The sequence below is a fragment of the Anomaloglossus baeobatrachus genome, chromosome 4, assembly GCF_048569485.1.
Source record: "Anomaloglossus baeobatrachus isolate aAnoBae1 chromosome 4, aAnoBae1.hap1, whole genome shotgun sequence".
NCBI classification, from domain to species: domain Eukaryota; kingdom Metazoa; phylum Chordata; class Amphibia; order Anura; family Aromobatidae; genus Anomaloglossus; species Anomaloglossus baeobatrachus.
The window spans coordinates 626,737,915-626,882,093 of record NC_134356.1 but is presented as its reverse complement, the minus strand read 5'-3'; the positions used below and the strand labels follow the sequence as shown (position 1 = coordinate 626,882,093).

The window sequence follows — 144,179 nt, the reverse complement described above, 5'->3', positions numbered from 1 at the left end:
GTTTATTAGCCCCTCCTGCCCCTTGTCCACCTGCCCCGGCTTGTCAAGCCCCTGATATTCCTGCTCCAACACAGGCGGGTGCTGGATCCCCGGCCCACGGTCGTAGCTGCCGTGGGCGCAGTATCCGCTCTGCCTTGCTCTCCTCGGCGTCACCCCTTCGCAGCCCTTGTCTACGCAGATGCTCTGCAGGTGTACACCCTGCAGTGTCTGCCCCTCCTCCACCTGCACAAGCCCCATTTGCTCCTGTTTCACCACAAGCGGTTGCTGGATCCCCGGCCCGCGGTCGTAGCGGCCGTGGGCGCGGTAACCGCTCCGCATTGTTCTCCTCGGCATCAACCTCTCGCAGCCCTGACCGCAGACGCTCTGCTGGATCACATGGCAGACATAGCCACCATTACTCCCCATCGTTTCAGATTCTCTCGGAGGAGCCGCCGTTCCCGTTCATCGAGGTGGCGTTCTCCTTCCACTACACCGTATTCCTCAAATGGCTCAGTTGTGCCCCATGGGCATCATCGCCGTAGTTACCGACCTCCTCAGAGGGAGACGGTTGTTGATCCTCTTCAGGAGCCTGCCGTCGCTCCCCTTCCGGATGTTGGTGAGTACCAATACTTCGGGGCATTGGGGGATAGTGCGGGCATGGCAGCAACTATTCAGACACTGTTAGCTAATTTACAAGTGGGTGGGGGAATACTAGTTAACCCTTCTTTAGCTGGTCCACCTCCTACACAGTCTGACCCCACGCCTCATGCTGACATTCACAGAGACGCTTTCTTTTGCAGCATTACCCCTTTGGGATCCCATTTGGATGTTGAGACTGTCCGGAAAATATGGGCGAATGACTATGTTGATACAGTTAGGTCCAGAAATATTTGGACAGTGACACAAGTTTTGTTATTTTAGCTGTTTACAAAAACATGTTCAGAAATACAATTATATATATAATATGGGCTGAAAGTGCACACTCCCAGCTGCAATATGAGAGTTTTCACATCCAAATCGGAGAAAGGGTTTAGGAATCATAGCTCTGTAATGCATAGCCTCCTCTTTTTCAAGGGACCAAAAGTAATTGGACAAGGGACTCTAAGGGCTGCAATTAACTCCTGAAGGCATCTCCCTCGTTAACCTGTAATCAATGAAGTAGTTAAAAGGTCTGGGGTTGATTACAGGTGTGTGGTTTTGCATTTGGAAGCTGTTGCTGTGACCAGACAACATGCGGTCTAAGGAACTCTCAATTGAGGTGAAGCAGAACATCCTGAGGCTGAAAAAAAAGAAAAAATCCATCAGAGAGATAGCAGACATGCTTGGAGTAGCAAAATCAACAGTCGGGTACATTCTGAGAAAAAAGGAATTGACTGGTGAGCTTGGGAACTCAAAAAGGCCTGGGCGTCCACGGATGACAACAGTGGTGGATGATCGCCGCATACTTTCTTTGGTGAAGAAGAACCCGTTCACAACATCAACTGAAGTCCAGAACACTCTCAGTGAAGTAGGTGTATCTGTCTCTAAGTCAACAGTAAAGAGAAGACTCCATGAAAGTAAATACAAAGGGTTCACATCTAGATGCAAACCATTCATCAATTCCAAAAATTGACAGGCCAGAGTTAAATTTGCTGAAAAACACCTCATGAAGCCAGCTCAGTTCTGGAAAAGTATTCTATGGACAGATGAGACAAAGATCAACCTGTACCAGAATGATGGGAAGAAAAAAGTTTGGAGAAGAAAGGGAACGGCACATGATCCAAGGCACACCACATCCTCTGTAAAACATGGTGGAGGCAACGTGATGGCATGGGCATGCATGGCTTTCAATGGCACTGGGTCACTTGTGTTTATTGATGACATAACAGCAAACAAGAGTAGCCGAATTAATTCTGAAGTGTACCGGGATATACTTTCAGCCCAGATTCAGCCAAATGCCGCAAAGTTGATCGGACGGTGCTTCATAGTACAGATGGACAATGACCCCAAGCATACAGCCAAAGCTACCCAGGAGTTCATGAGTGCAAAAAAGTGGAACATTCTGCAATGGCCAAGTCAATCACCAGATCTTAACCCAATTGAGCATGCATTTCACTTGCTCACATCCAGACTTAAGACGGAAAGACCCACAAACAAGCAAGACCTGAAGGCTGCGGCTGTAAAGGCATGGCAAAGCATTAAGAAGGAGGAAACCCAGCGTTTGGTGATGTCCATGGGTTCCAGACTTAAGGCAGTGATTGCCTCCAAAGGATTCGCAACAAAATATTGAAAATAAAAATATTTTGTTTGGGTTTGGTTTATTTGTCCAATTACTTTTGACCTCCTAAAATGTGGAGTGTTTGTAAAGAAATGTGTACAATTCCTACAATTTCTATCAGATATTTTTGTTCAAACCTTCAAATTAAACGTTACAATCTGCACTTGAATTCTGTTGTAGAGGTTTCATTTCAAATCCAATGTGGTGGCATGCAGAGCCCAACTCGCGAAAATTGTGTCACTGTCCAAATATTTCTGGACCTAACTGTATATGGTCTTTAGTTACGACCGATCAACATACAATTGACAAGGAACGCAGCTCATCTGACCGCCCTTTCGAGGGGAGGCCAAAAGTGGCTAAGTCCATTAACAACTGGCTTCATGCATTTTTTGTTATGGGATGTGTCATGGACAGAAGCACCCTGAGCGCTGTTCTGAGATGTTTATATACCGCCCTGAGAGGGGCCCGGACGCTTCCTCCGCTTGCTCGGGCATAGCCGCTCGAGGTCCTGGCTCGGGTTCTCGGTGGCACGAGCGCCTCCGGACCGGGGGCCACGTCGCTCTTGTTAAGGGGAGGCTGTGTGGGGTTTGGTGGTCGTGTAACGGGTCGTGACGCCACCCACGGGTCGTGGTGACGGGGGATGCACCACCGCTGTAACTGGAGTGATGGCGGGCTCGTCCGGGATCGGTGTTGCGGCCGCAGCTGAGATGTTAGCCCCTCCGTGGGTAGGGGCGGTGTGTCCCGGGGCCCCGGTGGGGGACTGGAAGGGGGATGATGTCGTTGTCGGGGTGCAGGGCGCCGTGCCGCGGTGTAGCGTCGTGCCCGGATGGCACTGGTGTACTCACGATTGATTCACACTCAGAGTCACTGGTAAACCAAAGTTCGGTAGTGGTCGGTCCCCGCGGCCGGCTGCTGATGTCCCCTGTGGGGTTGATGGTGGCCCTTTTTCCCGTGCACCTCTAGATGTTGGTGTTTCAGCCCCCCTGCCTAAGCAGTGGGGGGCCCGCTCCCCGGCATTGAGCTGCCGGAAGAGCCCTCGGTTGCCCGCAGGCGCTGGCCCGTCGGGTGTTTGGCCCTTGGCGGTGGCGCTCACCCGGTCTCGGTGGGCTTTTGCCTCCTTTCAGGACTTAGGGTGTGGATGAACCCGTGAGGTCCGGCCAGCAATCACTCAATTTGCCTATACTCCGTGGCTTCTAAGCTAGGACGGGGTCTGAGTACCCTCCTGTTGGTGCTCCGGTACATGGTTGACTCCCCGGTTCGGGACCGGCGGGCTCCAACCCAGGCCCGGTCCGTACGGTTCCACCGGTTGCTGTACCGGTACTCCTGCAGACGGCCACCACCGTCTGCCTGCCTGACGTTCTCCAAGGGGCCCAGGCTCCTACCCGGGTCCCTGCCAGCTGCTCCTCTACCACTCACTGTCAACTCCAAAACTTATCTGTTTGAACTTCCTGCCCCAGGACAGTAGTCTCCTCGGTGGGCGTGTCTTTCCGCCTGACTCCGCCCACCTTGCCTGCTCTACTTGCCCTGAGGGAGGCATCAGGTGTCCCTTTTGGGTGACATGTGTGTGACCTAACAGGGGATGGAGGGGTGTGTGTATGTGGTAGATGTTATTACCTGTGACCCCTGGGGTCCAGGGCATCACATTTATATATCTCGACACCATTTATAATTCTTACAAGTCACATGGGGGATCAGCTTGGTGGTGTTAAGACTTTTTCGGCGTTGTTTGGCCCTTCAACCCCAGTTGGGTTGGGGCATGAAAGCCACGGACACTTGGCTGCGTTTAATGCTGGCCCAGAAGGCTTATGACCCCCTTCACCCTGGCACCTCTGCCGGCTCCGGCTCAGTGGCCGTTCGTAGACCCGGCGCGTGTTGGTTATTTAATGAAGTCCACTGCTGCTTCTTTGGCCTATGTAAATTCAGGCATGAGTGCTCCGCTTGTGGCGGAGCACATGCAGCAACTCAGTGCATTAGTTCGTCTGCAAAATTGTCAGCGAAACCATCAAATACGCTGGATAAGGACGCCAGTGAGCATTCTCGCGATGAGACCGTGGCTCGACCAGTACCCCAATAAAGAGGCTGTTTCTCAGCTGTGCTTTGGCTTTACTTTTGGTTACCCTTCTTGGGGATTGCAATTGATTCCAAAGCTATGTTTTTTTCGCCTCCCACCTGACAAAGCTTGCTTTCATTTCCCATGGGTTTCTGGATCTGTCCATAGCGTCACATGGTGGCAATTGCTTGTGCGTGTAATTTTGTTTGCCCATTTTGAATTGGTTCTTTTTGCGTTTTTCCTTTGGCTTGGTCTTTTTTGGCGCTTGTCGAATCGCTGAGTAGTTGTTTTGCAATGCACAGTTCCGGTGGTTTTCGGGCGGTTTACGTGTTTGGGTTTGTAAGTCCAGGAACAGATCCATCCGGTAGGTATATTTTGGTTAACAACTACATGCGCTGCTCAGCTCCAGTGTTTCCTTCTACCTCTAGAGGATAGTCCCTAGCTGTCAAAAGTTCCAGTTCTTGTTCCTTTCACGTCAGTGTCTTTGGTTTACTCGGCCTAACCCTTTCGGTTTTGGTACACATTCTTTTAGGATGTGTGCTGCTACCGAGGCTGCACGGGCTGGTTTGCCAACCCTGATTTTCAGCACGTCGGTAGTGGCGTTCCTCTTGTTTTGTGCATTATGGTAGCCTTCATTTATTGCTTCATTAATGGACGGTGCGGTATCGCCCAAGCTTTTCGTTTATCGGTGATGAGCTCTGTTCCTGTCCCAAGAGGTCCTGTGTCGCCAGGGGTTAAGGGGATACCCAGAACCGGGCCAAGGGGTCGCTTCTGGAAAGGGGATCACGGTGTCGTGACCCGGTCTGTGATCCCTGGTTCCACAATAAAAAAGGGGGTTATGTTCGTGACACCACCCATGGAATGTGCTCAGAGATGACCACTGCTGCTGCAGAACCTCCGGGGTGATGGATGGCAGCTTGAGATGGGACGGCTCCCCACGGGTAGAGCCTTCTCCCCAGGGCAGTGTGATAGTCTATGGGGGAGCGCAAGACATGAGCACAATAAACAAGCAGACTCACGGTTTTTAAGTTTCTTTGTCCTTTACTGATGATAGTATTCAGCAGAGTACTGTCCACGGAGTCTGTGAGGGGTTCAGGGTTTCACCCACCCAGCCGGGCCGTGTTGGCTTCCTTGCCTGCACTGTGTGTCTGTGGCCCTGCTGCTGTGTGAACTAGGCAGCTGGCCCTGCGCTCCTCGGTACCGACCTGACAGGCAACTCGAGTCCTTCTTGTATGTTCCTGAACTCTGCGTTTGTTGCTGTGTCTGTGGCACAGGTGAAGAATGTGGAATCCTCACTTCTCTGGTGTTAACTGTGCTGTGTGTAATCTACACAGCCTCGGATCCAGCATCCGTTCTGTGTGCTCCACTGGGGTGAGTTCAGCAATACTCTGTCTCCCAGGAATGTTCCTCTGTGTAATCTGTCTCCTTTCCTCAGACCCTCGGCTTAGGCCTGGAATTGGTCAGCGAATTCTGATGTGAGCTAGAGCCAGCTTCCAACCTGCAGATCCTTTCTCCTCAGTTCTCTGCACTGAACTAACAAACTGAAACTGAACTGAAAACTGACCACTTACTGTCCACACCAGAATATACAGGGAAGCAGCTTGGTCTCCCTCCCCCTTCTGGCCTGGAGGTCTTGGTGTTGTGTGGGGAGTTAACCCTTTGTGTTGTTACTGTGGCAACCCTGGGGTGCCACATTCCCCCTTAGTGAAGAACAGTACTCCAAGACTGTGAAACAAACAAACAAGTTATCAACAACAATTGTATACATACAGAGTCCCAAAAGGAAAAATACAAAAACCCAAAAAGTTCAACAAAAGTCCAAAATGTTCAAGAATATGTAAGTGTTCATACAGAATAGTCTCTGTAGGTACTGGGCTTATGGGTCTTAACGTTGCAATCGCATAAACATTTCAATAACCAAACGCTTCTTACAGGTGTCTCTACTCTGGTTGTAAGTGCAGTAGACCTCACGGCCCTCGGGCCACCAACCATGTGATCAAGTTGTAACTCTCCTTGCTGTTACCTTACACCACTCTACTCTCACCTTTTCTGTACATTAAACTGTTACAGTTTCTCATATAAACATTATAACATATGTACATTTTATATGCAATTTCACATTAGTCTTTATAACTTGCTGGTATCTGACCCTGAGTACTACGCTGTGACCTACGTACTACTGGTGTACTGGGTGTACTTAGCATAATGGTGTGGGTGGAAGTGTACCTGTTTGGTGTTTCTGGTAATTGTGAGGATGGGGGACTGACTGTAGGACTGGCAAGCTCACTGGGACCAGGAATCTGTTCTTCCTCTATGGGTTCAACTTCCAGTTCTTCTTGTCTTGGGACTTCTTGTTCTGATGCTGGTTCCACCACTTGAGGGAAGGCGATCATCGGGACTACTACTGCTCCATAGTAATTTGGCCAAGTTTTTGGGAAATCTCCTAAGGCTATGTGTCCACGTTGCTTTTTACCTGCTTTTTACCTGCTTTTTTGCTGCTTTTTCAACTGCAGCGTTTAATGGCAAAATAGATGTGCTCTGCTTTTCAAGCAAAGTCTATGGGAATTTGGGTTTCTTGTGCCCACTATGCAGTTCAAACTGCAGCCTTTTTCTAGCAGAAATTTGGTCAAAAACTCTGCTTTGCAGTTCAAAACGCAAATGGCAAAAACAATTGACATGTCAATTGTTTTTGCCATTTGGGTTTTGCACTGCAAAGCTGAGTTTTTGTCCAAAGTTCTGCCACAAAAAGGCTGCAGTTTGAACTGCATAGTGGGCACAAGAAACCCAAATTCCCATAGACTTTGCTTGAAAAGCAGAGCACATCTATTTTGCCATTAAACGCTGCAGTTGAAAAAGCAGCAAAAAAGCAGGTAAAAAGCAGGTAAAAAGCAACGTGGACACATAGCCTAAGACTGTATGGAACACATCTTCCTCCTCCTTGACAGGTTGTACCTGTACGGGTAAGGTGACTTCTGGTGTCTTCAGGGTTTCAGGACACGGTTTGAGTTGATCTCTTGACACGACAGCTGATGTCCTTCCTTCCTTACTGATTAGACACACTTTGGGATTATCCATACTTGATGGTAAGACTGTATATGGGGTGGTTTCCCATTGATTATCCAATTTGTTCGTGCGTCGTTTCCTCTTGAGAACTTGGTCACCAGGTTGCAATGGGGTTGCTAGAGCATGCTGGTTAAAAGTTCTCTCCTGTCTTCCCCTAGCTTGTTGGAGACTTTTCTCCCCGCACTCTTGTACTTGGCGATACTGCTGCTGACGTAGGATATCCCAATTGGATTCTTGAACTTCTGCATCTGGCTTCAGAATTCCCATATCTAAATCAATTGGCAGTTTACCGGGCCTTGCACACATGAGGTAGGCGGGGGTGCAGTTTGTAGAACTCACAGTCTGGCAATTTCTCTGGCCATTGATTTCTTTCTGACTCTGGTAAGGTCTTCAACAGGTCAGTCACAATATGGTTCATCTTCTCGCATAAGCCATTTGTTTGGGGATGGTATGCTGTTGTGCGGATCTTTTTACAGCCATACATGTTGCAGAATTCTTGGAAAATCTGTGATTCAAAAGCTGGACCTTGATCTGCAAGGACTTGTTCTGGGTAACCATGAGGTCTGCAAAAGTACGTCTAGAATGCTTTAGCTGCTGTTTTAGCTGTAAGGTCTTTCACGGGTGCCACCACTAAGAAGCGTGAGGAATGGTCCATGATGGTTAAGGCATAGACATAGCCGGACCGGCTTTGTGACAACTTGACATGATCTAATGCGAGTAGCTCGAGTGGTTGCTTGGTTACTATGGACTGGAGTGGAGCTCTCTGGTTCTGTTGATCCTTTCTTCTGAGGTTGCTCGGGCCGCATTTTCTACACCAATCTTCAATTGATTTCCTCATGCCAACCCAGTAGAATCTTTCTCTTAAGAGCACTTCCAACTTTTTCCAACCAAAATGACCTGCACCGTCGTGGTAAGCTTCCAGAACCATCTTGACGTCTCTCTTGGGCACGATGATCTGCCAGACCAACTCATGTGTTTTTGGATTGGTGTGCCTTCTACAGAGCTTCCCTTGGTACAGGAATAATTTACCTCTCTCTTTCCAGAGATGTTGTGTCTCAGCTGGAGCATTCTGATTAGGGTAAGCACCTTGTTGCTTAAGCAGTTCTTTCACTAGCTTCACAGCTGGATCGCTGTCTTGTGTGTCAGCCTATCCGTGGTGTGCTAATGGGTTGAGATTTGCCTGCTGTTGTTTTTGGTAGACACTTGGTTGATACTGTCCCACCTTAGGACGGTGAAAGTCCCTCTGGTTCCTCTTCCACGTCCCCCGAGTGTGGCATCCGGGATAAGGCATCTGCAGTCCCATTCTTGTGGCCTGCCCTGTATTTGATGACAAAGTTGTAGTTTGACAGTCGGGCTATCCACCGCTGTTCCAGCACACCTAATTTTGCCGAGTCCAGGTGGGTTAACGGATTGTTGTCAGTAAAGATGGTAAATTCTGCAGCTGCCAGGTAGTGTTTGAAACGCTCTGTTACAGCCCAAAAAACTGGCAGTAGTTATAACTTGAAGGAGCTGTAATTCTCAGGGTTTCTTTCTGTAGGCCGGAGCTTCCTGCTTGCAAAAGCAATAACTCTCTCTTTGCCTTCCTGCTTTTGAGACAGTACTGCTCCCAGTCCCACGTTGCTGGCATCCGTGCACAAAATGAAGGGTTGATGGTAATCTGGATATGCCAGGATCTCTTCTCCTGTCAGCGCCCACTTTAACTTCTTAAAGGACTCTTGTTTCTCATCACTCCACTGGAAAGGAGGATTCCGGGCTGCAGACTTCTTTGACTGTCCTACCAGGATGTCTTGTAGGGGAGCTGCTAGCTTCGTGAACCCTTTTATAAATTTTCTATAGTAGCCCACCAGTCCCAGGAATTGCCTCACCTCTTTTACGCTGGTGGGTCTCGGCCAATCTCTTATCACAGTAACTTTTTCAGTATCTGGTGCTACCCCTTCTGAGCTTACGACATGTCCCAGGTACTGCACCCTTGGCTTTAGAAGGTGACACTTGGATGGCTTGATTTTCATGTTGTATCCGGATAAGGCTTCAAACACTTCTGCCAGGTCTTGTAGATGCTGTTCATAGGTCTTGGAGTAGACTATGACGTTATCCAGGTACAGGAGGACCGTTTCGAAGTTCTTATGTCCTAAGCAGCACTCCATCAGTCGCTGGAAGGTACCTGGCGCGTTGCAGAGTCCAAACGGCATACAATTGAACTCACAGAGGCCCATCGGCATAGTGAACGCTGTCTTCTCCTTATCAGCCTCTGCCACAGGAACTTGCCAATACCCACTAGTCAGATCTAGGGTGGAAAAGTAAGTAGCGGATTTTAATCCAGCCAATGACTCTTCTATCTTAGGTAATGGGTACGCATCCTTGTGTGTAATGTGGTTGATCTGTCTGTAGTCTACGCACATCCTCATGGTCCCATCTTTTTTCTTAACTAGCACTAGTGGGGCTGCCCAGGGGCTACAACTGTCTCTTATTACCCCTGCTTCTTTCATTTCTTTGAGCATGTCTTTGGCGCATTGGTAGTGAGCCGGTGGTACTGGTCTATAGCTCTCTTTTATGGGTGGATGGTTACCTGTGGGTATAGTGTGCTCTACCCCTTTGATCTGCCCAAAGTCTAATGGGTGTTTGCTGAATATTTGTTCATATTCTTTCACTACCTTGTACACTCCATGCTTTTGATGGGAGGGTGTAGAATCGGTACCTACATGAAGCTTTTGGCACCAATCCTCCAGCTTTCCCTCTGAGCCATTGTCCTCCGCCTGACTTGACGGGCTCAAGGGCTCAACGGTGGTGATGGTGTTGTTATCAACCTTATATAGCTTAGCCATGGTAGCATACTTTGGTAGAGTGACCTCATCTTCCCCACAATTTAGAAGGCGTATTGGCACTCTTCCCCGATGTACCTCAACTACCTTGATAGGTGCCGCTGCACCGCCGGGTACAACAGCATCTCCCTGCTGTGACATCTTTGCGCCCCCTTAGTTAATTTCACCAGTCTTCTTCACAGCAAGCCTGGGGCACTTTTCTGCGTCCCTGTTTGGATCGCAGCACAGAGTGCACCTCCTCTGCAAGCGGTGGGCGGAGTCTTGTTTAGGCGCGCTGTTCTCCCGCGCGTAGCAGCTAATGGCGAGATTAAAGATGGCGGCGCCTGGAAAATTTTACCAATGATGTTTTTGGATTTTCCAGGTATCTTTGCAAAGTTTAAAGTATGTTCTTTGTTGCAACAATTCACAGGGCAAGTCTTTTATGCTATGCAATAAGTCTTTACAGGTGCACGTCACCCGGGTTGCAGCCAGGTCCAGTCCGCATCCTGTTCGTGACACCAAAGTTGTGTCGCCAGGGGTTAAGGGGATACCCAGAACCGGGCCAAGGGGTCGCTTCTGGAAAGGGGATCACGGTGTTGTGACCCGGCCTGTGATCCCTGGTTCCACAATAAAAAGGGGGGTTATGTTCGTGACGCCACCCGTGGAATGTGATCAGAGATGACCACTGCTGCTGCAGAACCTCCTGGGTGATGGATGGCAGCTTGAGATGGGACGGCTCCCCACGGGTAGAGCCTTTTCCCCAGGGCAGTGTGATAGTCTATGGGGGAGCGCAAGACAAGAGCACAATAAACAGGCAGACTCACGGTTTTGCAGTTTCTTTGTCCTTTACTGATGATGGTATTCAGCAGAGTACTGTCCATGGAGTCTGTGAGGGGTTCAGGGTTTCTCCCACCCAGCCGGGCCGTGTTGGCTTCCTTGCCTGCACTGTGTGTCTGTGGCCCTGCTGCTGTGTGAACTAGGCAGCTGGCCCTGCGCTCCTCGGTTCCGACCTGACATGCAACTCGAGTCCTTCTTGTATGTTCCTGAACTCTGCGTTTGTTGCTGTGTCTGTGGCACAGGTGAAGAATGTGGAATCCTCACGTCTCTGGTGTTAACTGTGCTCTGTGTAATCTACACAGCCTCGGATCCATCATTCATTCTGTGTGCTCCACTGGGGTGAGTTCAGCAATACTCTGTCTCCCAGGAATGTTCCTCTGTGTAATCTGTCTCCTTTCCTCAGACCCTCGGCTTAGGCCTGGAATTGGTCAGCGGATTCTGAGGTGAGCTAGAGCCAGCTTCCAACCTGCAGATCCTTTCTCCTCAGTTCTCTGCACTGAACTAACAAACTGAAACTGAACTGAAAACTGACCACTTCCTGTCCACACCAGAATATACAGGGAAGCAGCTTGGTCTCCACCTTCTGTCATGGAGGTCTTGGTGTTGTGTGGGGAGTTAACCCTTTGTGTTATTACTGTGGCAACCCTAGGGTGCCACATTCCTACGTGGTAAAACTCCATCAGGGACAGGCAGCTATTTTATTTGCCTTAAACATGGCATTGAGCAGGCCCTCTTTTTTTATGGGTGGGGGTCGGAGCGCAGTCTAGCGAGTTTTGCTCCTCCGTGGCGGTCAGTGGTTGAAAATGGTGGATGTTAAGCGAAGGCTGATTGCGCCTCATTTGAAATGGTATATCCGGTTGGATAATTACAATGGTTAATTTTAAGCTGTGACCGACCCCAACCCAACAAAAGATGAGAGTTTGTATAAATATTTGATTACCTCTCCAATAAAGTTGATTTGGTTTACTACAATTGTGTGTTTTGTTCGGGCATGGGAGATTGGTTCAGTGGTGGGGTCTCGGCAGTCTGCAGGGCAGGTCAGTGAAGCTGCACTGAATGCACCATGACTGCTGAGCCCGGTATGTAAGGGGTTAAAATCCCACTCCCATGCCCGAACCCTGCCCCCTTTAAGGTGTCCAATCCCACTATTTTCCTCACTATTGGCTCCCCTATATAATTCCCCTTACTTCCTGGATTCGGCTTCTCCTCATCCTAAGACCCGGACGCTGCTGTGCTGTTGTCAACCCGGACACAGTCTGCTGCTGTCCCACCCTCCCTCCTCTTTATTGTATGTTATATTGTTTTAAGTCACAGCGGTCAGTAGTTGAAAATGGTGGATGTTAAGCGAAGGCTGATTGCGCCGGGAGTCCAGCCTGGCATTATGAACCACCCTGAAAGGGGCCCGGCCGCTTCCTCTGCTTGCTCGGGCCGAGCCGCTCGAGGTCCGGGCTCGGATTGTCGCTGGCATGAGTGCCTCCGGACCGGGGGCCACGTCGCTCTGTTAGGGAGGAGAAGTAGTGGGGTGGTGGTGGTGGAACGGGGCGCGCAGCCGGGGAGGGCCGCGCTGTCGTCCTACGGGTCCTGACGCCATCCACGGGTCGTGGTGACTCGATGCACCACCGCTGCGGCTGAGGCGATGGCGGGCTCGTCCGGGATCGTTGTTGCGGCCGCAGCCAAGATTGTAGCCCCCTCCATAGGTAGGGGCGGTGTGTCCCAGGGCCCGGCTTGGGGGACTGCAAGCGCTGATGTTGTTGCTAGGATGGGGTCTGAGTACCCGGTTTCTGGTGCTCCGGTACACGGTTGACTCCCCGCTTCAGGACCGGCAGGCTCCAACCCAGGCCCGGTCCGTACGGTTCCACCGGTTGCTGTACCGGTACACCTGCAGGCGGCCACCACCGTCTGCCTGCCTGACGTTTTCCAAGGGGCCCAGGCTCCAACCCGGGTCCCTGACAGTTTCTCACCCTTTCACCTCCTCTCACTGTCACTGTACACTCTGTTCTCTTTGTACTTCCTGCCTCAGGCCAGTAGTCTCCTCGGTGGGCGTGTTTTTCCGCCTGACTCCACCCACCTGGTGTGCTCTACTGGCCCTGAGGGAGGCATCAGGTCTCCCTTTCGGGTGACGTGTGTGTGTCCTCACAGGGGGTGGGGGTGTGTGTGTAAGTGGTAAGTGTTATTACCTGTGACCCCTGGGGTCCAGGGCGTCACAATTACGCCTCGTTTGAAATGGTATATCCGGTTGGATAATTACAACGGTTAATTTTAAGCTGTGACCGACCCCAACCCAACAAAAGATGAGAGTTTGTATAAATATTTGATTACCTCTCCAATAAAGTAGATTTGGTTTACTACAATTGTGTGTTTTGTTCGGGCATGGGAGATCGGTTAAGTGGTGGGGTCTTGACATTCCAGGAGGGATTTTCCGGTCGTTGATTCCTATATTATTCCCAATTACCCTTACCCGGTATCAATAATACATGGACACTGCTTGCGACTTGGTAAAAAATGGCCACAGCAGCCCTTTATTGCCTATTGTTTACACACTAACACAAGGGGGCGCCGTCCAACGGGCGTCCCCGACATTTAACAATAGGTAATACCATAATAATAATACAGTACGTAATACAATACGTAACCCTGGGTAGGCCCGGTCCAGAAACCACCTTCCACCACCAAAACATGATCCCTGGCCGCAACACACACTGGGCCGGAGATGAGGTATGAATCACCTATGGATCAATACCCCCACCTTGCAGGACCCATGCCTGCAAGATCCTTGTAACCGGAGCCACTATATCCTACAAGTGACTCTCCAATCAAATAACATTATCCGTTAAACCGCCTCTGGACCAGACCTACCCCCGCCATAAGTCCAGTCCAGAAGCCATACTCCACCACCAGAACAAAATCCCTGGCTGCAACACACCGACCCAGAGGTACGAGGCATTAATCACCTACGGATCAATACCCCAACCTTGCAGGACCCCATGCCTGCAAGATCCCTGTAACCGAAGCCACTAAATCCCACCAGTGACTCTTCAATCACACAATCTTCAGAACACGATCCCTGGCCGCAACACACCGACCCAGAGATACGAGGCATTAATCACCTACGGATCAATGCCCCAACCTTGCAGGACCCCATGCCTGCAAGATCTGTGTCGCCCTGGACAAGCCAGGGGCCACAGGTAACAACACCACCACACCCCACACTCCCTGTAGGCACATCGAGGTCAAAACATAAAATCCTTGTTGTCTTCCCCAGGGGCTGTTGTCCACACCAGGGGGTGGAGCCAGGCGGTTGGTCTCCACCCACCAAGGAGTTCACAGTCCTGGAGGAGGGAAAACACAGGCAGTCTAGTTTGGAGGAGGAAGTGGAAGGAGGAAAGCAGTAGAGAGGAGAAAAGTGACAGAGAAAGAGCCTGAAGTTGGTCCGGGTGTGTGGCCCGGACAGGACAGCAAGGTTGGCAGACGGTGGTGACCGTCTGCAGTGGAGGCCGATTGGAGTCTGCCGTAAGGACCGTGGACGGGTGGTGACCCGGCGGTACCGGACCGGCATACAAAGAGAAGCCAGCACCATTGGCAGGGGCCTTTCTTATCCCGGCAAGGCTTGGAGTCGCCGTGAATTTGCCAAATCCGTTAGTGAAGGGGACCTCCGGGTTTCCAAACAGCCAAGTCCCGATAGAAGGCAACCGTCCAACCGTGAAGGGGAGACATCGCCACCGCCAAGGGCAACCGTTTCCCAGGGCCAGCGCCTGCGGGCAAAAGGGGCTCCTCCGGCCTTCATCCAAGTCGGGGAGCGGGTTACCGGTGGGAACCCATCGCTACCAACACTGAACTTAGGTGCAGGGAGAGACAGTCATCACTAACCTGCAGGGAGGAACAACCGCAGCCGTCCGAGGGACCCGTCCATCCAGCCGCTTGTTTTACCGTGAACTGTGTCATCATCACTGGGCTGAGTGAGTATCTCCGTGCCGTGCGGCACAGCGCTGCCCCTGCGACCCTGCACCTCACCAGGCCCCGCAAACCGCCTGCCATCTCTACCCCATCACCAGCCCCCGGGACAACCAACCCCCCTACCCACGGAGGGGAGAAATAACAACAAAGCTGCTCCCTGTCACCGCTCCCGGGATCCCCATCCAGAGCAGCGGTGGTGTCCACGCAATCACCACAACCGTGGGTGGCGTCACTGACAATAAATCCCCAAAACCATTCCCCTTTTCACTCACAGGCGAGGAGCGCCGCTCGAGTCCCCGGGATCCGGCCCATCGCTCGAGCCACCGAGCAGCAGCGGCAGCCGGACCCGAGCAGTGGGAGAGCGCAGCGTCCCCTCCTCCGCCCGCGACAACTTGGCGTCACGAACAGGATCTTACCGCTCTGCCGTCTGGTAGAGGTGCGCCTTGTTACCGCCGGAGGTGTCCGGCCGAAAAATTTCAGAAGCCGCCATCTTTGGCGCGAAAAGTTCCCGCTCGAGCGTCTCCTCGAGTAGTGGAGGCACGAAGGCCAAAACCCCGCCCCTGTAGAGGAGGAGCCGGAAAGAGGCTAAGGGGACGGAAACAAGATGTCTGCGCCCGACGGAGCTTTTGGAGGAGCGGCGGTCGCAGCCGCGGTGGCACCCATGGATGGGAATGGGCCTGCCCAGGTCCCGGCCGCGCTGGCGGGGGGTGCCGCGGTCCCAGCTCTCGCTCAGGTGATGCCGTTCTCCTTGCCCTATGTGCCCGGAGCTACCTGGCTGCTGCAGTACGACGGGAAACCTGATGCGTTACAGGTCTTCCGGAAGAAGCTTAGCCCGCTCCTAGAATTGTACCCCCTGACTGATAAGCAACGTGCAGCGGTAGTGCTGGGGCAGCTAATCGGCGCGGCTAAGCAGGAGGCGGAGACCTGGGCCGAGATCTGGGCCGAGGGGGACCGGTTCTCTGTAGCCACCATCTTTGAGAAACTACAGACCACCTTCGAGACCCGTACCGAAGCCGAGCTGAGGATGCAGTTTTACCAATGTCGGCAACGGCCTGTGGACAGCATTCGGGACTACGCTTTACGTCTGCAAACCGCCCTCCGCACACTGAAGCGGGTGGACACCATCAATGAGGCGGACAGCAACAAAATGTTAATAGAGCAATTTGTGCAGGGGATGAGGTCCTCCGAGGATCGAAAACAACTCCGGCTGTGGGCCCTAGAACACCCTGATGTGGACTTTGCTGTGTTAAAGGAACGGGCCATTAAAGCTCTGCAACCCCCGGCTTCGGAAGTCTTGGAACCAGCGCAGTGGCCAGTTGAGACGGCCCCCGTCGTGGTGGCCCCTGCCCTACCAGCATCTCCAGTACCTACAGCTCCAAGCAGCACGATGGAAGAACTGGCTGCCCAGGTCCGCCGCATGGATGGAGACCTCGCCAAGATCCTCGCCGCACTCCAGCCTCAGACCAGATCCCAGCCTCCGGCAAAGATACAGCTCGCTGACCGTCCAGAGGACGTCCCCTGGATGCAGCGGAGAAGAACCAATGACTCACGGTATGGACCCCCGATTTGTTACAGGTGAAGGAAACCCAGCCACTATTCCCGACGGTGTCCGTTAAACGAGCAACCCCTGGGGCCACGGGCCAATCCTCAGGAGTAGAACCCCATGGCCCCCCAGACTGGCGGGACCGGTACATCGGGGCCCGGCCTATCATTCCCGTGGCTGTGGATGGCATACCGGTGATGGCTCTCCTGGACACTGGATCACAGGTAACCACTATACCATACACACTGTATCAACGGTATTGGGGGAAAGACGAGCTGCTCCCCCAGATGCTAGTATAACACTGATTGCTGCTGACGGACTCCCACTGACCCAAGTGGGATATAAACAAGTGGCCATGACTGTGGGGCGAGCTGAACTACAACACCAGGGTATGATTGTGATAATGAATGAACCCAGTGATCATAACCCGAAGATAGTGCTAGGAACCAATGTGATGGAGCACTGTATGAGCGATGTGTTGACCCTACTGCAGCAGCTGGCCGCCACGGCGGCGGGGAGCCGACAAAGAGCTGTGCAGCATGAGATCCGAGCCTTGATGTACCGCCAGCATGTAAACTCGACGGGAGGCGAGATTGGTGGGGTGAGAGTGATGGATGTTGCCCCGTTGACTGTGCCCCCTAGGAGTGAGATGATGATTTGGTGTAGGGCAGCAGTAGGGCCTCAGGGGCGTGACTACCCTGCCATGATAGAGCCCATGCCCTCCGAGCACTGGCCCACAGTAATGGCCGCCCGAGGGGTGGTAGATGTAAAGAAGGGGAGAGTGCCCGTGAGGGTGCTGAACTGTGGGGAGGAAGAAGTCAGGCTTCCCCGGTATGCCACACTTGCCAAGTTGCTCACCCTAGATCCCCACACCATCCATGAAGCAGCTCGTCCAGTTTCACTACCTACTGCCAACACTCACCCGCCCCAAGGGGAGTTAGACGAGTGGCACCAACAGCTACACGTGGGCACTGACGATACCCCTACACATCACAAAGAAGGGGTATACAGGGTGGTACGGGAGTACGAGCAAGTTTTTAGCAAACATCCCCTAGACTTTGGGCAGATTAAAGGGGTCCAACACCATATCCCTACCGGTGAACATCCCCCTATCAAAGAGAGGTACAGGCCCATTCCCCCTGCACACTACCAGTGCGCCAAGGACATGTTGAGGAACATGAGGGAGATAGGGGTTATCAGGGACAGCTGTAGTCCCTGGGCCGCCCCGTTGGTGCTGGTTAAGAAGAAGGTCGGCACCATGCGGATGTGCGTGGATTACCGGAAGATTAACCAGATAACGCATAAAAATGCCTACCCTCTGCCCCGTATCGAGGAATCCTTGTCCGCGCTGAGAACCGCAACCTACTTCTCCACCCTTGACCTCACCAGTGGGTACTGGCAGGTGGCCATGGCGCCCGAAAACCGAGAGAAAACTGCCTTTACCACCCCTATGGGACTCTGTGAATTCAACACTATGCCGTTTGGGCTGTGCAATGCCCCTGGTACCTTCCAACGGCTGATGGAGTGCTGTTTGGGGCACCTGAATTTTGAGACCGTCCTGTTGTATCTGGATGATGTAATTGTGTATTCACAGACATATGAAGCCCAACTGGAACACCTAGCCGAGGTGTTCGCGTCCCTTGCCAAGTACGGGATGAAGTTGAAGCCCTCGAAGTGTCATCTGCTGAAACCCAGAGTGCAGTGCCTGGGACATGTAGTGGGAGCAGAAGGTGTCGCCCCCGACCCCGAGAAGGTCACTGCCATCCGAGACTGGCCGAGGCCAACCACAGTGAGGGAAGTAAGGCAGTTTCTGGGTCTGGTAGGGTACTACCGTCGCTTCATCAAGGGATACACGAAGATGGCTGCCCCCATGCAAGACCTCCTCGTGGGACAGACCAAAGGTGGTAGACCCCTCGGAGCCCCACTGGTGTGGGAAGAGAGGCAGGAGGAATCCTTCCGCCAGCTGAAAGCGGCCTTGACCGGAGAGGAGATCCTAGCGTACCCTGACAACAGCCGCCCATTCATCCTCTACACTGATGCCAGCAATGTGGGTTTGGGGGCAGTCCTATCCCAGGTCCAGGACGGGAAGGAAAAAGTGATTGCTTATGCTAGCCGAAAGGTCCGACCGACTGAAAGGAACCCTGAGAACTACAGCTCTTTCAAGCTTGAGCTCCTGGGGCTGGTGTGGGCTATCACCGAGCGGTTCCGCCATTACCTGGCGGCAGCGAAATTCACCGCTTTCACGGACAACAATCCGCTGACCCACCTGGACACGGCCAAGTTGGGCACGTTGGAGCAGCGGTGGGTGGCCAGGCTAGCTAACTACGATTTCATCATCAAATACAGGGCCGGTCGTGCCAACGTTAATGCTGATGCACGCTCTCGGATGCCCCACTTGTCAGAAGAAGGGTGCGAGGATGATGACCTCGAAGACATCGAGCTGCCTGCATTTCACCAGCCACCAACTGAGAAGGTGCATGTCCGCCAACAAAGGGTGAACCTGGACCCGCTGCCCAGTCAGGAGTGGCAGGAAGCTCAAAACCAGGCGCCCGCTGTCCGCCTAGTCAAGATCCTGGTGGAGCAAGGCGCTGCTGGAATAGACCCTGCCGCCCCAGCTGAAGCCCAACGCCTGTGGCGAGAACGGACCCGGCTGTATCTACACCAAGGGAAGTTGTACCGTGAACTGATTAACCCGAAGACTCATGAGAAAATCCGCCAGTTGGTGATTCCCCAAGCTAATGTGCCCACCGTTCTACAAGCGTACCATGATGGTGCTGGACACTTCGGATAGAAGAAGCTGGAAATGCTGTTGAGAGAGCAGTTCTATTGGAGTGGGATGCGGGAGTCTGTAGAGGCCTGGTGCCGAGAGTGCGGTCCTTGCACGCTGAGAAGGAAGGACGAGGCCAGCCAGAAGGCGCCCCTACACCCGATCGTTACACATCAACCGCTGGAGCTGGTCGCCCTGGACCATTTAAAGCTCACCCCCAGCCGAAGTGGGTACACCTACGCTCTAACCATAGTAGACCACTATTCAAGGTTCATGGTGGTTGTCCCAGTCAAAGACCTAACTGGTCGTACCGCCGCTAGAGCGTTCCAGGCTTATTTCTGCCGACCACATGGATACCCTGAGAAGGTGCTTACTGACCAAGGCCCGGTCTTTGAAGCGGAGGTGTTCCATGAGTTTTGCCAGTTGTACGGCTGCAAGAAGATCCGGACCACGCCTTACCATGCCCAGACCAACGGCATGTGTGAGAAGATGAACCACTTGGTCCTGGGCCTCCTCAAGACGTTGCCGCTGGAAGAGCGGAACCTGTGGCCGGAGAAGCTATCTGACTTGGTCGATATGTACAACAATATCCCTTCCAGCTCAACGAAGTGCACCCCAGCATACCTGATGAGGGCTCGCCCTGGTCGGCTACTGGTGGATCTGGACATAGGATTGGAGGCCCCAGAAGCACTCCCTTCGACAGCTGAATGGGAAACTCGGCGGAGGGTGCAATACCGACAGATTCAAGAATATGTCGAGAAAAACTTGAGTCGGAGTCGGGAACAGCAAGAGTAGCGGTTCAACCAGAAGGCGTCTGCTGGCCCTTTCCAGCCTGGAGATGTAGTGCTGAAGCGGAAGAGGAGAACCCACAAGCTGGATGATCAATGGGAACAAACCCCGTACGTCATACAGCCCACAGGATGGGAAGATGGGAAGGCCTACCAGATCAGTCGTGACCAAGGGGGCACTTTGGCCACGGTTTCCCGGGACCATCTGAAAAGGTGCCCACCAGCATTGAGGGCAACGGCTGAAGTTCCGGTTCCTCAACCAGCAGAGAAGGCAAAAGAGGTAATCCACACCGTGATGGGTGACTTCCCAAGGGATTGGCCTACACAGAACGGCGCGGTGATTCTTCCAGTGATACTATTCCCACAACCCGTGGATGAAGAAATGATGGAAGTGGTCAACCGTGAGCCAGAGCCAGTGCCAGTGCCCAGGGATGAACCTGTGCCCAGCTCCCCTATGCCTCCGCCTGCCCCACACGATAACAGGGAAGGGAGACTGATTGTTCCCTCTCCCCCGTTGCCTGTCACCACTGACACTGGACCCCGGAGGTCCACTCGCCCCAACCTAGGTAGACCCCCACTTAGGTACAGGGAGACTACTATTTAGAGGGGGGGGGGGGTGAACATGTGTGTTGAAAGCACTGTGTTTAAAGTTTTGAAAGTTTGAAAAATGAAAATGAATGATTACCGAAGATTAACCTGATTAACCTGCTGATTTGAACCGGTCGTTGCCGGCACCTTTGTCCCCGTGGGGACTGTTTGAAGTTGCGTAAGGGACTCCTAACGGACAAGCCCGTGAACTTGCAGGGCAACCACAAATTAGTGGCTTTTAAATAATGTTGATGTTGCAGCTTCCACCGTTACCAGCTTCGGAGAGGCAGATTGGAGGGAGGGCCCGCAGTGGAGTAGGCTGGGGCCCAGCCACCACCTGAACCGGTGGCTACCCTCTGGGGGTTCCAGGGACTCCCCATGGACGTGGGTCCCCTGGAAAGGACAGATCCCACTCGGGTAACTTGGTGCAGGACTGGGGTCAAGGGGTGCTGCCTGTTTGCTTAGGGGCAGAATCAGGGCCAGGTTACTTGGGTGGGTGAGAGCGGAAGCCGTAACTGTTTGAAACCGTTTGAAACATTTAAGAAAATTGCCTCCCGTTGTGGGATGAAGTTAGTATAATTGTATTGTGTTTTCTTACTCTTTTGCAGAAAAATAAAACCGGTGATGGACGGGCAGCCCGAGGACGGTCTGCATTTTGCTAAGGGGGAATGTGTCGCCCTGGACAAGCCAGGGGCCACAGGTAACAACACCACCACACCCCACACTCCCTGTAGGCACATCGAGGTCAAAACATAAAATCCTTGTTGTCTTCCCCAGGGGCTGTTGTCCACACCAGAGGGTGGAGCCAGGCGGTTGGTCTCCACCCACCAAGGAGTTCACAGTCCTGGAGGAGGGAAAACTCAGGCAGTCTAGTTTGGAGGAGGAAGTGGAAGGAGGAAAGCAGTAGAGAGGAGAAAAGTGACAGAGAAAGAGCCTGAAGTTGGTCCGGGTGTGTGGCCCGGACAGGACAGCAAGGTTGGCAGACGGTGGTGACCGTCTGCAGTGGAGGCCGATTGGAGTCTGCCGTAAGGACCGTGGACGGGTGGTGACCCGGCGGTACCGGACCGGCATACAAAGAGAAGCCAGCACCATTGGCAGGGGCCTTTCGGGTCCCGGCAAGGCTTGGAGTCGCCGTGAATTTGCCAAATCCGTTAGTGAAGGGGACCTCCGGGTTTCCAAACAGCCAAGTCCCGATAGAAGGCAACCGTCCAACCGTGAAGGGGAGACACCGCCACCGCCAAGGGCAACCGTTTCCCAGGGCCAGCGCCTGCGGGCAAAAGGGGCTCCTCTGGCCTACATCCAAGTCGGGGAGCGGGTTACCGGTGGGAACCCATCGCTACCAACACTGAACTTAGGTGCAGGGAGAGACAGTCATCACTAACCTGCAGGGAGGAACAACCGCAGCCGTCCGAGGGACCCGTCCATCCAGCCGCTTGTTTTACCGTGAACTGTGTCATCATCACTGGGCTGAGTGAGTACCTCCGTGCCGTGCGGCACAGCGCTGCCCCTGCGACCCTGCACCTCACCAGGCCCCACAACCCGCCTGCCATCTCTACCCCATCACCGGGCCCCAAGACAACCAACCCCCCTACCCACGGAGGGGAGAAATAACAACAAAGCTGCTCCCTGTCACCGCTCCCGGGATCCCCGTCCAGAGCAGCGGTGGTGTCCACACAATCACCACAACCGTGGGTGGCGTCACGGACAATAAATCCCCAAAACCATTCCCCTTTTCACTCACGGGCGAGGAGCGCCGCTCGAGTCCCCGGGATCCGGCCCATCGCTCGAGCCACTGAGCAGCAGCGGCCGCAGCAGCAGCGGCAGCCGGACCCGAGCAGTGGGAGAGCGCAGCGTCCCCTCCTCCGCCCGCGACAGATCCCTGTAACCGAAGCCACTATATCCCACAAGTGACTCTTCAATCACACAATCTTCAGAACACCATCCCTGGCCGCAACACACCGACCCAGAGATACGAGGCATTAATCACCTACGGATCAATACCCCAACCTTGCAGGACCCCATGCCTGCAAGATCCCTGTAACCGAAGTCACTATATCCCACAAGTGACTCCTCAATCACACAATCTTCAGAACACGATCCCTGGCCGCAACACACCGACCCAGAGATCGGAGGCATTAATCACCCACGGATTAAACCCCCTCAAGTAGCATCAAGTATCAACCGTGTCTCAAACCCTACATTCCTCTTTACCTCCAACCCAACATCATCCCCGGCTGCAACCTGCAGCCCAGAGATATGAGGCGTCAATTACCTATCAATCCCCCATGTGCATAACAGTAACTGTGAACTCAAAAACCTTAAAGCCCGTTAGCGACTTCTATCCAACAACATCCCCGGCCGCAACCACCAGCCGTGCTTTCCATTACCTGTCACATGGGCCACTGTAGCCACCTGTGACTCCCTGGTAACCATCAACTCCTTAATATATAATCCTTGGCAACAACACTGACCCATATATAAGGCATTGATCACCAAGGAAGCAATACCTCTTGCCTGCAGACAACCTTGTACCTGCAGGTCACCAGTAACCGGAGCCACTGTACCTTCCCTAGTGGCTCACCATCCAAACACCAGTAACGATTAGAGCTCCTCTGGACCAGACCTACCCCCGCTGCTGTGACAAAGGACATAATCCCCATTATTTATGCTGACTATACACATCATACACATCATATACATATACTCCCGCATTACCCCCCATCTTATTCACCCACTTACAAGAATTCCCAAATGACAATATACATCACAATCCACAAAGAAATAATCTATTTTCTTTTCCTCGGTTTTTGTTTTGTTTTTTTTTGTTTTATACCAGACACTTTCTCCACTCCTTCCTTTTCTCTTTTTTTTTTTTTTTTTTTTACATAATGCCTCTGAAAATTGAATAATTATACATGCAAATAAACACAACAATAATAACAATACACAATAGAAGGGAGGGTGGGTGGGAAGCTGTCATCCAGGAAGTGCAAGAGGAGGTAACTGGCCCCCACCTCCTATTATATACACCATGAAGCTCCCTCCTTCCTGCCACCACACTCCACCCACTAACCAATCACCTTCTTTTTTGTCATTCCTATACTAACCATCACCGTTTAACCCTATCAACTCCCTACCCTCCAGACTGTCATGTCGCCCCTACACCCTATGGGTTCCATGGCTTTCTCAGCAGTCGGTGCATTTGGAACCTGCAATTATATGTTATAACTATAATGTTTCCTTGAGATTTGCTATTAGTGTCCACAGTGAAACAATCCTTTTAAGGCTATATTCACACACATCAAATTCTGCACCTGAAAATCCACCCTATACATTTGAATGGTGTTTCTTCTACAAACTTCTACAACTGATTCAGCAATTTCTGCAACATACAGGCTTCATGGGAATACCCTAGGTTCATACAAACAGGAAATTTATGAAGGCATACAATACAAGGAATGAGATACATATAGGAGCCCTATGACATTACTTCAAATAGCCATTCAGCTTCGTGATATACAATGGAAATGGCTGATAAAGACCTTCAATAACTTCCTGTTTTTGTGCTTTTCTAACTAAATCTAAAATATACTGAGCAAAGCAATTCCTGCAATGCCACGCGATCAGGAAGTCAAAGAACAAAAGTCACAGAAAACAGATTCAACTTTCCTTTTATTACACTTTCGTGGCTGTTTATTACACACAGGACTGGAACATTCACATTTTTTGTTACAATTTCTATTCTTTGACATGTACTGTAAATAGTTATTATATTAGATTTCTTGCTACACAAAAAACAAGCACAAAAATGTGCAAAAGACACTGTACATATAAAAAAAGACACTTATTTCCCCATAGTGAAGGATTATGTAAGAAAATCAATCTATACTTACATCCCGAACAGCTCTGTGCTCAACCCTGGGATATAGAGTTGAGAACGGAATAGTGGTGCCGGTGCAGGAGATTATTATAGCATTTGTTTTACTTTAACACTAGAACTACTGGACTCGTGACACCTATATAGAAATACATGGTGCAAAGTAATCAAAATGACTACCTCAGTAGTTCTAGTGTTAAGGGCTAATCCCATCTCCAAGGTCTTACCCCAATATGTAGTAGGTGTAATAATAATAATATTAGCAAATACCTCCAATTAGAAATGTAGTATAGTTCTCCTGATTCATTACAGGTGCATCTCAATATATTAGAAAATCATCAAAAAGTTAATTTATGTCAGTAATTCAATACAGAAAGTGAAACGCATATATTATATAGAGTCATTACACACAGAAGGATCTATTCCTATATATTATATAGAGTCATTACACACAGAGGGATCTTTTCCTATATATTATAGAGTCATTACACACAGAGGGCTCTATTCCTATATATTATATAGAGTCATTACACACAGAGGGCTCTATTCCTATATATTATATAGAGTCATTACACACAGAGGGCTCTATTCCTATATATTATATAGCGTCATTACACACAGAGGGCTCTATTCCTATATACAGTTAGGTCCAGAAATATTTGGACAGTGACACAAGTTTTGTTATTTTAGCTGTTTAAAAAAACATGTTCAGAAATACAATTATATATATAATATGGGCTGAAAGTGCACACTCCCAGCTGCAATATGAGAGTTTTCACATCCAAATCGGAGAAAGGGTTTAGGAATCATAGCTCTGTAATGCATAGCCTCCTCTTTTTAAAGGGACCAAAAGTAATTGGACAAGGGACTCTAAGGGCTGCAATTAACTCTGAAGGCGCCTCCCTCGTTAACCTGTAATCAATGAAGTAGTTAAAAGGTCTGGGGTTGATTACAGGTGTGTGGTTTTGCATTTGGAAGCTGTTGCTGTGACCAGACAACATGCGGTCTAAGGAACTCTCAATTGAGGTGAAGCAGAACATCCTGAGGCTGAAAAAAAAGAAAAAATCCATCAGAGAGATAGCAGACATGCTTGGAGTAGCAAAATCAACAGTCGGGTACATTCTGAGAAAAAAGGAATTGACTGGTGAGCTTGGGAACTCAAAAAGGCCTGGGCGTCCACGGATGACAACAGTGGTGGATGATCGCCGCATACTTTCTTTGGTGAAGAAGAACCCGTTCACAACATCAACTGAAGTCCAGAACACTCTCAGTGAAGTAGGTGTATCTGTCTCTAAGTCAACAGTAAAGAGAAGACTCCATGAAAGTAAATACAAAGGGTTCACATCTAGATGCAAACCATTCATCAATTCCAAAAATAGACAGGCCAGAGTTAAATTTGCTGAAAAACACCTCATGAAGCCAGCTCAGTTCTGGAAAAGTATTCTATGGACAGATGAGACAAAGATCAACCTGTACCAGAATGATGGGAAGAAAAAAGTTTGGAGAAGAAAGGGAACGGCACATGATCCAAGGCACACCACATCCTCTGTAAAACATGGTGGAGGCAACGTGATGGCATGGGCATGCATGGCTTTCAATGGCACTGGGTCACTTGTGTTTATTGATGACATAACAGCAGACAAGAGTAGCCGGATGAATTCTGAAGTGTACCGGGATATACTTTCAGCCCAGATTCAGCCAAATGCCGCAAAGTTGATCGGACGGCGCTTCATAGTACAGATGGACAATGACCCAAGCATACAGCCAAAGCTACCCAGGAGTTCATGAGTGCAAAAAAGTGGAACATTCTGCAATGGCCAAGTCAATCACCAGATCTTAACCCAATTGAGCATGCATTTTACTTGCTCAAATCCAGACTTAAGACGGAAAGACCCACAAATAAGCAAGACCTGAAGGCTGCGGCTGTAAAGGCCTGGCAAAGCATTAAGAAGGAGGAAACCCAGCGTTTGGTGATGTCCATGGGTTCTAGACTTAAGGCAGTGATTGCCTCCAAAGGATTCTCAACAAAATATTGAAAATAAAAATATTTTGTTTGGGTTTGGTTTATTTGTCCAATTACTTTTGACCTCCTAAAATGTGGAGTGTTTGTAAAGAAATGTGTACAATTCCTACAATTTCTATCAGATATTTTTGTTCAAACCTTCAAATTAAACGTTACAATCTGCACTTGAATTCTGTTGTAGAGGTTTCATTTCAAATCCAATGTGGTGGCATGCAGAGCCCAACTCACGAAAATTGTGTCACTGTCCAAATATTTCTGGACCTAACTATATTATAGAGTCATTACACATAGAGGGATCTATTACTATATATTATATAGAGTCATTACACACAGATGATCTATTTCTATATATTATATAGAGTCATTACACACAGAGAGCTCTATTCCTATATACAGTGGTACCTCGCTTAACGAGTAATCCTCTTAACGAGAATTTCGCTTAAGAAGCAAAGCTTTCTGTAAATTTGTAACCCGCTTTACGAGAATGTTTTGCTGTACGAGCGAAATCCTCACTGCACACACTTCCGGTTCCTTACATCCACCGCGCTCTGACCCGCACTTGCAGTCCTCACAAACACACACATGTACGCACAAACACACACAAACACACACGCACGCACACCCATACAGTATTATGCTCACCTTACCTTCCGTTCCACCGCCGGTCTCATGGTTCTTGTAGTTCCCGAGTACATTGCGACGTGCTCGCGGCGAACTACAAGTACCATGAGGCCGGCGGTGGAACGGAAGGTAAGGTTAGCATATAATATGTGTACCTTCCGTTTCATCGCCGGCCTCCTGGGTCCTGTAGTGCGTCGCTCCGCTCCACTCCAGGCATCGGTATCCATAGCAACGAAGCAGGAACTTCCTGGTTCCTGTCACCACTACTCAAAGGCAGCGCGCTGGCCAATCAGAGGAAAGTGGCTCTGCCTTTGACGTCAGCGCTCTGGCAGGAAGTTCCTCCCTCGTCGTTATGGTTACCCAATACACAGCCTGCACCAGAGAACAGCAAGTCCCAGGAGACCGGCGATGGAATGGAAGGTAAGGTGAACATAATATGTGCGTTTGCGTGTGTGCTTGTGTGCTTGTGTGTGTTTGTGTGAGTTTGTGCATGTGTGGAATGACAGAATAGGGGACCAGGATGGGACATTTAACTAGTTGTGGAACGAATTGTCTGCATTGCAATGATTTTCTATGGGAAATCTTGCTTTGCTGAACGAGCAACTTGGTTAACAATCACAGTCCCAGAACGGATTGTTCTTGTTAACCAAGGTTCCACTGTATTATATAGAGTCATTACACACAGTAATCTATTCCTATATATTATATAGAGTCCTTACACACAAAGGGATCCATTTCTATATATTATATAGTCATTAAACACAGGGGGATCTATTTTAAGTGTTTATTTTTGTTTATGTTGATGATTACGGCTTACAGACAATGAAAACCCAAAAGTCATTATCTCATAAAATTGGAATAATTACCACAAAACACCTGCAAAGGCTTCCTAAGCGTTTAAAATGGTCCCTTTGTCTGGTTCAGTAGGCTACACAATCATGGGGAAGACTGCTGACTTGACAGATATCCAGAAGGCAGTCAATGAAACACTCCACAAGAAGGGTAAGCCACAAAAGGTCATTGCAAAAGAGTGCTGTATCCAAGCATATTAAGCTAAAGTGGAGTGGAAGGAAAAAGTGTGGTAGAAAAAGGTGCACAATCAACCAGGATAACCGCAGCTTTGATAGAATTGTTAAGAAAAGGCCATTCAAAAATTTGTGGGAGATTCACAAGGAGTGGACGCTGCTGGAGTCAGTGTTTCAAGAGCCACCACACACAGACGTATCCAGGACATGGGCTACAAGTGTCATATTCCTTGTGTCAAACCACTCATGACCAATAGACAATGCCAGAAGCGTCTTACCGGGGCCAAGGAGAAAAGGAACTGGACTGTTCTCAGTGGTCCAAGGTGCTGTTTTCAGATGAAAGTAAATTTTGCATTTAATTTGGAAATCTCGGTCCCAGAGTCTGAAGGAAGAGTGGAGAGGCCACAATCCAAGCTGCTGAGGTCTAGTGTGAAGTTTCCACAATCAGTGATGGTTTGGGGAGCCATGTCATCTGCTGGTGTAGGTCCACTGTGTTTTATCAAGTCCAAAGTCAGTGCAGCCGACTACCAGGAAATGTTAGAGCAATTCATGCTGCCCTCTGCCGACAAGATTTTTGGAGATGGAAATTTTGTTTTCCAGCAGGACTTGGCCCCTGTCCACACTGCCAAAAATACCAATACCTGGTTTACTAACCACAGTATCACTGTGCTTGATTGGCCAGAAAACTCGCCTGACCTAAACCCCATTAGGAATCTATGGGGTATTGTCAAGAGGAAGATGAGAGACACCAGACCCAACAATGCAGACGAGCTGAAGGCTGCTATCAAAGCAACCTGGGCTTCCATAACACCTCAGCAGTGCCACAGGCTGATCACCTCCATGCCACGCCGCATTGATGCAGTAATTCCTGCAAAAGGAGCCCTGACCAAGTATTGAGGCATTTACTGTACAGACTTTTCAGTAGGCGCCAACATTTCTGAGTGTAAAATATTTTTTTCAGTTGGTCTTAAATAATATTCTAATATTCTGAGATAATGACTTTTTGGTTTTCATTGGCTGTAAGCCATAATCATCAACATTTACAGAAATAAACACTTGAACTAGATCCTTTTGTGTGTAATGACTCTATATAATATATAAGAATAGATCCCCCTGTGTGTAATGACTGTATATAATATATAGGAATAGATCACTCTGTGTGTAATGACTCTATATAATCTAATATATAAAGCTGAATGTGTGTATGTGTGTGTGTATGTGTATGTATGTCCGGGATTGGCATCTGCACTGTCGCAGCTACAGCCACAAAATTTTGCACACTCACACATCTGGACCCCGAGAGCGTCATAGGCTATGTTGTGAGGCGAAATTTTAACCCCGCGCATTCCAACTTACCAATCAATTTTGCCCCTATCTACATAATGGGGAAAAAGTGAAACGAAAAGTGCATCAGCACCGTCGCATTTACAATCAGGAAATTTTGCACAGACACCTCATGTGACCCAGGGAACGTCGTAGACTATGTTTTGACAGGAATATTTAACCCCGCGCTTTACAGTTACTCTCCAAAAAACATGCCTCCATTAAAGTAAATGGAGCCTAGAACTACAGGTTATTAGTAGGAGCTGTGATTGGTTGCTATAGGAACAAAAGACATTCATAGTATAAGAAGCTTATATGTGAGGTAATAAGATGTCGGTGGGGAGACGGATAGAGAGAGACAGAGAGAGACAGAAAGGGAAAGAGACAGAAAGGGAAAGAGACAGACAGAGAAAGAAACCTACCTGGAAAGAGACCTGGAAAGAGACAGACAGACAGGCAGACAGGGAAGGAGGAGACAGCCAGAGAGACAGACAAAGATAGATGGGGAAAGACACAGACCTTGATATAGACAGACGGGGAAAGAGGCAGAGAAATAGAGACAGACAAGAAAAGAGACAGACAGAGACAGGCAGACAGGGAAAGAGGCAGACAGGAAAAAACACAGACAAAGAGACGGGAGACAGACGGGGAAAGAGACAGACCTGGAAAGAGACAGACGGAGCACATTACTTGACCAACTTAGTTATATCTGTGTGAAATATCTGTGGTGTTGAAATATATGTTGTGAAATGCTTCTATTAACTTAGTTTTTGCCTTTTAATAATTACATTTATATCTATTTGTTTTGTGGTGTTTGTGTGCAGAATACATTTTTGTTAATACATTCTATTTTGTTAACAGCATTTATTAACCCGCGCCAAGCCGGGTAGTACAGCTAGTATAATATATAGAAATAGATCCCTTTGTGTGTAATGACTCTACATAATATATGCGTTTCACTTTTTGCTTTGAATAACTGAAATAAATAACTTTTTGATGATATTGTAATTTATTTAGATGCACTAGTATGTTTCTTACCTCATGTTCAGGGCATTGCAAGACTTTAGGTATCCATGGTTACGACCACACATATTATAATATTAATTCACTATTAATGCCACAGCGCTTTACATACATTAGCAACACTGTCCGTATTGGAGCTCACATACTAAATTCCATATCAGTATCTTTGGAGTGTGGGAGGAAAATGGGGAACCTGGAGGAAACCCACACAAACACTGGGAGCACATACAAATGCCTTGCAGATGTTGCCTTTGGTGGGATTTGAATCCAGGATCCCAGTGCTTCAAGACTGCAGTGCTAACCACTGAGCCACCATCACAGTTAGTTAGTTGGTTGTGGTCATAACCATGGATACCTAAGGTCCAGCAATGCCCTGCACATGAGGTAAGAGGTATGAGGAAAACTTTACTACATTTCTAATTGGAGGTATTTGCTAATATTATTACACCTACTACATATTGGGATAGGATTTTGGAAATGGGAAAACCTCTTTAAGCCACCACCATGCATTGCAATGGGTTGTGGAGAAGCAGGCAACCTCTTAAAAGCCTAAAGTTTTGCTTTTTACATGATATTAGGAGTTAGATGTAATATTTGGGGCATAGACTGAATTTGAAAATCAGAAGGATGACATTTTTCTTACATCTGATTAGGGAAGTAGGATGAGGGGAAAAACAGAATATGATAACAAGAAGAAAGACCCCAGGTTACTAGTGATATCTGTCCTGTCCTCCTCCGATGATCTCAGGTGGGGCGACAGGAACTTTTCCTCATGTTATCATCCTTCTTACTATACAGCTTGTTACTGTGATCACCCAAATTCTAGTGCCATGGTGCGGGGAAGTGGGATACAGGAACTTTTCTTTATGTTACCACTCCCTTCATCCATCACATCTTACACCACATTTCGGGGAACTACTTTTTTTTTGCTTTTGACAACAAATATGAATTTTTAGGAAATGGGATTTTTTATTTTTGACATTTTGATGCAAAATTGCATGAAGGCTCCCATGCACCTAAATTATTAAGTGGTATGCATATATTATGTGTGGAGAGTCTAGCTTTAGAAAACGGAAAAAAAATTGTGATGATGTAAACAATTGAGCTGTAGGAATAGGTTCTTATGTTTTGCAGCCTAGGAAATATATGTGAATCAGGGTGGTCTCGCACTATGGTTTATATAAAGGGGGAATTCATCAAGAAATGGGATTGTTCAAAGCAGAGGTCTCCTTTCTAACAACTCCATACACCCTTGCATATGAATTGCTGCTTTTGGTCACATGGGAGGTCATTCCACAACTGAACTCCACCCATAATTTCTGCGCAATGTTCATTATTCCGGTCATTGTTTGGTTCGCCTTCATTCCACGCACTATAAAAACAAAAGGTCACCATTATCACAAAAGATAAGTTACAGTTAAGCCATCTAATATATAAAACTGAGTGTGTATGTATGTGTGTATGTATGTGTGTGTGCCGCCCCCGCGTCAGCAGCCGGGGCTGCTCGGATCTGGATCCGCGGTGGCTCGAGGGGCGTCCGGACCCAGGGGTCGGGGGTCGTACGGCAACTCAAATAAAATGTGTCTTTAAAGTTCGTGACGCCACCCGCGGTGTGTGGTAAGGTGGAGTACCACCACTGCAGCTGGAAGTACTCGGTGGCGTTAGAGTGGCAGCTAGGTGTTTAACCCCTCCACGGGTAGGGGGGATGCCCCGGGACTCGGTGATGGTGACAGGGACGTGCCGTTGGGGATGTAAGGGTCACTTGCGTACTCACTCAGTCCATAAAGCTGACACCGAAAACTTGGTAAACCAAAGTTCTGCACACCGCTGCCGCTGAGGGAAGCACGTTTGGGTCCCGTTCCCGCTGGTGTTGCCTGATGATCTGTGACCTTTCCCTTGGCACCTTGTTCTCTTCTTAGTTGGCCCCTATAGCTTGAAACTAGTCGGGTCCCGCTCCCCAGTCTGGCTAACTGAGGGAGTTTGCTCTCAGGGTTCACGCTTGGGATTTCCTGGACCATTTTAGTGGAAAGTCCTACCCCCCTCGTTGCGCTATTACCCCTTTTTTGGAGCAGGTGGAGAGCAGATTTTAAAGGCTCCATTCTCATCGGGTCAATTGTCATGTTGCCTGAAGCTACTCCCTGACCTAGGGTTCACGTACCCCGTCATGCCCTGGTACCAGCCCGGTGATGGTATAAGGCCGCCAGCTGTCCTCCTCGACAATACCATGCCCCTTGACATGATCCCCTGCGACAGGGGGTCCTGCTTCCACCAGGCCCAGACCACTGTCTGCTACCTAGTACTTCCAAGGAGCCCAGCTCCTGACCTCCTCTCACTTCCTCTCATTCTAACCAACTACTGACACTCCTGACCTCCCCTTACCCTTAACCAACCCCCCAAGTGGGCGACCCTATTCCACTCAGGCCGTCCACTAGTGTGTCTGGTGGGTGTGGTGCCGAGTGTTCCTAGGATTTTAATTAGCTGCTGTTGGCAACACCATTGGTTGGTGACCCATAACCAAGGAAGAGGTGGGTATTGCACAGAAGGGCAGATTGCACAATACCCTGTGACGACCTGATAGGCCACAGCGTCACATGTGTGTGTACGTGTGTGTGTATGTATGTATGTATGTGTGTGTCTGTGTACGTGTGTGTATGTGTGTCTGTGACTGTATGTATGTGTATGTGTGTGTATATATGTGTGTGTATGTCTGTAAATGTGTGTATGTGTGTGTTTGTGTGTGCGTGTGTATATGTGTATGTGTGTGTGTATGTGTGTGTTTGTGTGTATATGTGTATATGTCTACTAAAGGAATCCGCACCTGCCCAATTACAATCACGAAATTTTGCACAGACACAGCATTTGACTCAGGGAACGTCACAGACTATGTTTTGAGGGGAAATTTTAACCCTGCACTTTACAGTTATATGCAAAAAAAAAAAAATCATGAGGAATCATGATTAAGCAAATGACTGAACGCGAAACAAACGTCGAGGTCTGTGGCTTCACCTGGTGAATTCTCAGAGCACCTTTGGTTCCACCTTGACACTGACTCTTTATACCTTTAAGCACTTATCACTTTAGTATGTAATTCTGTATTCCCTTCATTGTATATGTACTACTTCTCTTGTAAAAGATATGACCATGTATAAGGAATTCAGAATTTCTTTTGTGTAATTTGTCTCTTCATGGTTCGTTACCTGTTGTGCTCTTCCCCACCATATAACTTTATGTGTCGTGTTTTTATATTGTGTCATGTCATCTATTTTTGTACTGTTATCATCTATTTTTATTATTGTTCTAATAAATATTGTATTTTCTATTGACCATCAAACTCCTTTGTCTCTTGGTTCACATGCTCTATGGAGTGGTCTTGTATATAGCTGGTAGTGGTGGAAATTGTTCACGCCCAGCTTACATGTTAACGTTAACATGCGCCTTTGGTTGGTGTTTAATTAGTTATCTATAAATACAGTATAAACATCTTATCACTGAACTTAAATTTCTGCTTCAAGCCAAAGTAACTAATGCACGCTCATACTAATATTACATAGTCACAAATAAACAAGGTGGAGAATGTGCTGTGGAAATTAATGAAAGAATTCCAGACTCTGTACAAAGGTATATCTGTAATTGGACTTGGAAAAGGGGTTGTCTGGGCATAATAGATCTTTGTCCAAGGGACATGTGATAATATAACTAACTCAGTAATACTCACCTACTGGCACCAATATGCGTCCTACGTATGACACTCCAAGGTCTATGTATGGCTGCCGGACTGCTAAGTCACCTGACTGCTGCAGCCAATCACAGGCTATTTCAGTTTGGAGGCTGGTAGAATGGTGACAACACCAGATAGGGCTGTGCTGGATCTACACGGGTGCTGGTAGGTGAGTATGACTGAGTTTATTTTTTATAGATCCATCCGTGGCTGTTTTAAATCTTTACCTTATAGATCACTCAACTTAAAAGTAACAATGGAGGATAGGGGGCCAAGGAACCATTCAGTGGATGATCATGAGCTTCACCTGTAGGATTGTGTTATGAGAAGAACAGTAAAATGAGTAGCTACAACAATAGCTCTTGCTCTGATGGACCTTATCTGCCCATGTATTACACAGATGAAACATCCTCTGGTGATTGCATCTGATTTGCTCTTTATTGAAGGTCTCCCCAGAACATAAGACAACCCCTTTAAGGCAACGTATTCACTGTTCTTGCATGTTGTATCTGTCATGTTATTTTCTGAAATGAAGATTAATTGCATTCATTTACCTGAATGTTAGAGACGATCCATCCACCCATAACCAAGTCTCAATATCTTCAGGATCTCGTTTCAGTCCCAGCCAGTATCTATTCTTGTTTATGATTTTAAATAGAGAATACTAGAAATACATAAAAGTTTTGTACTGTGAAAATACAATAGATTTTTCTATATGCTTTTCTATAACTATGCTTTCTTTTGTATCTGAGTAGCAAGATAGAGTTTGTCTTCTGATTATTGCTGCATATCAGGAAAGCAAGCATGTTTACACTGAAGTTTGCCGCTGATGTCTAATGCAAGGGAACCAAAATGAAGATATTGATAACGATGACTGGCTGCATCTGCGCAAGTTCGGATCCATGACTGTGAGCTACGTGACAAGGACTCTGCGAGTTATGGTGGGTCGGAAAACAGGAAGGGCTGGAGAGGAAATCCCAAGTATGGACAAATATCACATGCTTTCTGCATGTTTTTAATATAACCAATGGTATACTGCTAAGAATTTTGCTAATAGATTAACCCACTATTGCTCTATAACAAGGCTTGTAACAATAAAGCCCAAGTGGTGTGCACCTCCTTTTCACTGAGAAAGGAATTTATACCAGCTATCTCTGTGTGGTCTGAATTTCTGTTGCCGGCGCTCAGTGGCCTTCAATTTGAGATTCAGAAGACATTCACTAGAAGGAGATTTCCCGAAACTGTGAAATTTTCCTTAACAGTACTAATATATTATCTTCTGAGTTATCAAAGTCAAATCTTCCTACTATACAAGATATCAAGAAAGGTCATTAAACAATCAGCATAGAGTCTTATTGATGCCATCCATTTACCTTATATAACCTAACACCCAGAACTCAAGCAAGGGCCCATTCACAAGTGGTACTCCAGGTGGGTGAGCCACAAAGGCTATCAATCTTTACAAAGCATGGCAAATCCTTTATTTTATTTATTAGTGCTGGCTAAAGGATTCCCAGTGCTATCTACAGTCATATCCGGTAAGCTGGGCTTGTTTGCATGGTGTCGCCATTAATTTTGCTGCAAATGGCTTTATAGCCAACTTCTTCCAATTACAGTTTTAGTGGAAAAAGTCCCAAATGGCTGGTACGCTCTTTCTGTTATGATCCGGTAACCGTGGAAGATTACAAAAAACTCCCATTGGTCAAAAAACACCAAGAAACAGGAGTAGTTGGAACCTGGGCTGACCACAATCCCCTAACTATCAGACCACACTAGAAGTAGCCGTGGAGCGTTCCTAAAAACCTAGACGCCACATCACAAACTGAGAAACTAGCTATGCCTCACAGAATAAAATGAGGAAATCACCTTGCCTCAGAGTAGTCCCCAAAGGAGTAGATGTCCCCCCACATACAAAGATTACAGTGATATAGGAAAACACAATACTGAGGAAAAATAGATTTAGCAAAGGCGAATCCCAACTAACTAGATACAAAGCAAAGGAAAGGAACTGATTGTGGTCAGTACAAAATCCCTGTAGAAAAATACCAAACTCCTAATAGTAAAAACTGGCCCTGGAGGTCATACAACCTCAACCCCAATATATCAGGTACTCCTGTAAATAATGGGAGAACAAAATACCAAAAGAACACAAAATACAGAAGAGTAAATAATCAAACTAGACAGGGATAAAATCCATTTTACTGCAGGAGAGCTAGCACAGGGGGAACCCCCATGCTCACAAAACCAATTGAAACAAAACGTCACCTGCAAGAAAACAGATACAAAGCAAAACAAGGAAAAACAACACCCTAAGGTGTAAACCAGGAAGCAAGGCAAAAACTGAAAACTTATCTGCAGAAGTCTTGCTCAGGGATACAGGGAAGGACAAAGCTCCAGGCCAGGAACAGAGACTGAGGAATATACAATTATAACCGGCACCCGCAGGGCAAAAAGGGCTCTCCTTTATAGACCAGACTTGTCTGCAATAGGACTTCCCCAATTCCCAATTAATGCCGACACCTGTCTGAGTTACAGGCTCAGATTCAGCTCCACTACCATTTCTAGTCACCAGAGGGAGCTTCAGAACAGCACCCACACAGGCGACATTCAGAACAGCTTTCCTTTTGCAAGTATTTACTAGTTAAATAATTTTAGTAGAGAACCTTTGCTTTCCTGAACTACTGTTATGTGCGCAATAGTGCACATCTGGTTACATAGTTACATAGTTACTTAGGTTGAAAAAAGACCTAGGTCCATCTAGCTCAACCTTCCTCCACCAGTTCTACATTTTGTCACCAAGCCATTTATAACCAACAATGGTGTGTGTACTGAGGAAATCATCCAGCCCTTTTTTTAAAAGCCATTATAGTATCTGCCATTACTACCTCTTGTGGTAGGGCATTGCACAGTCTGAGTGCTCTAACTGTAAAGAAACCTGGTCATAAATAATGTAAAGAAGGTTTTACTTTAGAGTACTACACTTGAACAGTTCTGTACAGACTAGAGGTCCCAGTTGCATAATCCCTAAAGACCCCTGCGGAGAATGAAACAACCCTAACCAGATAAGTCAGACGACCACTCAGACTAATATCTCCCTAAGCGGCCATCAAGGTTTCTACACACCTCCTTAAGAAACAAACCAAGGGGAGGTGCAGAGTAAGATTGGGTAAACCAAAAGTAAGTAATAGACGAGGAAAAAAACACAAAACCAACAGGCTATAGTTCCAAGTATGGTCCACTAGTCACAGGTGGAGGACTGGGGGAACATCCAGCTGTGTCCGCAACTTACCTGAGTGACGTCACCACTGATCACTGCTCAGTCTCTGCCTGAAGTCCACAGCGGGCAGTCATGTATCATAATCGCTCGCTGTGGCTTCAGTAATATAGCAGAGCTGGAATCGTTGTGGGATCTTGTATGGATTATGTCGGACCTGCAGGGGCATTTTGGGGGTTAATAAAATGGTGAAAGAGGGTGTTTTTGTATTTTATTCCAAATAAAGAATTTTTTCGGTGTTTATGTTTATTTACTTTCACTTATAGATTAGTAATGGGGAGGTCTCATAGACACCTCCCATTAATAATCTAGGGCTTAGTGGCAGCTGTGAGCTGTGATTAACTCCTTATTACCCCGATTGCCACCGCACCAGGGTAATCGGAAAGAGCTGGGTAAAATGCTGGGATTGTCAAATCTAATGGATTAAACAATATCTGGATGCCTGTAGGCTGCTATTTTTAGTCTGGGGGGGGAAATAACCATGGGTCTCCCCAGCCTGAGAATACCAGATGCCAGCTGTGGGGCTTTGTCATGGCTGGGTAACAATATTGGGGGGGCTGCATGCCATTTTTTTAAAATAATTTATTTAGGTAAATTTTAAAAATAAACCACATACGGTTCCTCTTATTTTGATACACAGCCAAGATAAGCACACACCTGGGGGCTGCAGCCTGTAGTCGTATGCCTTGTCTGTGCTGGTATCATAATATGGGGGAACCCTGTGCCAATTTATTTATTTATTATATACCATGATAGACGCACATAGCATCCAGGGAGGGGTCACGTCTGACTGCAAAATGCAAAACTATGCATAGCTGTAGTCCAAATTTTTTGGCCAAATGTCAAAAGCGTTAATTTTATTTCTGGCTAGCTGGTTTCTGGTTTGTGTCTGCATATCATTAATTTAACTGTATAGTTGAGCACAGTTGTCTCCTCTTTCTTATACAGAGGGTAACAATACAAAATGTATACTGTATATTTCATAGGGTTTTTTTTTTTTTTTAAATAGACGAATACTGAGGAATCCATCCTGACTGTGGCCAGTGTTAGGCTTATACCTTCTTTCCGTTTATGCCAGAGAGTGATGACAAGTGCAGTGTGCACTAAACCTAAGGGGTACTTTGCACGCTGGGACATCGCTAGCCGATTGTAGCGATGCCGAGCGCGATAGTGCCCGCCCCCGTCGCAGATGTGATATCTTGTGATAGCTGCCGTAGCGGACATTATCGTTACGGCAGCTTCACACGCACTTACCTGCCCTGCGACGTCGCTCTGGCCGGCGACCTGCCTCCTTCCTAAAGGGGCGGGTGGTGCAGCGTCACAGCGACTTCACACAGCAGGTGGCCAATAGCAGCGGAGGGGCGGAGATGAGCGGGAGGTAAACATCCCGCCCACCTCCTTCCTTCCTCATTGCACGCGGGACGCAGGTAAGGAGATGTTCCTCGCTCCTGTGGCTTCATACACAGCGATGTGTGCTGCCGCAGGAACGAGGAACAACATCGTACCTGTCGCTGCAGCGAAATTATGGAAATGACCGACACTACACAGATTACCGATTTACGACGCTTTTGCGATCGTTTATCGGTGCTTCTAGGCTTTACATGTTGCGACGTCGTTGCCGGCGCCGGATGTGTGTCACTTTCGATTTGACCCCGACGAGATCGCAGTAGCGATGTCGCAACGTGCAAAGTACCCCTAAGACTCTGTCCACATCTGTGTCATGGTTTCCATCTATAACAAGTGGAAACCAATGGTTTACTGTCAAAGAGTCCATTATTTTTACTGAAAATATATCTCTTGATTCAAACGCTCATCATGGTGCCAAAGGCTACTAATGGAGCCTCTGATGCAGATGGCAGCATCCCCTATGAGCAGTTGGTTTTCAGGACCTACCATTTCAATTTCGTTTTTAAATGTAATGAGGATCCCATTTTTCTCCGCACAGATCTCTTTGCTCCTTTCCCATTTTTCATTACTTAATGAAAAAAAATAACAATTGGCTCTAATCAGTTTCCATCCAGGAGGACAAGTTGTGCAGGAGCCTTCTGCGAGGTCCACTGTGGAAGAGAGAAAAGATGAGATGTAGGAATAACATAGAAAGTGGAGGTTATGATAAGCAACAGAGTAAAGGACATGCTATACGGATAGAATATGATCTAGGACATGAACATTTTGCCAAATTTTAGCAAGGTGGTTTCGTATTTTATGATTAACTGATCTAAAAATACACAATGGCGCTAACTTCACATTGCATGTATTCATGTATTCTCTTGTATTTTACATTAATGGATTTCCCTTTTGAATTTTGTTTAGTTGGGATCCCATTGACAAGACTAAAGGGTACTTTACACGCTGCGATATCGGTATCGATATCGCTAGCGAGCATACCCGCCCCCATCGGTTGTGCGTCACAGGCAAATCGCTGCCCGTGGCACACAACATCGCTTACACCTGTCACACGGACTTACTTTCCCTGCGACGTCGCTCTGGCCGGCGATCCGCCTCCTTTCTAAGGGGGAAGTTCGTGCGGCGTCACAGCGATGTCACACGGCAGCCGTCCAATAGCAGAGGAGGGGCGGAGATGAGCGGCCGGAACATGCCGGCCACCTCCTTCATTCCTCATTGCCGGTGGACGCAGGTAAAGAGATGTTCGTCGCTCCTGCGGTCTCACACACAGCGATGTGTGATGCTGCAGGAACGAGTAATAACATCGCTACTTACCAGACAACGATTTTTGGTAAATGAACGACCTCTCATTTACCAACGATTTTTGTCTCTTTTGCGATCGCTTAAGGTCGCTCCAGCCTGTCACACGCCGGATGTGCGTCACAAACACCGTGACTCCGACAATATATCATTACCGATGTCGCAGAGTGTAAATGGCCCTTTATACAATGAAAGAACCATGGAGCAGCAGCTCCTTTGGTATCTGACAGTGAAATTCAAACACAAGTAGTCATGTCTGGTACCACAACCACAAATGAGGTTGAGCAGTTCTAAAAGACTAAAGCCTGCTTTACACGTTGCAATTTCGCATACGATATCGTATGCGATTTGCAACGCCCCCATCGTATGTGTGGCACGTTCAATTTGTTGAACGTGCCGCACAAATGATTAACCCCTGTCACACATACTTACCTTCCATACGACCTCGATGTGGGCGGCGAACGTCCACTTCCTGGAGTGGGAGGGACGTTCGTCGTCACATCGACGTCACGCGGCAGCCGGCCAATAGAAGCAGAGGGGCAGAGCTGAGCGGGACGAAAACATCCCGCCCACCTCCTTCCTTCCGCATTGTGGGCCGGGAGCGGCAGGACATAGGTAAGATCTGTTCATCATTCCCGGGGTGTCACACACTGCGATGTGTGCTACCCCGGGTACGATGAATAATCTGACGTGCAATTCTAGAGAAAGGTACGATGTGTATGCGATGACGTTTTAACGTTCAATCGCAATCGCACGTACCTGTCACATACTGCAATGTACCTTACAATGCCGGATGTGCATCACTTACGACGTGACCTCGACGACACATTGTAAGATACATTGCAGCGTGTAAAGCAGGCTTAAGTGATAGGGAGACATGGACATGTCTAGGTCATACTTGCCTATTCATCTGTAATGTCGGAGAGGTCCAGAATCAAGGGAATACCTGTTTTGGTAAAATCTATTTGACCCTGTGAAAGCCTCCTAAAGCTCTGGGGAAAGCAGTGCTCTTTTCCAGTCCTGGAGTCCACTGGCACCTCTAGAGGGGTGGATGGGTTTTGTACTGCATAGGGTGGGATATGATGAAAAGGGTGTGTGTCACAGCCGTCTTTCTGCAGTTAGAGCCTTGTGACAGGATCTCGGCCAGAGTCTCTCTTTGCCAACTGAGACTCCTCAAATTAAAAGTATTCCCTTTCCTTTGGTGCTGAAAGGGTTAATGTCAGTTTTGCTTTCCAGCAGCTTCGGACTCATGGCCTCCGGTATATCCAGTTGGCGAGCACTCCCTTCCCCTATATATGGTCACATCTCCCAGCAGAGGGTGCTGGTTATTCTGATTCATTCTCAAACTAGGCATTGAGGTGGAAGGAGCTGCTGGAGCCCTTGTTGTGTGAAGCAGTGTAGGCTGCAGTCCTGATGTCTGACTGTAGCCGTGAAGTTGGGCTTTATCCTTCCTTGTCTGTCATACCTTCCCTTCTTGTTGTATTAGTGCAGTAGTGGGACTAGCGGTCCTCACCTGCCAGTTCAATAGCCAGGGTTATTTCACTGTCTTTCAGGGCTTTAGGTATCCTGCTTGGTGACAGGTGCAGAACCTGTATAGGGACTGGCTACGAGAGTAGGGTACAGCCTCAGGTGAGTGCAGAAGGTGTCCCATCAGCCCCTTTCCCGACCACCAGGCCCACTGATGTTAAAGTGTTCCCAGTGTACTCCTTTGTTTTGGTGAAACCCCTGTTTGTTGTGTGTCCCGCCCCCACACCGAACCTTCCCAAAGTACATGGGTCAGTGTAGTTATGTAAATAAAAATGTGTCAGTGTGGTAAAGATTTTGTTACCGTAGTTGACAAGTGTAGTCCATTTGATCCCAATTACACAAGTCTTGGGAAGGAACCACAACCAGATGCAGTTCAAAAGAAATAATGCTGGCAATGTGAAGTTAGTCCCATATGTGTCTTTTTAGATGGATGTAGGTTTTCTATAGCATTAATAGCAGTAGTAGTTGTAGAAACCTACAAGTGATACATTTGGAAGCTAATATAGACCCAACAATGTCAGGAGCTGGTTCTCCAAATAGTTTTCAGAGTAGAATATGAGACACCTTAGTAGGGAGGGCCCACACTACAGGTTTATACAAATACCGGTTAGCTGTTATCCCCATTATAATGGAGTAAGATACAAGCGGCTCCTGCACATCTCCTGTGCACACACCATAACTGGGATATACAAGCCTGGTAGTTTGCATTAAATAGGTTCTTTAGTGAAAAAAAGGGATCACCAATCCACAGAATAAGTGACAACTTATTAATCAGAGGAATCCAACTATTGGAGACCACACCGATCAGAACAATATGGAACTTTTGTTCCTGACAGGACACTTTTATCCCCATTTTAAAATGCAGCGGCAGGTCGGATGTCTGACCACAGCTCCATTCATCTTCTTTGGGTCCACCAGAAAAAGCCCTGTACAGTACTCGCAGCCACTGAAGGAATAAATGGATCATTGGTTGAGTCGAAAATGAGCTCCATTCTAACATGGATAAAAGTTCCCCATGTTGTCTATCAGTGCAGGTACCAGTAGTAGGACCACCACAAATCAATACGTTATTACTTACCCTGTGGAGAGGTGAATACTAGTTGTCACCGAAGAACCCCTGTAAGTGCATCTTTGTTACTGCAATGCAGGATGTCACAGGGTAGGCAAAGGATAAACTTCCAAGTATTTAATCTCTAATGGAAATAAATAATCTTCTAATTAATATCAGAAAGAGCAAATTACCGCCATGCACAACACAATCTACTATACCAAGACCACATTCAAGGGAGAAATACTGCCACGCCATGACCTAACAACATATTACCACCTCATAATGACCAAATAGTACCACATACAACTGAAAAATACTACTACACCATGACCAAACCACATAGTGACTGAATAATACCACAATAATACATACAAGTGACAAATACCACCACATCATGACCAGACAACATATTTCCACCATACAGTAACCAGGTAATACCACATACAAGCCATAAATACCACCACATCATCACCAGACCACATATTACCACCATATGTTGGCCAAATAGTACCACATACAAGGGACAAATACCACCGCACTGTGATCAGACCACATCATATCACCATATAGAGCCTGAATAATACTACATGGAAGGGAAAAATAATACCACACCATGACAAGACCAAATATTACCACCACAGGATGAACAAATAATACAACATGCAAGGGACAAATACTAACACACCATGACCAGACTACATCGTATCACCAAACAGTGTCTGAATAATACAATACTGATCATGAATAAAAACCACAATGCTAATAACATTAATATTACCACCATTATACACAGGAGGTCTGTATATAGTGTATAGTATCCTGGTAACACACTGACCACTGGTGACATTATACACAGAAACTGTATAAAATGTATAATGTACAGGTAGTGCAGTGATCACCTTTGACATTATACACATGAGCTCTGTATAAAGTGCATAGTGTACAGGTGATATATAATCAAATAGACTGACCAAGTACAAGTTCATAGACTATCATAGACATACTGATGTCATAAAACTGCAAATGACACAGCTAGTTCTTTTAAGTATTACTTTAATCAAATCAATCAAGTTTTCATCCTTACATTAAAGGTCTTATAATATTTTCACCACAGTGAACAAAATTCACAATCTTCAATGTAGACTTCAGTATAGACAGACCATATGCTTAGGGTATGTGCGCATGCGTTCTGCCTTGACAAATATTCTGCAGCATTTTGTCACTGCATGTGTGTTTTAAAACACATCCAAAACGCTTTGTTTTGGATGCATTTTGAATGCAGTTTGCATGCGTTCTGGATGCTTGCTCTACCATAGACAGAGAGGGAAAAGCATCCAAAACGCACAAAATAAGTGACATGAGAACAAATCCCAAAAGACGAGCCATCAGATGGACACGCTGTCAGCATGAATATATTGACCACGTGTCTGCACTACTCAGAATTAATCAGAACAAAGGAGAAATGCGAATATATGTGCAATTACAAAATTTGTATTAATGAAGATCACACACAAAATACAGCACAGTATCACACGTTAAAATACTACCAAAAAATCAAGGGGAGTACAAGATGTGGAAGCAAATGGATAGTACTTATTGTAAAATTTCCTATCTGCCTCTAATAATCGTAACAGAGGTAGATGAATCTCAAATTTGAAGACAAAAATAGATGGATCAAGAGGGAGACAAGAAACCAATAGAGGTTGATTAAACTCCATCACATAATTCAATAAAGTGCTAGTGATTAGGGTCTTCCTCCTTGAGAAAGCAACAGTACCTCGGTGAAACGCGCGTTGGTGGTGATCCTATCTTCATTGGGTATTTGTACACCTGTTGTGACTGTGCCTCGGTTTCCCCTGTTATTACATCTGCACCTCAGGCTATTTTAGGAAATGACTTTGACCTCTTATCTATGAATGTTTATACCAGGGCACTTGATCAGTCTTGTGCACTTGCACTTTATTATTTGTACTGATGTTGTGACTGCACCTTGGTTTCCCCTGTGATTACATTTTGCACCTCAGGTTATCTTAGGTAATGATTTTGATTTCTTATCTATGAGTGATCATACCAGGGTCCCTGACCAGTGGTGTGCATTTGCACTTCATTGGATTTTTCTAGATCTTGATTAAACTCCTATTGTTCCCCTGTTTCCCTCCTCATCCATTTAATTGAGTCCTCAATCTTGAGGTCCAATCATAATCTAATTCACTATTTACTGGATATTTTGAGGTGAATAGGTAACTTTACATTTATTACACATTAGACTGTGCCTTGGTTTCCCCTGTGATTGTTTTCATACTGCAGGCAATCTTAGGTAATTCAATTTTTTACCTCCTGTCTATTTATTTTGGGGTTCCTGCCCAGTCGTGTGCAATAGCACTTTATTGAGTTATGTGATGGAGTTTAATCAACCTTTATTGGTTTCTTGTCTCCCTCTTGATCCATCTATTTTTGTCTTCAAATTTGAGATTCATCTACCTCTGTTACGATTATTAGAGGCAGATAGGAAATTTTACAATAAGTACTATCTACTTGCTCCCACATCTTGTACTCCCCTTGATTTTTTTGGTAGTATTTTAACGTGTGATATTGTGCTGTATTTTGTGTGTGATCTTCATGAATAAAAATGTTGTAATTGCACATATACTCATCGCATACACATCGTTCCTTTCTCTAGAATTGCACATCAGGTTGTTCATCATACCCGGGGCAGCACACATCGCAGTGTGTGACACCCCAGGAACGATGAACAGATCTTACCTGCATCCTGCGGCTCCCGGCCCACAATGCGGAAGGAAGGAGGTGGGAGGGATGTTTACGTCCCGCTCAGCTCCGCCCCTCCGCTTCTATTGGCCAGCTGCCGTGTGACGTCGATGTGACGCCAAACGTCCCTCCCACTGCAGGAAGTGGACGTTCGCCGCCCACATCGAGGTCGTTTGGAAGGTAAGTATGTGTGACGGGGGTTAATCGTTTGTGCGGCACGTTCAACAAATTGAACGTGCCACACATACGATGGGGGCGTTGCAAATCGCATACGATATCGTATGCAAAATTGCAACATGTAAAGCAGGCTTAAGAAGCGCTGAAATTATAGATACAGATAAGCAGAGACACTGTCTCACAATCCGAAGGTCTGCACCTGCGGCAAAATTTCGGGAGTCATTCCCCTTTCTCAAGCATGCCGCATGTACAGGAAAACTTTCAATGCAAGGTTAACAATTCGATTGATTTGATAAACATAATACTTAAAAAGACTTGATGTGTCATTTCCCTATTTCTGACTTATGTATAGCAGTAGCAGTAAATCCATCTAACCATTATCGCTATCCACTCCTTGTTCAGAGCCCGGACAGAGGCCCGCCATGGCCTGATTATTGAATGAATAAAACATGGTCCAGCTCAAATGAACAATTTCTTTTTTATTGCTTGAAAAATTCAAGTACACAGGACATCAAACATTCACAAGAAAACCGCTATAGTAGCATGTGTACATTACCTTTATCTTTTAATTTTGACAAATCGCCCATGACGTTGGAAACTGAAAAGAGAAATAAAAAATTTGAAGTCTATATGAGTGCTAAAAAAAAACAGAACTAAAGTAGAGTGCTACTTCACGGAGGGGTCTCATTTTGGTGATCAGCAGGACTTCCGGAGCCGTGTAGGGTGACCAGCAGCTGCAGCAGGCGTGGATCTCCATTCAACTCGAAGGGAAACTCAAGAAACTTGAATAAAGTGAGGCCACATAGGCAGCCGCCTTCAGATTGATCTGAACCTATGTGCCCACCCTAGACCATCATGGCTAAAGGATATCAACATTATACTCTTCAGAAACCTAAATGCTCACTACTGATTATAATTAGGGATGATCAAATACCAAAATATCCGACTTTGCGAATATCCGATGAATAGGTCGCCGCTATTCGACTATTCGCGAATATTCGACGCGCAATGTAAGTCTATGGGAAATCCAAATAATTTCACGTTGGACCTAACGTATGAAGAAACAGTATGGACACAGCCTGTAGAAGGGTCGAAATCGTCTGGAATCATGCCTGGTCTTTCTCTCTCTCTCTCTCTCTGAGCCAGGAAGTCAGAAATTAAAATGCAAGTATCGGAGCGGATGTTGTTTTATTTGTCAGATACTGAATGATGCGAATGGCCTGTTATCCGTCGGATACCTAATAGTGGCGAATACATTCGCTCATCCCTAGTTATAATCTAATAAAACACTCCACGACCCGAAATAGGGTGGCAAAGTAACACTCACACATATAGGAAGGTCTTGAGAGAAAAGAGGGGGCTTCGACCCGTCTCGTGTCCGCAGGTTCCCCAAATGAATGACTTCCTTTCCTCCCCCTCTTCCCCCCCCCTCTTACCCCCCCACTTTGATTTCTCTTCTCTCTCTCTAGTATATTTCTCGCTGTTCTCCATTCATTCTTTTTCTTTGTCTTTTTGCAGTCATAAATCTCTCTGATTGTTACTAATAGTATAATATTCCATAAGGTATTTTGTCCTAGTGACCCAAGACGACCAAATATAGTTGTTCTCGGATACATTCCTAACTTCGCTTGAATTCTTACAAATGAGGTCACGGGGATTCTTTGTGAGGTCCGGAATAGACAGAGGGAGATGTGTCTTGGGACACAAAAGGACATAACTCAACAGTTTGTGACATTTTTAGTATTGAAAATTTGAAAATTGTAAATGTTTCAATATAAGTTCATGGTGATTATTGTAATTTTTGAAATAAACCTAATAAAAATAGATTGAACATAAAACACTCCACCACGAAGTTTATAGGAATACATTTTAACTAATACCTTAACCATAACCACCCCAATGTGTGATTTTGGATAGTCATGCTTACCAAAGTTGCCTACCAGAATAAATAGGAGAGTTTTTTTTTATTTGGAACACTAAGGGGTACTTTGCACACTACGATATCGCAGGCCGATGCTGCGATGCCGAGCGCGATAGTCCCAGCCCCTCATCATTGTGATAGCTGCCGTAGCAAATATTATCGCTACGGCTGGTTAACATGGACTCACCTATCGTGCGACGTCGCTCTGGCCGGCGACCCGGCTCCTTATTAAGGGGGCGGGTCGTGCGGCGTCACTGCGACGTCACACGGCAGGCGGCCAATAGGAGCAGTGGGGCGGAGATGAGCGGGATGTAAATGTGGCACCCCAGGGTTGCCACAGTAACAACACAAAGGGTTAACTCCCCACACACAACACCAAGACCTCCTGGCCAGAAGGGGGAGACCAAGCTGCTTCCCTGTATATTCTGGTGGGAAGGGGAAATGGTCAGTAGTTTCAGTTTGTGAGTTCAGTGCAGAGAACTGAGGAGAAAGGATCTGTAGGTTGGAAGCTGGCTTTAGCTCACCTCAGGATCCACTGACCAATTCCAGGCCTAGCTGAGGGTCTGAGGGAAGGAGACAGAGTACACAGAGGAACATTCCTGGGAGGCAGAGCATTGCAGAGCTCACCCCAGTGGAGCACACAGAACGGATGCTGGATCCGAGACTGCAGGTTACATACTGTACAGTTAACACCAGAGAAGTGAGGATTCCACATTCTCTATCTGTACCACAGACACAGCAACAAACGCAGAGTTCAGGAACATACTAGGAAGGACTCGAGTTGCCTGTCAGGTCGGTACCTAGGAGCAGAGCAGAGCCGGCTGCCTAGTTCACACAGCAGCAGGGCCACAGACACACAGTGCAGGCAAGGAAGCCAACACGGCCCGGCTGGGTGGGAGAAACCCTGAACCCCTCACAGACTCCGTGGACAGTACTCTGCTGAATACCATCATCAGTAAAAGACAAAGAAACTGCAAAACCGTGAGTCTGCCTGTTTATTGTGCTCGTGTCCTGCACTCCCCTCATAGACTAATACTCTGCCCCGGGGAAAAGGCTCTACCCATGGGGAGCCGTCCCATCTCAAGCTGCCATCCATCACCCCCGGAGGTTCTGCAGCAGCGGTGGTCATCTCTGATCACATTCCACGGGTGGCGTCACGAACATAACCCCCCTTTTTATTGTGGAACCAGGGAGCACGGACCGGGTCACGACACCGTGATCCCCTTTCCAGAAGCAACCCCTTGGCCCGGTTCTGGGTATCCCCTTAACCCCTGGCGACACATAAACATCCCGCCCACCTCTTTCCCTCCGCATTGCAGCCGGGACGCAGGTAGGAGATGTTCCTCGCTCCTGCCACTTCACACACAGCGATGTGTGCTGCCGCAGGAGCGAGGAACAACATCGGACCGTCACGTCAGCGTAATTATGGAATTCGCCGACGTTACACCGATGATACGACTACGACGATTTTGCGTTCGTTAATCGTATCATCTAGGATTTACACACTACAATGTCGAGAGCGACGCGGGAAGTGCGTCACTTTCGACATGACCCCACCGACATCGCACCTGCGATGTCGTAGTGCGCAAAGTACCCCTAACCCTTGTTTGAAGCCACGTCCCATCTGCACTCGTTTAGATGCAGCTTTGTATGCAGGGGTTCTATCTAATGGCAAAACAGCTTGCCATCAAACACAGTGATACGGGAGGTTACAGGGGTTTTACCATAATAGTAAATCCATTCTGTATAAATATCTTGTAAAACGCAATAAACTTTTGAAATACAATTAATTTTCAAAATTCCATATTTTTTTTTTTATTACAAGCTTACCTATGTCGTCGGATTTCATGTCTTCTTATTTTTTGTATGGTCTGGTTGGAGCATGTGCAGATTTTTCCGGACTAAATGGTATTTAGTTACAGAGACCAGGGAGCACTCATAGCTAGTGATGAGAAAGCACAAATGTGCTCGGGTGCTCGGTACTCGATTTGAGTGTGTCGGACACTCAGAAATGCTCAACTCAAGTACTAAGCACAATCGGAGTCAATGGATGACTTTGAGCATATTTTTCTCGAGTCCTCATTCTGTTACGTGCCTTGACACAGCCCCTTTCCACCACAGTCCCCATCATCAATGGACAGTAGACATCACCGGTTACCTTCATTTTGTCTTCTTGGCCACCCCAGTTCATATTATTTAGTGTACAGCTGGCAGCGCCCAGCAACGTCTGCTCTGTGTGCACCATCCAAAAGTTCCCCCTTGGCCAAAGTAACTGTGCGGTCAAGTCTCCATTCCAGAAGTGATTTATTTTCTGGAACAGGGACTGGAAGTAGCACAGTTACTTTGACCGAGGGGGAACATTTGGACAGTGCACAAAGAACGGAAGTTACTGGGCGATTCCAGCTGCATGCCGGAAGTTAGGGATTGGGGTGGCGGGAAAGATGTAATGGAGGCTACTGGGCAATAGGGACTGTGGTGGCCAGCAGCTGTGTTAGGTCAGGTAACAGAATGGGAACTCGAATATTTAGCTCGAGCACCCACACTACTGAACAGAGCACCAAGCGTGCCCGAGCACCCTAGTGTTCGATCAAGTACCCAGCAGTGTCAAACACGCTCGCCCATCACTACTCATAACTAGTGATGAGCGAGCTAAAATGATCAAGTGCTCGGTACTCAAATCAAGCAAGTCAGACTCTCATCACTGGCTCAAGTCGAGTACCGAGTATAAAGGCAAATCATTAGGAAACTTGAACATTGTTCTGGAAGACCCTAACAGGAGGGCTGAGGGAGGCAGTAAAATTGCTGATATTGATAGAAACAGCGCTCAAATGGAAAGGGAACAGCATGGGGAAGATGCCTGGACATATCTCTAACTCCCAGGTTGAAGCTGGATACTAAATAATGAAAAAAACACCTACAGTAAAGCAGAAAACTGGGGAATGATATTATCAGGCTGGGATGATCTGTGGTTATTTGCCCTTCCCAGCCTAAAAATACCAGCCCACAGCCACTGCAGAATTAGTGCATCACATTAGATAGCAACATTGATATTAACAAGCGTAGATGAAATGAAGGACTTATTATGAATTGTCAAGATGGAAAGCTAAAATATAGAACTCATACTCAATACAAAAAAGACATTTCCTTCTATACAGAATAATGGGCCCCACATTGTCTTCCATATAGTATAATGTGCCCCATATTGTCTTCTATATAGCATAATGCAACCCACATTGCCTTCCCCATAGTATAATGCACCCACATTGCCTTCGATATAGTATATTGGGCCCCACATAATACTCCATACAGAATAATTGCTGCACTCAATAAACTAAGTGAAACATTACTGGAATCAGGGTCTCTGTCCCTACCTCATGCTGTTGTCAGATTATAGCAAAATCCTGCTGACATATTTCCTTCAATTGTTTTTCCGAGATCTTTTACATAAATGGATTTATAACCATGATAAAACTTCTTTAAGCTGCCAGCCAGGAGATTTGCTAATTCCCCATTTGGAAAAGCCAATAACTTGGGTAGGCAGGAAGCGTTCGTAGGAACTCTAGATCCGGACAGTCAGGGTATGGCTCCACTAGCGTACACTGTAGCTTCCGATGCGTGAGCATCAGAAGTGATATACAATTGACCCTCTGCGGCGGGTGTGAGCCGAGGGTCAAGCGACAGTGATGCCATCTTGCGATCACATCACAGATGCGGAGAAGAGGGAGGGAGCACATTCTCCCATCTCCTCCCCGGCCTGTCTCTGCGTACATCGCACTGTGGTCAGATGACATGTGAGTGCAGTGCGATGTTTCACACGCTCCCATAGATTTGTATGGGGGGTGCGTAAGCCGAGAATCACTGCCAAATGTAGCATGCTGCGATTCATTGCCGCTATGGCAGGAGAAATCAATCACAGATGGACACTGCCCCATAATTTTGCGCTAGAGTTAGAACAATGCGATGTTTTATCAGATTGCACTCGTCCGTACAAAACGCAAGTGGAACCGTGTCCTCAGTCTGATTCTATGTTCATACGCAGCCTTTCTCCAGCTTTTTTTTCTGCAGCCAAAACCTGTTCTCTGGACAGTAAAATCGCTCAGTCCAAAATGCAGATTTTGAAGCCTTTTTGCTGTTTTTGTTGCATCTTTTTGGTGAGGATTACATGTGTGATTTGTCCACAGTACATATGTGGCACCCCTGAGGCTTCAGTCGCCACAGGGTACTGCACCTCACTTAAGGTGCGGTACTTATCCCGGGTCCGGAGGAGGTCGGTGCAGGTATCACACACATTTCATCAATACACACCGTAGGTTGCCCTCCCCACTGAGGACTGGGCTAGGGTCGGGTCTTAAGGTTGCTAACCAAACACTTGGGCATTCATCCACTAGCAACAGGGACCCAGGGGAGGAGCAGCCACCAAGGGGGAGTAGGAGCCATACCCACAGAAAGGGAGTCGAGTTCCGGGAGGGAACAGGACAGGAGTGGTACACCGGTAGCTCCTGTAGGACAAAGGAGAATAAAACAGTTGCTGAGGGGAGACCTTCATTGCTCCCTTGGAACTGGCGCTGTGCAGGGTACAGAGCCCTGGTGTGGAACATACTCCACATTGGACCACCAGAATCTGACGGACAGGGGGATTGTATGTCCTTCTGGCCACCACAAAATCCTGGAGCCCAGTGGCACAAAGGAACCGGGGCCATGAGTAAGGTCAGGCCCCACCACGTATCCGCGTCACCTGCAATCGGGATGGGAGCTAATATTACAAGAACTGAGGTCCTCAAGTAGCTTCAGGCCATGGGGATCCAACACAAAAATCGCAAAGGGGAAGGGTCTACGGACTAGCGCCCAGCGACGAGTAAAGTTAACCCGTTGCCTCGTGGGTGCTACACATGCTTTAGAAAAATATTTTTATTCACTAAAAATACAGTAAAAAAAAATGCAGCAATAAAAGAGTAAAGCCAGCTTTACACCTTACAATTAGCTATGCGATCTCGTATGCGATGTGACACGCCCAGGTCGCATATGCGATTGAATGAGATTGCACGTAGGTCGTTCATTTGCTGTCACACGTGCGTTAGTAGCCTATGTTAAATTGATCAAATTTGTGTGCGATCCTTTAGATCATGTGTTCTGTGACGTATGCATCGGGCACCCTTTTTTTTTTTTATTTATTGACTTGCCAAGCGTGTGTAATGTGTAGGGATGCGTTTTTACTATGTCATCTGCCATTCAGCTCTGCTACATGGCCGCTAACAGCAGACACAGACAGCCATGTAGCAGCGGTGAATGGCAGATGACAGCAGACACAGACAGAGCCGCACTGTCAGAATGAACTCGGGTGAACTTCACCCGACTTCATGGTCATGCTGCGGCTCTGTCTGTGTCGCGCCCTGATTAGCGGTCACCAGTGAAGGACTCACCGGTGACCGCTAATCTCCTGAGTAACTGAATTGAGCAGCCCTCTCTCATACTCACCGATCCCCGATCCCCGGCGCTGCACGGCGTTCACACTGCTCCGGCGGCTTATACTGTTTTGAAAAAGCTGGCCGCCCATTAAACAATCTCGTATTCCCTGCTTTACCCGCCCACCGGCGCCTATGATTGGTTACAGTGAGAAACGCCCCCACGCTGAGTGACAGGTGTCACACTGCACCCAATCACAGCAGCCGGTGGGCGTGTCTATACTGTGTAGTGAAATAAATAAATAAATAATTAAAAAAAACGGCGTGAGGTCCCCCCCAATTTTAAAACCAGCCAGATAAAGCCATACGGCTGAAGGCTGGTATTCTCAGGATGGGGAGCTCCACGTTATGGGGAGCCCACCAGCCTAACAATATCAGCCAACAGCCGCCCAGAATTGCCGCATACATTAGATGCGACAGATCTGGGACAGTACCCGGCTCTTCCCGATTTGCCCTGGTGCGTTGGCAAATCGGGGTAATAAGGAGTTATTGGCAGCCCAAAGCTGCCAATAAGTCCTAGATTAATCATGTCAGGCGTCTATGAGACACCCTCCATGATTAATCTGTAAATTACAGTAAATAAACACACACACCCGAAAAAAATCATTTATTAGGAATAAAAAACACAAACATATACCCTGGTTCACCACTTTAATCAGCCCCAAAAAGCCCTCCATGTCCGGCGGAATCCAGGATGCTCCAGCGTCGCTTCCAGCGCTGCTGCATGGAGGTGACCGGAGCTGCAGAAGACACCGCCGCTCCGGTCACCTCCACGCAGGTAATGAACACAGCCGCGCGATCAGCTGAGCTGTCACTGAGGTTACCCGCTGTCACTGGATCCAGCGGTGGATGCAGCGGTGGCCGCGGGTAACCTCAGTGACAGCTCAGCTGATCGTGCTACTCACCTCCGCTCCGGTCAGCTCCAGTCAGCAACTGAGGTGAGTAGCGCGATCAGCTGAGCTGTCACTGAGGTTACCCGCGGCCACCGCTGCATCCACCGCTGGATCCAGTGACAGCGGGTAACCTCAGTGACAGCTCAGCTGATCGCGCCGCTGTCTTCATTAGCTGCGTGGAGGTGACAGGAGCGGCTGTGTCTTCTGCAGCTCCGGTCACCTCCATGCAGCAGCGCTGGAAGCGACGCTGGGCCATCCTGGAGTACGCCGGACATGGAGGGCTTTTTGGGGCTGATTAAAGTGGTTAACCAGGGTATATGTTTGTGTTTTTTATTTCTAATAAAGGATTTTTTCGGGTGTGTGTGTTTATTTACTGTAATTTACAGATTAATCATGGAGGGTGTCTCATAGACGCCTGACATGATTAATCTAGGATTTATTGGCAGCTATGGGCTGCCAATAACTCCTTATTACCCCGATTTGCCAACGCACCAGGGCAAATCGGGAAGAGCCGGGTACAGTCCCAGAACTGTCGCATATAACGTATGCGGCAATTCTGGGCGGCTGTTGGCTGATATTGTTAGGCTGGGGGGCTCCCCATAACGTGGAGCTCCCCATCCTGAGAATACCAGCCTTCAGCCGTATGGCTTTATCTGGCTGGTTTTAAAATTGGGGGGGACCTCACGTCGTTTTTTTTAATTATTTATTTATTTCACTACACAGTATAGACACGCCCACCGGCTGCTGTGATTGGGTGCAGTGTGACACCTGTCACTCAGCGTGGGGGGCGTGTCTCACTGTAACCAATCATAGGCGCCGGTGGGCGGGGAAAGCAGGGAATACGAGATTGTTTAATGGGCGGCCGGCTTTTTCAAAATAGTAAAAGCCGCCGGAGCAGTGTGAACGCCGTGCAGCGCCGGGGATCGGGGATCGGTGAGTATATGAGAGAGGGGGTAAGAGGGATAGACTGACATGGACAGAGAGTGAGGGACAGAGATAGTGACCGACTGACAGAGATTAGTGAATGACAGACATTGTGAGGCGCTTCAAAACGCAGCTTTTCAGCTCCGCTCTGAAACAGGCCTTTTTTAAGCTGCGGTGCAGAGCGCACACCTGCGCACATAGCATCAGACACCGAAATCGTATGAGGGATGTCACACGTTACAATTGACTAGTCTCGTACTACCAAACGTCCAATGTATGAGGAATAAACGACGTGTATGCGATCACCGTATTTTCGTTCAATATCGATCACACGTAGGTTTCACACGCAAACACGTCACGAACGATGCCGGATGTGCGTCACTTACAACTTGACCCCCGACGACGGATTGAAAGATTTATTGAAGTGTGTAAAGCAGGCTTAAGACCTGTTTGCTAAGCTTTTTGTACTCTTCTTGTTTTCTACGGGTAAGAAAAACAAGAAATGCTGAATGAATTGACATTCTGCAGACAGGTGGATCCTCACAGAGTTCACATACTTGGAGTCATATGACGGCCCAATACCGGTACAGGAGAATCCTGACATTGCGCACTGTGAGGATTTACATAGTGACTACAGACTTGAGACCCAAACATGGACAATCCCTTTAGAGAAGGCATTTGCTGTCTCCACTAGGCACCAATATACATAAAAGTCACCCTTCACAATCCTGTATGTGCCCCTGCTATAGTGGTGATGTATTTTATATACAGGCCTTAATGCTTAGATAATTTACCTGATTTCCAGAGCTCTGAGACATCTTTTTTTATCACTGGTTCTGAAACTGGGGAAGAAGCATTAAAGAGAGATATGGTCAGTTTTTGGCTTCATATTTAGGACATAAAAGCTCAATATTAATGGTAGCAGATGGGGAGGTTGATTAAACCTAGTGCAAAGGGAAATTGATGTGTTGTGGCAGCCACATTGGCAAATTTGTGAACTGCAGATATCTTGTATATTGGTTGACAGTTCAGTTGACATTGCCCTAGCGACCATGTTGGTAATCCATACATGCCGGATGAGAGACCTGTGAACCTCATCCTACCTCACAGCATCTCTGGCGCCTCTTCTTATTAATAAGCCAAGCAGTATATCGGTACGGCATGACGCATACATGATGTCTAATAATCAGAAGAGGCACCGGGGATACCAGTAGCCAGCAGCTACCAATTACACATGTGGCTGCTACATCAGGGCCAGCAAATCTTTTTACTTGACAATATGTCGCATCTCCAGGACCTGCTCCTGTGATGTCTTGTTCCTGTCACAAGGCATTGCCATTGTGGCACCCTGGACTAGCCAGGTCGTCACAGATAACACTCACACACCCCCACCCCCATTAGACAGTGACACCAGCCAAACCAAAAACCCTTGTTGCCTCCCTCCAGTGTCTGATGTCCACACCAGGTGGGGCGGAGCCAAGCGGTTGGCCCCACCCACCGAGGAGTTCACAGGCCTGGAGGCGGGAAAAAGAACAGTTCAGTCCAGGAGGTGGAAGTGAGAGGAGTAAACACTTAAGTGTCTGGGTTTGTGGCCCAGGCACTGACAGCAAGGTTGGCAGACGGTGGTGGCCGTCTGCAGGAGTGGTAAAGCAACGCGGAACCGTAGGACAGGGGTCGGGCGTTGGCCCGCCGGTACCAACCGGGGAGCGAAGTGAAGCCAGCACACACAGGCAGGGTCATCGGACCCCGACCAGGCTTGGAGCTGCCGACAATAGTCAAATCCAAATGTGACCGGAACCCCAGGGGTTTCCTAACAACCAAAGACCCGATAGAAGGCAACCACCCACACCGTGAGGGTATACAGCTACCGCCTAAGGCTAGAGACCCAAGGGCCAGCGCCTGCGGGCAAACGGGCTCCTCCGGCATCCATACACCGGGGAGCGGACTACCATTGGGGATCCATAGTAGTCAACTGAGCACATCAAGGTGCAGGGAAAGACAGCCGCCATCACCTGTCCGGGGAGAGACACTGTAGCCGGCAGCGGGACCCATCCATCCAGCCGTTTGGTTTACCGAGGACTTTGTGCATCTCTTATTGAGTGAGTACACCCGTGCCATCCGGCACCGCGCCGCGCTGTCCCTGCAACCCTGCACCTCACCAACCCAGCCTCCCCGTCACATCACCGGGCCCCGGGACAACCGACCCCTACCCACGGAGGGGGAAAACAACATCCCAGCTGCTCCCTACCATCGCTCCCGGGATCCCCGTCACCAGCAGCGGTGGTGCCCACCTTCACCACGACCCGTGGGTGGCGTCACGAACTAAATCCCCCAAACCAACCACCCTTTTCACTCACGGGCGAGGAGCGCCGCTCGAGTCCCCAGATCCGACCCACCGCTCGAGCCACCGAGCAGCAGCCGCAGCAGCGCCGGACCCGAGCGTTAGCGAGCGCGCAGCAGCGGTGGCGTGCTCCCCGCCCGCGACACCATATTTACTCCATGAGTGGTAATGGAAAAGACGTTGGGACCAGACGCTCCCATCGAGTCTGGCAGTATGGGTGTATGCTGTCCAGTTGGGGTAAACGACTTCGCTATTTGGCCAATGGGACAACATCACGTGCTAGTAAAACTAGCATTTTATTGCTAGAATTTGCCAGCTATAGTTCAGTCTAAGCTCTGGTCTACTCATGCAGATCTGCTCCTGCTTTACCTGTTTGATTCTCGTTATGACTTTGACCAATTTACTAACAACTCTGACTCATGATTTTGTCCCTTGTCTGCACTCCTAGTCCTGCGCCAGTGACATGACCATTCTTGCTAGCCCGCTCCACCCATCACTGGCTACTCCAAGGACTCAACCTACAGCCCCTGTGTAAGTCCACATCCCTGCACATGGGTTAAAGGTTGAAGGCCAGGGCTCTCCTGGTAGTTGGAGTAGCTAGTACAAACTCTGTCCTGGAAGCCCTATTTATTGCTGCCAGGTGACCAATGACAGTGGTAACATTTACATTGTAGCTGTCCCTTTTACACTGGCCCATGCTCACCTGTTTCTTGACCACTGGGATTTTTAAAGGGATGCCAACTCCCTTTCATACATTTGTTATTTTTATTTTCCATGATGGGGATAATAGGGATGATAGGGATACTGTATGTTAAGAATTGCAGTCACCTTCTGAGATGTTTCCAACTTGTTTAGATGATTATGGTTCATATTCTGGTTTATTTTATTATTTTTTATTTTTGTATATATATATATATATATATATATATTATATATATATATTTATTTTATATATATATATATATATATATATATATATATATATATATATATATATATATATATATATAAAAATATAAATAAATATATATATATATATATATGTCATTAGTATATTGGAATACTATGATATATGAATACACTGTATATGTATAACTATTTATGATATTTATCTGCATACAGTGCCTTGGAAGAGTATTCCTACCCCATGAATTCATCCTCATTTTTTCACATTACATCCACAAACTTAAATGTACTTTGCTGGGATTTTCTGTGATATACCAAAACAAAGGGGCAAATATCTGTGTAGTGTAAAGTAAATGATACTTGGTTTTCTAACTATTTAAAAAATTTAAATCTGAAAATTTTGCCATGCATTTGTATTCAGCCCCCTGTACTTTCATACCTGAGTGACCAATTACTTCCAGAAGTCACCTAATTATTAAATTGAACCCCCTGCATGTAATTTATTCTCAGTATAACTGTCATGGCTCGGTTTGGGAATTTCATCCAATGCCCTGTTGTTGCACGGTCGGTTCTTCTGTCCACTGAGCGATTGCCTTTTCTTCCCAGTTCAAATACTGATGGTTCAAATTGTCTTTGTTCTCACTTCTTCATTCGCTCCTCTCCAGGTGTTTGTCATTTCCCCATTTTGGTCTGCCCTATCACATTCTGGGTTTGGTTTTATATTTTCACCTTTCACTCTACTTCTTTGCTGGCTATACCTCCTAGGCAGACTTGTGCTCTTCAGCTTAGGAGTTTACCTTATTGGGTAGACATCAGTATAATTCCTGCATTGGGAGGTTTTATTTGATCCGCTTATTTGTAATTCTCTTTAGCTTTACTTCTCTACCTTATCTGAACTTGTTTTGGTTATCTCACTCTGGGGTTTTGTATCTTCCTGCACACTTTCCTCTCCTTTTGTTAACAGAGTGTTGTGACTTCCCCTCTGGTCTTTCAGGACATACAATAAACACCTTGATGGCCTTTTAGGGAGTCTGGTCCAAGGTGGTGTTCTGAGTTGTGTGCCTAGAGTCTTTCTTGTCTGTAAAGGAACCAGTTGGGTGCATAGTCTCTGTAGTAGGTGTTCCTTTTTTCCGTTAACCATGTGTGAGAGTGAGTGTTTACGTTTATAACAATTACTACAGCAGTTCTGTGAAGTCCTCAGGGATTTGTTTGATAACATTAGGGATCAAACAGTATCACTAAAACCAAGGAAAAGACCAACAGGTCAGGGATAAAGTTGTGGAAAAGAGTAAAGCAGGGTTAGGTTCCAAAAAAAATAGCCCAAGCTTTGAACATCTCCCAAAGCACTGTTCAACCTAAAATGGAAGGAGTTTGGCACAATTGGAAATATTTCAAGACATGACCATCCACCTAAACTGACATCTAAGCAAGAGAGCACTAATTAGAGAAGCAGCCAAGAGGCCAATGATCACTCTGCAGGAGCTGCTGAGATCCACAGCTCAGGTAGAAACAGGTAGCATGTGGTTCTCTGGTCAGATGAGACCAAAGTTGAAATATTTGGGATAAATGCAAACCACTACAAGTGGCAGAAAACTAACACTGCACATTACCCTGAAAACACAATCCCCACCATCATACATGGTGGTGGCAGACTCATGCTGTGGAGATGCTTTTTTTTTTATAGCAGGGATAGGGAAGCTGGTCAGAGTTGATGGGAAGATGGATGGAGCTAAATACAGGGCAATCCTGGTAGAAAGCCTGTTAGGCGGGCTTCACATCAACGGTATTCTGCCGCAATGCCAGATCCGGCACAAGTGCGTTTCTCTTCAATGCATTTCCTATGGACTCGCGGCAAGTTCCGGTTATATGCGGTTGTGTATGACAACCGCATGTGACCAGAACTTGCCGCGAGTCCATAGGAAATGCATTGAAGTGAAACGCATTTGTGCCGGATCATGCGGCATTGCGGCAGAATACCGCTGCTGTGATGCCCGCCTTAGAGGCTGCAAAAGACATGAAACTGAAACTTGAAACTGAGGCTTAGGTTCATCTTCCAGCAGGACAACAACCCTAAACATTCAGCAAGAGCTACAATGGATGGTTTAGATCAAAGCATACTCATATATGTAAATGGCCCAGTCACATTCCGGACCCAAGTTTAATTGAAAATGTGTTTTAAAACTTGAATATTGCTGATCACAGACGCCCCCATCCAGTCTCACTGAGCTAGAGCTATTTTCAAAGAAGAATGGACAAATATTTTAGCTTCCAGATGTGCTAAGCTGGTAGAGACATCCCCCAAAAGACTTGCAGCAGTGATTGCATTGAAAGGTGGTCCTAAAGTATTGACTCAAGGGGGCTGAATACAAATGCATGGTACAATTTTCAGATTTATATCTTTAAAATATTTTGAAAAGCATGTTTAGTTTCCTAGTGTTGATATATCACATAAAATCCCAATAAATACATTGCAATTTCTGGGTGTAACATGAAAAAATGTGGAAAGGTTCATGGGGCTTGAATACTATGTCAAGGCACTGTAATATATTATTTTACAATTATGTGAAAAATTTTACCAAATGAAAAAAAGTACTTACCATTAAACTTCAGAACCGAGAGTTCATCATTTAGAGTTGCATCTGGAGGAGGAAAGAAAAGTGTTCATTGCCATTCACTGATTTGCAGACCACTTAAACAGGCAAATATCAAAGTTCAAAAATAAGGAACAAAAGTCAGAGAAGGTGCACACGTAGGATAAAGGCGTCTCCATTACTGGAGGACTATGTTGACATGGCATGGAGTTTTTGGATCTGGAGTTTGAAGCAGATCCACTTTAAAATCCACATTGAAAACTGCTCAAATAAGCTATGAATAATATTTGATATAGATTTTTCATAAAAAAGTGATTCACAATGCTGGTACTTAGCAGAATTTTAAACAGTGGCGCCCCCTGACAAAGAAACCGAAACATGTGTCAGGTGTCTCACGCTACCAACGGTAACCATTTTTTAGATATATATGCAGCAATAAGCCTGTAGGTAAAGCCCCTTTCACACAAAGCGACGCAGCAGCGATCACGACGAGCGACCTGACCTCATCAGGATCGCTGTTGCGTCGTTACATGGTCGCTGGTGAGCTGTCAAACAGGCAGATCTCACCAGCGACCAGTGACCAGCCCCCAGCCAGCAGCGACGCGTGGTAACGATGCTGCGCTTGGTAACTAAGGTAAATATCGGGTAACCATTACCCGATATTTACCTTGGTTACCAGTGCACACCGCTTAGCGCTGGCTCCGTGCACTCATAGCCAGAGTACACATCGGGTTAATAAGCAAACATTTGCTTAGTGAAGGGCAAGCACTAAACTACTCGGGTGTTCGTCATGAGTAACAAGCATAATTGAAGTCAATGGGAAACTTGAGCATTTTCTGGCAGACCCACAAAGGGGGTCCTGGAAATACCACTGACATGGAATTGAAACAGCATGGGGAAGATGCCTGGATGCATCTCTGACACCCAGGTCACTTCTGGAAACAATGTTGTCAGAGTATTATGCCTCTTTTATGGACAAACAATAAAACATACAAAACTGAAAATAAAATTGATTTCAATTGTCCAAGAGTACAAACAGTATAATATTGCAGCATGGATGTATAGGACAGGGCCTGGAACAAGGCCTGGCCCAGCATTTCTACCTTAAACATTGATCAGTAACAGATGGATGAGTGACAGGTGTAGGCCTGGTGCTCTGATACCCCTACCACTACAGACAACACACAATTTGGAGACCCAACTTGGAGTCTCCCCTTTTCTAAAAATTAGAGGCAGACACCAGGAAAGTAGCATCAAATGCCCAAGAGTTCCCATAGTGTCGTGGTGCAACAGTTAGTCATGGGCCATGCAAGAGACAGGGTCTGAGGCAGCATTTACAGCTTTCAAATTAAGTTAAAATTAAGAGGTGGATGAGTGACCGGTGTAGGCCTGGTTCTCTGAGACCTCTGCCACTACAGGCAACACAAAACAAGAAGACCTGAATAAGAGTCTCCATTTCCAAAAAAATGTGGCTTGTCATGACTCAGGAGGAAGCAAAAGGAGGTGAAATAAGAGGAATATTAGGTGGTTCATACATAAAAAAAAAAGCCAAATTGTAAAAGTAGCAATGGTAGACACACTGATTGTTGCACCACCAAGGCACTTGTTAGTAACATCAGCAGCAGTAGCAACAGCAACTACGACAAAGGTGTCACAGACTACAATAATGCAAGATCAGTGCAGCGCACTGAAAACTACACCATCGCCTAGCCTTCACATTCTGCAACTGGGTGGAAACGTTAATGGAGATCCATGACTTGTTCATCTTGATGAAAGTTAGACGGTCTACACTTTCCGGAACAGCTGGATGCGCTTATCCAACAGGACACCACCAGCAGCGCTGAAGACACGTTCTGAGAGAACGCTGGCTGCTGGGCATGACAAAGCCTCCAAAGCATGTGTGAAGCCCCGAGAACGCTGTGTCGGTGCATTACCTTCAGGGACTCCACTAGCTCAGTCTGGTCACAGGTAGGAAATCTTCTATTTGTCGTGACGCCACTCTCAGAATTGCGGTCAGTGGGGACCGCCACTGCAGGTTAAGGGATGCCTGGGGCTGATGGTGGGTGCAGTCGGGTGTAGTAGCCTCCTGAGAGTGAGGCAAGCCCCAGGGCCCTGTGTAGATGTGTAGAACCACAAGGCGCAGAATAACTCCACACAAGCAGGATGTCTTTCAGGGGTTTTACTCACAGTTGATGGCAGGGTGAGTAACCCGGGCGTAGCTGGGATGAACCAGGCTGGAACCAGGTATCCTTCAGGCTGACTTATGATGGTGACTACCGACTCGCCTTCCTTAGCCCTTAGTGGTTTGGGGTAACCCCGACTTTTAGTCCCTATGGGGGTCACCCAGGGAAGTTGCTGAAGCCTCTCTCCCCTTCAGTTGCCGTTTGCTTGTCGCCTGGACCAGATCACTCCAGCTGCTTGCCTCCTGTGAACTATGGGCCCTAACTGTGGCTACGTGGCTGCGGCTTTTGGGTGTTGTGGTGTGGGCTTTGAGGGCCCCACACCGGCAGGTTTAGCAAGGAAAGGTGGATCTATCCCCGCTCCGGGATCTGCCGCCCGTTTGGGCCTGGTACTCCCTAGCAGTCTCCTTACTTCCCACTCTGTGCTCTCTCTCTAGCTGGAGATGGGTTTCGGGTAGCACTCCTAGGTGACCGTTCTCCCCCGTCGGTAGCCACTGCGCGGGCGCTGTCAGACTGCAACAGCCCCAGGGGTAGGGGTCAGCTCCTCTCGGAGCTCCCTGGACTCTGCACTGCACTGAACCGGCTCACTGCTCCTGTTCTTGCCTACGCCACCTAGCAACCAGGCTCTCTTACCACACCCCTTGAGAGGAGATGGAGGCTTTTGGCCCCCTCCACTATTCCAGTGGAGGTGAAGGCTTTTCCCCCTCCTGGGATCCCCAGGGGTCCTCTCATAGGTACATGTGTGAGGCCTGATCACTATGCGCCTGTGTAGTCACACCTCGGTCAGCCTTCTGGATTACCTGTATTGTACTGTCCCCAGCATGGGTGCAGTACTCAGTGGTGCCTGACCAGGTCAGGGGCGCCACATTCCCCCTTAGTTATCACCAGCACGTCCTCGGGCTGCAAGACAACATTTTAAAATGCATAAAACAGTAAAACATGGTAAAACATTTAAAACCACCAGGTACCATACATCACCACCCTCCACCCACAAGTCCGTTAACCCACCCAAGACCCTCTCACGTTGGCCGCGCCTTCAGCCTCTTCTGGCAGGATGTAGAGGCGGCTTTCATGGGCTGGTGGTCTTCAGGGTATACCTGGCCTGGTGGAGCCGCGCCTTCAGCCTCTTCTGGCAGGATCCAGAGGCGGCCTTCACAGTTGGTGCTGACCAGGTACCCTCTTTGTGGTGGAGAGCCAGGCCCCATAAACAGGCATGCTCTCTGGTCGCAGGTGAGCCAAGGCCCTATATACGGACGTGCTCCCTGGTTGCAGACGAGCCAAGCCCCTAAACAGGCTGACTCTGGTGGTGGTGGTGCCCTCTGGTGTAACTATTTACACTGCGAGAGTTTGTGGCTATAGCCAGTTCATAGCCTTAAGGTTCATTTCTCACATTAGTTTATGTGGGCACATCTCTTAAACAGTAACGTTGCAAACTTTTCAAAACTTTAACTTGCTGTACTTTACTTTGCTTTATGCAGATTCCTCTTCACCAGGGCTTGGGCCTGTAGGGCTGCGGCACCTGTTGGTTTCTTGATCTCTTTCAACATCTGTGGGTTCTTTGTATTTTCTTTCTTCTTCTTCAGTGTCTGTTTCTCTTTCTTTAGGACATGGCGTGACATCTAGGGCATACCAGCCTCTTTCGCCTTGATGCATGGTAAACTGCACTGTGTCTCCCATCCTTAGGTTTCTTCCAGGATGTCCTCTGGGCAAATGAGCTCTCACGTCTCTTCTGTTGACAAAAATGCCTTCTTTCATACCAGGTGCTACGATGAAGCCGTATCCTGATTTTAGGCTAAAATCTTCCACTACTCCTCGACAAAGGGGTCCTCTGACCTGGGCTTTGGCTCTTCTCAGGAACCGTTTCTCCTCTAGGTCTCTGGCCGTTATTTCATCTTTATTCTCTGGAGACTGCGGTGCAGGGGAAAACTTGGTTCTACTGCGGCGCCGTGTCCTACGGGCTGGGTTCTGCTGGGTACAGCTTACAAGCTCCCAGGTGAGGCTTTTGGGCAGATCTTCTTCAGCAGACGGTGTTAGGTCTTCCTCATCCCAGCGGGAATATGGCAACATCTCCGGCTCTGGGTATGGATCCACTGCTGGTGGCTCCTGAGTCAGCTCCTCAGCTTCCTGGCCTCCTCTCCCCCTTAGTTCTTCTGAGCACTCCTTTGGTGGCAGTGCTGGGGATGGACTTTCATCAGCAGGCCCAGGCGGGGGACTCTTTGGCGTGGTTGCTGCAGGGGTTGCCGGAATCCTCTTGGGGGTATGCGGAGGTAGCATGTACCGGTCCACCATCTCCTGTGGGAACTTGGCCTCCAGGTCAGCCTTTAGCTGCCAGTATGCGGGGTCCTCACCTACCAGGGACTTCCTAGCAGGGACTTCCTTAGACTGGGGAGCGGTGTCTGCTCTGGCCTTGCAGGCCGGGGTAAACAATGGTACGTCTGTCTTGTCTTGGCGAGCCGCGCCCGATATGGCGGCGGCCGGGTCTTGGCGGGCCGCGCCTGGCATGGCGGCGGCCTGGTCTTGGCGGGCCGCGCCTGGCATGGCGGCGGCCTGGATGGGCGTTTCTGTCGCAGCCGGAGCCTTAGCGGGCATCGCTACCGTGGCCGGTGCTTGGCGGGACGGACTGGGCTTTGCTGCCGCGGTCTGGGCTTGGCGGGCCGGGCCTAGCATGGCAGCGGCCTGGGTCAGCGTCACACCTGCGGCGTGGATTAGGGTCGCGGCGGCAGCCGGATCTTTGCGGGCCGGGCTGGGCGTTGTTGCAGGGACCGGGTCTTGGTGGGCCGAGCAGGGCATCGCTGCGTCGGCCTGGGCTTGGCGGGCCGCGCCTGGCATGGCTGCGGCGTGGATCAGCGTCGCCGCGCCGGGCGCCTCTTCAGGGACCGCGGGCGTGGCAGCAGGGGTCGGGGCACTCGCGCTGGCAGGGGCATCACTGGACTCACCCATCGGTGGCAGCATCGGGGTCTGAGTCGTCGCCGTCCGGTCTGGCACTCGGCGCGCGGCTCTCTCTTCATAGGCCTGAACCGCCGCGGTCATCCCCAGGAACTCCGCACGTCCCTCTCTGATCAGCCTTCCGACCCTGGCCTCCAGTTGATCGCAGAACTCGGCAAGCTCCCGACACCACCAGGCAGCGGAGCCTGGCTCTGGGTCTCTGCATTCAGACGCCATTTTCTCTAACAACAAGCTGCTGGCTTCTTTTCCGTTCCGCCGTCTCTGGACGCTTCCGCTCTCTTCACAAGCGAGGTCAGAACCCTGCAGGGGATCTCTGGGTAGCCACACCTCTTCGTGGGCGGTAACTTCTCCCAGCGCGGGCTGCTGTTGTTTTTCAGCGCGCTTTTCATGGTGGCAATATGGCGGCGCTTCCAATTTTTCAAGCGGACCGCCCAGGCACATGGTCACCTGTCTGGACAGGTCTAGTCCTTATCCTGTTCGTGACGCCAGATGTGAAGCCCCGAGAACGCTGTGTCGGTGCATTACCTTCAGGGACTCCACTGGCTCAGTCTGGTCACAGGTAGGAAATCTTCTATTTGTCGTGACGCCACTCTCAGAATTGCGGTCAGTGGGGACCGCCACTGCAGGTTAAGGGATGCCTGGGGCTGATGGTGGGTGCAGTCGGGTGTAGTAGCCTCCTGAGAGTGAGGCAAGCCCCAGGGCCCTGTGTAGATGTGTAGAACCACAAGGCGCAGAATAACTCCACACAAGCAGGATGTCTTTCAGGGGTTTTACTCACAGTTGATGGCAGGGTGAGTAACCCGGGCGTAGCTGGGATGAACCAGGCTGGAACCAGGTATCCTTCAGGCTGACTTATGATGGTGACTACCGACTCGCCTTCCTTAGCCCTTAGTGGTTTGGGGTAACCCCGACTTTTAGTCCCTATGGGGGTCACCCAGGGAAGTTGCTGAAGCCTCTCTCCCCTTCAGTTGCCGTTTGCTTGTCGCCTGGACCAGATCACTCCAGCTGCTTGCCTCCTGTGAACTATGGGCCCTAACTGTGGCTACGTGGCTGCGGCTTTTGGGTGTTGTGGTGTGGGCTTTGAGGGCCCCACACCGGCAGGTTTAGCAAGGAAAGGTGGATCTATCCCCGCTCCGGGATCTGCCGCCCGTTTGGGCCTGGTACTCCCTAGCAGTCTCCTTACTTCCCACTCTGTGCTCTCTCTCTAGCTGGAGATGGGTTTCGGGTAGCACTCCTAGGTGACCGTTCTCCCCCGTCGGTAGCCACTGCGCGGGCGCTGTCAGACTGCAACAGCCCCAGGGGTAGGGGTCAGCTCCTCTCGGAGCTCCCTGGACTCTGCACTGCACTGAACCGGCTCACTGCTCCTGTTCTTGCCTACGCCACCTAGCAACCAGGCTCTCTTACCACACCCCTTGAGAGGAGATGGAGGCTTTTGGCCCCCTCCACTATTCCAGTGGAGGTGAAGGCTTTTCCCCCTCCTGGGATCCCCAGGGGTCCTCTCATAGGTACATGTGTGAGGCCTGATCACTATGCGCCTGTGTAGTCACACCTCGGTCAGCCTTCTGGATTACCTGTATTGTACTGTCCCCAGCATGGGTGCAGTACTCAGTGGTGCCTGACCAGGTCAGGGGCGCCACACATGACTGGTGACTTCAGGCCACTCTTCCATTTTCGAAGACCATAATAAAAAAAGGGTTCAAATCTCCCCTTGAAAGCATCAATATTGAGCTCTAGATACTCCTGAACCATCCTCTCCAGTCACTCACTATGTGTCAGACTTGTTCTCTGTTCTGCTGGAGCATGGGATGGTCTAAAAATGTGTGCCACAAATCACAGAAATTGCTTCTGGCACTTAATGTACAAGCTTGTTTCGATACTCCACCATGTGCGTGTCCTTTTCCAGGGGGAAGCATATGGCAAAATTTACTCTTGTACCGTGGATCTAACAGAGTGGCAACCCAGTAGTCAGCACTATTTCTAATCATAACAATATGAGCATCATGTTGCAGATAGTGCAGCAAGAAGGTGCTCATGTGTGTTGGTGGCGGGGTAACACTCAAGCTTGCTTCCTCTGTCCCCTCTAACCAACCACGGACAACAGAGAGGGGATCAATATCATCTTCTTCTTCTCCTGACTTTTGCGTGACCATCACCTCTTCCTCCTCCATTTATTCCTTGGCTCCTGCACCTTCACTAACAGTATATTTGGTACTATGAGCCACCCTTGATTGCTGTACTCCACCCTCCCATGCCATCCACCTATGCGAAAACAGTCTGGACTTTAGAGATACTGATACCCCTTCCTCATCCTCCTCTGCTTCCCCCCCTTCCTCTGGGACCACCACCTCCTCCTGCAGAACATTTAAAGTGTGCTCCAGCATGTAGATGACCGTAATAGTTATGCTGATGATGGCATCATCGGCGCGAATCATCTTAGTAGCTATTTTGAAAGTCTGCAGAAGGGTGCCAAGGTCCTTAATCTGTGTCCACTCTGCAAGCATGATTTGCACCATAACAGGACTGCGCTGGCCCAGGCTATGTGTTATGGCATACTGTACCAGGACTTGTTGCTGCTGCCACAATCGCTGCAACATGTGCAGAGTGGAATTCCACCGTGTCAGCACATCGCATATTAACCGGTTAACCGGTAGACCAAAAGACTTCTGTAGTGATGCAAGTCGATGAGCGAATAGCAGAAGTAAGCACACAGCGACTGTGCCTTAGGCAGCAGTACATCCGGCCAGGATAGTGGCCTAGAAATTGCTGTACAACCAGGTTGTGGACGTGAGCCATGTGTGAGGTTGTCACAGCCTAGCGGTGCCACCAGGTTCGCACCGTTATCGCACATGGCCTTCGATGGCTCCAGGTTCGGTGAAGGCAGCTATTGCTCAAATTTGGCCTGAATAGCTGTCCACAACTCTTCAGCTGTGTGACTGCGTTATTCAATGCATTTTAATTTAAACACTGCCTGATTGCGTTGAGCCTTGGCCAAGCTGTACGGAGCTGGGGGGATTCTCTCTGCACTGTTGAAAGGCGTGTTACATTAAGGCCTGTTTCACACATCAGTAATTATGGTACGTATGTGCTAGTTTTTATACGTACCAGAATCACAGACATACGCAGACCCATTAAAATCAATGGGTCTGCACACATGTACCGCCCCGCGCTCGGCTGCAGCCGAGCCGCTCGGATCCGGGCTCGTTGGATCCGCGGCCCCTTCATCCTCAGGTGCCGCCATGCGGGGAGTCACCACCGGAATCTCCGGACCCGCCGCTCCTGCGACTGGAGCGGGAGCAGCAGCCTCCTCCTTGCCGGCGGCAGTCTCTGCGGGCGCCGCCGCTCCAGCGGTCGGCGCGGGGCCAGCATCAGGCTTGGGAGCAGACATCCTCCATCTGCTCCTCCTTGGTCTTTTCGCGGCACTCTCTTCTTTTGCTGGGTAGTTTCGCTTTTCGACCGCACGCTTTGCTGCACCGCCGTGTTCCCAGGGGGCGGGGCTTCAGCTTTCGCGCCCTTTCTGCGGGGAAGAAGACTCTGGCGGGAATATTCACGCCAAAAGATGGCGGCAAGATAGCAGATTCTGAAAACTTTGCAACGGATCACCGCTGACTTCACTTCAAGGCGCACTTCACTAGGTAAGTGAATAGGTAAGTATCCTGTTCGTGACGCCAGAAGAGTCGATGTGTACCGCCCCGCGCTCGGCTGCAGCCGAGCCACTCAGATCCGGGCTTGTTGGTGGGTGGCTCGAGCGCCTCCGGACCCGGGGTCACTTCGCTCTGAAAGGGGATGCTGGCGCTTTTGGTGGGGGTTAGGTAGGTGCATTGCCGGAGCCGCGCTTGAGTTCGTGACGCCACCCACGGGATGTGGTGAAGGTAGACACCACCGCTGCGGTTTCGGGGCACCCGGGGGAGATGTTTATGCAGCAAGTTGTTAACCCCTCCGTGGGCAGGGATGGCAGCCCCGGGACCCGTTGGGGGTAGCTGGGCGGTGCAGGGCGGTGAGCGGCCAGATGGCACTGTTGTACTCACTGTTATTGACACACACAAGTCTCATGTAAACCAAGTTGATAGTGGTCGGTGCCCGCAGCCGGCTGCGTCTGGTCCCCCACCCGGTTCGGTGGTCTTGGCCTTTCTCCTGCACCGTCTTGTGTAACTGTGGACTGCCTGCACTTCAGCGACGGGAGTCCGCTCCCCGGCTTTGTGAATGTCGGGAGAGCCCTTTTGCCCGCAGACGCTGGCCCGTGGGATCTCTCTGCCTGTGCGGTGGCTTTCTATCCCCCTCGGTGGACTGTTGTCTTCAGTCGGGACTTGGGTGGGAAAGGATCTATAGTCCAGACCGCAATCAGTTAATTAACTCAGTCCAGTGGATTCTAGACCTCGTTTCAGGGTCTGAGTACCCCCCTCTGTGCTCCAGTTTCCATGTCGGTTCCCCGGGTCGGTACCGACGGGCCACTACCCTGTCCCAGTCCACCACGGTTCCACTGAGCCGTCTTCCCGGCTCCTGCAGGCTAAGGCCACCGTTTGCCTCCTAGCCAAAGGTACCTGGGCTCCAACCCCGGCACCTGTCAGACTCCTTCACTCCTCACTCACTACTCAAACTCCACTTCACAACTGACCTCACTTACTGACTGTGTTTCCTGCCTCAGGCCCTCTGAACTCCTTGGTGGGCATGGCCAACCACCTGGCTCCGCCCCCTGGTGTGTCCATCAAGCACTGAGAGAGGTGATTAGGTTTTAATGGTTGGCTGATGTTACCTTATTGGGGGACAGGTGTTGTGCGGGGGTCTATCTGTGACTACCTGGCTAGTCCAGGGCGTCACACACACACATCAGTGATTTTTCACTGACCGTGTCTCCATGGGGCATACACACGTGTCCGTGATGTCCGCATGGAGACATGTCCGTTTTTTTCTGGCATCACTGATGTCCCACGGATCACACTATGGTGTGGTCCATGAAACACGTACCAGAAAAAAGCGTACATTGAAAATAAAGAGCATTTTATACTCACCTTCTCCAACGATGCTCTGTTCAGCCTCTGCTCTCTCCTGCTTCCTGGCCGACTCATTACTGTCGTGCATATTCATGAATCCACGACACAGCCAACCCGGACGTAGATGCAGAGGTCAGACAGCGGCGGCCGGGTGCTGCACCGTGGCACTCTTCAGCACCACGGACAGCAGGAACGGGACAGGTGAGTTTATGTCCATGTGCAATCATGGAGCACAGAGCACGGATTGCACATGGACAACCAACATGTACCGTGAATCACGGCACACAGAGGGACATATGCGTTTTTAACACGTCAGTGAAAAACGTGTCTGTTTTCACTGACGCGTGAAACAGGCATAAAAGAGAGGTTGAAGGCACAACTGGATATTATTATGGGTTATTTGAAGCAGATTCTGTAATGGGATGATGATCCAGCGTCTGAATGCTGGATATAGAGTCGGTAGGACTTTTTTTCTAATATGGGCAATTAGCATCGGCCTCATGGAGTTTTTGCTTTCCTCTGGATGAACATGTTAGATTATATTGAACTCGAAGGGCTTATGTCTACCTTCAACCTTAAAATCTATGAAAATATGAAACATATACTATAGACTTCAAAAAAGGTGGTAATGTAAAGATGAATATGGTGGAAACAAAATAAAGGAGCAAAACTCTGAAAACTCAACAAAAAAAGAAGCACAAATACAATAATGAATTTGGCTCATACTGATTTATTAAACTGTAACCAAATCATGGGATAATGTGACCTAAAAACAAGATTACAGGTTGTGGCCCAAGCAAACTAGACATTGAAGAATATGACACTAAACCACCTGAAAAATTGCCACACAAGGGGCAAAACGTTTTGCACAAGAAACGCATCTTCAGTACTTACAATGTCCAAACAGGATTCCGGTGAGGATGCCCAAAATGATAAATATGATGCCCAATGTAACTACCAAAGCTAGGGATAGCCAGCCATGGCTTTTCTTTGGATGTCCTCCTGGTTTAAAAAATGAGAAGAAACGGATCACACTCATAATAAGTAGCTGAATAGTAATCTATGTCGTTCCTCTAACAATAGGGATGAGCGAACTCTAAAGGAATGAGCTTTGTACCGGACGCCTGGTGTCCAGGGCTTGAACTCGAACACAGACTTTTCAAAAACATCTGTGCCCAACTTCAGGGGCTATTTGTATGGTAATAAAGCTTGTTGAAAGGCTGCAGTGGAGCTAATCAACAAGCTTTTCAGTATGGGGATGATGCCTGTACACTGCTGTTAACAAAACAAATAATTTTAAAAAAAAGCATGTAAAGCAGACAGCTGCAAGAATGTTCTCAGAACAAGGCTCCTAGCTCACTCTCGGTCAGTGGCAGACCCGGAATTTCCCTGTCTAAAAATAATAACACCCCCCCCAGAAGTGGCGCATACATTAGATGTGCAAATTCTGCCGCTTTTCTCAAGCCCTTGATATTCCCCACACATGTCTGCTGATCTGTTCAGCAGACATGTGTAACTAACAGGCACAGGTGGATCAGAGATCCACCCACGCCTGTTAATTTCTTAGATCGCACTGACAGCATGGTTAAAAGGGCCGTGGTAGGGATTGTGCTGTTCCCCACTGCGATCGGCAGCCCCTTGAAGTGATCACGGAGCGCCATGGTGTTGTCAAGGGTAGCACGGGGTCAGCTGATGACCCCTGATGCTGCCATGACTCACTTCCTGTGAGAGCCAACAGAGCGCCGCCACTCACAGGAGATCAGAATTTCTGCTGATGAGAGCAATGCTCCTCTGATAAACAGAAATGCACATGCAATTGGGCTGTGCAATGATAAAATCCCCTGGGGGACTTGTAAAATAAACTAAAAAAATGTAAAACATTTTTTTTAAAAAAAATATGAAAAAATAAAAAAATTAAAATGTTAAAATCAACCAACCCTTTTACCACATTGAAAATAAAACAGTTAAAAACATAAAAAATACACATACTTGGTATAGCTGCATTCAGAAATACCCGATCTATCAAAATATAAAATCATTTAATCTAACTGGTTGATGGCGTGGCGAGAAAAAATTCCAAATGACAAAATTTCTTTAAAATGCAGTAATAGGTGATCAAATCAGCGCATCAACACAAAAATGGTATAATTAAAAACGTCAACTCAAGATGCAAAAAATAAGCCGTCACTGAGCGCAAGATCCCAAAAAAATGACAATCGGAAAATGGCAACAAAAGCGCAATTTGTTTTTTGGAAAAATTTCAGAATTTTTTTCACAAATTTGATAAAATTAAAACTGTACTTTTGGTATCTACAAACTCGTACCGACCTGGAGAATCATACTGATACATCAGTTTTACCATATAGCGAACAAGGTGACTAAAAAAAAAACAAAAAAACACTCTATTGTAAAACTAATGATTTCATTCAAAAGTACAACTCGTCTCGCAAAAAATAAGCCCCTATATGGCAATATTGACGAGAAAATAAAAAAGCTATGGCTCTTGGAAGAAGGGGAAGAAAAATCAAAAATGAAAAACGGAAAATCACCCACGGGTCAAGGGGGTTAACCCGGTAAGTGTAAAGAAAAAAAACCTCATACACAGGAAAAAATAGGTTATTTGAATAAAGACGTTGTGGCCGGGACATTTACACGAGTGGGTTACGTCGGAACATCAAGGTTTTCTTTTTAATTAATAAATCTTTGAATGAGGGAGTGTGAGACAGTCTTTATTCACTACTGGATTACATCAGAAAATCAAAGGTTTTTTTAAATTAAGAAATTGGTGAATGAGGGAATCTTTTTTCAAATAAACTATAGTTTTCCTCTGTGTGTCTTTTTTAACTGCTCACTTGTCTGGTTAGTAATGGGGTTGTCTGATAGACTCCTCTCCATTACTGACACCTGGGCTTCATGCCAGCTGTCAATTCAGAGCTAACATCATCCCCAAAAGTATTTCTCTGATTGCCACCGCACCAGGGCAATCGGAAAGAGCCAGGCAAAGAGCCATAATTGGCGCATCTAATGGATGTGTCGCTTCTGGGATGGCTCTGGGCTGCTATTTTGAGGCAGGGAAGGGCCAAATAACTATAAACCTTCCCAACCTTATAATACCAGCCAGCAGCTATCTGCTTTACCTTGCCTGATTATCAAAAATAGGGGAACCCGTGCCATTATTTTTTTTATTTATTCCCTAATCATATTTGTTTGTGAGGCATTTTGCAGCCTCCTGGCTTTTACTATGACACTTTTCAGCCATTTTAAAGCACTAAAGTTTGGGTCCCAATTAACCTTTATGTGATTCAGAGTCCGGGGTCAAGTTTAGGTCAAGTCCGGGTCCCCAAACAAAATTTTTAACTAAAGTCCAGCCGAACCCTGCAAACCTGAACTTCCACGAGTCCGCTCATACCTATCTAACAGGTCATGGAAAAAAATGTTTCCATTCCTTACAGGTGAGAAAAGTTACTGCAAGAATAGCACCATTCTTCTGCCATAAATGCAACGTTTCAACCTGCCATAGTTCTTGAAAAAAACCTATAGTAGGTCGAAACGTTGCATTTATGGCAGAGAACAGAACAGCAATGGAATGGATCACTCATATCTATCACAGCCTCAAAGGATATGACATGAAAGTGAACAGAATTTAGGAAAGATAGTGTGAGTAACAGTGATTTCACATTAGGGTACGTCACAATATTTTGGATTTATTAACAAGTCCCATAGGGTGATTCTCATTTGACAATGTAGTAGCATCTGCTAAACAATGCCATTACTTGATAATCAGTGGTGATTCACCTCTGAGACCCCGACATCATTGTATAAAATGGAAATAAAATATAATCTGAACGATAACATTTATAAACATATATAGGGAACGTTTTGTTCTCACCTATGTAGCTAAAAAATGTTTCGTTGTAGTTAGCCGAAGATGCATCCATATCTAAGAGGAAAGAAAAAGTTACAAGTTTATGAGATAAATTAATACTGAAGGATCTTTTCTATTTTCAAAATTTACAAGGACAAGGAAACTTGACATGATTGCGATACATGAGAATAATGTAAGGTAATTCCTCCTACATTATGTGCCAGAGGTTCTTGCACCATATTTAAATCCCCTCTTTACTGTACTACCTGATGTAATATTTTGGCTCATGACCTAGTATTCAAACCCAGCCTATTTTTAACTATATCTCTGTAATAAATGCCCATTCTGAAAGGGCCTCAGACTGTAATTCTTCTGAATTTTTTGGATTCTGACCCAGCTATCCTGGAAAAGGCTTTAGGTTCCCATTCTGTCCTTTTTAGTGATTCTTTGAGTTTGACGATAGCTAGTTTAGCACTTCCTTCAGCTAGTTGCACCGGTCAGTTAGTCTCTGCCGAAAGAACCTGACACCCAAAAGGTTAACTACAGATCCCTGTTAATGGTTAATAGGGTGTGTGACGCCCTGGGCAAGCCAGGGGTCACAGGTCATCACGCCACCACACCCTACACCCCAGTTAGGAACACCAAAGCTAACCAGAAATCCTTGTTGCCTTCCTCCAGGAGCTGGTGTCCACACCAGGGGGTGGGCCAGGCGGTTGGCTCCGCCCACCGAGGAGTTCACAGCCCTGGAGGCGGGAAGAACCAGGCAGATGAGTGTAGGAAGTGAAAGTAGAAGGAAGTGAAGTGGTAGAGGAGCAAAGGAGAAAACTGGAGTAAAGGAGTAAAAGTGACAGTAAGAAAGCCTGAAGCTAGTCCGGGTGTGTGCCCCGGACTGAGACAGCAAGGTCAGCAGACGGCAGTGACTGTCTGGAGGGGTGATTGCTCGGAGGTTCCTGGAAGGACCGCGGACGGGTGGTGACCCGGCGATCTGGAGCAGTGTACAAAGAACAGTCAGCACCAGGGCAGGGGCCTCTCGGACCCCGGCAAGGCTAGGAGTCGCCATAATTTGCCAAATCCGTCAGTGAAGGGGACGACTGTCTCCCAACAACCAAGTCCCGATTGAAGGCAACAGCCCAACCATTAACCCCTTCAGTCCCGGGGCACTTTCCGTTTTTGCGTTTTTCTTTTTTGCTCCCCTTCTTCCGAGAGCCGTAACTTTTTTATTTTTCCATCAATCTTGCCATATGAGGGCTTGTTTTTTGCGGGACAAGTTGTACTTTTAAATGAAACCATAAGTTTTACCATATGGTGTACTGGAAAGCAGCAAAAAAATTCCAAGTGTGGAAAAATTGCAAAAAAAGTGTGATGGCACAATAGTTTTTGGGATGTGTTATTCACGGTGTTCACTATATGGTAAAACTGATGTGTGGGTATGATGCCTGAGGTCGGTGCGAGTTTGTAGACACCAAACATGTATAGGTTTACTTGTATCTAAGGGGTTAAAAAAAATTCACAGGTTTGTCCAATAAAAGTGGCGCGCGTTTTGCGCCATTTTCCGAAACACGTAGCGTTCTTATTTTTTGGGATCTATGGCTCAGTGACGGCTTATTTTTTGCGTCTCGAGCTGTTTCTAATGGTAGCATTTTTGCGCAGATGCTCCGTTTTGATCGCCTGTTATTGCATTTTGCGTAAAACTTGCGGCGACCAAAAAACGTACTTTTGGCGTTTGGAATTTTTTTGCCACTACGTCGTTTACCAATCAGATTAATTGATTTTATATTTTGATAGATCGGGCATTTCTGAACGCGGCGATACCAAATATGTGTATATTTATTTATTTTTTAACCCTTTAATTTTCAATGGGGGGAAAGGGGGGTGATTTGAACTTTTAGGTTTTTTGTTTTTTTTTTAATTTTTTAAAACTTTTTTTTACTTTTTTTATTTTATTTTACTAGTCCCCCTAGGGGGCTATAGCGATCAGCAATCTGATTGCTGATCGCTATCTTCTGATTACAGCTATACCGCTGTAAATAGCAGAAATAGTCACTTTCTTTTTTCCTCTGCTCCGTGCCGAGGAAGAATGAAAGTGAAACTTCATAGCAGCAGGCGTCATCACATGACCCTGTGCTACGATGGCAACCACCGAACGTCACGTGATCACTCACGTGACGTCCGGAGGGGGCGGCGGTAAGTAAAAAACATGGCCACGCGCATATAGATCTCGCTGCCAGACTTTGGCAGCGAGATCTAAGGGGTTAATGTTCCGGGTGGAATGCGATTCCACTCGGAACATGTAGGCACACATGTCAGCTGTTGAAAACAGCTGATATGTGTGCCGATCCACGCCGCCTGCCCGCGGCAGGGGGCGGGGCTTACCGGGACACGATCCATGACGGAAAGATCCGTCCATGGTCGTGAAGGGGTTAAAGCAGAGACACCGCCACTGCCAGGGCACCAGTTTCTGAGGGCCAGCGCCTGCGGGCAAAGAGTAGAGCTCCTCCGGTCCAGCTTGAAGCCGGGGAGCGGGTTACCGGTGGGAACCCATCGCAACCATCAACAACATAGGTGCAGGACACAGGGACATCACCGTCACCTACTGGGGAAAGCAAGTGCAGCCGTCCGTGGGAACCGTCTTTCCAGCCGTGTGTTTTACCGAGAACTGTGTCATCATCTCAGGCTGAGTGAGTACCACAGTGCCGCAAGGCACAGCGCTGCCTCCGCGTCCCTGCGCCCACCAAGCCCTGCATCTCCCACCTCTTCACTGGGCCCCGGGATCACCAACCCCTACCCACGGAGGAGCAACACAACAACTTGCTGCTTCACACCATCACTCCCGGGATCCCCACACCGAGCAGCGGTGGTGCTAACAAATCACCACAACCGTGGGTGGCGTCACGGACAATAGACTATATCCCAAAACCCAATCCCCTTTCACTCACGGGCGAGGAGCGCCGCTCGAGACCCCCGGGATCCGGCCCACCGCTCGAGCCACCACTGAGCAGCAGCAGCCGGACCCGAGCAGAGGGGTGAGCGCAGCCTGCCACCCTCCTCCCCGCCCGCGACAGGTGCACCTTAGACTCTGCCTAAGGCCAGAAACACACATCCGTGAAAAAACACGCACGGGTGTTACGTCCGTTTTTCGGGTCCATGTCCCGTTTTTGTGTCCGTTTTTATGGTCTATGTGGCATCTGTGTGAACTGCGTATGCTAGCCGTGTGTGCATGTGGAATGTCCGTGTGTGCGTGTGAAACTTAACTGACGTGTGTGTGTGTGTTGTCCGTGTGAAATGTCCGTGTGTGATGTAAAATGTAGTTGCTACTGCTACATGTCGGCTGACAGCAAACAGCGACGCGCGCTGAGAATGAACTCGGGTGAACTTCACCCGACTTCATTGTCATACCGCGGCTCTGTCTTAGTGTCGCGTACTGATTAGCGGTCACCCGTGAAGGACTCACCAGTGACCGCTAATCGCCCGAGTGACAGTGTGGTGCCCTGGACTAGCCAGGTCGTCACAGGTACTGAAACAACACACCCCACACCCCGAGATAGGCACATCAGTCAGACACAAATCCTTGTTGCCTCCCTCCAGGGGCTGATGTCCACACTAGGTGGGGTGGAACCAGGCAGTTGGCCCCACCCACTGAGGAGTTCACAGTCCTGGAGGCGGGAAAGGAAGTTAGTTGAGTTTAGGGAAGTGAAGGAGAGAGGAGTAAAGTGGCAGTAGAGGAGCAAACTGACCGTGTCCGGGTACGTGGCCCGGGCACCAAGAGCAAGGTTGGCAGACGGTGGTGGCCGTCTGCAGGAGAGGCAGATCAACGCAAAACCGTAGGACCGGGGACAGGCGGTGGCCCGCCGGTACCGAACCAGGGAGCGAAGTGAAGCCAGCACAAACCGGCAGGGCCTGCGGACCCCGACCAGGCTTGGAGTCGCCGTTAAACAGGTCAAATCCGTTAGTGACCAGAACCCCAGGGGTTTCCAAACAGCCAAGACCCGATTGAAGGCAACCATCCAAACAGCGAAAGGGAAATACAGCTACCGCCACAGCTAGAATTCCCAGGGCCAGAGCCTGCGGACAAAAGGGCTCCTCCGGCATATATCCACGCTGGGGAGTGGGTTACCGGTGGGAAGCCATCGGGACCGAAGTTACACAAAAGGTGCAGGGAAAGGCAGCCACCACCAACCATCCGGGAGAAACCACAGCAGCCGGCTGCGGGACCCGTCCATCCGCCGTTTGTTTTACCAGAGACTCTGCATCCGTTCTTGGCTAAGTGAGTACCACCGTGCCATCCGGCACCGCGCTGCCCCCGCGACCCTGCACCTCACCAACCGTGCTTCCCCGTCACCTCAACCGGGCCCCAGGACCACCAACCCCCCTACCCACGGAGGGGGAAAACATCTCAGCTGCTCCCTAACAACGTTCCCGTCACCAGCAGCGGTGGTGCCCACCTTCACCACAAACCGTGGATGGCGTCACGGACCAAATCCCCAAACCAAACCACCCCTTTCACTCACGGGGGAGGAGCGCCGCTCGAGTCCCCGGATCCGGCCCACCGCTTGAGCCACCGAGCAGCAGCAGCACCGGACCCGAGCGCCAGCGAGAGCGCAGCAGCGACGGCTCCCTCCCCGCCCGCGACAACAAAAGTGAGCACGATTAGCGCTGCTGTCACTCAGGTTTCACCTGGCTAGCTGGATCCTCCACCTGAGAACACAACTCACCTGTGACTTCATTGCTGTCACTCGGGCGACTTGCTGTCACAGGTGGAGGATCCAGCGGTGGCCGCGAGTAACCTCAGTGACAGCTCAGCTGATTGTGATACTCACCTCAACTCTTGTCCCCTTCATGTAGCAGAGCTGGAAGCGACGCGGGACCTCTGTGGATTACGCTGGACATGGATGGGTATTTGGGGCATAATAAATTGGTGAACGCAGGTTTTTTGTAGTGTTTATTATTTCAAATAAAGGATTTTTTCACTGTGTGTGTTTATTTACTGTAACTTACAGATTAATCATTGGGGGTGTCTCATAGATGCCTGCAATGATTAATCTAGGACTTATTAGCAGCTATGGGCTGCCAATAACTCCCTATTACCCCGATTGCCAACGCACCAGGGCAAATCGGGAAGAGCCGGGTAGAGTCCCAGAACTGTCGCATCTAATGCATGCGGCAATTCTGGGCGGCTGCTGGCTGATATTGATAGGCTGGGGGGCTCCCCATACCGTGGAGCTCCCCATCCTGAGAATACCAACCTTCAGCCGTGTGACTTTACCCTGGCTGGTATCAAAATGGGGGGGACTGCACGTCGTTTTTTTAAATTATTTATTTATTTTTTTACTGCACAGTATAGACCTGCCCACCGGCGGCTGTGATTGGTTGCAGTGAGACAGCTCTCACCTAGCGTGGGGGCGTGTCTCACTGCAACCAATTATAGGCGCCGGTGGGTGGGGAAAGCAGGGAATACGAGATTGAATAATGAGCGGCCGGCTTTTTCAAAATAGTAAAAGCCGCCGAAGTTTATTGAACAGCTGTGCAGCGCCGCGCCGGTGATTGGGGAACGGTGAGTATGAGAGAGGGGGGAGACTGACCGACAGACAGAGAGAGGGACAGACAAGACAGAGAGACCGACCGACGGACTGAGGGAGATTGACCGACATAGACAGAAAAAGAAAGAATGACCGACATCGCTACAAAGAAGCACAAAACGTACACGGAGCATACAGAGATGCATCCGTGTCACGTACTTGTGCGCACATACCCATTGACTTTCATGGGGTCCGTGTGTGCGTGTTCCGTGCTGAAAACGGACATGCTTCCGTGCAAAACGGAAACACATACGGATCACGGACACGGACACACGGACCTTATGGAATCACGCACGTGTGACCTCAATGATAGATTAACATTGGTGCATGTTTGTCCTTGTCTTCGGTACATACGGAAACAGGACAAACACGCACGTGTTTAACGGATGTGTGTTTCAGGCCTAAAAGATTGGTCTGGGGAAAGTCTCACCCTAAATCCATTTTATTCTAAAGGTTTCATTACACTATTCTCGTAAAATTAGTTAGCAGATACTTGATTATACATGACTAGAGATGAGCGAGTATCGTAATATTCGTAATCGCTATACTCGTAATGAGTACTTTATAATACTCGCTTTTGTTCCGAATAGCGAGTACAATGCAAGTCAATGGAAAATGAGAGTAATTTTCTGCTGGACCCAACAGAGAGGTCTGGGGGCCTGAGGAAAAGGCTGAAATGGATGGGAAAGTGATGAAACTGAATGGGTAGAGCCTGGAGAATACGCCTGCATGCATGTCTGACTCACATATGGTTTCTGGGAATGAGGATATCACAGTATTACGCCACTTTTACAGATGCACAAAAACACCTACCAAACCTAACCTAAATTGTATTTTACAGGCCAAAAGGTTAAGAAACAGTTTTTCCTGCATAATTACTTGTACATAATGCTAAAACACAGGAGAAATAAAATATCCCTTTTAGTATTTGTTCACACGAAGTGTTTTGGCTTTTTTTTTTACTATTAAAATTGGGAGCGCCCTGACTTACCGTATTTTTCGGACCATAAGACGCACTTTTTTTCCCCCAAATATTGGGGGAAAGTTGAGGGTGCGTCTTATGGTCTGACTATAGGGCTGCGGCCGGGAATGAGGGTGCTGCGGTGGAGCGGGTCATCGGGGGCACGAGCAGACAGTAGCAACGCCTGCCGTGACCACGTGGGCCCGCTCATTACATATGCACGCCCATCCTCCCACCCATCTCTCAGCGCAGAAGCCGGCACTGACAGGTGGGCGGGAGGACGAGTGGGGACGCGCGCATAGTAAAGAGTCGGTCCGCATGATCACCCCTGGCAACTACAGCCTGGAGTGATCATGTGCGGCTGTATTCACTGCCCCCCCGCGCGTCATCATCAGTGCGGGGTGCAGTGAATCAGTACACTCACCCGTCCCCGTGTGTGGAGCCGTCCCCCTGCAGCACGCGATGTCTTCCTGTCTGTGCCGGTCAGCTGATCTGTGCTGATCAGCTGATCGGCACAGACAGGAAGACATTGCGATGCTGCAAGGGAACGGCTCCACACACACAGATCAGTGGCGCAGAGAGGAAGATGATCGGTGTGCAGGGAGTGAGGAAGAGGTGAGTTTAAACGTTTATTTTTTTTCTCTGTGCTATAGGATACAGGCCATATACCAGGATGGTAAATGAGCATGATGGGGGCATATAGCAGGATGGGAGTATATGAGCAGGATGGATGGGGGGTATATGAACAGGATGGGAGTATATGAACAGGATGGGAGTATATGAGCAGGATGGATGGGGGGTATATGAACAGGATGGGGGTATATGAACAGGATGGGGGGTATATGAACAGGATGGGGGTATATGAACAGGATGGGAGTATATGAACAGGATGGGAGTATATGAACAGGATGGGAGTATATGAACAGGATGGGAGTATATGAGCAGGATGGATGGGGGAATATGAGCAGGATGGATGGGGGGTATATCAATAGGATGGGGGTACATGAACAGGATGGGGGTATATGAACAGGATGGGGGTATATGAGCAGGATGGGGGTATATGAACAGGATGGGGGTATATGAACAGGATGGGGGTATATGAGCAGGATGGGAGTTTATAGCAGGATCATATACAAGGCAGGAGGATCATTACCAGGATGGGGTACCTTAGTAGAGAATTTGGGGACATTACCCCCATAACAGTGTCAGCAGCAGATCCTCGCCCCATAACAGTGTGTCATGACCACATTTTTTTGCTTAAAGTTTTATTTTCCTATTTTCCTCCTCTAAAACCAGGGTGCGTCTTATAGTCCAGTGCGTCTTATAGTCTGAAAAATACGGTATACATTTTGTAGGTCCCTCTGTCATACATAATTTCTAGTTAGCTATTACCTAGCACTTTACAAAGCCAGTTAGAACGTGCCTGTTGGTATGTTGCTCTTTGACAGATAAAACTTAACCTTTAATTGGGTTATTTAAAATGACGTAAATAACATACAGTGATCCAAACACCATTTAAAACCAGAAAAATGTTGAGGCCAATACAGTTCATGTATTTATGGCGCCAACATATCTCAATATACAGGGGAACGGGAAACGTTCACCCTTTACAACCAACACGGGAGGGATAGGGAGATCTTGTGCATAGTTGGCTATAATGGCACTGCTAGTAAGCTGAATTATTGCTGGGTATATGTAGCATACAGGATACATATATGATCACAATAAAAATAGTATGCCAATTAACCCAGTCAGCATTAGTACCATTAGGCTTAAATGGATGAAAATAATCGCCCAGCTGTAAATGTACAATAGTGTAAAATACCAACAAAGGACAATTTAAGCCAAAACAAACACCATAGACTATAATATCCAAAAGATGGCGACTCCTATATGGATATAATATGCTAGATATCAATAATATCCTATGGCATATAATGAGAAAAAACAAATGCAATATCAAGACCACTTGAAGTGGAACAAGGAGGAGGGTGATGATGGACGATTGTCTGACCAGATCGATCTATGGGCACGCTTTATCGACGACATATTCGTTATATGGCGTGGTACCCGGGATGATCTGGTGACCTTTGTAAACCGATTGAATGATAATGGGATAGGCCTCCGCTTCACATATGAGGCGGACCCTGTCTCGTTGCCATTCTTGGATGTTCTCATCAGCAAGACGAAGGATGGTACCTTGAGTACGTCTACTTATAGAAAACCAACTGCCACCAATTCCCTCCTGAGGTGGGACAGTAACCATCCGGCTCCCCTCAGGAGGGGAATTCCCAAGGGACAATATTATAGAATTCGCCGAAACTGCTCCGAGGACGCTTCATTTATGACACAAGCAAATGACCTCAGGAAGCGTTTTCTTGATCGTGGCTACCCCAAAAAAGTGTTGAGTCAGGCCTTTAAAGAGGCAAGATCCAAGAATCGATCTGACCTCTTAAAACCCTCCAAGAAGGAGGCTGGTAATTCCGTTACAAGATTTATCACCACGTTTTCTAATGGAGCTAATCTTGTCAGAAACATTTTTGAAAAGCATTGGTCAATTTTGACAATGGACAACGACCTCGAAACATCGGTGGGTCCTTATCCCCAAGTCACCTATCGGAGGGGTAGATCTTTAGGTGACAGACTGGTCCACAGTCACTTTGTGGCACCAAAGCAGGAAACCTGGCTCAGATCTAATCTGAAGGGGTGCCACAGATGTGGCGATTGCGTGTCATGCTCGTCTGTCTCACCAGGCAAAGTTTTCATGTCAAATGTTACTCAGGAATCATTTACTATCCGGGATTTTATTAATTGCCATACAAAAGGCGTCATCTATAAGGCAACATGCACATGCGGACTCGAATATGTCAGTAAGACGAGGAGAGAGTTCCGCAGACGTATTGGGGACCACATGGGAGACATTGAACATGACAGAGACACCTCCTTGGCACGTCATGTCAATGTCTCCCATGGTGGGAAAAAAGACGCCATAAAGTTCATTGGCATTGAAAAAATTTAAAAAACGATCAGAGGGGGAGATTGGGACCGGTTGATCTTACAAAAGGAGGCAAGATGGATCTTCCGGCTCAATACGGTCTCCCCCTCTGGTTTGAATGAACAACTCAACTATGGATGCTTTATATAAATATTGGTCTCTTCATCCTCTCTCTACTTGTCTGTTAGCTTCCTGTTTGGTATTCTAGTAATTGTCATTTGAATTCCTCTATCAGGTTGTATATTTTCCTGATGTCCTATTGGGATATTGTATATATATGACTGCCATTGCAAGTCACTCTATATCACTTTTTATCTCATCAACATGAGTTCAGTGATTCCCCTTGTGCCCCCCCCCCCCTCTCCAATCTTGGCTATTTACATCATATTGGTATTATTATTACACCTGGGTAGTGCTTTTGGATAATATGCTTTTATGTGGGTTACACCCACCCATCACATGCACTATCTACTGATTTCATCTCACGAATGAACATCACATGAGTGATCTAAACATCTATAGCTTGAATAGATTGGTTACATATAAACTCCAATTTCGTTTTCTCTGGTGTGGTCAGGTTGCTGTGGTGTAACTTTTGACTTCCCCTTTTTTCTTATAATGTGGGAGGATTGTATGTTCTTTATTGTGTCTGCAGTGTGTATTTGTATGTGATGATAAAGTTTGTTGAACACACTCTCCTGTAACGATGATGTTGTGACCGGCCTGTGAGGCTGACATGGTATACGCCCCCTCTCTACACCATGTGACTATCACGTAGCCTTTTATGAATGCTGCCTTGTGTTTTAACCGGCCGGTCACTGCTACATGATGAGCACCTAGTGCGTCATGACATGGAATGTGGGTTTGACGTTATGGAGACGCCTCTGTCGCCTCCCCTTCTCTACTGATTCACTGCAGACCATATGACCGCTCACGTGACCGGAGAACCAGGAAGTCCTGCGTTCCACCGATCAGTCACCACCTGATGATGCGCGTCCAGCGTTCTGTGACGCGACTCACATCATCCTCCCACATGCTCCTGTTTATCCATGTGATCACCCATGTGATCGGGTAACCAGGAAGTATTGCACCCCACCGCCTGATCACTATGAGATAGCGCACATTCTACTCGGTCATTCGGTAAGAACGATCTGTTTGTTTATATTAAACTATATGCAGTAATGTACATCCAGAGATATCTTGAGCCTGGCTACTCATCAGATCGCTGGGCTAGATCATCTCCTTATGGGCTAATTCTGTTTGCAGTCCGGGTCTTCCCTATTACCGTTGTGCCATTTGCATAATTAAGTGAGGCGGGTCCTCTAACTCGGGGGGTGGGACCAGGGCCTTTTTTAACCTCAGTACATCAAACATCCTCATGGATACCAGGCCACATAGGTTTGAGCTCTGTGTTGAGCCACTGCTGCGATTTTCAGGTGTTTTACGCCTCCCCTGATGAGCAGATAATGTGAAACGCGTCGGGAGTCACCTGGTTTCATCTACTAAGGGTCAGCCACAACAGGGCCAGCTGTGGACTGCCCTTGTAAGGGCGGGAGTCATTGTGGATAATTAAAGGGTCAGTTTAATCCTAGACAGGGCTAGTGACCAAACCACTACTCCCACCGTGCCAGTATTTGGACTATACAACACGGGAGAACTTTGATCCATCCATGGGACGAAAGGACTGGGTGAGTTTGTTCCACTTCAAGTGGTCTTGATATTGCATTTGTTTTTTCTCATTATATGCCATAGGATATTATTGATATCTAGCATATTATATCCATATAGGAGTCGCCATCTTTAGGATATTATAGTCTATGGTGTTTGTTTTGGCTTAAATTGTCCTTTGTTGGTATTTTACACTATTGTAAATTTACAGCTGGGCGATTATTTTCATCCATTTAAGCCTAATGGTACTAATGCTGACTGGGTTAATTGGCATACTATTTTTATTGTGATCATATATGTATCCTGTATGCTACATATACCCAGCAATAATTCAGCTTACTAGCAGTGCCATTATAGCCAACTATGCACAAGATCTCCCTATCCCTCCCGTGTTGGTTGTAAAGGGTGAACGTTTCCCGTTCCCCTGTATATTGAGATATGTTGGCGCCATAAATACATGAACTGTATTGGCCTCAACATTTTTCTGGTTTTAAATGGTGTTTGGATCACTGTATGTTATTTACGTCATTTTAAATAACCCAATTAAAGGTTAAGTTTTATTATCACATGTTGCTATATCTGATTAAGTTGTACATGTTGGAATTCTTCTGTATTACCTACTGGTTTTGAGTTAGTGCTATATTCTCGTATGTTGCTCTTTGACCTGAAGGGCCTCAAGTGGTCATGTAAGATATGTTTTGGAGGGACTGCTGTCACTTAGACATATGGGTGGTCTCTCCCTCATTGAGGCTGAGATAGTGGAATACATATTTCATAGCAGTTTACAATGTGCCCATTGTGACGGTGGCCTTTGCCCTCCTCCTCCACCATTTCATTCTGCAGCCCTTAATTCAAGTTTTCAGAGGGCCTGCAGGTGTCAGGAAACCTTTGTTTGGTGAGCGTCCAGAGGTGTTCAAGTAACATACATTTGGGAAAGACTGCTCTTTTACATTTGGGCGGTCCCTCCATCATTGAGACTCAGATGGTGGAATACATATTCCATAGCAGTTTACAATGTGCCCAATGTGGCGGTAGACTTTACCCTCCTCTTCCACCTCCATGTCATTCTTAGGCCTTAAATTCAAGTTTTCAGAGGGCCTGAAGGTGTGAGGAAACCTTACTTTGGTGAGGGCCCTGAGGTGGCACAGTAAGATAAACTTGTCTATACATTTGGGAGGGGTCTCCTCCATGAGAATACATATTCCATAGCAGTTTACAATGCGCCCATTGTAGATTGGGCTTTACCCTCCTCCTCCATGACATTCTGCAGCCCTCAATTCAAGTCTTCAGAGGGCCATTAGTTCTTCATCAACAATCATTTTAAGACCACTAGCAACGTATCAATGTGGCTGATGTGGATGCCACGAGCCAGGCAGTGAGCCCCTAAATATTGTGGAAACAGGTCTCAATTGCCTACCTAATCCACAATCTCTCCCTCCCTGTTGTGACCTTGTTCAGTGGTTTCAGCTCTTAAAAGAGCTATTGCATTCTGGACCATAGTGACACGCTGCTTTAAACTCTGTCCCTCTCCAAAATCTGTCCCTCCGTACGCTACACTGACCTATACATTGTAGGTAGCCCTGAAAAGGGCTTTTTGTGTTTTTAATAGGCCTACACTCTCCATAGCAGCTCCTCGCTCTATCCCTATACTCATATAACACTGGCTCTGGATGCAATGTGCGCAAAATGGCATCAGAAGGACTTTTATAGACCCTATGACGCCAGTCAATCACATTAATGCCACAACCAAGATGACTGCGGTATTACTGTGATTGGTTAAGAAGCCCAGCATGTTTAATGGCTGCAAATCAGGCGCCAAGCTGGCTGGTTGGGACTTACTAATATAGCGAGGTGAACACACAAAAACTTGCAATATAATAAGTAATCCGAAAACCGTACTATTCGTGCAAGTAGTGAATAGTAATAATTACACTCGCTCATCACTATCTATGACATTACAGAAGAAAATGTCATAGTCTTGAAGAAACCATGAGTGTAGCAGATGCTTCATTACAAGTAGATCAGCAACATATCTAAGCTGTTTTGAGGTTTTCATATCTGTTTCAGGAAGGATTGTCCTTAACTTAGCCAAAAATAACATACGAAGCAAACTTAGGATATGAGCTATCTAGAAACGCTGATGATAAGAGAATTGTGGAAATGATTGGAAGAAAAGAGGATGGAAAATATGAAGACAGAACAAATTAACATTAGAGAATCAATAAGAACTTATCTTGTACTACTACAAGTTCCTTTTTCTTAAGTTTGAGTGAGAGACTTCTGACTCTAAAGGGTGCTTTACACACTGCGACATCGCTAACAATATATCGTCAGGGTCACATCGTTAGTGACGCACATCCGGCGCCTTTAGCGACATCGCAGCGTGTGACACCAATGAGTGACGATCAACGAGCGCAAAAACGTGAAAAAACTTTGCTCGTTGACACGTCGTTCATTTCCTTAATATCGTTGCTGCTCTGCAGGTACGATGTTGTTCGTCATTCCTGCGGCACCACATATCGCTGTGTGTGACACCGCAGGAACGACGAACATCTCCTTACCTGCGTCCACCGGCAATGCGGAAGGAAGGAGGTGGGTGGCATGTTCCGGATGCTCATCTCCTCCCCTCCTCTGCTATTGGATGGCTGCTGTGTGACGTCGCTGTGAAGTTGACCCGCCCCCTTAGAAAGGAGGCAGATCGCCGGCCAGAGCGACGTCGCAGGGAAGGTAAGTCCGTGAGATGGGTGTTAGCGATGTTGTGCACCACGGGCAGTGATTTGCCCGTGTCGCACAACCGACGGGGACGGGTACGTTCGCTAGCAATATTGGTACCAATATCGCAGCGTGTAAAGTGCCCTTAAAGCAGATGAAGCAATGGTCGATATCGACATGTTTGGCCAACATAAGCTTTAGGTGGACTGCTGAAGAAACCATCCAATCTGCTCATTGAACAAGGTGCTTCTTGCTACATTTCTAGAAAGACCCAAGATTGGCAGAGTCAGTCAGTAACTTAACATGAATCCCATAGAACATGTTGTGTTCTATGCTTGATTGTTCAGAGTAAGCAACATTCACAAAAAATCTGCTTCCCATGGAACTCCTTTTGCATGCCGATTGGTGCCTTTTGCGTGCCGATAGGTCAAGATTAGAGATGAAAATTTTGAATACACGTGAAAGTGATTTCAGAAACTGCATTCACAAACATGGGATGTAAAATCAGATTTGATAAAATATTGGAGGTATATAACACACGTGAGGGTATTTCTTACAGGCCTCAACCATGACATCATTTTTTACGTGAAACCATTATGTCGCCCCACACATGACATCTAAATGACTAGGTGAGGACAGATTCTGAGCCCTTTGGGATGCTGTGCTGCTGCTGCAATAGCTTCTATGGTTTAACAGTAAATACTTTGCTCAGCAAAACCAGAAAATGAATATGAAGCAACTTAGAGTATGAAAAAAATGTGATTGAACGCTTATGATAGGAAAGAAAGGAAACCGAGGGTTGGAGGAATTTCCTGTTTATGATCAGTTCAATTCTGCGCATCTGACTACAGCAAGGGAACCACTGACATCTGTACTGGAGGTGGAATTCAAGGAGTTAATACGTAGTATTCTTGAATTTTGCACTACCTTGCGATTTTCCATCCCTTTCTACTCTCTTGATTTCTCACTGGACTTTTTATCCAGTTTTCCTGTATTCAAAGGTTGACCAGATTGTGGGGCACTGCAGCCCGAATGTGGATGCTGCCCCCTGACTGCTGGCCCCCTCCTGTGGAAAAATGAGTATTCCCCTTTAAGAGACCTCTCGACGCTGTCACTCCTCCCCAAGAGCGTCATTGGTGCCTCCCCACGCAGCTTGTCGCAAAGGCTCAAGGGAAAGTTTTCCCAGTCTCTCTGAGGACCCGGACCAGTTGGACTGCCGGAATGACGGACCCGCTTATGGATGCGGTGAGAGATCGTATCGGCAGGGAGGGGAGCGGATGGCTCACAGGGCTGTTACCTGCGGGCAGCTTCCTCCCTGCCGAGGTTCAAGCGAGCGGTGCCGGCGAGCGGAGGTCTAAGAGACATACCCGCCCGCCGGCCCGCTTGAGCCCGCCACAAAATTCAAAAAGGAGCGCGAAGAAAAGCTCTTCGCGCTCCCAGCGTTTACCCCCGCCCACCATCCTTAGCGCGGCTGCCGGCGCCATTGTGAGGGACGCTCCAGGGGGCAGGGGGGCAGAGCAGGCTGACGGCCCCTCTTTGCAAGCAGCAGGCAGCTGCACGGGGGTAAGGGGAGCCGCTTTGCATCCGATCTCACTGTGCAGCATTCCCCCAAACGTCCTCCCCTTAGTTGCTATGGGAGGAAATAATACATGTCAGAGCTCCTCTGGTTCTAGTGGTGCTTCAGCGGACATGAGAGCACCGCTAGAGCTGGCACCTCTAGCACAAAGGGTGGGGGGAGAAGGGCCCATAAATGTTCCACAGGTGGATGGACAGTTGGTCCTGTGGCCCCCACCTGATCAGACACCGCCACCATCACAGTTGAGCCAGCCTTTACTTATTGCCCCACTAGGATCTGGTTCAGCTTCACAGCTTAATCCCTCCAGTGTAATGGTACCTCACCAATGGGCTCCCTATGCAAGGGGGGAGGGGGCCAGTTCGCCACTTGGACTGCAGAATAGCCTCCTGCAGATGAGGGCGGGGGTAATTAGCGGAGGGTATCAGAGCATATCACGGTCACGTGCTGGGACCCCGGCCACGGCCATTGCGGGTGGTGCGGGTAGCCAACGCGGACGTGCTTCCTCATCATCATCATCTGACGAGCAGCGCGCGCGTAGACGTAGCAGGCGGCGTACTAGCAGCCGTCGCCACGGCAGATCTAGATCTAGGCGGCGTAGCCGGCGTTCCAGGTCCTCGCGCTGGCGCTCCCCTTCTTCCTCAGACGAATCCCCGGAGAGGTCACGGAGAAGACGGAGAACACCGACCGCTACATCTGTACAGCGTGGGGATGTGGGTCCAACATCCGTGGACCAGTTCCAGGATACGGGAAACACAATGTTTTCAGCACAAGGTGAGTACCCTTACGTTGGGGTCTGGAGTGGGGTTGGGTCTGCTGCGCCGGGGGAACCGGCTCATTTTAAAAAAGTATTTGTGAACCCCAAATTATTACAGGTGCCGGAGGGGTCTAAAATTACCCCGCCTGCTCCGGACCTTTACAAAGGTGGTCTTTTTTGCGGTGTCCCCCCCTTGGGTTCCCACCTCGAAGTTCAGGTAAAAGAGTTAATTTGGGCCAACAGCTACGTAGACATCTGGTCATTAATATCGACAGACCAGCATTCGGTTGACCGGGAACGGCGGCCGGGCGAGAAGTTTTATGACCGTAAGCCTAAGGTCGCCAAGACCATAAATAACTGGTTGCAGGCGTTCGCCGTCCTGGGGTGTGTTATGGGACAGCGGCACCCGGAAAGGTGCTCAGAATTATTTATTTACATGGATAGCATTTACAGCTCGTACAAGGCCCACGGAGGTTCTGCGTGGTGGAAGTACGATGAGGACTTCCGCCGCCGTTTGGACCTTCAGCCCCACTTGGGGTGGGGAGTCAAAGCCACTGATTCTTGGCTTCGCCTGATGATGGCGCAGAGGTTTCTCCAGCCTTTTCCCGGGGGGGCTGCCGCACCCGGATCTCAAAGCACGGGTGCGGTGGCCGTCCGCCGACCGGGAACATGTTGGTTATTCAACGACGGGTTCTGTAAATATCATACCCTGTGCAAGTACAAGCACGAGTGCTCGGTGTGCGGGGGGCCTCACACTGCCACCAAATGCAACAAGCCCGCTCAAAAAGCCCACGGTGCAAAACCCGGGTCTCAGGAACACCGTGACACCAGTGAACGTCACCATGATGGAGCCGTGGCTAAGCAGGTACCCCAATAGGAGGGCCGCAGCTCAAATCAGATTCGGTTTTTCTTTTGGTTTTTTCATACCTTTCAATTTTTCTAGGCTCCCCTCGTCATCCCCCAATTTGAAATCAGCAAGGGAAAACCCGGATGTCATCCGGTCCAAACTGGTTAAGGAAGTGGCTTTGGGGCGTTTTCAAGGTCCGTTTCAGGCCCCACCTTTCAGTAACCTGCGGGTGTCACCCTTGGGGGTGGTTCCCAAAAAGGAACACGGACAATTCCGGCTGATTCATCACCTGTCCTATCCCAAGGGTAGGTCGGTGAATGACGGTATACCTGAGGAAGACTCGTCGGTCCATTATGTGTCTTTTGATAGGGCAGTTGAATTGGTCAGGCTTGCCGGCAGGGGTGCCCTTTTGGCTAAATCCGATATAGAGTCGGCCTTCCGTCTCTTGCCGGTGCATCCAGACTGTCATCACCTGTTGGGCGCAATGCTTGACGGTGAGTATTATTTCGACACCTGTCTCCCCATGGGTTGTTCCATTTCTTGCCAGTATTTTGAAATGTTCAGCTCCTTTTTGGAATGGGTAACCCGCCGGGAGACAGGTTCCGAGTGGATAACTCACTATTTGGACGATTTCTTATTCGTCGGGCCTGCTGACTCTCCTATGTGCCAATCTGTATTAGAATGCTTTCAGTCCCTGATGGGACGGTTTGGCGTTCCCCTTTCAATGGAAAAAACCATTGGCCCTGTGACGGTCTTGTCTTTCCTGGGTATAATCATTGACACTGAAGCCATGGAGTTCAGGCTCCCCCCGGAAAAAATCCGAGGCCTGCTTGACCTTATTTCGGCGGTCATTTCCGTGGGAAAAGTCACCTTGGTACAAATGCAGTCACTATTGGGTTCCCTCAATTTTGCTTGCAAGGTTATGCCCATGGGCAGGATTTTCTCCAGGCGCCTGTCATTGGCTACTTGTGGGGTACGGCTTCCGCACCATAGAATTCGAATAACAACCCCTCTAAAGAATGACTTGTGTGTGTGGCAAAAATTTTTGGGTACACATAACGGCCGCACTTGCTTTCAAGAGGCGGACCGGACAAACTCGGAGGTAGAGCTTTTCTCGGACGCTGCAGGAGCAGTTGGATTTGGGGTCATATTCGGCACTCAGTGGTGTGCGGAAAAATGGCCAGAACACTGGGTGAGGTGGGCGTGGACCGGGAATCTAACCCTGCTGGAACTTTTCCCTATAGCGGTCGCGGTCGAAATTTGGGGAGAGGCGTTGAGGAACAAGCGGATCATTTTTTGGTGCGATAATGCTAGTGTGGTACATGCCATCAACCACTTGTCTGCCTCTTCCCCGCCAGTCATCAGCCTGATCAGATTTTTGGTTTTGAAATGCTTATCAATAAACGTTTGTTTTAAAGCGAAGCATGTTCCTGGTTGTAAAAATAACATGGCGGACGCCCTGTCGCGTTTTCAATTTCAGAGATTTCGGGAGCTGCATCCATCAGCGGAGGTTCAAGGTTTGGTGTGCCCAGCAGGGATGTGGGATGTCCCGCTCAGCTGCTCCCGATGATCCATTCATCAGTGGCCCCGTCGACTTGGAGAGCCTACGGTAAGGCATGGAGCGATTGGTGCGAGTCGGTGGGGGAAATTTCGGACACGCCTTCGGGCGACACTTTATTACAGCTAACACTGAAGTATTTGGTGTCCCTGCACAACAGGCGGGCATCCGGGGCGGTTACACGCAACCGGCTGTCGGGCATAGCGTTTAACTTTAAACTCAGGAACTGGCCAGATGTTACAAAGTCCTTTTTGGTGCATCAAGTTCTGAAGGGTTGGAGGAGAAGCGACATCAGGATCGATTGCAGGAGGCCCATTTCGTTTCGGCTGTTGGCTGACTTAATTAATGGTGCAAAGGTTTTGTGTACTTCCCCATATGAATCCACACTGTTTGCTGCGGCTTTTGGAACCGCCTTTTTCGGGGCCCTTCGGGTCGGGGAACTTGTACCGAAGGCGCGGGGAGACATTAGTGGTTTACGACGGGACGATATTGTAGTATGTGGTGACGGGTTGCGAGTACGCTTGCGTAAATCTAAGACGGATCAGGAAAGCAGGGGAACATGGTTTCCCCTGTTTTCTATCTCGGGCCCAGTGTCTCCTGGAGTTCTTGCGAGCTCTTTTATAGCGATCAGAACCGATGGGCCGCATTTTTTCACACACGAGGACGGTTCCCCCCTATTAGCGGGGCAGTTTTTAAATTTTTTGCGTCGCATTTTGCGCCACCTTGGCCTTCCAGCGGCTGAGTTCGGGACTCATTCGTTCCGGATCGGGGCCGCCACGGAGGCTTCCCGGGCAGGCATGCAAGACTCGGATATCCAGCGAGTTGGGAGATGGCGATCTAGGTGCTTTATGAGATACATACGCCCAGAGCTGGTCTTAAGTGCAGGCACGGCATAGGAGGCATTCGTCCAAGGGCGACGTTACATGTTCAACTGTTTTTGGTCTGTGGTTTGACATTGTTTTCTTTTCAGATACAAGCCGTCCGAGTGTGTGGATCCTAGGTCATTCATTTGTGTACTGGGCAGCTCGGGGAGCGGACTCCCGACCCGGTGGCCGGTCCTTGGGATTGCTGGACGTCGATGTTAACTGGAGAGGTATCAGGGGCCTGTCCTGGCCGCAAGTCTTACCGGAAGTGGTCATGATAGCGAAGATGGTCTCATCCCCTGTGGTTTTGGTGATACACGCCGGGGGTAACGACCTGGTTTCTTTTCCATTGGCTGAGTTACTGACCCTTATGCGGTCAGATATGGACAAATTCCCCTGTTTCTTCCCTAAAATGAAGCTGGTTTGGTCCGAGGTGATTCCGCGATTGGTTTGGCATGGGGCTAAGGATGGTTTTGCCATGGAACGAACCCGTCGTACGCTGAATCAGCGGATTTCAAAATTCATACGGTTCAAAAACGGGGTGGTCGTCCGCCATCACCAGCTGGAGGGTGATAATACGGCTTACCTGCGGGCGGATGGAGTGCATTTGAATGGTAGTGGTCAGGAGTTGTTTTTGGCGGGGATCCGTGAGGGTGTCGTGCAAGCGCTACAGTCCATGTTGGGTGGGGTCGCAGCTCGTTGATTTGCTGCTCCTTGGCGGAAGGGGTCGGAATTAAGAAAAAATGGAGGTGGAATACCCGCACCGGACGGCCGAGTGGCGGTACTTTACCAAAAACCCCTGGTATATTTGGCTGGTTTTTAACGCCTGTTTTGGAAGAGCTGTGACCATAACTTTACCCAAAAGATGAGAGCATTGTTTTTCCTTTGACTCTCCAAAGAAAAAGTTAAATAAAAAGAGTTTTGTTTTCAAAGAAAAATTGTGTCGTGGTGTCTCTTAAAGGGGAGGGGGAGGTTTTGTTGGGGTCCTGGCAGTCTGTGGGGCACTGCAGCCCGAATGTGGATGCTGCCCCCTGACTGCTGGCCCCCTCCTGTGGAAAAATGAGTATTCCCCTTTAAGAGACCTCTCGACGCTGTCACTCCTCCCCAAGAGCGTCATTGGTGCCTCCCCACGCAGCTTGTCGCAAAGGCTCAAGGGAAAGTTTTCCCAGTCTCTCTGAGGACCCGGACCAGTTTCCCGCCCACCCTCCCCTCTTGTTAAGGTTTGTGTGATGGAATGGAGATGTGAGTTTTTCGATTGTTTTGGCAATTTTTCAAGTCACAGCAGCGGAAGGGGTCGGAATTAAGAAAAAATGGAGGTGGAATACCCGCACCGGACGGCCGAGTGGCGGTACTTTACCAAAAACCCCTGGTATATTTGGCTGGTTTTTAACGCCTGTTTTGGAAGAGCTGTGACCATAACTTTACCCAAAAGATGAGAGCATTGTTTTTCCTTTGACTCTCCAAAGAAAAAGTTAAATAAAAAGAGTTTTGTTTTCAAAGAAAAATTGTGTCGTGGTGTCTCTTAAAGGGGAGGGGGAGGTTTTGTTGGGGTCCTGGCAGTCATGCAGATATAGGGTAATGACTATCAATTAAGACAGCTTTATTGTCATAAATTTAGAGTAAATGGAGAGGAAGCGCTCATAGGACAATACAGTATGAAAAGGGAGATGGACGGGGTGAAGGGAGAATATATGAATGTATATCACCCCCCTATAACGTAGTCCATTCACCTTAGTGTGTTGTGTACAGACAGACCCTGCTTTAGAATGAATTGATCCCTGGGAAAAATTACCCTTTGTTGCCCCAAACGCATTTTTTTCTGCTCAGGACACATGTTTGTTATTTTTAACCCACTTAAAGCACCTGTACAGTTTTTAGTACAGCCAGTGTGAGGAGCCGGCTGCAGACTAAAGACTATTGAACCAATAGAAGTAAAGCAGGGCCCACAACTCTAAAGGGTGCAGACTTTTTCCAACATGGAGCACTGGTTACAACAATCTCATTGTTGTGTTTTATTTAACATTTTCTTTCATGTCCGTTTAATGTAGACAGAAGGCCAGGCATGAGATTGGTAATTAGAGTGAAGCAATTATTCCATTACTCTCGTTAGTGTCTTAGGGTACCGTTTCACTAAACGATGTACCAGCGATTCCGACCACGATACGACCTGGTCAGGATCGCTGGTGCGTCGATACATGGTCGCTGGTGAGCTGTCAATAAGGCAGTTCTCACCAGCGACCAGCCACCAGCGACTTATGGAGCGATGCTGCGCTTGGTAACCAGGGTAAATATCAGGTAACTAAGCAAAGTGCTTTGCTTGGTTACCCGATATTTACCATGGTTACCAGCATACACCGCTTACAGGCTGCCAGCACTGGCTCCCTGTATACGTAGCTAGGGTACACATCGGGTTACTAAGCAAAGCGCTTTGCTTAGTTACCCGATATTTACGCTGGCTACGTGAGCAGAGAGCCAGCGCTAAGCGGTGTACGCTGGTAACCAGGGTAAATATCGGGTAACCAAGCAAAGCGCTTTGCTTAGTTATCCGATATTTACCCTGGCTACGTGTGCAGGGAGCCAGCGCTAAGCGGTGTACGCTGGTAACCAGGGTAAATATCGGGTAACCAAGCAAAGCGCTTTGCTTAGTTATCCGATATTTACCCTGGCTACGTGTGCAGGGAGCCAGCGCTAAGCGGTGTACGCTGGTAACCAGGGTAAATATCGGGTAACCAAGCAAAGCACTTTGCTTAGTTACCCGATGTTTACCCTGGCTACATGTGCAGGGAGCCAGCGCTAAGCGGTGTACGCTGGTAACCAGGGTAAATATCAGGTAACCAAGCAAAGAGCTTTGATTAGTTACCCAATATTTACCCTGGCTACGTGTGCAGGGAGTCAGCGCTAAGCGGTGTACGCTGGTAACCAGGGTAAATATCGGGTAACCAAGCAAAGCGCTTTGCTTAGTTACCCGATATTTCCCCTGGTTACCAGCGTATGCTGCTTACACAGAGTCGGTGCTCGTTGGTCTCCCGTCGTCAAACATGCCGATGTGTGCTGCACAGCGGGAGACCAACGAGCAAAAAGTGAACCAGAACAGTGTGTAACGATCAGCGATTTCACAGCAGGGGCCAGGTCGCTGCTTAGTGTCACACACAGCGAGATTGCTGATGAGGTTGTAAGACCTGTTAACATTTACATATATAGGTTAGAAGACTGTGAACTATTCCTTGTTATGCTGCCACCTGCTGTCAAAACAAAGAACAGCGGGCACAAACCCCTGCTGCTTGATTTACTTGGTACAGTCCTGAACAGGATGTGAGGAGGAGCTAGTTTTGTTTGGTAGCTGTTTATGCTGAGGTGTGTGTGTTCGGACGTGCTGAAGAAGGCAAGGCCGCATTCTGCCCTGCTGAACAAGGTCCAAGTACCTGAGTGTTCGTGACATCTCCCCAAGACAGAGATCCAAGAAAGGCTGGATGTGGAGCGAGGAGCCAGACAGCACGGGCAAATTACAGAGACGGGACAAAGACTGAACTTTAGAGGTGTCTGCCGGCGGAATACGGGCCCCAACGGTGACGAGGTACCCCACGCTGAAACCTGCAGTTAAGTGTGCACACTACTTTTAGTTAGGGACAGATAGGAAATGACTCTGCACTGTGTTATGCAAGTAAGGTAACAAGGACCCTGCGTTTTTTTTGCTTAATAAGGATTTTTGTGTTTTGCTTTTGGGAGTACAATCTGAGGCTTCCCACCCTTGACAAGCTATTCAAAGTGGTTGTATGTATATTACATTATATCTACTGCTGTGCACATTCCCGCTTTTCTCTCCCTCCTTTCCCGCACTATTCCTCCACCTGTGTTGTGCAATATGTTATTAAATTTGCATTGATTAACCCACGTGGTTCCGTGCAGTCCTTGCGTATCCCGTTACCTGCAGTTTATTACATTTGGCGTAATCGGCAGGATACGCAGGCTGGTACGGAACAATGGACGGACAGGGTGGTGTCGCTGATGGAGGTGTTCTAATACAACCTGATGGGGGAATACCAGCAAGGCAGCTGTCCCTGGGGGCTATGCTGACCCATATACCAAAATTTACTGGCAACAATGTACCTCTCCATGACTGGGCGCAGAGAGTGAGGGGCATGTTGAGAGTAGCAGGAGTGACTGCAGAAAATCAAGGGGAGATATTGCTGATTGCCCTTGAAGGCCATGCTCAAGAGACTATTTTATTGCGCCCTGAGAGTGAACGAAAGACGTTAGAGCAGGTGGTGAAGATTCTTGAGAGAGTGTATGGCGGGAAACCAGAAGCAGGAGATTTACAGGCGCAACTGTTCTACAGGCTGCAGGGTGAAGAAGAAGGTCTGCCACAGTATGCAAATGCACTCCAGAGAATAATGAGACAAATGCTTACAGCAGAGCCAGAGCTAGCAGAAACCCCCGGTTATGCTGACCGTACCCTGCGAGATCAATTTCTCCGCGGATTACATAACCCCAAGATCAAAGGTGCCCTCCGTGAACGGCTCAGGGTAGAAAAAAAACTAACTTTCCAGGAAATATTGGAAGAAGCAGTCTCCCGCGCACAAACTGAAAATTGCGACCCGCAGAACGCCTGGGGAGAAGTTTGTATGCATAAGATAGTCCCGGGTGAGAAAAACCGAGAACCGAGCCAACTTGAGGCTAAAGTCGATCAGTTACAAGAGACGGTTACTGCTCTACAAGAGTTGCTGAAGAATATGCAAGCCCCGGCGTCAGAAGTAAGAACGACAGCACCACGGCCAAATACCCGCACGCATACCTATCAAGAAGAGAGGGGACAGATCGAGCAGAGACGATCGAGACCCGCTGGAGAGTACCAGTGTTGGAACTGTGGAAATCAGAACCATTTATTCCGACACTGTCCGGAGAGGAAGACGTCTCAAGAAAGACCGCCGTTAAACTAGTGCCTCCCTCCATGGATGGGCACATGGCGGGGAGACCAACTGAGCTTAGAGAAAACCAACGCCCTGAAGATATAGCAGCCAGCACGCCGACGATCATGGCCGAATTTGAAGGGAAAGAAGTAAGATGCTTGATGGATACTGGGTCCCAAGTGACCACCATGCCAGAACAGTTCTTCTACCAACATTTTGGACAAACTGTATCCATTGACAAAGGGGCACATATCAAACTGAGGGCTGCAAACAATCTTCCCATTCCGGTGGTAGGGGTCGTGTGGATGAACATACGTGCATGTGGCCAGAACTTAGGCAAAAAAGGGATTGTGTTAACGGAGGGCAAAGAAGTGCCGGCTATCGTGGGTATGAACGTCCTGAAAGAATTAGACCAGTTGCTCTTCAACAAGGGGGGCTGTGATTACTGGAAGACGACAGTTGCTAACAGGCCCGCCCAAAAGGTCTTCCAACACCTTATCCGTGCCCGAGGACTGTGGAGGAATGGTGGGAGCCGCTACCCAGTGGGGAGGGTTCGAGTCCCAAGACAGACAACAATTACTCTACCTCCAAATCGTGAGACAGTCCTCACCTTGCCAGTTGGAGCCCACCGTACACTCAAGGGGATGGAGGTGTTGGTGGAGCCTTACCGTGGTGAAGAGAACGGAGATGAACCGTTGGTGGCTCGCACTTTAGCAACAGTAAGAAATGGAAGAGTCCCTTTCCGTTGCGTGAACACCGGTGAACAGGCCTACACCTTTACCTCGGGAGTTGTTCTGGCCCATGTCTACCTGGCGCCTGAAGAGGTGGCGACCGCAGAATCGATTGAATTGCAGCCCATGGCAGGGGAAGCCTGGACTTGGGCTGTTTCTATGGAAAGAAAAGAGAAACCCACTGATCAGTGGAGCAGTCGCGTCATCTTAGGGCAGATGGGAGTGGACCTGAGCCCCTTCGCTTCGAAGCAAGCCCCAGCCATAGAAGACTTTATTTGGGAGAATCAAGCCACGTTCTCCCGTCACGCAGAAGATTTTGGCTGTACTGACAAGATTCAGCACGAAATACCCACTGGAGATGCCCCACCGATCAGGGAAAGGTACAGACAAATACCCCCAAAGTACTACCAAGAGGTAAAAGAGCTCTTGGCGCAGATGCTGAAGAGCGGGGTGGTAAGAGAAAGTCAGAGTCCATGGGCTGCCCCAATCGTGCTGGTCAAGAAAAAGGATGGGTCTACCCGCTTCTGTGTTGACTACCGCAAGCTTAATGGATGCACGGTTCATGATTCCTACCCTCTGCCCCGGATAGAGGAGTCCCTGTCGGCGCTGGGAAAGGCACGTTACTTCTCCTCCCTTGATCTGGCCAGCGGATATTGGCAGGTCCCTGTGGCAGAGAAAGACAAGGCCAAGACCGCATTTATTGTACCATGGGACTCTTCGGGTTCAATCGCATGCCGTTTGGACTAAATAATGCCCCAGGAACTTTTCAGCGCCTCATTGAAAGTTGCCTTGGAGACATGAACTTCGAGGCCACGTTGATTTACCTGGATGACATAGTAGTGTATTCTGCAACCTTCGAAAAACATCTAGAAAACCTGGGTCAAGTGTTTCAGCGGTTACGGGCCCATGGGCTTAAACTGAAACCAAAAAAATGCCGGATCTTTCAGGAAGAGATTGAATATCTCGGACACAAGGTGTCGGAAGCCGGCGTACAGCCCTCCGATGGGAAAGTGAGAGCAGTGCTACAATGGCCCACACCCAGCACAGTACGGGAGGTTCGAGCTTTCCTGGGGCTAGCCGGATATTACCGTCGCTTTATCTAAGATTTCGCGAAGGAGGCAGAACCTTTGCACGAATTGCTCCGAGGGACTGCGAAAGGACCAAAAGCACAGAAAATTTGCTGGGGACCAAGACAAGCAGAAGCCTTACACCGATTGAAAGAGGCCTTGGTTAGCACCCCTGTGCTTACCTATGCAGACTATAACCTCCCTTTTCGGTTGTATACAGACGCAAACCTCTACAGCCTGGGTGCAGTACTGGCCCAGGTACAGAATGGTACTGAACGGGTGATTGCATATGGAAGTCGGACGTTACGGGAAGCCGAGCGCAACCCCGAGAATTACAGTTCCTTTCGGCTGGAGTTACTGGCACTAGTATGGGCAATAACCGAAAGGTTCTCGGAATATCTCACGGGAGCCCAAATTGAAGTCTATACGGATAATAATCCCCTGGCTCACATCTCCACCGCCAAACTGGGAGCAATGGAACAGAGGTGGCTGGCACGACTCTCCAGATACAATTATCATGTGCAGTACCGCTCCAAGCATGAAAATCAGAATGCGGATGCCCTTTCTCGTGTTACCACCGAAGCCCCAGTGGGGGAGAGAGATGAACAGTTGGAGGAAGACGAAATTCCGGACTTCAGTAAATTCACCACTCAAGTGGTAGAGGCTCGTATGCTGGAAATTACATCGGGCACGACATCACGCCTGCTTGGCCAAACCAGAGAGGAATGGGTGAAAATCCAGTCATCTGACCCAGAACTGCTTCAAGTGAAAGAGTGGGTGATCCAGCAGCGCAAGCCTAGAAAGGAAATACGGGCCACGCTGTCGCACGTGGCCCTCCAGATTCTCAGCCAGTGGGATAACATGTCGGTGCAGGAAGGGATGCTGTATCGGAAGGTGCACCTAGCTACAGAGTTGGAAGTACGGTGGCAAGTAGTGATACCCCAGAAGATGGCAGTACCATTAGCCCGAGAGGCGCATGAGAAGGGAGCCCATTTCGGACCGGACAAGACTTACCAGTGGTTGCAAAGAATAGTATACTGTCCTCAGATGCTTCGGGCAGTAGAGAAGGCCTGTAAACTGTGCCGTTCCTGTGAGTTAAGTAAAGCTCCCCCACAGCGAGCACCAGTACAGACTATTGCAACCAAAGAGCCATTGGAAGTACTCATGATCGATTATCTGAAGATTGGTCACTCCCACCGGGGCTATCAGTTCTGCCTTGTGATGACAGATCACTTCTCCAAATTTGCAGTGGTGACGCCCACCAGAGATCAGACGGCTGAATCAGCTGCTCGAGCCATCAGTGATGACTATATCCGGGTGTACGGCTGCCCCAAAAGAATACATTCCGACCAAGGGGCTTGCTTTCAGGGCGGTGTCATGAGAGAGCTGCAAAGGATTTACGGAATGCAGAAGTCAAGGACTACGCCTTATCATCCACAGGGCAACGGAGCCTGCGAGAGATTTAACCGGACCCTCCTACAAATGCTACGCACGTTAGAGGGTGATCGTAAGAATCACTGGCCCGGCTATCTATAGAACTCGTGTGGGCGTACAATAATCGTGTCCACTCCACCACTGGGTACACCCAGTACGTGCTACTGTTTGGAAGAGCCGGAAGAGGCATTGAAGAGCTGAACCTAGCTCCCCCCGAGATCAGTGACGGTCAGAGTGTGGGTTCCTGGGTTGACTGTCACCGTCGACGGCTGGAGACTATCCATCGAATTGTCACCAAGCGGCTGCAAGAAAAGACACATCCACAGCGGAAACCTGTGTGTGAAACCCCGTTCTTGCCAGGGGACCGAGTACTAGTTGCAGAGAAGCACCCGAGATACAAGTTGGGCGAGCGCTGGAAAACAGAACCTTACATTGTGATCAGAAGAATCTCGCCCCACGGATCAGTATATGAAGTGAGAGGCGAGCAAAGAGGCAGCACCCTCATCCTGCATCGCAATATGCTGAGGCCCTGCTATTCAGAAGACAGGACCAGACAAAGTACCTCGGAGACGGTGCCCGTGCCCGTTCCTGTTACCCTCGAAGAGGGCTCTGACGATGAAGAATGGTGGCGGGCCCCGACCAACCCAGCAGACTTGGAGAGATCCACGCCCCCATCCGTTCAAGACACAGGTGCCACCCCTGCAGAGCAGGAGTCACCAATCGCCAGAGATGGGGACGAGAATACTGTACTCCCTGATACGGCGCCGACGTCTGGTGACTTAGCCGTAGTACCACGCCGGACTGAGCGGGCTAATGCTGGTATTCCCCCTGATCGGTACTTGGCAGATGAATTTGTGTGTTCTGTCACTGGATCCTGTTTTAAGACATTGGCTCCCAAGCAACAGGTTGTGAAGCAGGGCAGGAGTTGCCACCGTGTGCCCCTGTGCAGAGTGCCTCAGGAGAGTATCGGCCGGGACGGCCGAGGTTAAAGAGGGGGGGGAATGTAAGACCTGTTAACATTTACATATATAGGTTAGAAGACTGTGAACTTTTCCTTGTTATGCTGCCACCTGCTGTCAAAACAAAGAACAGCGGGCACAAACCCCTGCTGCTTGATTTACTTGGTACAGTCCTGAACAGGATGTGAGGAGGAGCTAGTTTTGTTTGGTAGCTGTTTATGCTGAGGTGTGTGTGTTCGGACGTGCTGAAGAAGGCAAGGCCGCATTCTGCCCTGCTGAACAAGGTCCAAGTACCTGAGTGTTCGTGACATCTCCCCAAGACACAGATCCAAGAAAGGCTGGATGTGGAGCGAGGAGCCAGACAGCACGGGCAAATTACAGAGACGGGACAAAGACTGAACTTTAGAGGTGTCTGCCGGCGGAATACGGGCCCCAACGGTGATGAGGTACCCCACGCTGAAACCTGCAGTTAAGTGTGCACACTACTTTTAGTTAGGGACAGATAGGATATGACTCTGCACTGTGTTATGCAAGTAAGGTAACAAGGACCCTGCATTTTTTTTGCTTAATAAGGATTTTTGTGTTTTGCTTTTGGGAGTACAATCTGAGGCTTCCCACCCTTGACAAGCTATTCAAAGTGGTTGTATGTATATTACATTATATCTACTGCTGTGCACATTCCCGCTTTTCTCTCCCTCCTTTCCCACACTATTCCTCCACCTGTGTTGTGCAATATGTTATTAAATTTGCATTGATTAACCCCCGTGGTTCCGTGCAGTCCTTGCGTATCCCGTTACCTGCAGGTTATTACAAGGTCACTGGTACTTCACAAAACCTGTGACTCAGCAACGATCTTGCTAGCGATCTCGCTATGTGAGAAGTACCCCTTAGGGGCGTCAATTAAGTCATTGTTCTACCAACCACTAATCCCATTATGTGTATAGGCATAGTAGACCCAGTGGAGTCATCACCACAGGAGGTCTCACATGTAGTCCCAGGGCCTTGACCTCAGGAAAATACCTTCACCATGGGTGGGGGTGTTTCCTGGGGGCTTGGCTCAATACCAGAGAGAAGCTTGGGGTACTTAGGACACTGACTAGAGGAAGTAGGGTTGTTACTTGCTAGAGTTAGATAGACAGTCGTGGTATCCATCTAGAAGAGCATAGGCTGTGATGGCAGACCATACTAGTGGGAGATTCCACAGCTGTGAGACAACCAAAAGTTGGGGCTGGGAAACAGTGAGATCTTATGGCCTGGGGACATCTCATTTTGGCCATCTACCTGGAGTTGCTGTTAGACCATGGACTCAAGAAATAAAAATACATGCACAGTTAACCTGCCTAAGTGATTAATACAACCCACAACCTCAGCTCTTCACAGCCAGACAACCACTTTAAAGAAGTGTTGGGGTAATTAGATAATGATGATTTAACCTTAGGGTGGGTCCAACACATGGCACTGCCACCATTTTCCCTATCCTAAACAGAATGAAGCGCCTACAATGCCCTGTGCACAGTATAAAGCCCCCATGCACAATATGAAACCGCAACAGTGCCCCAACACTAAGTATTATGGCTTCACACACACACTCACACACACACACTATATGAAACCCACATGTGCTTTTAAAACCACCGGGGCAGACTCTAGTGTTTGGTTATTTTCTAAATTGTGCTCTCGTTCTGCTGTTGAGCAGCTTCTGCTGCCAGTTCACGTGATCAGAAGGTCCTTCCACACTTCTAGTCTGAATGGGCAGTGATTTGATGGCTCTCTGCTCCAGTAAGTATCCTAGCAGTGACTGCAGACTTGTGAAACCTCCCAGCCCGCACACACTGTGCACTGCGAGAATTTGCTGGTTTCTGAGCCAGGAACAGCGGTCATGTGGCCACAATTGTTCGATATCCATGTTCTCGGCCAGAACCCGGCTAGTGGGCGCGGCCCCACTCAATATAAGTGTATTGCGCAATGCTGTGCCCACTAGTCAGTTGTGCCCATTCCATACACTTGTATTGAGTGAGGTTGGGCCCACTAGCCGGGTTCTGGTCGGGAACATGCATAGCGCACAATTGTGGCCACACGACCACTGCTCCTGGCTCAGAAACCGACAAATCCTCACAGTGCACAGTGTGTGCTGGGAGGATTCATAAGTCTGCAGTCACATAAAGTCATGGCAAACTTATCATTTTAGACTGGAAAGCCCCTTTAAACACAGAAAAAGTTGCCAATAAGGCTAACATCATGTAACAAGGGAGGTAAATATCAATAAATACATACAAAGTTGTTATTAGTAAAAGTATGTTACAACATCATCAATAGGTGATTGGTTCTTACATTGTAATTGTCCATGTAACATAAAATTACATGATAAGGAAAGATGGGCAAGCATGTTATCCAGAAAAGATCCATATAAATAAGAGGCTGGTGAGCGCACATTCCTAGATTCTACCTGGAAAGCTAAAAACACTCAGCGTCTGTGAGCAAACAGCTCACAAGCAACAATGATCATTGCCATTGCATCACTACCGATCCTTCAACAAAAACGGTCTTTCAAAAGGTAGAACAAAGTCATCACAGAAAGGCGATGTAATCACGTATTGGAGGGTAACCCCCAAGGAGCTGCCCCCTAATAATTGGAAATAAGGGAAAGATGGACACTGGGTTCCAACCAAAGTTATATTTGGAAGCATTCGGATGTAACTTTCACTTACTGTCCATTAATATGAAACTGGGAAATTACAGTGTTGCAAAATAGATGCACAATTTATGAAGAGCTACACATACGCATTCTATTGCTATGGTAACTGCTTTATTATATACTGTAGATTATGAAATTCTGCAGGGGATAATATTGCATTTACCATATGCCCATATAAATTCTATTTCCCCACAAAGTGGTTCAGCTTCAAACATAGATACAAAACACAAAGGTTTGGTTTCATTAATTTCCCAAACCAAGAAAAGCTATAGAAATCAATATCTCATTAAAATAGTTTTTATTTCAAATATCAAAAAAATATATTAATACATACAATAATAAAATTTCCAAAGGAGTTCCACTTTAATACAACAGGGGACACGAGGGGTTAATGAAAAATATATATTAATTATACGAATAGATAGATTTTAATAAATTATTTAATAATATATATCTCTCAGTGAGTGATCTGTCTGGTCTATAAATATAATTAAATATGCATATAGTTAGTGTATAATAAATACGCATAAATATCTCTGGTTAAAATTATTTCAACCGTGTGAACCAATCAGTTTAAATAAATTTAAATAAGTAAATACATAGAAACCATATAATAGAGTGTATAAAAAATAAATAAATAAACTGCGCTATTAATAAAGTGCTTTAGTTTTATATAATTATTCTCCAAATCTCTATGAATCCAGTGATAAAACATATAATTTATTCAATATGGTTCACATCGCTGAAAATTCCCCAGAGATACTCAGGCTCACTGCTTCCATATGATCACTCTTCATGCAAATATTCAAGCAGACCAGTAAGCTATAGTATCAAGATCACCCACCATTGAAAGTTCAATGCTAATTAAGTGCAATGTGCAGGGTACACGCTGCTTCCCGATATAAGTGACGGACCAGCCGTATTCACCATAAACACATGGAAGGCATAAAACCCGCACAGTACTTACTCAATTCCCTCCACGTCCCATCACCCCAACATGTTTCGCCTTTTCTTCTTCGGGGGGCGTATGAGAGATATATATTATTAAATAATTTATTAAAATCTATCTATTCGTATAATTAATATATATTTTTCATTAACCCCTCGTGTCCCCTGTTGTATTAAAGTGGAACTCCTTTGGAAATTTTATTATTGTATGTATCAATATATTTTTTTGATATTTGAAATAAAAACTATTTTAATGAGATATTGATTTCTATAGCTTTTCTTGGTTTGGGAAATTAATGAAACCAAACCTTTGTGTTTTGTAGGGGATAATATTGGTAAGTTGTCTGCAGCGCTGTTCAGGGACTTGTTAGAGATCTGATCCAGTGATTCTGAGACTGTTTTTTTTGTTAGGGGTACTTCTCACATAGCGAGATCGCTAGCGAGATCGCTGCTGAGTCACGGTTTTTGTGATGCACCAGTGACCTCATCAGCGATCTCGCTGTGTGTGACACTAAGCAGCGATCTGGCCCCTGCTGTGAAATCGCTGATCGTTACACACAGTGCTGATTCATTTTTTGGTCGTTGCTCTCCCGCTGTGAAGCACAAATCGCTGTGTTTGACAGCGAGAGAGCATCAATCTGAATGTGCAGGGAGCAGGGAGCCGGCGCCTGGAAGCTGCGGACGCTGGTAAGTAAGGTACACATCGGGTAACTAAGTGAAGCGCTTTGCTTGGTTACCCGATATTTACCTTGGTTACAAGCGTACGCCGCTCTCAGGCTGCCAGCGCTGGCTCCCTGCACACGTAGCCAGAGTACACATTGGGTAACTAAGCGAAGCGCTTTGCTTAGTAACCTGATGTGTACCCTGGCTACGAGTGCAGGGAGCCAGCGCTAAGCGGTGTGCGCTGTAACCAGGGTAAATATCGGGTAGCCAAGCAAAGCATTTTGCTTAGTTACCCGATATTTACCTTGGTTACCAAGCGCAGAATCATTTCCACAAGTCGCTGCTGGCTGGTCACTGGTCGCTGGTGAGATCTGCCTGATTGACAGCTCACCAGCGACCATGTATCGATGCACCAGCGATCCTGACCAGGTAATGTCGTGGTCGGAATCACTGGTACGTCGTTTAGTGAGATGGTACCTTAACACATTGTACTTTATCTTAGTGGTAAATTTAGGTGGATATCTTTTGTGTTTATTTGGGAAGATACGTAATAGAATTTTGGAGAAAATTTTGCCATTTTTGATCTTCAAATTTTATATCCTTACTCCCTTAGTGATGGAGGAAATTTTGACCTTAATGACCAAGCCGAATCTTAGAAATCTAACCAGCGTCACTTTATGAATCAACAACTCTGGAACTCGTCAACGGATCCCGGTGATTTTGAGACTGTTTTTTTGTGACATATTGGACTTTAGGTTAGTGGTAAAGTTAGAATGATACTTCTACGGTATATTTGTGAAAATAATCAGAAATTTGTCTAAAATCTTGAAAATTTTCAAATTTTAAAACTTTGAATTTGTATGCCCTTAAACCAGAGTTATGTCACATAAAATCATCATTTCCCACATGTCTACTTTATCAGCGCAATTTTTGAAACATTTTTTTGTTCGGTAGTTAGAAGGGTTAAAAGTTTATCAGCAATTTCTCATTTTTCCAACAAAATCTACAAAACCATTTTTTGGGAGTCCACATCACATTTGAAGTGACTTTAAGAGGCCTAGGTGGCAGAAAATACCCAAAAGTGACAACATTTAAAAAACTGCACAGTCACCTGGATCCTCTCTTTAATCTCTACCCCAAGCAAGAATTTATGACACAATTTACCCCATCGGCAGTAGAGCTCTTTGGGATAGAACAGATATATCATTTTGTGTATTCACTCATGGGTGAGTGGTGAACTCTCTCCCCAACGAGTTTTAAAAGATCCTGTACATATGATCCAGGTCGGAAAGATACCATCTCTCTAATCTATTCTACACTAAATCGCCCACCCTTAGACATTAAATTAAAGGATCTGGGCCAGTGGGATAGTCTTTGGATAGATGAAAATGGTGTTATGAGGCTATTACTAGGGGGAGTAACCAGGTGGCTCTCTCAGAAATCTCCATAAAAAATTTTCATAAGCCCTACTATGTACCAGCACACCTACACGCCATATACCGAAGTGTCTCGAACCATTGTTTAAGAGGATGTGGACAGAGGGGGGATATGTCCCATATATGGTGGCTATGTCCGATCGTAAGGGGTTTGTGGAGAGAGGTTGTTTCCTTGATGAACACTTTGGGCAACAGTACCATTCCATTGTCATCTTCCCGGAGATCCTTCTATTCGATGACAAGCCAGCAGGGTTCGCCAATATATTACACCGGCTGTTTATCTTTATCACGCTCGCGACTAAGATATATATTGCCAGTCAGTAGAGATCAGCTACCCTGTAAATTGCCTTGGTTAAACAATGATATAATGTTATACGAAAAAATTAAGGCCACAAGAGGCGACTCTCTTGAATTGTTCCATACCATATGGGATCCTTGGATACACACCCATCATCAGAGTGACTTTAATGCTGTAGTCTCAATTGGTATACAGAATTAAGTTATAGTGACGCTCTGTACACCTCTACCTCATAAGTTTCCGCCTCGAGAATTCTCCCCCTTTGGTTTCATGGTGGGACCCATTCCCTTTTCCCTTCTTCTTCCCGAATTCTCCTTTTTACCCACAATTGACCCCATTTTGGAAACTAGACCCCTCAAGGATTTTATCCAGGTGTATAGTAAGCATTTTTAACCACAAGTATTCACATAATTTGATAAAATTAGGCCGTCATATTGAAAATTTTCATTTTTTTCACAAAAATGTTGCTTTAGTCAAAATGTCTCACTTTTAGAAAAGATAACACCAAAAATTGGACCCCATAGTTTGTTACCAACCTTCTTATGAGTGCGGTGATACCCCACATGTTGTCATAAACATCTGTTTGGACAAACAGAAAGGCTCAGATTGTAAGGAACAATAATTGAATTTTGTAGAGCGAATTTGGCTGAAATAGATTGTGAGCACCATAGTGCATTTGCAAGCCCCACACAGTAGAAACCTCCCACAAGTGACCCCATATTAGAAACTAGACCATCAAGGATCTTATTCATGGGTCTAGTGAAGTGACCATTTTGAGCTCACAGAATTTGCAATCATTTTCTTGTCAGATTGAAACTTTTTCACAAAAATGTTGTTTAGCACCAAATTTCTCACTTTTACAAAAGTTAATGTGACACCCTGGACTAGCCAGGTAGTCACAGACATAACACCATACACACCCCCTCCCCTGGATAGTCACACCAGTCAAACAAAAACCCTTGTTGCCTCCCTCCAGGGTCTGATGTCCACACCAGGTGGGGTGGAGCCAGGCGGTTGGCCCCACCCACCAAGGAGTTCACAGGCCTGGAGGCGGGAAAAGTGACAGATTAAGTTTGGAGGTGAAAGTGAGAGGACAGAATCTGTTAGTGTCTGGGTAGGAGCCCAAGCACTGTCAGCAAGGTTGGCAGACGGTGGTGGCCGTCTGCAGGAGTTAGTGGACCTCTGCAGAATTGTAGGACCGGGGTGGGGCGTTAGCCCGCTGGTACCGAACCGGGGAGCAGAGTGAAGCTAAGCACAAAGGCAGGGCCATCGGACCCCGACTAGGCTTGGAGCCGCCGACAACGGTCAAATCCGAAAGTGACCGGAACCCCAGGGGTTTCCTAACACCCAAGACCCGACAGAAGGCAAGAGTCCACACCGTGAGGATACACAGCCACCGCCATAGGCTAGAGATCCAAGGGCCAGAGCCTGCGGGCAAAACGGGCTCCTTCGGTACCTATACGCCGGTGAGCGGACTACCGGTGGGCAACCACAGGAGTCAGAACATTCTAACAAGGTGCAGGGAAAGACAGCCACCATCACCCTGTCCGGGGAGAGCACAAACACTGCAGCCGGCTGCGGGACCCATCCATCCAGCCGTTTGGTTTACCAGAGACTCTGTGCATCTGTGTCTGAGTGAGTACCACAGTGCCATCCGGCACCGCGCCGCGCTGCCCCTGCAGCCCTGCACCCCAGCCATCCTGCCTCACCGTACCGCCACCGGGCCCCGGGATCACCAACCCCTACCCACGGAGGGGACAACATCCTAGCTGCTCCCTGTCATTGCTCCCGGGATCCCCGTCATCAGCAGCAGTGGTGCCCATTATCACCACGACCCGTGGGTGGTGTCACGAACTATCTCCCAAAACAAACCACCCCCTTTTCACTCGTGGGCGAGCAGCGCCGCTCCAGTCCCCAGGTCCGGCCCACCGCTCGAGCCACCGAGCAGCAGCAGCAGCGGACCCGAGCGTAGCGAGCGCGGCCCCTCCGCCCGCGATAACTTGGCGTCACGAACAGGATAGAACCAATCTACCTACGGGTAGAAGTGCACCTTGCAGTCCCCGCCGGCGGCGTCCGGCTGCAAAATTTGAAGTTCCGCCATCTTTGGCGCGAAGATTTCCCGCTCGAGCGTCTTCCCCGAGCAGGGAAGGCGCGAAAGTGAGGCCCTGCCCCCAAAGAGGAAGTGCAAGAAAGAACCAAGGGGAGGCGGGTGAAGAATGGCAGCATGTAACTAGTGCTGCAGACTGCCGGGACGCCAGGAGTCTGCCGCACCACGTTCCTGGATCCAGCAGCAAGATGTGCCAGGAGCTCCAGGACCAAGTCCACTTCATGCTGGCGAAGTGGATTACGGAGATGAAGGGCCTGGCCGCAACCGTTTGGGCATCCGGAGTGGAGGTGGTCTCAGAGGAGCGGGTAAGCGACCCACGCCCCTATGTCCCCGAGGGAACGGCCGCTGCGGCTGAGGGGCCCGGCCTGCTGCCATCCACCATGCCACCTCCCTCACTGCCCATGCCCGCGGCCACCGCCCCGACCGACCCGTTACCCCTGTCACCGATAGCGGAGCCCGCAGCGTCTGAGAGAGAGGGCCCAGACCTGCGACCCCCGGGCCTTACCTTTGTCACCGCCCTGACACCCGTCCCAGCTTCCATCCCGGTTGCGACGGAGATGACGACGGCCCTGGCATCCACCTGGCCGCAGAAGAGGCGATCCTCGACCAGAGGCCAGCACCGCAAGTCCCATCGACCGCTCCCAGACCCCGGGCCTCGGCTGAGGCACGGCTGGGATGCAGCTGCCAGGAGGCAGATCAGGCCACATCACAGCGGGGTCCCTCATTACCGAAGGTACCGGTCATAGCCGGCAAGGAGGGACTCTGTCTGGGCCCATCCCCCACACCGCCTGAACCGGAGCAAGCAGAAGGTGCTCCACACTGGGAGCGGCAGCAATGGCAGCTGTGCCGCGGGATTGCTGTTTAAAGATGAGGAAAAGAGAAGTTGTTGTCCCCCGTTGGGACCATCAGCACCTTGTTTCGTTTGAATGAATGAATATTAATCATCCGAGTTTGTAACCTGATTGTCAACAAGTTAATTATACCGTCTGTTGCCAACAAGTTGTCCCCGTAGGGACCTTATGTGTTTCCGCTAGCCCTTTAAGAGACAAGGTTGAGAACTTGCAGGCCAACCACGAACTTCTGGCCTTGTAAATAAGTTGTGGGCCGTTTTCCGTTACCGCCTCCGGAAAGGCAGATTGGAGGAAGGACCCGCAGCAGAGCAGGCAGGGTCCGGTCACCACCAGGACCGGTGACCATCCTCCGGGGGTCAGGGGTCCCCTGAAGTGACAGCCGGGTGCGAGATACCGTACCCATTCCCGATGGGTGATCTGGAACCGAGTTCCTGCTTCCGGACTGGGGAAGAGGGGTGCTGCCCATTTCTTAGGGGCAGCATCAAGGTTTAGGTTGCTTGGGTTGGGAAGCGGATGAACCAGAACCCGTCCGTTATTATTAAAAATGTTTTCTTTACATATGTTTGCAACGTTAAAGTGCCACCAGGTGGGGTGGAGCCAGGCGGTTGGCCCCACCCACCGAGGAGTTCACAGGCCTGGAGGCGGGAAAAGTGACAGATTAAGTTTGGAGGTGAAAGTGAGAGGACAGAACCTGTTAGTGTCTGGGTAGGAGCCTAGGCACTGTCATCAAGGTTGGCAGACGGTGATGGCCGTCTGCAGGAGTTAGTGGACCTCTGCAGAACCGTAGGACCGGGGTCGGGCGTTGGCCCGCTGGTACCGAACCGGGGAGCAGAGTGAAGCTAAGCACAAAGGCAAGGCCATCGGACCCCGACTAGGCTTGGAGCTGCCGACAACGGTCAAATCCAAAAGTGACCGGAACCCCAGGGGTTTCCTAACACCCAGGACCCGACAGAAGGCAACAGTCCACACCGTGAGGATACACAGCCACTGCCATAGGCTAGAGATCCAAGGGCCAGAGCCTGCAGGCAAAACGGGCTCCTTCGGTACCTATACGCCGGGGAGCGGACTACCGGTGGGCAACCACAGGAGTCAAAACATTCTAACAAGGTGCAGGGAAAGACAGCCACCATCACCCTGTCTGGGGAGAGCACAAACACTGCAGCCGGCTGTGGGACCCATCCATCCAGCCGTTTGGTTTGCCAGAGACTCTGTGCATCTGTGTCTGAGTGAGTAACACAGTGCCATCTGGCAGCGCGCCGCGCTGCCCCTGCAACCCTGCACCCCAGCCATTCTGCCTCCCCGTACCTCCACCGGGCCCCGAGATCACCAACCCCTACCCACGGAAGGGACAACATCGTAGCTGCTCCCTGCCATTGCTCACGGGATCCCCGTAATCAGCTGCGGTGGTGCCCATTATCACCACGACTCGTGGGTGGCGTCACGAACTATCTCCCAAAACAAACCATCCCCTTTTCACTCGTGGACGAGGAGCGCTGCTCGAGTCCCCGGGTCCGGCCCACCGCTTGAGCCACCGAGCAGCAGCAGCAGCGGACCCGAGCGTAGCAAGCGCGGCCCCTCCGCCCGCGACATTAACATCTAAAAGCAGACCCAACAGTTTGTTACCCACTTTCTTATGAGAACAGCGATATTCTATATGTAGTCAAAAAGTTCTGTGTGGACAAACAGGAGGGCTCGGAACAGAAAAAGCAATAATTTAAAGCAAACTTGGCTGAAATAGATTGGGGATGCCATGTTGCATTTGAAGGACCCCTACAGTATCAAATCAATAGAAACCCCCCACAAGTGACCCCATTTCTGAAACTACACCCATCAAGGAATTTATGTAGGGGTGTGTTAAGCATTTTGAACCCATGGGTTCTTCACAGAACTTTTTAAAATGTGGATGTGAAAATGATAGTTACATTTTTTTTGTTCTTCTAATATATGATTTTAGCTCAAAATTTATAATTTTGACAATGGCTAATTGGAGAAAAAGGAACCCAAAATTTGTTAAGGAATTTCTCCCTAACAGAGTGATGTCCCATACATGGTCAAAAGCTAATGGCAGGACTCGGAAAGGGAACAGTGCTATTTGATTTTTGTAATGCAAATTTGGACAACATGTTGCATTTGCAGAGCTGAGGTTCAAAACATTCCAAAACCCCACAAGTGACCCCATATTGGAAACATCACTAAGTAAGGAATTCATTTAGGGAGGGATGTAGTGAGTATTTTGAACCCCCAGAATTGTATAACATTAGCAAGTGGAAATGTAAAATGTTAGTGGTAAAAGTTTAATTTTTTTATTAGCTGCAAATTTGTCAGTTACACAAGGGTAAAAAGGTGAAAATGGACCCCACCATTTATTGTGCAATTTCTCTCCAACTACTGTTTAGCCACATGGCAGGGCGGAGAGGGAATGAGGGTTATTTGTTTTTTAAAGCACAGATTTTGCTAGAATAGTTTGGGGGTGACATTGGCAGAGCCCCTTAGGTGACAGAGCTGTAGAAAAACCCCACAAGTGACCCCATTGTAGAAATTGCACCTTTCAAGTTATCTATGGCTGCAATCACTATTTTGTAGCATCCACACTACTTTCTTTTTCTGAAGAATTACAAATATGCCAGTTTACTGCCTATACATTGGGCCCCATATATTGCAGTGTCCTTATAACTTATAAATTAAGTGCACTTTCCCCACTACAATAATGCCACACATGTGGTCGCTTTCTGCGTTTTAGGCACAGGAGGCTCAGAAGGAGTGGCACATTTAGATTTGGGAGCACAAACGTTACTGGATTTTATTTGGGGGGTGGGAGCCGTCATTTTTCAAGACCCTTTGTTCTACCAGTAACGTGGGATGCCCCGATATTTCCAGTGACAGATGGTGAACCTGAGAGGGGGCTGGGTTTGTGTGGGATAAGTTAGGGGTTTTATTGGTAACATTTTGGGGTACAGAACAATTTTTGGTCACTTCAATATAAGGCTGAGATCATATTCTTCTGTTCTGTGCTGAGCACTTATGTTAGGATTTCCACGTAAATCCCCCAAAAATTTGATTCTGAATAAATCCCCAATGGAATCACTTACTAATGAGGCAGATGGAGACACTTTGGACTCCGTTTGCCATCTGTTTAGCTGGTGTCCATCTTTTTAGGCGTGCACAGAATTGTGGTCATCCACATTCATGCGCTAAAAAGACTCCTAAAATGATCAGACACAGCTGGAAGAGAGTAGAGACGAAGCCTAAAGTGTCTCCACCCGCCTCGTTAGAGTGAGTGGCTCCGTGGGGCGTTTTGTCTGAATCTTGTTTTTTTGGGATTTACACGGAAATCTAGACCTAAATGCTCAGTGAAGCTCACAGGTATCAATGTGGTTTCTCAATCCCCTTTTAAAAGACCTTCTCTGACACCCTAAAGCGGGCTTTACACGCTACGACATCGCTAATGCGGAGTCGTTGGGGTCACGGAATTCGTGACGCACATCCGGCCGCATTAGCGATGCCGTTGCGTGTGACATCGATAAGCGATTTTGCATCGTTGCAAAAACGTGCAAAATCGCTAATCGGCGACACGGGGGTCCATTCTCAAATCTCGTTACTGCAGCAGTAACGAGGTTGTTCCTCGTTCCTGCGGCAGCACACATCGCTGCGTGTGACGCCGCAGGAACGAGGAAGCTCTCCTTACCTGCCTCCCGGCCGCTATGCGGAAGGAAGGAGGTGGGCGGGATGTTACGTCCCGCTCATCTCCGCCCCTCCGCTGCTATTGGGCGGCGGTTCAGTGACGTTTCAGTGAGGTCGCTGTGACGCCGCACGGACCGCCCCCTTAGAAAGGAGGCGGTTCACCGGTCACAGCGACGTCGCCGGACAGGTAAGTATGTGTGACGGCTGTGGGCGATGTTGTGCGGCACGGGCAGCGATATGCCCGTGTCGCGCAACAGATGGGGGCGGGTACCCACACTAGCGATATCGGGACCGATATCGCAGTGTGTAAAGTAGCCTTTAGGCCACATCACACGAAGCAACATCGCTAGCAACATCGCTGCTAAGGAACAACTTTTGTGACGTAGCAGCGATGTTGCTGATGATGTCGCTGTGTGTGACATCCAGCAACAACCTGGCCCCTGCTGTGAGGTCGTTGGTTGTTGCTGAATGTCCTGGACCATTTTTTAGTTGTTGCTCTCCCGCTGTGAAGCACACATCGCTGTGTGTGACAGCGACAGAGCAACAACTGAATGTGCAGGCAGCAGGAGCCGGCTTCTGCGGACGCTGGTAACCACGGTAAACCAAGAAGCCCTTACCTTGGTTACCCGATATTTACCTTCGTTACCAGTGTCCGCCGCTCTCACACTGCCAGTGCCGGCTCCCTTCTGCCTGCACACGTAGCAGAGTACACATCGGGTAATTAACCCGATGTGTACTGTGGCTAGGTGTGCTGCAGGGAGCCAGCGCTAAGCGGTGTGCGCTGGTAACCAAGGTAAATATCGGGTTGGTTACCTGATATTTACCTTAGTTACCAAGCGCAGCATCGCTTCCACGCGGCGCTGCTGGCTGGGGGCTGGTCACTGGTCGCTGGTGAGATCTGCCTGTTTGACAGCTCACCAGCAACCCGTTTAATGACGCTCCAGCGATCCCTGCCAGGTCAGGTTGCTGGTGGGATCGCTGGAGCGTCGCTTAGTGTGACATCTCACCAGCGACCTCCTAGCAACTTACCAGCAATCCCTATCAGGTTGTATCGTTGTTGGGATCGCGGGTAAGTTGGTTAGTGTGACTGGGCCTTTAGGCCCACCACAATCGTAATCTTTTAACACCCTCTTATCCACTTAGATATGTTGCGACTGACTGCAGCATTTAAGGGTTTAATCAGCCCTGATTGGTCCCAAAACTGGTCAGGGACAATGCGGCAAGGTGTCAGCTGTAATCTACAACTCTCCCCCTTGGGTGGCACTATTTTTTTATGTCTCACCACAGTTTAAATGCTGATTAAGGCCGTTTAAATGTGTATGTGTAGGAGGGTGGCTAAGCCCCCTGTGATATAAATGTGTTAACAATGTGCAGTGAAGTATATTAGTCAAATACAGCATGCATAGTGGAGAATGGTAGGATATAGTGGGAAGTAAAGGTTAAGGATGTCATTTATAAGAAGTAATGTAAAGCATTGAAATGTTATGTAGATAGATTTTGTTAGCAATTGAAACAGTTAATGTCAGGTTCAGCTCACTGGTGTGTGTAACTAGTGTTGAGCAGAGAGTGACTTCCTAGTTACAGAGAGAGCTGAGAGCCAGTTCTGCATGAGGGTTCGAGGACTAAAGACCCTGCATGGAGTAAGAGCTGGTCAGGAGCTTACCTCCTAAAGATCCGTAGCCTACAGCTGACCACAACGGGCCCAGGACGTCTTCCGACTAGACAGCTGTTGGGGTCCAGAAGCAGACAGCGGTGAGAAGAAGCATGGGGGAACAGACAGACAGGTGCCCGACAGCTTGCAGAGTAGTTCCAAGATAGCGGGGATAGGTCGAGTATGAGTACCCCAAAGAGTCCGTAACTGCAGAATTGTCAAGAATGAGGCCATATTGTAGAAAGAATAAACTGTTCAGGTTTTGGTTTGCCAAGAGGAGTCCGGTGTCACATGTTTATCTACTGCGTCTACGTTGGGGACTGGCTGTGGGGTGATGGACACCAACCTGAAGAAAATAGTAAGTGTCGCATACCCCACCTGAAGTCTCTCTGGTGAAGGAGTGTGGAGCCCCCACGGCCCAGTGTCCGTACCATCCTTCAAGTGGTGCTTGATAAAATAATAAATAAATGAACTTGAATTAAATAAATAAAATATATTTTGTAATAGCCTGAATAGAAAAGATCCAGTAGGAAACAGCAGAATTGTACTATTGTAAATGTCCTTAATCAGTGTAGATCAGCGTACTGGACACAAGGAAAACATGGTGACTAATCAAAAAATCTTTCAGTAAAACTAGAGAAATAATAATAATAATAATAATAATAATAATAATAATAAATGTTGGGTGAATAAACCACCCAACTCACCACTATGAATGACAGTTCAATAGTAATAAAAATGGGTCTTTTGGCCTGTGATGGATATAAGCTAAAAGAATATCTAGAGCAGTAGGTAGTCCCAGTCCGGAATGTAGCGTCCAGAGATCTGTAGAGCTAAAGAAGTATGCCAGAAGTACGGTGCAGCACCAAGGGAGTCTCAGATGATGGAGTCGCTGGGAATGAATCCAAAACAAAAAGCCATGGGCAGCGTGTGACGTCACATAGTCAGTGAGTATGGCGGGTTGGTTGATACACATTTCTTCACCCGTTTCAGGAATCACTGTTTCCTTCGTCAGAGGAGACTGCAAAAATGCCATTCTTTGGTACTATACCTACCCATGGCAACCCTTGGCAATTAGTATCTTAATTGTTAATCCGATTGCTGCTGGTGCGTGCGGGCGGCCGGCAGAGTACCTGTTGGTGCGTGCGGGCGGTCGGCGACCTCTCTGTCCTGGCGACCGGCTGCCTCCCTGTGCGGGTGGGCGAGCGGCCTGCTGGCTGCCACTCTGTGCGGACGGCTGTGCGGTGAGTGTCCCAGTGTGTCCACGGTCCCGGTTCAAATGATGGCACCGGGAGTCAGCACGTGCACAGATGGAGCCCTTGGATGAGAGCTCTATCTGCGCACGCGCCACTCCAGGAGCAGCGCGTGCACAGATGGGGCCCTTGGATGAGAGCTCCACCTGCGCATGTGATGCTCCAGGCACCATCATTTGATCCGGGACTGCGGACAGACTGAGACACTCACCGAACTGGCCTTGCCACTGACCGCCACCGCTGCTGCCACCACTGACCTCCGCCGCCACTACTGCTGCCACTGACCGCAGCTGACACCACAACCTCTGCCTCCTGTGACCCGCTTCACCACCACTGCTGCCCCCCTCTGGTAAGACAACACCAAAGTATAAGACGGACACCATTTTTATTTTTTTTTTATATCTAAATTTGGGGTGCGTCTTATAATCCGGTGCGTGTTATCAAACCAAAAATACGGTACTAGCATTGCTGTACAGTATATAGCACAAGCAAGTAGGTTATAGTCCCTACGGGACTATAGAGTACAGTTGAAAGTAAAAATAAAGACTGTTTTTGAAAAATATGAAAAAACATACAAATTTAAATCCCCTCCTCTTTCCCCTATTTAAAATAAAGATTAAAAAAACAACACACATCTGGAACAAAGGGAGCAAAAAACGAAAATGAAAAACGGAAAATCACCAGGGGTTGAAGGGGTTGCTAAAGGCCCCCCCCAAAAAAAAAATATTTGTTTTAAAAGGACCAGTGCGAGTATTACATTGAATAATAACAGGGATATCTTTATATATAGTTTATCTTTTGATTATAAAGCAATTGTTGTACAGATTTCCTTACTGAGATTTTTCCATGAGAAAGACAAGGTCTCTTGAATCATATTGTAAAAAGTATTTAATTTGCACCCCTTGGTTAAAAATTGTGCTCTTAAGTGGATGGCTTTTTCAAGGAAATAGCAAGTATGTTTACCATTGCACCATTATCAAGTATTATGGCCTATGGGAATTTTTGCCAGCCAAACTGGAAGATGGCAACTTAATAGTAAAGATGTAGCCGTTAGAGTCTACAGGATTTCAGTAGCACTTAGTGGCTATACTTAGGATGGTCGGCAACAAAACAGTTTAAATCCAAAAATGTATTGCTAGAGTGACTGTACGTAAGGGTAAATTTTAAAAAGGATTTATTTGAATTTATCTCCTAAACAAATCAAGAAGGGATTGAAATAAAATGATGTTGCTGATAAAGTGCCTCCATAGAGCCAGGTATGCCTGTAGCTTGCCATCTGAAATATGGTATGGTGTTCCAATCTCTACTCATATATAAATTGCCATAGCTAGGGGTGAGCCTAGTACCCACGGTGGTCTGTTATGAACTGGTAACCGTGGACGATCAGAAAAAATCCCATTAATCAGGAAAAAACAAAACCACAAGAGTAGTTGTAAACTAAGCTGACCGTAATCCCCTATCTATCGGACAACACTAGAAGTAGCAGTGGGATGTTCCTAACACCTAGACACCTCGTCACTGCCTGAGAAACTTGCTACACCTCGAAGATAGAAATGAGGAATCCAACTTGCCTCGGAGCAGTCCCCAAAGAAATAGCAAGCCCCCAACATGCAACGACGGTGATGTAAGAAAACACAATAGACAGAATATATAGATTAGCAAAGGTGAGGCCCAACTTACTAGATACAATAGGACAGGACAGATAACTGATTGCGGCCAGCAAAAAACCCTGCAAAAGATACCAAACTCCTGATAGGAAAAAAATACTAAGACCAGACGGTCTTCCCCCGCTATATCAGGTACTCTTGTGCCAGACTCTTGATATAGAACTGCAGATATAATGGGAAGAAACAAAATCACAGAACAAACAATATTCTAAAGTGCAGATAATCCAAACATGAAAAGGGAGCAAGCTCCCTTTCTTGCTGAAAGAACTGCCCTGCTCACAAAAGCAGAGAACAATAGAGGAAAATAGGGTTTTTTTGAGCCGCGCCAATGATCACTTCTCAGGTATTCAGATTAATGGATCTTTATTTTGCACAGGTCTACGAGTTTCTGGAGTCTCAGCTCCCTTCCTCTGGACCATCAGGCATAAGAACACATCAAAGAGATTTGATGTGTTCTTATGCCTGATGGTCCTCAGGAAGGGAGCTGAGACTCCAGAAACGCGTAGACCTGTGCAAAATAAAGATCCATTAATCTGAATACCTGAGAAGTGATCATTTGCGCGGCTCAAAAAAACCCTATTTTCCTCTATTGTTCTCTGTTATCTGCAGTCTGGGTTGCTGCTGCCTTGATCAAAACTTTCCATGCCTGCATAGTAGTTGTGACTTTCACAACTTCACTTGGTGAGTATTACTGCTCCCTGTCTCTACCCCGTGTGTTATTGGGGTAAAACCCTATTGCGCTTCTTCTCCACAGCTTTTTACTCATCTGCTCACAAAAGCAGGGAGACAGATTCCCACATACAAGAAACCAAACACAGAACCAAATGGAATAAGCAGAAACACCCTTAAGTGCAATTTCAGCAATTAAGCAAAGAAACTAGCAAACTTATCTGGAGTAGATTCAGGCACAGAATAAATGGGAGAAACTGAAGGGAAAACTCCCATCCTTCTTCAGAAGCAGCTGGAAACAACTATCACCACCGGCCTTCAGGCAGAAAGTGCTCTGCTAATTACACTAGGCTGATCTGCAATAGGACTTCCTGGATTCCTAATTAATTCCAACACATGTTTGAGTCAGAGATTCAGACTCAGCTTCATTACCATTCCTGGCCACCAGAGGGAGCTCCACACCAGCACCGACTTGGATGACATTCACAAGAGTGGTCCCCTACCATTGAAGATAAATATTCTCATTTTATGAGAAATTGTTGGATAAAATGAACTAAATGCTCTGAATAATAAATTTAATCTTTTTAAAGTGGTATTTACCATTAGATTTAATAAAAAATTGGGTTGCTTCACATCCTTTCTTTTGTTTGATCCCAGTTTTTGATGAGGTTACAGGTCATGTTCCCAAAATATATCCTTGTTCCCAACTGGTTGTATGTAATATTTCGATAATGTGGTTGGTGTGTTTCATATATTGTGGAATTTGGGAAACACGGGGCTTAAGATGTGTATCCACAAATCTAGATTGGCACAGCAAGACAGCCAATGCATGAAATGACAGGCCTCACCTGTGGTGCTCTTATGTAATTTGGGTATATGTTAGAATACTGCCAGCCTAGAGGTTTTATATGATAAGTATTTAAACTCTTTTGTATGTAATATATATTACCCGTGTCCTTTTTTTAGCCAATACTGCCAAGTCTGTGATATATTTCTTTTTGGGATCTTATCTTAATTTTCATATACAAAATAATATTCGGTAGGGTCATAAAAGAGCATATCCGACAGCTTGGCAGGCCTTACAAAGTAATTTTGTAACAAGTTAAGCCACTTAGTGTTCCCACACACTAAAACATCCCTTTCATGAACCCCAGAAAGTTTCATGCCAAAAAATGTGCCTCCACCAAACACAGTATGATACCTCTAAAGTGAATTCCTCCACAATACCCACATAGTTCCACCCACACAGTATGATGGGCCAAACACAGCTCTTCATACAGTAAAGTGGCCCCTTCACAAACCTCCACACTGTAAAATGGCCTGCACACATTATAATGTCCCTACATAGCCCTCCACACAGTATAATGGCCCCCTACAAAGCCCTCCACACTGTAAAATGGCCTGCACACATTATAATGGCCCCTACATTGCCTTCCACACATTATAATGTCCATACATAGCCCTCCACACAGTATAATGGCCCCTACAAAGCCCTCCACACTGTAAAATGGCCTGCACACATTATAATGGCCCCTACATAACCCTCCACACATTATAATGGCCCCTACATAGCCCTCCACATAGTATAATGGCCCCTACATAGCCCTCCACACTACAAAATGGCCTGCACACATTATAATGGCCCCTACATTGCCCTTCACACAGTATAATGGCCCCTAAATAGCCCTCCACACAGTATAATGGCCCCACAATCTTTCACATGGTATAATAAGCCCCACACAGCCCTCAAACAGTATAATGGTCACCAAACAGCCCTCCAAACAGTATTAAGGCCACCACACAGCCCTGGAAATTATAGCCCCACAGAGCACTCTAAATAGTATGATTGCTCACAACATAGCCCTTCTAATAGTATGTTGACCCCCACATAGCTCTGTGAATAGTATGCTGGCACCCACACAGGGTTGGCAACTGTCTAGAAATTTCAGGACAGTTCGTAAAAAAGAGCACGTTTTTACCAGGGCCATAAAATATTTGAAGGCGTCTGTGACTTTTTTTGAACCTGAAGAAAGTTACAGATTGGGGTCACCACATAGCCCTCCAAATAGTATAATGACCCCCATATAGCCCTCTAAATATTATAATAGTCCCCACACAGCCCTCCAAATAGCAAAACAGCCCCCACATAGCCCTCCAAATAATATAATGGTCCCCACATAGTCCTCCAAATAGTATGACGGTCCCCACATAGCCCTCCAAATAGTATAATGGCCCCCACATAGCCCCCCAAATAGTATAATGTCGCCCACGTACAGTAGCCCTCCAAATAGTATGATGGCTCCTACATTGCCCTCAAAATAGTATAATGACGGGAGACACCAGGCCCCCAGACTAATGATCCCCATAGTGGCTTTGTGGTCTACCGCTATTAGCGGTATGCTACTTTCCCTGTACATTGTTATGCCTGGCTGCAGGCAGTGCTGTATATCTATACCATCTCAGCCCTCTAGGTTCTTCAAATATACGGAACATAACAGTTTTTATTACGTCATTACATTGCCTTTCTGTAATGTGTTCATTCTATCTTTTGAAAGATATATGACACTTCGACCAGAGATTCAGCAGTGATGCTACAGCAACGACCATTACTGAAGTAGCATTTGCTAAAGGCCTCTGCATGAATCAACCACACGATGCAGATATGCATCCATACATCCCTTATCTGTTACACATATTAACATATTGGGAACCGAGTGTATTTAGATATTAAGATACATTCTGTCAATATCACACATTTATCATTCTATCAATGAACATTTATTTTGCCTAATTAGATATGGATATTCTCTAGAAAAAACGTATATCAATCTTTCCTTTCCATGCACTGTTATGTTATGTGGACACAATTCTAAAGAAATAAATAATTATTGTTGAGGTAGCTATATACTGTTATTGAAGGATGTCTATCACCCCCCCCAAAACAGGAATTAAACTATGTAGGTCTTCATATAGGGAACTCAGCCCCAATAAAAGTTACGAAAGGAAGTCCATAAAGTAGAAAACCACGGCATACACCATCCAAGATCCAGAAAGTGCTTTTATTCCATAAAACGTGCAGGTAAAATAGCGGGAAGGAGAGAGCCAAGTGTAGGCCCCCCAAGAACGACGGCCGTTTCGCACCTTGTGTGCTTCTACAGGTCCCGCTGGAAAAACGCAAAAAGAATTGACATGCTGCATCTTCAAAAACGCAGCCCAGAAGCAGCCAACAAAAGACGCCCAGTGTGGACAGCAAAGTAGAAATCTCATAGACTCTGCTGGGGGAAGGAAATGGTGTATCTTTGTGACCTCAAAAATGCACCAAAAATGGAGTAAAAGATGCAGTGTGTGAACATCCCAAGCTTAATCCCAAAACACGTAGATTTAGGGAAAGGCGGACATATTATTGGCGCAACTGGGCAGCCATACACTGGCCCAAGAGGCAAGGGGTCCCACTTCCACCTCCATAGTAGGTGGAATTGTGCATTACAATGAGCTATTGGACTGTAAAGGGTCCATGTATTGTTTTCTTCAGTGGCCTCTTCTGTCTGTGCCAATCCTGGAAGTAGGCAACATGTTTTATATAATTTGTCAAGTCCAATTCCTTATACCGAGTCTTCGAACATTTCTGAAAACAAGGAGACAACTACTGCACACACTAAATTACTAGTCCTAGATATACAGATCTAATTCCAATGGAAACCTGTATGCCTAATAAGCATAAAAGGCAATCTGTGCACCTCTGAGCTTAGAGAAAACAACTTTTGGATCTCCAAGCCATGGGTGTAACCAGACAATGGTGAGCTTTTCTGATAAAGAACAGAAGAAAAAAAATCAGCTCACCGAGTTGCTGTGATCCGCTGTATATCCAGGGCTGCGCACGGAAGGCTAGGCTGCCATAGACGAATCAAGGAAGAAAAATTTCCAGCGCGGTCCAAATTCTCATATAAAAAGTCATCTTTATTGATCAATCCATAAAATAGGGGTTTACAGGCGGTCAGCAAGATATTGCATAGATATTATTCAGACCCCACAAAGCATTTGTGGGGTCTGAATAATATCTATGCAATATCTTGCTGACCGCCTGTAAACCCCTATTTTATGGATTGATCAATAAAGATGACTTTTTATATGAGAATTTGGACCGCGCTGGAAATTTTTCTTTCTAATAAAGAGGCCTAAAAAATCAGGTCAGGGATGTAGTTTTCCATAGGGGTTAGCAATTGTGTTAACAATCATGGCATTTATATGTCTGCATCATCTCAAGGAACCACAGAGCTCAAGTTAAACACTGTCAATCCAGTTTCCATCTTGAGAACCTCATCAGCAACAATCAATGAATTCTTCCACGTGTTCTTTCATTTACATTAGTGTTCTAGTTATTTTATAAGCTTAGTCTCAGAGCTAAAGAAGAACTCACTTTGGGCTCATGAGGTCCAAAACAATGAAACAGCTGATTCCATAGATCCAAAATGTTCTAGAACTGAAGACATGTTCTTCTCCAATGGCTAACAGCTAACCTCACCACTTACGACTCTATTGTCTTCCACCAGACACTGATATCTAATCCTATGTGTCTTCTCTCCATTCAACCTTTGGTTTCTACATCATCAAAATTATGTAAATTATATATATGTTTTTGTTACCTGTATTGGATTCATCCAATGACCTCTCATAAAAATTCTTCATTCCTTCCACTGACGGCACGCTCTGCCACCTCTGATAACTACTGTCTCCTGAATGAAGGATTTTGCTCACCTCTACAAATACATCACATGTCCATTCTCATGTCCATTTATTCTCTTGGACTTCCTGTAAACAGAGAAAATAATAAAAAAAAAGGAGATAGAACAAAGGAAGCTGGTGGAAAATGCTGATTCTTGATATTTATGAAGATTCATTTCCTTAACTAGGAGTGTCCACATTTCCAACATTTTGTCATAGTTCTTCAACTTCTGCAATAAATAATTAGCACTTTTGCAATTTTGTTTTAATTGAAAATTTGAAAAAGAAATGATCTGGAACATATGTTGGTATAAGAGCAATGTGTAGGTGCACATTCACACTATAGCCGGATAAAAACAAAATTGAGCATATATTCTTGCAGTAAATAAATAAATAAATAGTACACATAAATAACGTACAGTACTTAACTGTTACTTTTTTTGATCAGAAACGCAAGACCGTTATCCTACAAGGTGTACCTAATCAGGATGGGACCCTATCTCAGTAGTTCACCTTGCTATGTGTCAGTGGACCTTCTCTCCATTCATTCATTTTGTGACTGTCAAAGTTTCACACTAGGTACGGGGGAGTACCATGTGCATAGCGAAAGGGAAGGTAAACCCTGTGTCTATGGAGAAGGAAGATGATGACCCCTGACTGAACCTACTGCTGGGGTCCCGCACTATCCTAGATCAGTTCTGCACCTATGCACCGAGCCAGATACCTGACCCTAGGTATCCCTAGTGTTGGACTCTAAATAGGGAACGGATGGGATGAGCTCTTCGTCAACCTCACTATACAACTATCGAAGACACAGGGGGGACACACAGAGGAAAAATGCACGAACTACTGCACCACAGATGACTCAGGTAGAAGTTCAGCAGAGCTTTCTGTAACGATAGTGTGGCGCCCTGGACAAGCCAGGGGCCACAGAGAACAACACCAACACACCCCACACTCCCGGTCAGGCACACCAAAGTCAGACGAAAACCCTTGTTGCCTTCCTCCAGGGGCTGATGTTCACACCAGGGGGGTGGGCCAGGCGGTTGGCCCCGCCCACCGAGGAGTTCACAGTCCTGGAGGCAGGAAAAGAGTCAGTTTCTGTTGGGGAGTGAAAGTGAGAGGAAGGAGGAAAGTGGTAAAGGAGCAGACAGAAGTTCGTCCGGGTATGTGGCCCGGACAGATCAGCAAGGTTGGCAGACGGTGGTGACCGTCTGCAGGAGTGGCCTATCGGAGTTTACTGTAAGGACCGTGGACGGGCGGTGGCCCGGCGGTACCGGGTCGGTACACAAAGAGAAGTCAGCACCATCTGGCAGGGGCTTACGGACCCCGGCAAGGCTAGGAGTTGCCGTGAAGTTGCCAAATCCGTTAGCGAAGGGAACCACAGCCACCGCCAAGGCTACCGTTCCCAGGGCCAGAGCCTGCGGGCAAAAGGGGCTCCTTCAGCTCCCATCCAAGCTGGAGAGCGGGTTACCGGTGGGAACCCATTGGAACCGTTTACAGTACACAGGTGCAGGGAAAGGCAGTCACCATTAGAGTTGAGCGCGGTTCGCGGTTCGAGGTTCTCCAGTTCGCGGCTCGAGTGATTTTGGGGGCTGTTCTAGATCGAACTAGAACTCAAGCTTTTTGCTAAAGCTCGATAGTTCTAGATACGTTCGAGAACGGTTCTAGCAGCAAAAAGACAAGCTAATTACTAGCTGGCTTTCCGCTGTAATAGTGTAAGTCACTCTGTGACTCACACGATTATGAAATTTCAGTGTATAGTGTGCGGGAACAGCGCATTCAGATCACTGCTGCTGGGATAATGGCGATCGCCATTTTTTTTTTTTTCCTTGTCTTCCTTCCCTAAGCGCGCGCGTGTAGTGGGGCGGGCCAGCATGGCAGCCAATCCCAGACACACACACAGCTAACTGGACTTTTAGCCAGAGAAGCAACGGCATGTGTGATAGGATGTCCATGTCACATGTCCATGCATTATAAAAATGAGTATCTGCCCGTCCGGACGCCATTATCTCTTCTGCGTCTGGGTGTCAGTCACTTCTGGCGTAGCTCCTGTCTCCGATACTGCTGTGTATGTCGCGGGCGGAGGAGGGGACGCTGCGCTCTCCCACTGCTCGGGTCCGGCTGCTGCCGCTGCTGCTCGGTGGCTCGAGCGATGGGCCGGATCCCGGGGACTCGAGCGGCGCTCCTCGCCCGTGAGTGAAAAGGGGGTGGTTTAGTTTTTAGGGGTATTGTCCGTGACGCCACCCAAGGTTGTGGTGATCTTGGTGACACCACCGCTGCTCTGGACGGGGATCCCGGGAGCGGTGACAGGGAGCAGCTTGGTTGTTAGTTCTCCCCTCCGTGGGTAGGGGGTTGGTTGTCCCGGGGCCCGGTGATGGGGTAAGGATGGAGGGCAGGCGGGTTGCGGGGCCTGGTGAGGTGCAGGGTCGCGGGGGCAGCGCTGTGCCGCACGGTGGTACTCACTCAGCCCAATGATGAAGACACAGTTCTCGGTAAAACACTCGGCTGGATGGACGGGTCCCACAGACGGCTGCAGTGTTGTTGTGCCCGGCAGGTTGGTGGTAACTGTCTTTCCCTGCACCTAAGTTGTTTGTACGGTTCCAATGGGTTCCCACCGGTAACCCGCTCCCCGGCTTGGATATGGGCCGGAGGAGCCCCTTTTGCCCGCAGGTGCTGGCCCTAAGAAACGGTTGCCTTGGCGGTGGCGGTGTCTCCCTCTGTTGGTTGGACTGTTGCCTTCTGTCGGGACTTGACTATTTGGAAGCCCAGGAGGTCCCCTTCACTAACGGATTCGGCAAATTCACGGCGACTCCTAGCCTTGCTGGGGTCCGAAAAGCCCCTGCCAGATGGTGCTGACTTCTCTTTGTGTACCGGTCCGGTACCGCTGGGCCACCGCCCGTCCACGGTCCTTACGGTAACTCGGATAGGCCACTCCTGCAGACGGTTACCACCGTCTGCCAACCTTGCTGTACTGCCCGGGCCACACACCCGGACGTTGTCAGTCAGTTGCTCCACTACTACACTTTCCTCCTTCCACTTTCACTGTCAAAACTAGACTGTCTGTTTTCCCGCCTCCAGGACTGTGAACTCCTCGGTGGGCGGGACCAACCGCCTGGCCCTCCCCCTGGTGTGATCATCAGCCCCTGGAGGAAGGCAACAAGGGTTTTGTGTCTGACTTCGGTGTGCCTGCTGGGAGTGTGGGGTGTTGTGGTGTTGTTCTCTGTGGCCCCTGGCTTGTCCAGGGCGCCACATGTACGCTCTATACACAGCACTATACAGAATAGGGATAGAAGTTTCTTTCAGCCCTTCTAAAGGCTAATACCGGCAGGGTCAGAGCCATAGGTGACAGTCAGGGCAGTGAAAAAAGATTTTAACAGCTACACAAGATGACAGCGTCTGTGTAGCTAAGGTCAGGGATTTCCTCGCTGCATTTCCCCATTAGGAGGGATAGAAAAGGAGGCTTCCTTTCCTCTACCCAGACCCACAACCCTGGCACTGTACCCTCCTGCCCTTTGCACACTGAAACTCATTGTTACTAAGCCATTATACTAGCAAAAACTGAGGAAACTTAGTGGCATCCTAAAAGTGGCTGTTGGACTTCTGTATTGTCCCACTAGTGCAAAGATATTTGCAGCAAGTCTGCCTGCATTGCACACTCAAACTCATTGTTACTAAGCCATTATACTAGCAAACACTGAGGAAACTTAGTGGCATACAAGAAGTGGCTGTTGTACTCCATTAGTGCCCCACTGGTGCAAATCTATGTGCAGCACCTCTGCATGACACCCTCCTGCTTTGTTTTTAATAAGCTATAATGATAGCAAAAAATGCTGCCATTTAGTGGCATACAAGAAGTGGCTGTTGTACTCCATTAGTGTCCCACTGGTGCAAATCTATTTGAAGCACCTCTGCATGACACCCTCATGCACATTTTGCTACGCTAATTTTATAGCAAACTCAGGGAATTCCTTGCTGCATTTGATCATTCGGAGGGATAGAAAGTGAGGCTTCCTTTACTGTCCTGGTACCCACAGAACACGGCCACTGTACCCACCTGTCCACTTTTGCCACGCTATTTAATTTGCCCAAAGAGCTGACTCTTTTTCTGCCTTCCTAAAATTGTCTGTAATACTAAGTTAGTGTTCCTTTGCTGCCAAGCAAGGTACAACACATGTGCATTCTACACTCCTTTCCATTTCTGGAATGCAATTATTAAATGAAGGTAGTCCAGCCAATCTGTGACGAAGGTGCAGGTGTGGATATAATGTAGCCTGCATCCAATGTTGGTTTTCTCGATGTCTGACAGCTCAACAATACCATCTGTTTCCACTTCCAAAACAAGTGATGACCTGCCAATCACACTCCCTGTTGCGTGTAAAGGGGTGGAAGTTCAGTGTGAAAAACCATGTGAGACTGCTGTCCCCACAGTCACAGAGGATGAAGAGCACGCAGATGCACTTGATGGGGCAGGCGGTGGTTGCACAGGCACGCTAGGCCGCATTGTAGCACAGTGAAATTCACATTGTGACTTATGCTTCATTTTAAGTCGTGTACAGGGTGGGCTCCCCAGTATGCAGCAAAACCAGGCAACAGGAAAAGGACTCTAGTCAGTTGGGTTGATAAATGATTGTTTAACTTTACCAAAACAAACAATAAGAACCATGCATACAATTTAAATAATTGAACAATCTATTCTGTTGCCTACTACCTGCTAATCCCTCTGCGTAGCAGTAATTGTGTGTTTGTGCGTGTGTGTGTGTGTGTGTGTGCAAACACGACTTACCAGTGGCGCATCACAAGAGCTTCCCAGTTATCTACGTAAACATAGACAAAACACATTACATCCCCTGAATACCCTTGTTAGCTGAAGCCTCACAGATAATGCAGATGATAACAGTGTGAATGCAAACCACACAGCTCTGCAACACAGTCATGGAAATCTTGAAAATCAACAGTCAATGCAAACGTGTCGCTGTCCCTCTATGATTTAAACTGTACGTGACAATTTGACAGTGCAGAGGCAAGAAGTCTTATTGTCTATAAATAGTCGGCCTACCCAGAACAGATATGTGTTTTGCTAATAAAACAAAGTGTTGCGTGCCCGCATTATTGTCTGGGCACAGCCTACCGTACCCGGGTACTGTGATGTCCAGTTGCCAGAAATACAGACTTTACGCTCCTCTCACGGTAAGCAGTATAGACAGCACCGTAAGAATGTTGGTCTGTGGCACAGGATGCTGCTCATTGGCGTTACGGTACTCCTCACCAAACTCCAAAATGACTCCCCTCACAATTGAACGAAGTGTTTCCACGGTGGCTCCTTGCTGTAACACACACCTTTATCTTTTCCTTCTGTTCATAGACAGCATCTCCAGTCCACACGCGAAGAGCAATTTCTCCTCCACATCTAAGTGTGGAGAGGCAGCTAGTGCGCATGCATGTGCCGATTTACCCCAGCCGCAGCCTAACTACAGTGTTTCGCATAGTGAGTATGCTCAGCCTGACTGTGCCATTCCTGAGGCTAAGTCTTCATTTCGGGATACAACGCATGTTCCCACACTTAGTGCGAAAACCCTCTTTGCACAGGTACTTGCATTCCGTGCCGGGTCTAAGTCTTGTTTTGTGCCTAGACACCATGCTAAAGCTGATAGTCTTTTTTCAGAGACTGTATTTCATGCTACTGAGCATGCTCAGGCACTTACTGAATCAGAGACTAGGTCCGGTAATGAACTCTTTGGCCCTGTCCCTGATGTGGGGGGCCCATATAGACCACAGGGCATCAGGTGTCCTGACGATGTGGCCAGGCCACTCCCAAATGGCTTGCAGAGGCCTGCCCCTATGACTTGTCACCTCATTATTGATGGTCAGACGATGACTGGTAAGGTGTTTGTGTCGTGGCAGCCATGAGGTCATTATTGAAGTTGCGGTTCCAAATAGGACGCTAGTTATGCCACTCATGACGTGTCACTCTGCTTTTGTCTCCAGGAGGTGCATTGTAGTCCACCCTGGTTTGGGGCGGACCCAGGTTATAAAACGGGCTGGAGCCAACAAGGAGGTGCGCAGTCTTCTATTATGCTCCGAATGAGCACACCTTCATGTGTTGAACCCATTGCGGCTTTAGGCCAGAGGTAGGCAGGGATAGGGCGTCGATGCAGGCCGCCACCACAGTTGGTAACGCAGAACGGTTAAGACCAGCTCCTGTCCTACAAGTCCTGCTTGTGCAGCCCAGTGGCATTAACAGGCCTGCTGCTGCTGATGCGCCTGCTGTCCACAGGTGTGGCCCCAATGCACACGGTCAGCGTACTCAATGGCCCCTGTGATGTTAACAGGGAGTTCCTGGGCTGGGTGGGCGTGTGGACCCTGTGACGCTAACAGGGCTCCCAGTCTCCAGATCCAAGTGGCGTCTAACTCGGTTCAGGCTACTATTAGTTTCATAGCCACACAGCTCTGTATCCTCCACCGAACCTTCCAGTTGCCAACCTCTCCTTTTCCATCTGGGAGCACGGTGGACACTGACTGCTGATGGAGATATATACCGTATTTTTCGGACTATAAGACGCACCTGACCATAAGACGCACCCTGGTTTTAGAGGAGGAAAATAGGAAAATAAAATTTTAACCAAAAAATATGGTCATGACACACTGTTATGGGGCGAGGATCTGCTGCTGACACTGTTATGGGGGTAATGTCCCCAAATTCTCTACTAAGGTACCCCATTCTGATAAGGATCCTCCTGCCTTGTATATGATCCTGCTCATATACCCCCCGTCCTGCTAATAATATACCCCCCATCCATCCTGCTCATGATATGCCCCCATCCATCCTGCTCATGATATGCCCCCATCCATCCTGCTCATGATATGCCCCCATCCATCCTGCTCATGATATGCCCCCATCCATCCTGCTCATGATATGCCCCCATCCATCCTGCTCATGATATGCCCCCATCCATCATGCTCAAGATATGCCCCCATCCATCCTGCTCATGAAATGCCCCCATCCATCCGGCTCATGAAATGCCCCCATCCATCCTGCTCATGAAATGCCTCCATCCATCCTTCTCATGAAATGCCCCCATCCATCCTGCTCATGAAATGCCCCCATCCATCCTGCTCATGAAATGCCCCCATCCATCCTGCTCATGAAATGCCCCCATCCATCCTGCTCATGAAATGCCCCCATCCTGGTAAATGGCGTGTATCCTGTGGCACAGGAAAAAAAATAAACGTTTATACTTACCCTTCCTCACTCCCTGAAGCACCGATCTCTGTCTCAGCTGCAGCGCCGCTGTGTGGAGCCATCACCGGTGTCTGCAGCATCGCGTCTTCCTGTCTGTGCCGGCGGTAAGCTGATCGATTCTGGTGGATACTAGCGGCGCGCACAGCGATGACGTCATCGCGGTGCGCGGCGCTAGTGTCTAGATCAGCTGACCGCCGGCACAGACAGGAAGACATCGCGCAATGCTGCAGGGGGGCGGCTCCACACACGGTGACGGGTGAGTACACTGATTCACTGCACCCCGCGCTGATAATGATGCACGGGGGGCAGTGAATACAGCCGAACATGATCACTCCAGGCTGTAGTTGCCAGGGGTGATCACGGCCGGCTGCTAATTATGCACTCACCCCCCCCCCGCCCATCACCCCGCCCACCTGTCAGCGCCGGTTTCGCTGAGAGATGATGGGCGGGAGGATGGGCGTGCATATGTAATGAGCGGGCCCACGTGGTCACGGCAGGCTGTTACAGCCTGCTCGTGCCGCCGATGACCCACTGCACCGCGGCACCCTCATTCCCCGCAGCCTTATAGTCAGACCATAAGACGCACCCCCCCACTTTCCCCCAACATTTGGGGGGAAAAAAGTGCGTCTTATGGTCCGAAAAATACGGTACCTTTCTCTTTCTTTTCTTATTAATTTTCGTTATATAGCGGTAACATAGTATATACCACCTTATCCAAATCTGCCAGTCCCACCGTAACAGATGGTGTTTCTTCAGCAAATGTTACTTTTGCTTAACCACCAAACCCACGGACAAAAACTTTTTTCCCCTTTCCAACACACCTGTTCCCCTTTCCACCAGCATCTGTCCTTTTTCAACTCATTTTGTATATGACCAAAAGTGCAACTCTGCAGGGACACCGTACTCAACGCCATCTCAGCACAGCAGCCAGCCCTCGGTCCCTCAGATGTGGACAAGTAAAAGCCCATTTCCTCCTATCCATGACAAAGCGTTGAGATTCACTCTGTGCAGCACTGGTGTTTACTGGAAAAGCAGATCTAAGAATCCGTACCACCTTCTGCAGATACTCCTGTATAGGTGCGTCCATTTCTATGGCAGGAATTATTTCGCCAAATTTTGTCTTGTACCGGGGATCTAACAGTGTGGCAACCCAGTAGTTAGCATTACTTCGAATTCGTACAATCCGAGGGTCATGTTTTAGGTAGTGCAGCAAGAAGGCGCTCATGTGTCTTGTGCATCCAGGAGGACCAAGTCCTTGGTGTGTTGGTGGCAGAGAGGTGAGAATCGTGCCTCCTTCCTCTGCCCTCTCCCCACAACCTCGCACAACCGAAATGTGAGCAAGCTCTCACTCATCTGCTGAGTCTTCCATGCCCATCGCCAGTTCGCCCTCCATTTCTTCATGGGCTCCTGCACCTTCCTCAACACTCTTTGCTGATACTATGCGCCCTTGTTAATCCCTCTCCCCCACCATGACTGCCGCCTAGGTGCCGCTGACCATCTGGACTTCATAGATCTTGTTATCCCTTCCGCATATGACTCCTCCTGTACTTCCTCCCCTTCCTCTTGTCCCAACACCTGACTCCGAATAATAATTACAGTGTGCTCCATCATGTAGATGACCAGAATTGTCACGCTGAGAATGACATTGCCAGTGCTAAACATCTTCGTCGACATTTGTAAACTGTGTAGAAGGGTGCATAGGTCCTTGATCTGACACCACTCCAGCAGCGTGATCTGCACCACCTCTGGATCAAGTTAGGCCAGGCTATATGTCATAACGTATTGCAGCAGGGTTCGGCGGTGCTGCCACAGACGCTGCAACATGTGCAGATTCCAATTCCTGCGTGTCAGAACATCGCATTTCAGGCGTTTAACCACCAGACCTAAAGACTTCTGGAGCGACGAAAGTTGTTGAGCTGCTGTGTGCGAACGATGGAAGTGAGCACATAGCGAGCGTGCCCGCTGCACAAGGCCATGTAGGCCGGGATGGTATTTTAAAAATTGCTGGAGAATTAGATTCAACACGTGAGCCACACAAGGCACGTGTGTCACATTGTCACGGCGAAGGGCCGCACCCATGTTTGCATCATTGTCACACCCGGCCTTCCCTGTCTGCTGGTTGAGTGGAGACAACCATTGATGAATCTTGGTCTCCAGAGCTAACCATCCACAACTTCTCAGCGGTGTGACTCACATCTCCCATACATTTCAAAGTAAACATTTGACCGCATGATGGCATTGAGCTCTGCTGCCAGCATAGTAAGGAGGAGGTGTGTGGTTTTCCTTGTGCGCAGTTACAAGGAAGGGTGCCCTGACCACACAGGGTTTGGGCCGAGGTGAAGGACCCACACGAGGTTGAGGAGGCAGAAGCAGTGTATTAACTTCTACATACAGAGGAAGGATTGATACAACTCGTGGGGACAGCAAGACTTGTACAGCAGACCCTTCTCCATCTCTCCCCATAGTAACCCATTGCCCAGTCAGCGACATATAACGCCCCTGTCCATGCTTACTGGGCCAAGTATCTGTGGTGAAATGCACCCTGTCACACAGTTTCTCAAAGAAGCGGTGATGTTTGGTGCGACATGCTGGTGTAGCGCGTGCACGCCTTTGTTGGAGAAGGAGTGGCGCCTGGGCATCGGCTCTTGGGGCAATGCGATGGGCATAAGGTCTCGAAAATCCTCGGTTAAAAAGGTTGGAAAGGAAGCATTTTGGTAGCCAACAGTTTGCAGATGCTGAAAGTCAAGCTCTAAGCCATGTCATGCCCTTCTAAAAGCATGTAAAACACAGCAAGGGGACTCCAACCACAGTCTCCCTCGTTTCCACTAATTGGGCCATACACACCCCACTTGACTGGCATCAGTTGACCCCCATTTTCAAGATGAAAAAGATGCTTTGCATGAAGCACTCTCAAATATACGCGTGCCTTTCACCTCCCCTGGATGAGCCAGGGGAAGAAAAGTCCTCTGAGAGCCATGACTTGTTCATCTCTTGGTTCTTTTTTCAAAAGCGAGGGGACTCCAACCACAGTCTCCCTCGTTTCCACTAATTGGGCCATACACACCCCACTTGACTGGCATCAGTTGACCCCCATTTTCAAGATGAAAAAGATGCTTTGCATGAAGCACTCTCAAAAATACGCGTGCCTTTCACCTCCCCTGGATGAGCCAGGGGAAGAAAAGTCCTCTGAGAGCCATGACTTGTTCATCTCTTTGTTCTTTTTTCAAAAGCGAGGGGACTCCAACCACAGTTTCCCTCGTTTCCACTAATTGGGCCACACACACCCCACTTGACTGGCATCAGTTGACCCCCATTTTCAAGATGAAAAAGATGCTTTGCATGAAGCACTCTCAAAAATACGCGTGCCTTTCACCTCCCCTGGATGAGCCAGGGGAAGAAAAGTCCTCTGAGAGCCATGACTTGTTCATCTTGGTTCTTTTTTCAAAAGCGAGGGGATTCCAACCACAGTCTCCCTCGTTTCCACTAATTGGGCCACACACACCCCACTTGACCGTCATCAGTTGATCCCCCTTTTCAAAATGAAAAAGATGCTTTGCATGAAGCACTCTCAAAAATACGTGTGCCTTTCGCGTCCCCTGGCTGACCCAGGGGAAGAAAAGTCCTCTGAGAGCCATGTCCAGATTGTCAGTGGACAGACGCGTGTGCTTATCTGCCAGCAGACCCCCAGCAGCACTGAAGACAGGTTCCGAGAGAACGCTGGCTGCAGGACACGACAAGATCCCCAAGGCGTACGTGGCGAGCTCAGGCAATTTATCCAGAGTGGAAGCCTAAAATGAGCAGGGCTCAAGTTGCACAGTAATGGCATCGATGTTTCCTTGCATATACTCATATATCTGTGTGTCCTCCTCTTTTTCCTTGTCCAGCTCTTTTGTTTTCGCATGAGTATATGTCCTTGTCACTTTCCCATGTGTTTGTGTTGTGTTGTGAGTTGTTTGTCACACCTGTTGTTTGGACACCTTTGAGGGTGTTTTCTAGGTGTTTTTATGTGTTTGTGATTGCCTGCCATTGTTTCCTATGCGGTTCGAGTTTGGTTCGTCGAACGTTCGCCGAACTGAACTCGAACGAGACCTCCGTTCGACGAACCGAACTCGAGCCGAACCACGACCGGTTCGCTCATGTCTAGTCACCATCAACCTGCCGGGAGAAACAACACCGCAGCCGTCTGTGGGACCCGTTCATCCAGCCGTGTGTTTTACCGAGAACTGTGTCCTCATCATTGGCTGAGTGAGTACCACCGTGCCATGCGGCACAGCGCTGCCCCTGCGACCCTGCACCTCGCCAGGCCCCGTAACCCGCCTGCCATCCATCCCTACCCCATCACCGGGCCCCGGGACAACCAACCCCCTACCCACGGAGGGGAGAACTAACATCCAGGCTGCTCCCTGTCATCGCTCCCGGGATCCCCGTCCAGAGCAGCGGTGGTGTCACCAATCTCACCACAACCGTGGGTGGCGTCACGGACAATAACCAAATCCCCACAATCCAATCCCCACCCTTTTCACTCACGGGCGAGGAACGCCGCTCGAGTCCCTGGGATCCGGCCCACCGCTCGAGCCACCACCGAGCAGCAGCGGCCGGACCCGAGCAGTGGGAGAGCGCAGCGTCCCCTCCTCCGCCCGCGACAACTTGGCGTCACGAACAGGATCCTACCGTTCTACCAACTGGTGGAAGTGCGCCTTGTGTGACCGCCGGAGGTGTCCGGCTGAAAATTTGGAGAAGCCGCCATCTTGGGCGTGAGAAATTCCCGCTCGAGCGTCTCCTCGAGTAGTGGAGGCGCGAAGGCCAAAACCCCGCCCCTGTAGAGGAGGAGCCAAAAAGAGACTAAGCGGGACTGATGGCGTCTGGCCGCATGTAGCCCGCGGCTATAAAAGCAGGGACGCCAGGACCCTGCGGCCATCTTGTTCCTGGAAGAGGCCGCCAACAAGATGTATATGCCGTCCCGTAGCACCGTAGCCCCCGCGCCTGGAACCGCGGCGTGGGTGGAGATCCGGACAGCGCAGCTCCAACAATGGCTGCAGGTCAAGATGCAGCTCCTCTTGGAGGAGTGGGAGGAGGTTATAGCGACCGTACGGAGACGCGAAGAGGAGGGAGCTTCGGAAGGGAGGGTGAGTGACCCACGCCCTGGTACCCCTAGTGGGTCGGTCATCGCGGCTGCAGGACCCGGTCTGAACCCGCTCGCCCTGCTACCTCCCTCGCTACCCGTATCAGCTGCCGTGACCCCGTCACTACACCCGCTACCCCCGCAACCGGTAGCGGTACCCTGCATGTCCGCCCAGGCGGATCGACCTGTAACCGGAGCCCGTGACCGACCGGAAGTGCTACCTTGGAAGGTGCAGAGGCCTGAGCCGGAGGCATTCCCCGAGAAACTTCCCGAGCCGGAGCCAACAGACCGCTCCGTGCCGAAAGCCCAGCGGAGGAAGGCCCCTGTGCCCATCCCCCACACCTCGGCTGAGGTTGCACCGGGTTGCCGCTGCAAAGGAGCACCCCAGGCCAAGTCACCGCGGGACCTTCCACCCAGATTGCCAGTGGTGGGCAGTGTCCAGAAGGTCTCGCGGGGCCCGACCCGTGCGCCGGAGCTCGCAGCAGCACCGTATTGGGACAGGGAGCCGACACCGCTGGGCCCGGAGATCGCGGAAAGGAAAAGGAAGAAGGCGGAGTTGGTGGCCCGTATGATCCGGGAAAAGGAGAGTCTGAGGCAAGCAACCTTCCGTGTCCGGGGCCCCCTGTATGAAGGGCAGGTGAGGCGGTTTGATGTCCGCCGGGGCTATGGCTTTATATATGAACCGGGCCTGGAGGCCGAAGTCTTTATAGCCCGGCGGGATGTTAATGCCTACCTGCCGAAGGAGCATCCAGGCCGCAATCTGATGCCCGGAGACCTGGTGCAGTATACCCGGCACTGTGGGGAGAGGGGGTGGTTCGCATTGGATGCGAAGCTGAGGGGCAGTCAGGAGGCCCGAGTGTCCACCATACCCCTCCCCCAACCGACTCAGAAGAATCGGAGTAAGGGCAGTGGAGTCCCGTTGCAACTGTCCCCGTTGGGACCACCAGTGTTAAAAGTACCGTTTAAATGAATGATAAGAATGATCAACCGAGAAGATTCACCTGATTTGCTGCTTGATTGGAACCGGTCGTTGCTGGAACTGGTCCCCGCTGGGACCCCCTTTTCAAATTATGCGTAGAAACTACTACGAACAGGCCCGAGAACTAGCAGGGCAACCACAAACTTGTGGCATGCAAATAAAAATGTTTTATGGCTAAACCGTAACCGCCTCCGGAGAGGCAGATTGGAGGAAGGGCCCGCAGTGGAGCAGGCTGGGGCCCAGCCACCACCGGAACCGGTGGCGATCCTCTGGGGGTTTCAGGGGTTCCCCATGGACGTGGGTCCCCTGAAAAGGACAGAACCCGCTCGGGCAACTTGTGCTGGACTGGGGTCAAGGGGTGCTGCCTGTTTGCTTAGGGGCAGCATCAGGGCCAGGTTGCTTGGGTGGGAGAGAACGGAAGCCGTAACCATTACGCAACGTTTTAAGTAAGAGTACCTCCCGATGTGGGAAGATGTTATTTTACTTGTAATCTCTGTTTTACCGTTTTATCTTTTCAGTTGTGAAAATAAAACCGGTGATGGACGGGCAGCCCGCGGATGGTCTGCATTTTACTAAGGGGGAATGTGGCACCCTGGACAAGCCAGGGGCCACAGAGAACAACACCAACACACCCCACACTCCCGGTCAGGCACACCAAAGTCAGACGAAAACCCTTGTTGACTTCCTTCAGGTGCTGATGTTCACACCAGGGGGGTGGGCCAGGCGGTTGGCCCCGCACACCGAGGAGTTCACAGTCCTGGAGGTGGGAAAAGAGTCAGTTTCTGTTGGGGAGTGAAAGTGAGAGGAAGGAGGAAAGTGGTAAAGGAGCAGACAGAAGTTCGTCCGGGTGTGTGGCCCGGACAGATCAGCAAGGTTGGCAGATGGTGGTGACCGTCTGCAGGAGTGGCCTATCGGAGTTTACCGTAAGGACCGTGGACGGGCGGTGGCCCGGCGGTACCGGGCCGGTACACAAAGAGAAGTCATCACCATCTGGCAGGGGCTTACGGACCCCGGCAAGGCTAGGAGTCGCCGTAAATTTGCCAAATCCGTTAGCGAAGGGAACCTCCTGGGTTTCCCAGCAGCCAAGTCCCGTCAGAAGGCAACCATCCAACCAAGAGAGGGAAACACAGCCACCGCCAAGGCTACCGTTCCCAGGGCCAGAGCCTGCGGGCAAAAGGGGCTCCTTCAGCTCCCATCCAAGCTGGGGAGCGGGTTACCAGTGGGAACCCATTTGAACCGTTTACAGTACACAGGTGCAGGGAAAGGCAGTCACCATCAACCTGCCGGGAGAAACAACACCGCAGCCGTCTGTGGGACCCGTCTATCCAGCCGTGTGTTTTACCGAGAACTGTGTCCTCATCATTGGCTAAGTGAGTACCACCGTGCCGTGTGGCACAGCGCTGCCCCCGCGACCCTGCACCTCGCCAGGCCCCACAACCCGCCTGCCATCCATCCCTACCCCATCACCGGGCCCCGGGACAACCAACCCCCTACCCACGGAGGGGAGAACTAACATCCAGACTGCTCCCTGTCATCGCTCCCGGGATCCCCGTCCAGAGCAGCGGTGGTGTCACCAATATCACCACAACCGTGGGTGGCGTCACGGACAATAACCAAATCCCCACAATCCAATCCCCACCCTTTTCACTCACGGGCGAGGAACGCCTCTCGAGTCCCCGGGATCCGGCCCACCGCTCGAGCCACCACCGAGCAGCAGCAGCCGAAGCAGCAGCGGCCGGACCCGAGCAGTGGGACAGTGCAGCGTCCCCTCCTGCGCCCGCGACAATAGCACAGAGGAGTGGAAACCACCTGCTTGCCACCTCGGCTTAAAGGAACTGAATATATAACCAGTCCAGAGGAGGCAAGGGGAATGTAAACACCAAGAGAATACTGACTACCAAGTGCTGGGTGGAAATCAAGCTCCTTCTGGGAGCAAAAATGGGAGAGATGAATCCAGCAGGAAAGCTAGCTATACCAATGAATACTGACAGCAGAAACAATAGTAAGTCAGGGAGCTTTCTGCGCAGCCAGACACTGTCACCTTTGAAGGCTAGAAACTGTTGAAGAGGGCCATTGGATCAAATACTTAATAAACCTCAAGACATAGGGCTTTGTGGGAAAAATGGACAATGAAATCGTTTCTCCTTACATAAATCAGTTCAGATATATCATCATGTGACACACATTTAAGATGGCCACCACTTTCTGTTCTCCACACCCTGGTATGCAAGGAATGTCCAGATGTAATAAAATCACCATATAAGGAAAAGACCAACTGGCCAACCTAGAGGACCACTCCACTGATGACCTCATGGACCAACCCACTGATGACCTCACGGACCAACCCACTGACTGGCCCACGAATCAGCCCATGGACTGTCCCATTGAGCAACCCACTGACCATTGGACACATCTGAGCACTCCCACTGTACAGCCGACCATGTGACTTTTCCTAGTTTATATAAGTCTATTACACCAATTAGGTCGGGAGCAGGCAAAAAGTGAACATTTCATAGTGATCACCCTAACATTTTTGCCAAAATGTTAGGATGAACACTTTGAAACGTTCACCAGTTGCCTGCTCCTGACCTAATTGGTGTGGATCACGTGTATACATGAAAGAATTGCCCATCCTTAGTATAGTTACAACTGACATTAAAAGACGTGGACTGGTGGATCTATTATGTTGCGATTGCACAATCCCAGATAGACATACGATTTAGCTGTTAGCAGCATAATCATATACCGTCCCCTCCTATCTCAGGATAAAGACCACCCTGTTGTTTCAAAATCACCCCCTTTTGCAATGTAATAAAATCTGCTAATTGCAGTATAACCACCCCCTCTGTATTATAACTGCATAGTCTACAGGTAGTTATTACTTATATACATATAACCCACATACAGTGCCTTGCGAAAGTATTCGGCCCCTTGAATTGTTCAACCTTTTCCCACATTTCAAGCTTCAAACATAAAAATAAAAATTTGAATGTTATGGTGAAGAACAACAAGTGGACACAATTGTGAAGTTGAACCAAATTTATTGCTTATTTAAAACTTTTTTTAAAAATACCGTAAATAACTGAAAATTGGGGCGTGCAATATTATTCGGCACCTTTAAGTTAATATTTTGTAGCGCCACTTTTTGCTGCGATTACAGCTGCAAGTCGCTTGGGGTATGTGTCTATCAGATTTGCACATCGAGAGACTGAAATTCTTGTCCATTCTTCCTTTGCAAACAGCTGGAGCTGAGTGAGGTTGGATGGAGGCGTTTGTGAACAGCAGTTTTCAGCTCTTTCCACAGATTCTCGATTGGAATCAGGTCTGGACATTGACTTGGCCATTTTAACACCTGGATATGTTTATTTGTGAACTATTCCATTGTAGATTTTGCTTTATGTTTGGCATCATTGTCTTGTTGGAAGACAAATCTCCGTCCCAGTCTCAGGTCTTTTGCAGACTCCAACAGGTTTTCTTCTAGAATAGTCCTGTATTTGGCTCAATCCATCTTCCCATCAATTTTAACCATCTTCCCTGTCCCTGCTGAAGAAAAGCAGGCCCAAACCATGATGCTGCCACCACCATGTTTGACAGTGGGGATGGTGTGCTCAGGGTGTTGAGCTGTGTTGCTTTTAAGTCAAACATATCATTTGACATTGTGCCCAAATAGTTCGATTTTGGTTTCATCTGACCAGAGCACCTTCTTTCACATGTTTGGTGTGTCTCCCAGGTGGCTTGTGGCAAACTTTAAATGACACTTTTTATGGATATCTTTGAGAAATGGCTTTCTCTTTGCCACTTTTCCATAAAGGCCAGATTTGTGCAGTGTACGACTGATTGTTGTCCTATGGACAGACTCTCCCATCTCAGCTGTAGATCTCTGCAGTTCATCCAGAGTGATCATGGGCCTCTTGGCTACATCTCTAATCAGTCTTCTCCTTGTTTGAGATGAAAGTTTGGATGGACGGCCGGGTCTTGGTAGATTTGCAGTGGTATGATACTCCTTCCATTTCAATATGATCGCTTACACAGTGCTCCTTGGGATGTTTAAAGTTTTGGAAATCTTTTTGTGACCAAATCCGGCTTTAAACTTCTCCACAACAGTATCACGGACCTGCCTGTTGTGTTCCTTGGTTGTTCATGATGCTATCTGCACTGTAAACAGAACACTGAGACTATCACAGAGCAGGTGCATTTATACGGAGACTCGATTGCACACAGGTGCCTTATAGTTATCATCAGTTATTTGGGACAACATTGGATCATTCATAGATCCTCAATGAACTTCTGGAGTGAGTTTGCTGCACTGAAAGTAAAGGGGATGAATAATATTGCACGCCACAATTTTCAGTTATTTATTTTTTTACAAAGTTTAAAATAAGCAATACATTTTGTTCAACTTCCCACTTGTTGTTGATTCTTCACCATTAATTTAAAATTTTTATCTTTATGTTTGAAGCCTGAAATGTGGGAAAAGTTTGAAAAATTCAAGGGGGCTGAATACTTTCGCAAGGCACTGTACATATGGGGAAGGGGCCAGCATCTCCATATTGTGTACATACTTACATTTATTTAATAAACCCACCATCCCACCGATCTCAGGACGCTCTACAGCCGGTCTGCAGGGTGAGGTCTTGACATATGGGAGGATTCCTCCCGTCCCAGTCAAGCACTCACTTCTGGCCTTGTCACACACTTGGACTTCTGCAGCTCCTCTCTCCTTGTATCTGTCTCCCTCGTTACCAACTGGCTATTTGCTACTGTTCCTGTTCTAACCTACTTAAGTCACTACCTACCACTGACACCCCAGTCCTGCACACTTGGTCCACAGTTA

The 144,179-nt window shown here is 48.3% G+C and overlaps 1 protein-coding gene across 1 annotated transcript; it reads right to left on the bottom strand.

Annotated features, from left to right (window-relative positions):
* Positions 1-31,018: 31,018 nt before the first annotated feature.
* Positions 31,019-125,998, bottom strand: LOC142302708 (perlucin-like protein). The gene is made up of 9 exons (XM_075343825.1): positions 125,923-125,998; positions 74,777-74,827; positions 71,782-71,889; positions 60,780-60,821; positions 55,730-55,777; positions 46,292-46,333; positions 39,402-39,565; positions 34,789-34,898; positions 31,019-31,888 (listed from the first exon to the last, which is right to left on the bottom strand). The coding sequence occupies exons 1-9, from the start codon at positions 125,963-125,965 to the stop codon at positions 31,750-31,752; spliced, it is 747 nt and encodes a 248-aa protein (XP_075199940.1). The 5' UTR covers positions 125,966-125,998; the 3' UTR covers positions 31,019-31,749.
* Positions 125,999-144,179: the final 18,181 nt, after the last annotated feature.

What these genes read in the sequence shown, in the direction of transcription:
- LOC142302708 (XM_075343825.1), bottom strand. Translation starts at nt 125,965, where the DNA reads ATGAAGAATTTTTATGAGAGGTCATTGGATGAATCCAATACAG. An exon ending in CTCGGTTCTGAAGTTTAATG is followed by an intron (nt 55,778 to 60,779) that starts GTAAGTACTTTT and finishes CTTCTTCCCCAG; the next exon opens with TTTCAGAACCAGTGATAAAA. An exon ending in GTCAAAATTAAAAGATAAAG is followed by an intron (nt 39,566 to 46,291) that starts GTAATGTACACA and finishes TCTCTTCCACAG; the next exon opens with TGGACCTCGCAGAAGGCTCC.